General features: G+C 39.4%; 2 protein-coding genes across 3 annotated transcripts; both read left to right on the top strand.

Moving 5' to 3' along the window:
* The first annotated feature begins 24406 nt into the window (after positions 1 to 24406).
* LOC139739552 (maternal embryonic leucine zipper kinase-like) lies at positions 24407 to 69216 on the top strand. The gene is made up of 15 exons (XM_071650156.1): positions 24407 to 25359; positions 30447 to 30553; positions 32138 to 32223; positions 34911 to 35027; positions 41409 to 41552; positions 48572 to 48640; positions 58839 to 58931; positions 60357 to 60524; positions 61746 to 61844; positions 62475 to 62561; positions 63375 to 63479; positions 64038 to 64621; positions 65223 to 65409; positions 66258 to 66364; positions 66907 to 69216. The coding sequence occupies exons 1-15, from the start codon at positions 25343 to 25345 to the stop codon at positions 67082 to 67084; spliced, it is 2148 nt and encodes a 715-aa protein (XP_071506257.1). The 5' UTR covers positions 24407 to 25342; the 3' UTR covers positions 67085 to 69216.
* A 24346-nt stretch (positions 69217 to 93562) lies between these two features.
* LOC139739573 (uncharacterized) lies at positions 93563 to 116213 on the top strand. 2 transcript variants are annotated; one of them, XM_071650175.1, is made up of 6 exons: positions 93563 to 93662; positions 99631 to 99808; positions 101106 to 101868; positions 103075 to 103171; positions 105071 to 105135; positions 115069 to 116213. In XM_071650175.1, the coding sequence occupies exons 2-5, from the start codon at positions 99763 to 99765 to the stop codon at positions 105086 to 105088; spliced, it is 924 nt and encodes a 307-aa protein (XP_071506276.1). In that variant the 5' UTR covers positions 93563 to 93662; positions 99631 to 99762; the 3' UTR covers positions 105089 to 105135; positions 115069 to 116213. The 2 variants fall into 2 exon arrangements, with proteins under 2 accessions (XP_071506276.1, XP_071506277.1); XM_071650176.1 differs by lacking the exon at positions 105071 to 105135.
* Positions 116214 to 144179: the final 27966 nt, after the last annotated feature.

Genomic DNA, 144179 nt, shown 5'->3' with positions numbered 1-144179 from the left:
TAGTCATATTTTTTGTCTATTTATATTCCTCTGTTGGTGAAGTTCAAGGAGTATGGGGGTCCTGCGAGTTAAAGATGGGAGATTTTGTTTTGAATTCTGAGATTTCTTCTATGAAAAAAAAAGATGAAGGCAGGTGACGGAAGAGTTTTGTAGAAAACATGTACGTAAACAAAGTTATTGTTGAGGCCCACCAATCATTGCGTTATGGCGAAATTCGAACAGGCGTCAGCATAAAATCAAAAAGAGGTTTGATGAAACGACAACAGCACTGCTGCAATAACAGCAACAACAATAGCACCAGGTCCCAATCTTCAGTTCCCCACCTAAGGCTGGACGTCATTTGTGGTTAATCTGTTCACCATTTTCGTCCATGACGTCATTCTGTGTGACACAACAGGAAAGGCTGAATTTTAACGACTTTAAAGAAGAAAAAAAAAGCAAAACTTGACAGTTCTGCAAGCACACGAGAACTATGTTTTGGCTTCAAAAATGGTAAAGGACCAAATTATGGCTCAAATATAGGAGTAGTTTTCATTCTGTCTCATTAACTACTAGCAGTGAACACTAAATTTTATCATAAAAGGACACAGCATCAGACTCCTCAGAAATGTGGTTTTTGGTACTCGATGAGTCAATTTTTTATAGATTCCTCATAGTCTTCAACAGATCTCTTGTCTCAGTCACGCTGCTGTCAAGAGCGGTATCTGTATCTGTAGAATTTACTTTCAATTAAATCAAAACTGATATCAGTAGATATAGATTGTTTAAAAAAAATGATGTGTAGACAAGAGCTGTAGAATAACACATAAGTTTGCATCTGATTACATTTCTCTATTACTCAAAAAAGGGGATCTATATCATTGTGGTGGAGTAAGAGTTGATCTCAGAATTTTGGTATAGTTGTGTGAGGTGAAAACAAACTACTATGCGGAGATGAAGAGTGGTCAGTGCCTATTTGGTCCATGGCATCTGCTTGGCTTGTGAACAACTGAAATGTAGATGAAGGAAGGAACATCAATCATTCCCAATGATATTAATATTTCCTTCTCTTTGATATCACTCGGAAGTTGAATTTGAATAATCATTTCCCAATCTATCATATTGTGTTTTTTTTCGGGAGCACATGATTTTTTGATGGATGGGGGAGGGGGTGGCTATGAATTGCAATTAGTGAATGAAATCACTCATTCTAAAACCAACAAAAACCAAAAAGAAACAAACAAACCATGATGTAAAACATGTTGACGTCAGTGGCGATATTGTGCCTGTAAGTTGTTTTGTTTGTTTGTTTTGGACGTATTGATTTCACTGAGGTGTGGATCATCTGTCATAACTCTCACTTTACGAGCATTGCTGAGTCTTTATTTGTTTTGTGTTTATAGCAACTTTTCCTTTGGGGTGGAATTGAAGCTGTATTTCATAGGTTTCACTCAAGATAATAGCCCCATATTAGATGGTATTTTGTCGATGCAGCAAGAAGTAGGGTGCAGACAATTTTTTAAATCTGTTTTTAATTGTTTGTTTGCTGTTGTGTTTTTAAGGTGAGTTGCCAAACTCTGCATCTTGGATGTTCTGTTTGTCATACTGTCAATGGAGGATTAAGATATGGTATTGTATCTGCCAAGTGCCACACTGACATTACAATATCTCTAGTAGATTGATATTCAGAACAAGATGCTTTAATAACTTTGAACCTTGACCTTTGAATGCAGCTACTGAAGATGACAAGTCTCTTGAGTCTGATGTATGGCCATAAATGATCTCACGCAAGGCTCGGATGTGATCTATTATATGGCATGGTTTGTGTCACACAAGGATTCTTTCTCCTGAACTCCCCACTTCTCTTTGGGGGAGGGTCATTTCTTTTCTCCTTTTTTTTTTTTTAGCTCATCAGTGTTGATGAGCCTCTAAAGTGGGTAAAATGAAGGCATTAGTGACGTAATCCGGCGGATGAATCAGAAGGTAGATGTTCGCTCCAGAGACGTGTTTGTGACTTCTTCTCCCCCCCCCCCCCCCCCCCCGACTTTGTAACGATCCGAATTAAATGAGAGGTAATTACACGCTCTGCTGTATTAGACAGTGAGAGTTGCGGGGAAGAGCAACAGAGTCATATTAGGTGACGTCAAAGTCAAAATTGTAAAGGTCTTTCCAGCCATGCACCTGCAGAATTCATATTATTGCAGCTAGCTGCTCTTCTTGTGTAGTAACAACAACAACCAACCTAAATCAAAGGTCAGAAAATGTGAAGAAGAATAAACAGTATACCAAATTTTGCCCTTTGTGCCCAATATATGTTTATTGTTATTTTGCCATTTTTAGCCCAGAGAATGCAGAAAGAATCCTCATTTTTACACCTGTTGATCCCCAAATTGAAGCAACAAGACCCCCATACTCTACTGTGGAGCTCAATATCATCTAATGCACATATCTACAAATTCTTACATTCACAAGATTTTGTTTGGCTTGAGGAAAACTTCATAAATGCAAGAAATAAGCAATATTTGCCTTGTGTGTGAGCGTGGGTGTTATATCAGTGAAACTATAGTATCATCTCTTGTGTGAACAAATTCCTCAATGAAAAAGAGTCATCTTAATTCAGTGCTTCATGTTCATACATGTCCAAAAGTACTGTATGTGCCAAATATTTGGCAAGTCTGATTTTTTCTTTTTTTGAATTGGGACTTCCCCTCCATTTTGCAAGTGTCATGCACCTTGTTCATGTACTGTGTACAACTTTCCAGTTCATTTATTCTTTGCACTTTGCATTCATGCTGGGATCAGAAAGAGTATTTTTGTAATGTTCTTCAATTCAAGAATAGCACCCAACTCATGAAATTTGCAAAAATAAAAATCTCATGAAGTAATATGGAGTATGGTAGTATTACATTAGGTAAATGTTGACCTGATAGTGTATTGCTCTGTGCAGAGTATTGATGTGTGAAATTCTTGATTTTTTTTATAAAGAATAACACAAGTTATTTTTATATGCATCATAATCACAGAATCTATTTGATGATAGAAGGCACAAACCACAAAGAAAATGAAGCAACAGGATTGAGATGAGGCAACCAGAAATGTGTCATCTCTGGTAACATCAAGTTACATTGATTGCTCATTAATCACGATTCATCATGGACATGGGTATAAATGCCTATTTTAGTCATTTTCCCGAAATGTTTATAACATCATGCACTTGAACCATCGAGTCTCCCCAAACCACATTTTTTGTCTGGTTTGGTGCTTTGTATCTGTTGTAATTTGCTAGTGTTTCACAATGTGCAGTAAAAAACTTCCCTGTTGAGATCACTTGAGCCTCCTTGTTCTTCACAAACAACTTTTTGTCTTGATTGCAAAAGTTTTAAAAGCCTTTCAGTTGCTAAATTAAGAAGTGAGTTTTATATTGACAACACAAGCTTGGAAATTACTAAAATCTTCTGTTTCTCTCTGATATACTTTTATGATATTGGCAAATTTTTGTAGGTTTCTAATTAAATTGTGCGCCGATTTCCTGAATTTTTATATTTCCATCTTAGTATGTCTTTCCATCATAAGGTTTATGCAGTGAAATTCATGTGCCAATTTCATAATGACAAAATGATCATTCTTGTTGCAATATGATGAGTTGTATTATTTCATATTTTGTGTCTATGTTTTATGGCAGCTTGCCTGATTTCAAACTTGGGATTACAATGAAGGAGTCTATTGGGTGAACATTAGTCATCATTTTTCATGCTGGGTGTCAAAAAGTATTGCGCTTTTTCTGTGAATCCGAGTGGTGGAAGCCTACAAACTCACAGTGCTATGTTCAGTGAATATTAACTCCAAAGATTCAACTCTATCCACCTTTATGAATGATTTCTTATACAAATGGTATGCAAGAAAGAAATGACAGGCAGAGGTTTGCGTTTTTAACTTTTTGTATGTATGTGAGCGAGTTTGTGTGTGTGTGTTTAGGTTTGCTGGCAGTGATCTGTATACTACCCTTCAAATCTGATGTGATACTTAATGCATTTTTGTGTCTATTTTTCATGTGGATGAATATCCTTTCAACACTTTTGCAGTATCTGTCTTGATTTGGCATTTTCATGAAATCACATGACCCAGCGAGCAAAAGGAAAGCAAAAAATTGAAAACACAAAAACGCAGCCCTTAGATAATGCACAGGAATTCCCCTGTGTGGTGACCTTGTGACCGTGTTCTAGCGCACGGTCAGATTGGTAATTAGTTTATGTGTGCAGTTTACTGGGTAGTCCCCCTGGATCATATGATTGCATGGACTGATCTGGAGGCTGATTATGATTTATACCGAAACGACGAAGTGCAGGATTATGGCACTTGCAGATGGCGGTTTTGATGCTCTGTGAGGTCTGCGTCATAGAGCGGTTTCAGACTTACAGAAGGGCTCACTACTAAGCGTGTTTAGAAAAAAAAAAAATGTCAAGGTAATTTAGGAAGATAAGAGTAGTACATTGATCATGTTCCTTCCAAACACATTTCTCAAATCATGTTTGGCCAGTCATTGTTCAGAGACGTTTCCCAACCAAGTTTTTGTTTGAGTTTAGGTATGTGTGTGTTAAAATTGCACTCTCTCACTACCTCTGTGTGCTATATATTTAGCTAGTCTATAAATTGTTCTCAGATTTTCTCAAATAAGATTTGCGAAAGTACCTTTAAACATGAAATTCACAAAAATAGAAACCTCGCAAAATATATAGCGTATGGTATTAATTTTTATGAACATGCACATACTCTTGCAAATTTAGCATATTAAGAGTTGTGCATTTGTTTGATGTGGATGGATTTTTTTTAATGCAAATGTTGCATTAAAAGTATAGCAAGTGCCAGTGTAAGGAAACTCAGTTCACTGTCTGAACAGTCCTTAAGCAATTCTATTAGAGCATGGATCATATAGAAAAAAATAAATATATAGATCATTATATGTGTATATATATATATATATATATATATATATATATATATATATATATATATATATATTAGAAAGTGAAAATAAACGAGAAAATTTGCGGTCTGAACCCCGTCCCCCCAGCCAGACAGTTCCTTTTATGGGGTAGTGAATCTCTGAAGAGGTATTTGTCATTGATCTTGAGAGGAAATATACACAGATGATGCTAGAAACTTGAGGCAACTTACAATTTTGCAATTTGAGGATTTATAAACCACAAGTTCAAAAGAAAAATGCCAGACATCTGTGCTTCACAACATCATAAAGATACAAAGTAATTTGTGCAATGTGTTTAAATAAATACCATTGTATACCATATGTTTTGTGTAGGTATTTATACATTTTTAAGTATCTAACAATTTGCATTCATATAGTTGGCTGTGTTTGGTCTCCAGGAACATCCACCAAAAAAAAAAAGATTGGAAAAACATACATGAGTATTAAAGTTTTTTATATTCTAAATACACATTACATCATTTTGTCACCGCTGGTGTGACGTCTGCTCACTTCATTTCTTATCGATGCGATGAGACATTATTGTCAGTTGTTTACGCAAAGAGCGATAAGTTTGTAATGTCAGCTATGAAAAAGTCAACGCATCATGAACTTTCCATTGAAGTTGGGAGAGTTTGCCCTTGGTAACGCTTACATCATTCTGTCTGGTAAATGTTGACATGGCACCTGGCTTTATATTCCCTATCAACGCTACGGAGATATCTCCCCCACTCTTTTTACGTAAACATGGCATTTGTACTTTGGAGCGGTCGTGTAGTTGGGGTTGGTCCTTCTCAAAGGCATCGTGGAAAGCGCTCGGTCGTCGAAAGGTGACAATACGCGTGAATCGTGAGCAGCGAGTGAGGCTCTTTCTGCGAGTGGGGTTTGAAGGTATGACATCATCCTCCGCTTGATGTGCAGCTGGAAAAGTCATTATACCACTGAATGCACAATGACGACTTCAATGGACCCATGTAGTCTGGGGAATTCAGACACAATCAATCATAGTTTTTATTAAAGGACAAGTTCACCTTCATAAACATAAGGATTGAGAAAATGCAACAATAATAGTAGAGCACATCAGTGAAAGTTTGAGGAAAATTGGACAATCGATGCAAAAGTTATGATTTTTTTACATTTTTGTGTTGGAACCGCTGGATGAGGAGACTACTACAGCTTGTGAGTCATATGCGTACAACAGTATAAAGAAAATGTAAAAGAGAATTCAACATATTTTCACTTTTTTCGCATAATAAAAGAGCACTTGACTTGCCTCTTTCTAAAGGCAGGGGGAATAATATTACCCATAACATTTGTCGGTAACGAGGCAGGGGAATGTGTACTTTTTTCAAAAGATGGAATTTTGTGAAATTCTCTTTATATTTTCCTTATATTGTTGTACGCATGTGACATCTAAGTTATTCATACACTGCAGTAGTCTTCTCATCCAGCGGGTACTGCACAAAAACTTCAAAAATTCATAACTTTTGAACGGATTGTCTGATTTTCCTCAAAATTTCAATGATGTGTTCTACTAATATTGCTACATTCTCTCAATCCTTATGTTTATGAAGGTGAACTTGTCCTTTAAGCAACAGTGTGTGTGATGTCAAGGTAACTGTCCTGTCCAAAGCTGGTGTGTATTGGTTCCCACATACACCATACACTTTTACTTGTCTGCATCTTAGGGACCACATTAATACCAATTATTCATTTTCAATTTCCATAACAGCTGGAAAAAATGTTACAGCATCAAAGGAGTAGTGATGCCTTCTTTTTGTCATATGTACAGATATCAGCAGTGCTTGAATTCAGCAATAATGCTGTATGTTGATCATGTGGTGGGTCATACCTTTGATTCAGTTATATCATTTTGTTTGTTTTCTACAATCTAGATTATCATCTTGCAGAAAGACTATAGGAATCTGTGTTGGTCATCCCATGTATAAGATGCTGCTTTGATCTGCGGCAAAACATTAAAAGTTATGCATGCATTGTTTAAAGGGGATGGGGTATGGGAATGGACATACTCAAAAGTTATCCTAGGCGAGTGATATACTCTGTTAACCGGGTCTGCATAATGAAGACTAGGTGAGGCGAGGCAGATAAGGCTCCAGTGAAGTCCACCAGCCTTGCGCCTATGACATCATTATCTCCATGGCAGCGGATGATGTCACCGGCTGGAATTCAGCCAGGGTTGTGGAGAGACAGTGGAATTTTGAGTGGGGTGGAAATGTTAGAGACTGGGGAGATGGAGAGGCATAGCAGCAGGGGAGAAGAGACAGACAAAAAAAAAACAGGGGGAGGACAGAGAGATGGGGAGGGATTTTTCTGCCAGAAGCCTGTGATACCTTTAGCTTGGGTTGAAGAGAAAGGAGATGAAGAAAAAAAAAATGCAGACACACATGGAAAAAATCAGTTCTACCGAACATCCCTCTAGACTATAGAAAGCATACGTCATCCTATTTTCGAGATGGGGAAGAAAGAGAAAAGAGGGGAGGTGGGGAAAAAAATCAAATTACGGTTCTCGAACTGAGAGCGAGAAAGAAAGCGCCCTTTCTCGCTGTTCTGCACTCGGCAACCTCAATTATGCGTATGAGAATCCGCTTGCGAAAATGCTTGCATCTCTATTTTTAGCTTTCATTCATTTAGGGCAGCATTAGGTTTCCGCAAGACTGGGAGCTTTTATTTTCATATCAATTTCGTTTCTATTTTTAAGCATGATTCTCTGTGCATCATTTTTCCCCCCACCAAAATGAGCTTGGTAGTTGGGAGGGCATGCAGGGCCATGATGTATAAATGGCACTGACCAACATTTTTTTGCGACATAAGGAGAGTTGGTTAAAGGGGAAGGCTAGTAACTGATCAGTGGGAATCACTGGAAATGCTGGGAGATGATTGTTCCAATCCTTATGGGATTCATTCAAGAGTTCATTGTATATCTATTGTTGTGTGAAAATGATTTGCTTCAGAATGGTCTCATATTCAAGTAATGTGCAGTTTAATGCTTCCAGGTTAGCGTCCCTGGTCAGTGACGGAGCATTAATCTGCACATTACGTGAATATGAGACCGTTCTGAAGCAAATCATTTTCACACAACAATAGATATACAATGAACTCTTGAATGAATCCCATAAGGATTGGAAGAATCATCTCCCAGCATTTCCTCTGATTCCCACTGATCAGTTACTAGCCTTCCCCTTTAAGCATGTAGACCTGTAATGTGAACGTGCACATTTCCTATACATGTAAGCCTACATAATTTTGCATATTTCAAACGAAATATTTCCTATGCCGATATGTTGACATGAAAAACATTTTGTTCCATCTCCATTTCTTTCCCATCAAGTGATTTCTAATTATTATCTGCAGAGTGCCGATTAGCTTTATATTCTCAGTAGTCGCTTTATAAGAATAGACCATAGGTTAGATTTCAGCAATATTAACCTGGTCGCTGCTCAGTGTTTAGTCTCAAACTGTTGAAAAATAGAGGGAAGTGATCATCTTTTACCTGTACATGTACCACACTGGACTCTCCATCTCTCTGCTGTACCATCAGGTCTTTGGAGTTTCTATTTGCAAAGCATGAACTTCTTGTAATGAATGTCAGATTCTGAAGTTGACATTCATATTGCCCTACAGACACTGTGAAACAGGCATGTGATGTTTTTATTTCTTTTGCCTCAGGTGACTTAGCATTAATAGCTATAAAATAAATGGTACCCACCAGATGTGTTGCGCCATACGAAACAAGAAGTGATACTCCACGATGATGATGAAGGCAGTTGTGTGATGATCATTGCCACATAAATGTGTTTGATGATGCAAATATTTGCAAAACTGCAGTTGCTGCCCTGGAGCGATGGGAAGGAGTTTATGAGAGAGGTGTCAGAATTGCAGGAAAATATCCAATACAATATACATACCAGTTGGTAAACTTATGTTGGAGATACAATGGAAATAAGGTACTGTAAAAGTGGTTTCTTTCGCGTACAGAAACTTTTGCGGTTTCCATCGGTGCCGACTTTTTCGCGTGTGTTTAAATTCGCGGTCGGTAATGATAGCGTTGTAACAAGCTGTGAGTTCAAAATATTTTCATGTGATGTTCAATTCGCGGTTCAACCTCAAAGCGCGAAAAGCACGAAAATAAAACCACCGCGAAAGAAACCACTTATACAGTACATTGTAAATGAAGTAGCATAATGAGCCATGCGTTCAAGAACAAATTAAACTGACATAATTCAGAGTACTCAAGAAAAAAAACCAAAACAAAACAGATGCCATGAAGAAGTCAGCCATTCATGATGATAAGCAAGAATGTGAACAATTCACCCCCTTCTGATATGTCCTCCATCTCTCCCCCCCCCCCCAAAAAAAAGGAATGCCCACTAGCAGTCATGCAATAACACAAGTGTACTTACATTGTACATCTATTTCCTCAAAGCGAAAGACTTAAAGGACAAGTTCACCTTCATAAACATAAGGATTGAGAAAATGCAACAATATTAGAAGAACACATCAGTGAAAGTTTGAGGAAAATTGGACAATCGATGCAAAAGTTATGAATTTTTTAAATTTTTGTGTTGGAACCGCTGGATGAGGAGACTACTACAGCTTGTGAGTCATATGCGTACAACAGTATAAAGAAAATGTAAAAGAAAATTCAACATATTTTCACTTTTTTTGCATAATAATAGAGCACTTGACTTGCCTCTTTCTAAAGGCAGGGGGAATAATATTATCCATAACATTTGTCGGTAACGAGTCAGGGGACTGTGTACTTTTTTCAAAAGATGGAATTTTGTGAAATTCTCTTTATATTTTCCGTATATTGTTGTACGCATGTGACATCTAAGTTATTCATACACTGCAGTAGTCTTCTCATCCAGCGCGTACTGCACAAAAACTTCAAAAATTCATAACTTTTGAACGGATTGTCTGATTTTCCTCAAACTTTCAATAATGTGTTCTACTAATATTGCTACATTCTCTCAATCCTTATGTTTATGAAGGTGAACTTGTCCTTTAACATAAATATGTACACTCTGAATGGACAGTATACACACAATAGTCATCCCTTACAAAAAAGTACCATGGCTTTACCATGGTAATACCATGGTATGGTAATGGACCATGGAAACCTGGTAATTTTGCCCTAGTAAAACCATGGTACATTACCATGGTATTACCATGGCAAAATACCATGGTATTACTGCTCTTACCATGTACCATGGTATATTACCATGGTATTACTGTGCTTACCAAATACCATGGTACCGGTACTATGGTACAATACCATGGTATTTCTGAGGTGAATTTACCATGTACTGTGGTGATTTGACCGTGGTTTTACCATGGTATTACCATGGTAAAATTACCATGATATTACAATTTGAAAAGAAAAATAACATTAATGAGTGTGTATTTCCAACATGCAGTACTACAGTTACCTACTTAACATGGCCTCGAATCGCATACACCTGTTTCTACATTATTGTACAAGACCTACATCCTACTCTACACAGGTCTACCAATCTGTATACCTAGAGTATACTTCCTATTCCTAGATACATTGCTAGTGTATCAGTTCTTTATATATGGGCTGATATCTGAAAAGGTTTAAGGCATGGTTACTAACTACATGTCATACATGATATTAGTCCTATCAAAATATGAATATGCATTGTTATAACACAAGTTAAAATAGTTGGTAACAAAAGAGAAATTTCCCAACATACTTCAAAGTTTAAACCCAGACTATATACTTTGGGTTTTTATGTCTTTTATCAATTTCCTCTCCTTTTGCATGTTAGATGCTCTCTCATGAATATTCATGAGCGATACAGAAACCAAGTCAAAACAAGGATCGTGCAACTTGAATCAACTTGTGTTACATTTTCCAGTTGGGTAGATGAGGTTTAAACTGCATGGGAAGAAGTCAGTTGTGTTCGTGGATATATTAGTACTAACCGAGTGTTTGCACTCACCCACACCCACACACACACAAGCACACACATACACACATACACACATACACACATTCACACATATACTAAATACAGGCTGTACATTTATTACATGAACGTACCGGTATAATATTTTGGGTCGTACTTGGAATTTGTATGAGATAACACACAATGTGAATTAGTTCCAAAACAAATGAACTGTTATATATTAAGAATTAATTAGTTTGCTTATTTTTAACGGGCCGGGCTTATTTGGCTATAAATGCTAAAATTTGCATTTTGGGAGGGAATTTTGCCTCACCCCCCCCCCCCCCCACAAGATCTTGACCATTAGTATAACGATCGTTATAGCGAAATTTGGCACGTGTTACAACCACATTGTAATCTACAAAATTATGTCTTATATGTCTTAAGAATTTTTTTTGATTGTCAATTTCTAATTTTAATTCATCGATTAATTATTTGTGCAAATTAGGCCCAACATCTTATTTTAACCCAATTAAAAGCATTAAGAGTCTATTTATTAATTATTTGTAAGTCTGTTTTTACATGTTTAAAGACTGTATGCATCACACATTAAAGGACTTCCAAAAGCCATTTTTTTAATGTATATAATTGCTTTTGGAGTTTCAAATATATTTCTTTGTTTTTTAATTTTTTCCTTTGTTTTCTTATTGGAGATTCTCATTGGCCACTTTTATACCATAATTAGCATAAGATCAACCAATCGCAGTGATTAATGTTACAGCAGTGATAGCTCCAGGGGGCCCCTTCTTTAATTTTTGATAAGATAAAAATAAATAAATAACAAGAAAACAAAATGAAAATGGGCGTGTGTGCCCCCTTTAATTCCGGAAGTGGCACCATGACAGATCCCCCCCCCCCCCCCATTTACGGAATTCCTGGATCCGCTCCGCTAAAGAATAGTCAGATTTTTCAAGAGTTTCTTTATTGCTGTTTTCAGTCAATCTTTGCATCGATTTTTTTTCAATCGGAGAAGGGACCGCACTTCACAAGCTTTGTCTTTTTAGTGGGTCCCTCCTTTTTTCATACAATGCATATTTCATTTATTTCACTTTTGTTACCTCAGCAACCATTGCATTGTACCCCTACTTTAGGTTTTCAATTATTGCTTTCTCTGTACAAATTACATGCATTATACTTTCATTGAAGAAAGCGAGATTTATGTTCACCAAATATTTTGCTGTGGAAAAAACAACAATGAATTTGACGTTGAACTTGAAAAAAAAGTCAAAATGTCTCATGACAGGGTCTCTTCCATTGCAGACTCGAAACTTCGAGGGTGAATTCCGCCCTTCCCTCTCCTGCCACGTCCCTTAGAGTTTAAGGGGTTTACCTTTAGAATCAGTTGATATATATTTTGATTTTTCCCATTTGCTATACTCATAATGGTCCAATAGTTTGACTGTAATGTATTGGTACGTTTATAATCGTTTAAAAAGTGGAATCAACTGGTAAAACTGCCAGATTTGATGAACTGGTATGAACTTCCCCAGTCATGCCAGTTTGGTCCATTTATCCCGGCTTGGTTCTACTAACTGTTACGGCCTAAACTTTATCAAAGTGCATGTAGGTTAAATCTGCATTGCTTTCAAGTTGAATAAATCTATCAGTTGTGTCAAGTCATTTGCAACAGGTATACAAGAGCCTGGTTCAAAAAAGCTGAATCTGCTGGAATCATGGAGTTGATGTTTTAAGTATGCCAGTTTTTACTGGTAAATCTGCCAGTTGTGTCCAGTCCATTTAACCTGCACCAAATTGGTCCAATTTTTCGAGGTCATCCCACAAGTCATAAGGCCCACAAGCTCGACATTGCATCATGGGGCTTACGTTATTGTAAAAGTGTCGTGGGCCTTATTTACCTAGTGTCGCAGTCATATATTATGGGCCTTGTTCGCTAGGCGTCAAATTTATGGGTTGTTTGATTTGTTGGCTGTATGATTTGTGGGTGTTGAACTCGAATGTGCACTCATTGTTTGTACTGGAATCAACTGGTTGTTGTATGCCATTTCACACAATTTCTTTCAAGTGGATCATCTACTGAAAAATCTGCTTGTTGTGTCCAGTTGATCCCACTTTGTCAAAGGGCATACTTTGGTCTATCTCTTCCTACTGGAATCAACCAATAGGCTTTAATATTCCAGTTCACACAATAGATCTAATTTTTTTAATCTGTCATTTTCATTAGAACAGTTCAACTGTTAGTGGTATGGCAGGGCCCTGTGGTATAGAGCAGTGGCAACAGTGGAGAGGCTCTCCTGGATAAGACCTTATTATTATTATTATTATTATTATTATTATTATTATTATTATCATTATTATTATTAGTATTATTATTATTATTATCATTATTATTATTATTATTATTGTTATTATTATTATTATCATCATCATTATTATTATCACCAGTACTACTATGCTACTACTATTACGTGTGTTATTATTAACTCACTCATCACAGTTTGATCCATTTGTTCAAACTGGAGTCAGCTATGTTTTCTCAGTGTACCAGTCCATTCCATCGCTTTCAAGTGGAATCAACTGGTAAATCTGCCAGTTGTGTCTTATAGTCAATTTCAATACAATTATTAAGGGCCCGTTTATGTCCAGCTGTATCTATACAGGAATCGGGTAGTTGATATTTCATGACACTTTATTCCGTTTCTTGCAATTGGAATCCAGTGGTGAATCTGTAGGTTATGTCAATAAATTCTAATTGGTAGACAATTGCGCAGTCTATTTCATTTGTTTCAGTCTGTCAGTTGGAATGAAATGTTAGTTTGGAGTCAACTTGTCTAAGTGGAGTCAACTAGTGAATCTGCCAGTTGAGCGGCATGTTTTCCAGTTGGTACAAATAAAACTTCATAATCAATGATTTAGAGCCAGGCCATATATTCAGCTGGAATTGATTGGTGTTTTTCAGAGTGTGCCAGCTCATTCAATTTAGTGTCAGCTGGAATGGTATGAGTTGGTATTAATTTTCATCTTTAACTGTATGGTAATTCACACCATGGTAATGTGAACGAGTATCGGCCTACTTCCAGTTTGCAACTATTTGAACAAGTTGGGTCAAACGGATAGCTATAATGGGACCATTTTTTCCTTGTGATACCAGTAGAGAATGTACCTTTTTTGTCATTATTTGACATTTAAAGGGAGTATACAATATTGGACGAGATGAGGATTCAGCTTGTAACGTTTTGCGAGATATTTAGAAACCACTCTTTGAAATGGTAAAGAGCAGAAGAGGACTCAAACGTTTATTTAATGAAAACAGGCTGAAAAATGACTGAGATATCTAAAAACAAATTAAAACAAAGAGCTCCTAGTGAAAGATGGGGCCTGTCAATTTTATTTTGATTTTTTTTTCGGGGGGGGGGGGGGAGGGATTGGTGATCTCAGCCATTTCAAGACGAATTTTCTTCAAAACGTTGAATCCTTCTTGAAATTACAGCTGTACATGCTCTTTCATATTTCATAAGAGGTTTATCATCTGAATGGAAAAAAAAAGTTATAAATCTGAATCCTCATCTCAACCAGTACCTACTGTACAATCCCTTTCAGCTATAAGAATATCATAATTGATATTTTGTTGTTGAACCACGGTATCACCATGGGTATTTTTGTGTACCTTTAGAAATACAGAAGATAACATAAAGACTATGGTTATATATGCTGCGGTACAATTAAAGACCCTGTGGTTGTAGTACATGGTATGATGGTTATTATATGGTATCTCCATGGTTATTCTATGGTACAAGTAGGCCTAGTAGTGCCATAACCGTGCTATGGTATGATGGTTATTACATGGTATATCCATGGTTAATAGTGCAGCGATACTGAGGAAATGCCCTATATACCATGGTTATTCTATGGTACAAGTGGTAATACCGTGGTGACGCCATGGTATGATGGCCATAACCCGGCATCACCATATAGTTATTTTATTGTACCTGTATAGTTATACCAGGCAAATACAGTAGATGGCATGGTTTTTCCATGGTACTGGTAGTAATACCATGGTAGCGCTATGGTATAAAAATTATAACATACTATTACTATGGTTATTTTGTGGCACCTATGGTAAGACCATGGAAATACCATAGACTTCACGGTTATTCTATGGTATACGTATCAGTACCATGGTTGTGTCATGGTAATGATAGTTTACCATGGTTTTTCTGTGGTATCACCATGCATCACCATGGTTTTTCTGTGGTACTCATAGTAATACCATCGATACCATGGTTTTACTATGGCAATTTAGGTTTTACCATGGTTTTTCTGTGGTATCACCATGCATCACCATGGTTTTTCTGTGGTACTCGTAGTAATACCATCGATACCATGGTTTTACTATGGTAATTGAGGTTTTACCATGGTAATACCTCAAATTTCGTGGTTATTTTTTGTAAGGGATGAAACACCACCAGCAGCCATCAAAAAGTTAAGACAGGGACTCCTTTATGCTTTAAAGATCCAACCCCTTCCCTTCACCCGCCCCCTCCCCCCCCCCCCCCCCCCCCCGATAAAAAAAAGAAGAAGAAGAAGAGATGACTAACAAGTAAATCAAGTTTAATAAGTCCAGGACAAGATAGTGTACAGACCCTGAAAGAAGCCATCACGTGCTCCTGCCAGCAGAATTCGGCCTTCCAGGCATTATTGATTCTATAGCCGCCCTTGAATAAGTGACATTGTGTTATGTAATACACATTCAAACGTAACCTTCCCTCACAATGCAGGGAGTGAGGTCATGAGCTGCTCATGTGTGTCATTGTGAGAGATTAATGATGACGACTCAGTACCAGCTGGCACGAAGACTGGACATTGATTGACGCCACAGAAAATGTACACTGGACATTGATTGATGCCGTACCAGAACATATTCGCTGCAAGCAAGTACATGTATTAAGCGCTCTGTAAATTAAGTCATCTGCTGTAGGACTCCCTCCGCTGTCCTGGGTGTGGATATCGGATACAGTAGGATACAATAATCCATGATTTCATCAGCGGCAGAATACAGAAATACGAGGAGATCTCAGTCACCATTTGGATAACGTCCTGTCGCCCACTATGCCCTGTGGAGTTCCCCTTCGCCTTGGTACATGGCTACGCAAAAGGTAGTGAAATCAAGATGCAGTGTTTCAGCTAAGTTGCCAATATTGATTGGTCACTCCCAACATGGTTCATATATACGCACAGTACATCTTGTATCCTTGTAATGCACATTTTTCTGCTTGACATGACGCAATTGAGAACTATCTATTTAAATTTTTCTTTTCTTTTATACTCAACCGTCCAGTATTTGTGTATATTAGGAGGGTATTTACATATGTGTGTATTTATTTTTAGCTTGATTTAAAACTGATGAGTATGCCTACAAACATGCCAGTACTGTACACAATAGGGCCTATATATCACAGGGTTTTTATTTTCGTGAATTTTGCGAGTAGGGTGCTAATTGAAATTTAAATATATTTCATTGACCCAGGGACTGAACTGATTTTGAACCCAGTTTGTATTAAGAAATATGGAAACAACAATGAAGGAAACCAGCATTTTACCATAAAGACTTTCTTCATGTGCCACAGAAATTACTACAGGTTTTGTATCTGAACAATGTGCATTGCATGTAGTGCAGTATGTCAAGTCAAACTGAAGAATGTATCCCCCCCCCAAAAAAAAAGAAGAAAAAAAAAACGATATACTTATGGAGAGAATTTGCCATTATATAGTGGTGCTAAGATATCCATGAAGACAAAAGAACAGGGAAACCCAAAATTGTTGATACAGCTCATATTTCTGTTTTAATGCAAGAGGGTGATATGGTAATCCATGAAGCATTTGTATGATCTCACCAAAAAGTGACAGTTAGACAGTAAAACTGGAAGAGACGTCATTCCATGTTATCTGACAGGAAATTAGATCTTGTGTTGTCTTCAATGGTTGGGGTGGGTTTGTTTGTTTATGTTTTCATGATGATGCAACTGTTGTGATGAATTCTAGGTCATGAAAATGGCTCCCAAAAAACATGAAATGGCCATATTTGGTAAATCAAAACATCAACTCCTCTCGATTCCTTGGCGTGTCAAAAAAAACAACAACAATCTGTTATGGTTACAATGACGAAAGAAACACACGCTCACACACACACACACACACACACACACACACACACACACACGCACACACACACGCGCAAGTGGAATAACTTCCTGATTCACTATGTTGTTGTAGCTAACGAGATATCAACAGCGACATGAGGAGGAAGTTGTATTTGCCCCCACAAATACCAACATTACAGCTCTTCCAACAAGTGTCAATTCCACCGGAATAGAAGTGAACAACAACAAAAGCAGTTTAACACTTTGCTGTTGTTTGCATTATTTGTTCCTTCGTATTATAAGTGAGTTATCACCCATGAGCTTTTTCCGTGAGCACGTTCAAACGTGTGCCCTACCTGCACTTATGGTGATTTTTGGTGGTAAGAAGATACAACTCACTTCATGATCATGACGTGTGCCAACAATTTTGCCTGCATCAATAAATCTCATGATATCAGATGACCCAAGAAAATTGTCAAGAATTGCTCTCTCTCTCTTTCTTCCTCTCTCCCTCTCTCTTTCTGTGTCTCTCTTTCCACACACACACTCACACACACATATGAACACACACACACACACAGACACACACACACACACACAGGAAAATCTTCATGAAAGTTGATTCAGTTCTCGATAAAAGCTCACAATAATAATTAAAAATATGCTATGATGCTTTTCCTAGCACAGAGAGAGAGCTTTATTCTGATAGTAACTTTTATGTAATGTTTGGGATATGAAGTTGATCATAAAAATGCTTTCAATTCTTAGATTTTATGATGTTTTCCCCAGAGCCTGGTTTTCTTCTTTTTTTTTTCTTCTTCTTTTTTGTGAAGTATCAACCAGTGCACAAGAGTTGGAGATAGATTTCGACATTTATTAGGCATTGGCCTCATCTGTGCAAATAACATGCATAGTGTAAACAATGTTATACCGAGTATGATGGCATCCATTTGAAAGCAGGAATTCACCAAAATTTGTTTCGCAGTGGCTTTCTCTCAAGGACTTTCTTTTGTGATTTTTTTTTTCCAACAAAATTCTGTGTTCTATGTACATACATCAACTTGTCAAAAATGGTTTGTTGTACATTTTTAGTTACATGTATACAGGCTCCCTCTCTCGGAACAAGTAGGATGTGAATCAAAGAATATTGTCATGAATAAAACATTTTTATCATGCCTCCTCCTCTTGTTATTTCCTTGATATGAGAAGTTGATTAGCAGAAGATAGATAGTACATTCATGTATGAATGTGCTTTAGTACATGTATATATTGATACAAATATAACAATGTGAATATAAAGTAGATATAAACATATCTGTGAGTATAATAAAGAATAACATACAGCTTGTATTAGTATGTAAATGTGATATCTTAGGCACCGTAGATAGATGTACTTACAGCGATGAAGACATAGAAAGGAAAGAGTTATTGATAGAAAGATCAGTGTAGACATATATACGTGTATTCTTTACTGGAAGGCTCAGAGGAGCGAATTACCGCGGGCAGAATATATGTCAGATTGATGGCGCCGAGCCCCTCTACCACTCTGCTGGGCAGAGTAATGTCAGGGAATCAGAGAAAATGGCCCATTGAGTTGCCAGTGTCCCTTGTTAATGTTGCTGTGTGCGCCTGGTAAAAAACAAAAAAACAAAAAACAAAAAACGAGATCAAAGTATATTTTCCATCTACTGTATATTCCAGTCTACTATCACAAAAATTTCCTGGATTGAAGTATTGTTCTGTTTGTTTTGGTTTGTTTTGTTTGTTTGTTTGTTTGTTGTTTTTGTTTTTGTTTTTGTTTTGTTTTTTTGGTCTCATTGTGTCACTCTGTTCTAGTTTTGAAGCTCTTTGGCGTCCAGGCAATTTTGCCATGGAGACATTGTTGGGTGGTACACAGGTACCTGCCAACATTTTGATTTTCACCCTTGATGTGTCCAGAGAGTTACAGCTAGTGCCAGAGCTCTGATTAAAAAACGCCAGCTTTGTTTTTGTTCTTGATTTTGTTTTTTCAAAGCAAGGAGTGGGGAACTGACATTTTCAATCATTTATAGCATCTCAGTGTTTGTTGTCCCCCCCCCCCCACCCCTCATGGTTTATATGTGATAAATGCTGAAAACTCACAATTTCTGGTGTCTGATTCACAATTTCTCTCATCTAGGCCAATTCGATGTTTAAATTACGTTCTGCGACCACGCACACAATGTGCGGTAGGCCAGCAAGGCTGCTGTTTTCGTCATGATTGTACATAGTTACGTACAGCAGGCAGGCAACCAAGCCAGTTGTGTTTGGACAGTGTGGTGCCAACAAGCGCGACAACATCACAATTTGTTGGTGCAGTGTATGAAATGGAAAGGTCAAACAGCAAGTATTAAATGTTGCCATATTTTTTTTTATTTCTTTTTTTGATGAGCATGGGCCCCCAATCTAGTTAAACCTCTCACTGATATATCATGCCATCCAGATTGTTGTCTAGATGGATTCCAGCATGCATTAATGCTGTAGAAGCATAATTATTTCATTACGATGGTGGCCCGAGATTACCTTACTCAGATGCTTTACGTATTAATAAGATTGTTGCATTGATAAATATACCAGATTAGGAGCGTGCCCTGTGCTCTACTTGTATTCGAAAGCCCTAGCTTTTCCTTCGTTTGAGTGATTCTTCTTCTCCCATTTGGTATGGTGCGCAATTTGCTTCTCTACTTTGCTTCATGCTTGGCCTCAAAAAACTACCCATTCATTCGATGGCACTGATAAGTGTCTGTGTTTGAGGGTATTTTTAGCACGCAGCAACCCGAGCGGTCACGAGAAACCGTAATGTACCGCAAACTTCCTCCTCCATGATCTGCACACAAATGTGAGTGCGATGGAAGATTCTTGTAACTGATAGTATTCCTGAAATAGCCATCTTGTAAATCTCTTGTTCTATCACAAAACAAAAACTAAACAAAACAAAACTAGCCACAGCTGTATTGTCTTTGTGCATCCTCAAAGTGTTGTTTTATCTAAAGACTAAAATGACAATGAAGATAATGGGTGTACAATATTAATATTGCTTATCAAATACTGGGTTGTATGGAATTGACAGAATAGAACTGTGTTTTATATGCTTTAATTCATCAAAGTCATCAATGATTTTGGGATTAAAATGTAAGTAATAATTATAGAAATATGGAAAACAATCAATTAGCAGCTAAGATGCAGTTATCTCCTTTTTGTGCACGCATTATCCCAGCAATTGTTTGTCTTACCTTTGAAACTCCAACTTTCACGAAAATTTGTATTACGGTTCGACCTCGATTATCCGGCCTCCTTTTATCCGGAAATCTCTATTATCCGGACGCGTTCACGCACCTGGTGAAGGACTTTTTTTTTTCATCCAAAAATTGAGAAAAAAACAGTGACTTTAAACTCAATTGAAATTTCTACAAAACTCACTCGATTTACCTACAATATTCCCGACAGAACTAACATAAATTCACACCACATTATCATCATAAAAGTAAGGGACTACAATTTTACGCAGGCTAGCATAGATTACACCACCGTTGCGGGGTACGCCACCTGCCTATAGCTGACAGTGCACTGGGACGGCAGCTTGGACGGCAGCTATACATTAACATTGTGTCTCCCATATCCGGCCAATTCGCTTATCCGGATGAGCGCCGGTCCCGACATGACCGGATAATCGAGGTCGAACTGTATTGTCATGGCACATAGGCCTATGCGTCTCCAAGGTTCAGGCAGGGTATTTAGTCAGAGAAATGCTTTTCTATGCTTTACAATGTATGTGTATATCTGTACGTGATCAAATGTCATATTTGAGAGATTGCATTGTATTTCCAGTGGTGATTGGAATTCTCAAATCTAGTTGTTGTCTTTTTTCTACATACATGGCTAACCCTCTTCAGACTCAATAACAATTTTATGTGCCATTGAATCCAAGTGATGTTCTTCTCCTAGCGTACTTATCCATTTCCCAATATCATTTTTTTCATCATGCCTTAAAAGTTAAAAATTGGCAACGTTCATAACTCTGATATAGACTGAAGTTTTCAGATTTATCAATACTGCACCTGAAATGATATGTGGGATTTTTATTGTTGTTGTTGGAGAGGCGGGTAAAATATGGACCCAGAGGGCATTTTGCTACCGATCAAATTTCTCTGTCATTCTTCAGCTTTTCATGTTAAGATGCTAACATATTCAGCTGGAGTTTCTCCACTATACTGTAATGCTATCATCTTGACATTACTTTTCAGATTCTTTGCACGTGACTTAACTAACCTCAGAATTCATGTCGGCCCCTCAAATGCAGTCAGTTCCACGTCGGGGGGGGGGGGGGGGGGGGGGAGGGGGGAGGGGGAAGAAGAATCCCCCCCCCCCCCCCCAAAAAAAAAAAGCCCAGTGACAAATCAAACGATGCTGGACAGGGAGAAAGGAAATATTTCCATCCCTCCTTTGGGATAGGTGCGATAATCTTGACCTCCAACGTATATCCAGGCGGTATGCTGGCCTACGTGCAACTATCGCTGCCCCTCTCTCGCTTCAAGCGGCTTCCTCTCATTCACTGGCTGGACGGGAACCCGTCTCGGCGTGGCGCCACCGTCTCGCTCCTCTTTACGTCATGGGAGATCGGGACTTGAGTAATGTCTAGTCTTGCGGAGGGACGAGGACGTTGCGTCGTGCGTATTCTGTTTGGGTTTGTTTGTTGTTTTTTTCTTCCTCGCCTGTTTGCTTTGGCCGCACTGCTTCAAAATTTATGGTTCAATTAGAACGTCGTGGTGTAAATGTCACACCGGGGCTCATATTGCAAATTCTTTTGCTGTTGATTTATTGATTCTGGCCCTTTTAAATTAATTAAGACAAAAACAAACAGACAAGTTGATGTGATGGCACTGTCTTTGAACACCCCCGAAATGAAATGCGTACCTGGATTCCTCAGCGTCAGTGAATGTAGTGACTCTCTTTTACCTCCCCTGCCCCCCCCCCCCCCCCCCCCCCCCCCCAAGAAAAGAGCTGATGTCTTTCATTTGAGCTACTTAAAAGTGTGTCTTCTGTTTCCAGCCATTGCTAAACACTAAAGTGGTCGAACCATGCACTACGACAAAAGCGCCGAGTAGACCAAATCTGAGTAGGATTCATGAGCAAATACATGCAATGACACACATATCGATGTAATCTTTGAGCAAAATTTTGGGGAATTCTTGTTAAATCTGTCAATTCAAATCTCCATTATTTTTTGGTTTTGTTAATTATTCTGCAAAAAGAAGAGAGGCATGAATGCTTTCCCACTTCAATATTAATTAAAACAACTCCAGCCATAAATATTTGTATTTAGCAGAAAAAACAACTTCAGCCAGAACTGATAACTCAAGGTGATGTGCATGAATGAAAGAATGTTTGTCTGGTTCTGAAGACCAGAAAGGCCAACTACAATTTATACAATCCTCTTAATACTGCATTAGTAAGTCATGATCTGTGTAAGTTTGCTGAGAACAGTAATCTCTGCATTGTTAAAGTTGATTCACATTTTAGTCTGCTACCTGTAGTTGTACCGGGTGGTGGTACGTTTGTATCAAATAAATGCTCTTGCGGAGCATGAGAAGTCAATCATTCTTCTTTTACTTTGTTTCTTACATCCAGGACATTGCTTGCTTTGCTTCAGCAATTAACTATCGGAACAGGATGCCGGAATTAGAGGAATCATTAAAGTTTTTTTTTTTTTTTCAAGTAAGAAACCTACAAAAAGAACAGAAGTGAACAGAAATTATTGGGTTTGGAGCAACATGGGGATGACAATTCTCGTCAGCTGGTCAGAATACTAATTGTAGATGAGCAAGGGAATCAGGACTGAGCAAAGAGACATCTTTTTCAATACAGAGACTGTCCCTGAGCATTTGTGGGCGACAGCTCCACTGTATCGTCACAGCGCTCTCCCGTCAGTGAACTGTAGAGACAGTGATAGTTGTGATTCCAGACCCTTTTTTCAACTTCCTCTTGTAACTTTTCACACAGAGGGAAATCACAACAAAACTATGAAGATACATAGCAAAACAAAAAGACAAGACAAAAATAGCAAAGCAAAGATGCTATTCCCATGCACAATTGTCGGACATCAATTTTCAGAATTCACAGGAGGTGCAAAAGGCTTCCAGATGTGTATAATGCATTTATATGGTTGTTTTGTTGTTGTTGTTGTGCAGTTGTTTTTAGATTACTGCTTTTTTTCAGATAGTAAGCTGGTATTTATAGTTATTCCATTATGTGTTTTATGAGTGCTTTTGTGTATTAGTTGAGCCCTCACTACCAATATCTCACGCAATCTGTATGGGTACTGGTGTTTAATAAAACTTTGTACCCAGGGATGAAAACCAAATTTGCCTGTGCACATTGTGCAAACCAAAACATTGGCATGTATGAGTGTGAATATGTTGCATGGAGACTCAACCATGTTATGGACGTTGTCATGAAACGGTGTCATGAGAAACTTGATTGTGTGATGATCATTGTGATTTCTTTTCTCAAGATTTCCATGGAACCTAGGAGAAAAATGCAATATGATAATGTAGTGGCTGTGAATTCAGTAGTCAGGTAGGCCTATGTATTTACTTCATCATTTTAGTTTCTTTTCTTCAACCAACATTTTCTTGTGATATACCTTTGTGTGTATACAGAACTGATTTTCTACCTGTAACAAAATCAGTGCACTGACACAATGTCTTAAAATGTCCCCTTTTTTTGTGTGTGTCCATGTGGATAGTTCTTCTAGAACACCCCTATTGCCAGAAATAGAGCAGCCGGATTGCAACTGGAACATAGTGTGTGATAGTATACAATCATACGTTGTTCCCTTCAGGGAGTATACTGGCTTTTATTACCATTCTTTCAAGGCAGCTGTTCATTGATGTGGTCACAGAGGGGTGGGTGAGGTTTGCGTGGGAGACTAGCGGCAAATCAAGCCGGGGCGCACAGAAAGAGAGGGAGAGAGAGCGAGTGCTGCGAGGGTTCGTGCTTAAAAAGCGGTCTGCTAGGAATTCCAGTCAGAAAGCTTGATTTACTCACTGCTGCACAGACGACAGATACTGGCAGGCGGTCAGCCAGGGGTATCCCACGAGTAGTGCCGCCATCTCATCACACTGTGCGTCCAAGCAGCTTTTCCTCGCAGGCATATTTAGGTTTTTACAGGACACAATCTTGAGGGAAGGTCACTCTCCGTTCCCCTGACACTAGTGACAGAATCTACTTGGAAGTAAGAGTTTCAGAGCTTAGTAGCTGTCAGTCTCGTGGTTCGTGGACAAATTCTTGGATTTCATATCTATCAGCTCGCTAATCTCGAATCTCGAAGGAAGAGGATTTGTGGATTTGTCCGACAGGAGACAACAGATTTGGAATTTAGGATTTGTGCTTTCTTTTTTTTCTGAAAGTGAAATTGCATTGAGAAACTACCTACTGTATAGAGGGACAATTTTGCACTTTACCCTTTCTATTCTCATTACATTTTTGCTTCAAATCATCACATTTGGAGGAAGGCTTCGTGGCTGCACTTGCATGACCTCGTTTTATTCTACGGGATTAGTTCCTGAGTCATTGGAAGTCTGCTAGCTAGAGTGGAGCTTCCTGCCTCTGACAGTCAGAGTGGGGAAACTTATATATATTTATATCTCTGGCACAGTCATTCTTGAACAAAAGTTTACTTGCGTCAGGTCTGTGGCCGTGGCACACGTCACATGTTGTGCAATCGACCCTTGGCTCTGGAGACCGAAAGCTGTAGTGAGTCCCCGCAAGCTTGTTTCCACTATCAGCACCCATTGACCCCAGCCGTGTTACAGTGAGAGGTTGTAACGTAAACAGAAGTGGAAGGTGGTACAGGCAGCACTGTCACCTCACAGCTTCAAGCCAGCGGACCCTGCGCCTAGCAGTGGATCAGTAGTGTGCTTTGGATTCTCCAACAGCAATATCGAAGTCAATTTTCGCACCACGCTTCCCAGTCGAACTATAGGTCTCTTGTATTCGTATTTGCTGCAGCCGGGACTCGGGGATATCAGATTTTACATCGTTGAGGGGGAAAAAGCAACGAAACTGAATGCACTGCGCGTGACTTAGCAAATCCCGAAGAGACTTACAGCCGAGAAAGTTTGTTTTCAGCGGAGTCTGTACCCCCCACCAACCTGAAACCCAATCAACAGCACATGCCTAACTATGCTGTGGAAGTTGTAACCCAAGAGCTCCAATTTGATTAGCTTAACTCGCCAATTCTTTAGATTGGATTCCACAACACCGCTGCAATCATGCGTGGACAGATACTGTAAGTTGGAAATCAGATTATTGTAGATTGCGATTTTGGTTATGGTAGAGATTTTGTTATCAAGACTCTTGCTGCTTTGCGATCCTGCTTCTTGGCAATTTTTATAAAAAAAAGAATGTTTTTAATGCAAATGTTTTGGTATTGGTGGCAAGTGCTGCAAATGTTCTTTTTACTCTCTTTGAGGTTAGCAGTTATAATAATGTCCTTGCCTGTGAAAGCTACTGAGCCATTACTGTGTACATATTTGTGGAATGGGGCTTGGGAAAAGCAGTGGGGAGTGACAGGGAGCCATTGACTTGATCTCAGCTCCTATCTGACTGCTTCATGGCAGGCCATTTACTGTAGCAGTGTGCTGATTGAGCAGGCACAATGAACCAAGGAGAAATGTGCTTTCCGGGGATTATATTCCTATGCTGTATATATTCATCAGTTCATATGAATGCTCATCACAGTGTGCGTTTGATAGGCCTATATAAATATAACTATAGATAGATAGATAAGATAGATAGATAGATAGAAGGATAGAAAGAAAACTGTAGATAGGAAGAAAGATGGATAAATTGATATATCTGCTGTCTTATCGTTTGTAACATTTTCAGTGTTTGCTTTTAAAAACCTCAGGAATGTCAAAATCTGTTAAATGACCCTAGGAGATTATATAAGATGTCAGATTATAAAAGATATAATCTCTCACTTGCTCAACTGCTGCTTGCAAGCAAGGCCCCTGTACTTGTGAATGGGCAACTGCCTGCTCACGCTACTTGTCCCAAGAGTGAGTTTTGGTTGCCTAGCACAAGCGGGCAAGTGGGTTATGATCATGATTTGTCCCTGAAGGAGATAGGTGCGATGGTACACAAGTACCTCCATGAATGGTGTATGTATTTCATGATACAGCCCTCTCATGAGTTCGCATTATAATACACACTGGGAGTGTCTTTGGGACAGGGTTAACTTAAAGGCATAATTTATTTGCAGATGAAACAAAAATCCAGCTTTAATGCTTCAAAATAGTTCTAAAATAAGACTTAGGTAAAGAAACAATCAATGTATACATTTGAATTAGTAGAATTAATGTTAAGTATTGTTAAATACACAAAATGTGAACAACAATTATAATGAAAATGTTTCTAAACTCATCCCATCTACAGTGATATGGTTAAATGAGAAGAATAGTGATATTTCCTTATATTTTACGCTTTATTGCAAAATTTGTACTCGGTAGGATGTTTTGTGATACAACTGACCTACACATGTGTATGCATCAAATGTGATATCATGAACATCTTTTAAATCACTGCTCCCAATGGCAAACAGTACCTTTAAGTTTGCGTGCATTCTACCTCCCAGCTAAGGACTGCTTACTGTATTAGCCTAGTGTTTCAACATGCACATGCTCTCCGCCTAATTTTCACATGTTAATTTAATGTCACTGGAGTGATTAGATGCAGAGGTGTTGTGCCACCTTAAAAACTTCGATCTCAGATGCTCGCTGGGCCTTATGAGACTAGGCAGCAAAAAACTCTGCAGCTGAACATCTTGTACTTCTTGCACATAGAATGACTGCAAGTTGTTTGTTTGTTTGGGTGTGTTTTTTCCCTCTCTCTCCCTCTCCCTCTTTCTCTTTCTGCCCTCCATTTTTCCAAGGTGGTTGATTCTGGAGGATATATTCATACTCATTGATACCATACCACAGACCACAATGGAACAAACATTCGTACATTGTTACACAGCCTGTATAAATTGCAAGGACTGACATTGGATATTTGTTTACTCTGTCACGTCAAGCCACATGACAACCTACCCCCTTCTCCGCTCCCCCCCCCCCCCCATAAAAAAAGGAAAGAAAAGTAAGGAGAAAGAAAAAAAATAGAGAAAACTGTTTGCTATGCTTAATGGTTAGGCCTATATTACACTTCAATCTGTTTTGGATTAAGTTTTGGGTAATAAGCTCAAGAAAGGGAAAAAAAAGCCCATTGCTATGTGAGATTTGCTAATGTGGCACAAATCTGTCGGTAATGGCATTTTCAGTTGCCCGCTATGATATGTTTAGATGTAAAATATTGATTCACACAGTATTTATATATTGCATATACCGTAAAACAGATATATTCGCGGCATGAAATTTTCGCAAATTGGAGCCGACGGCCTTTTTGGCAGCATAAGATTTTCGTGAATTGACACTGGCATTCAACGCTTATAGTGTAAACAAGAACTTTCACATGCATTTTAATTGCATGAATCTTGGCTCTTGCGATATTTGTGAAATTCAAACGCATGCGAACATTCCTCGTTTTACAGTAGATGTATACAACAATTTTTGACCTAGTTATGAAATGATCTTACCAAAGTTGGAATCTTCTATTGTTTGTGCTGGCAAAAGTGTTGTTCCGTATTATCACAAATAGACAAGTGGAATGAAAACATATTGTGTTTCTGCGTAAAACGTTTCCATAGCCACCCTTAGCAGGCAATCAGTGTTGATGTTCTGGTTACCATGGCACTGAAATGTGCAGGGTTCGTAAGATGATTAGTGAAGCGCTCATATGTTGTTGATATTGGTAGTAATTTTAGCCACTCCCTTTTCGTTCCGGTGACGTCTTTTGGCACAGTTTGAATGACTTCCTTCCGCCCAGGTTTGGTCGAGAAGAAAAGGAAGAAAAAATAACTCCTTTCCCAGCCCCTTTGTTTTGGGTTTTTATTTTCTCTATCTGTATTTCTGCATTGCTGCACGTCGTTGAGTCAGAGTGGAAGGGCAAGGCAATGTGATTTTTTTTACAACCAGCCGAACGTCATTGTGTCGTAGACTCATAATAAGCTATTGTGTTCCTCCACATTTTATTGCTAGGTGGGATCAGCTTGAGGAGAAACATGTAAATAAAGCATAAACACCAAAAGAGGAAGGAAAACAGAAAAAAACAACAAACCTAATGGTGAAGTGTGACTCCAAGTGGACAAGAGTGATGGGCTTAAATACTTGTGGCTTTTAAAAATAAAGAGCATTGGTATTTCAGTCCACCCACGGTGCCAAGTTCACGTGCCCTCTGGCGCCACGGGTTGCTGGTCTTCCGCAAACTGTAGACTGTAGACTACCGATTTGAGGGGCAATACGTTAGACCACAAATTTTGCTGTCGACCTCAGGTGTTTGTTGTTGTTTTTGTTGTGGTGGTGGTGTGTGTTTTTTTTTTTTTTGGTGGGGGGGTGGGGGAGAGCAGGGAGAATTCATCTCTGTAGAATTTGGAAACTAGCTTGATTCTGTTCTGATTTGATAGTAATTGTGTAAGTTTCTGTGCAATGTACAACTGTAGGTTACTGAAATTGATAATTCTTTTTTTTTTTTTCAGGAAAAAAGGTTTATGTCAAAAAGGACAAATTCAACCATGCATAAGTTGACAAAAAGTAAAGAGATAGTGGAAATAGTATTTATTGATAGATTCAACCCATTGCCCTCAGACACCCATGGGTTCTATCCAAAGTCTGTGGGAATTTGAGAATCAGGAAAAGAATTCTATTTGAAAAGAGGTAGCAAAGGTCATTTCAATGAGAAAATAAACAATATCTGATAACCACCTAGATCAGTAATAACTTCTCTCTCAGAGCAAAAGGTAGCACAATATGATTGCATGTTGATACAGTTATGATGTTTTAGAGTCATTGATATAGCTTTTCACCATATCAAATCTTGTCAGGGAAAATTATCCATCAGCAGCCTGTGTTTGGTTCCTTTTCTGAGCTATTCTACCCGTCCCCCCCCCCCCCCCCCCCCCCCCCCCCCGCCCAACACATGCCCATTCGAAAATATATAGCTATCTCTTAACCCATGTACAACTGGCTCCTATCCCCTATCCCCCCCAAAAAAATAAAAATAAAAATAAAAATATGAAGTTGAGTGGATGGGTTTCTTGTTGTGATGTGAAAGTTCAATGACCTTTTTCCCTCTCATCCAACCCCCATTTGAAGAGCACTACACACTGTAGTATCTTCCCAATGGCATTTGTCGTGTCAGGGAAGAGTTGAGCAGAGGTGTTTTTTGTTTTGTTTTGTTTTTTTCACACACAACGTTTATGTCATGTTGGTTGGTAGACCAATATTACTGATCTTTTTGGTAATATATTAATTATATATGTATAATTACATGTATAATTACATTGTTGAATTAGTCATGCTGTCTGGCAAGCACATTGACATTTTCTGTTGGTGTAAAGTGCCCGTCTGCAGACAGATGAGGAAATATTGTTTCTGTTGCCATTATGATATTATTATTGTTGTTATTATTATTATGATATTATCATTGTTATTATCATTATTATTGTTGTTGTCGTCGTCATCATCATCATCATCATCATCATCATTGTCAGTTATTATCATTACTGAATGATATTGATATTAGCATTTTATTATTGAATCACTTGTGCTGTAGTGTTGTCCCATCTTGTCATCATGTTTCAGCTCATTTTGGCACACATATCCAGCAAACTTTCAGGTCGTCTATTAGATACAATTCAATTAAAGGGGACCTCCGGATGATTTTCAGACTTTTACATTTGAACAACTGTAAATTAGTCAAACTGAGTACAGAGTTTCAGAATTTATAGTGATTGGGATAAGTAATGAGAATGTTTTCAAAATTTATTATGAAATGCAATGAACAAGGATGATGACATGACAGCCTCACCATAAGAATGCATGAGTTGGGGCTCAAGGAAGCAGAACAAAAGAAGAAGGTACGCATGGATTTTTCACAGGTGAACTTGTTGAGCAAGCGGTATTGTAATGGAATTACACTGCTACATTTCTGAAATATATGAGGCTCTGATGTCATCATCACTGTTCAGTGTAATTTGTTTAAGATTTTCAATTTATTGGTTTCTCTGCTCAAGGACCACAATAAATTCCATGGATCTATACATGGAGCTGTTGATTTATGTACTACATGATGTGAAATTATGAAAATCGTCCGGAATGCCCCTTTAACTTAAACACAGGGCAAGACTTGCCAATTTCTTTTGATGCTTTGATTTAGGAGTGACTCATTGCAGATTTGTTTTTCGATCTTTTATAAACATTTTCCATTTTCCTGATCCTGCAGATTAAAGCCGCCCGAAATCGCGCTGAACGGCGTGCGACAGTCCGTCATGGACAGCGACTATGCTGAGCTCAGGAGACGCTACCATCTCAAGGAAACCATTGGCTCAGGTAACATTACGGATACGCTCATCCACCTTGATACTTACCTTTCTCCCAGCAGTATATATATAGTGGTTTCTCAAAAGTTTGATTCCCTGCCACGGTGTGTATGTGATATGATATGAACCGTGACTGGTATCCTTCGAGATTTGGAAAGAGATAGAGAGAGCACTTCAATTCATTTTCCAAATTTAGTGATAGTTTTTGGAAGATTGCTTATCGGAATTCAGCCGTTTCGAGCACTGAAATGGAAATAGTTTCTCTAGATTGATGTTCTTTGCTTTTAAATTGGAATGATAGACATGTGCGGAAATGATTGAAAGCGTATGTCCTTGCAGATATTGCTGACATGGCATATAATATGGCATATTCATGTGTTAAAAAGGTGTATTCTAAAAGAACGTGACATAATGATATCAAATGGCTTGTTTTCTACCACCATAAAAGTTATAGAAGATATTTTATGTCACTGTCATTTACAGGCATAAAGACATCTACAACTTGTATGTGTATGCATCCATATTCACAACATTGCTTCTTCGCCTCACCTTGCACAGCTTGTGATCTCCCATTGTTTTCTGTTGACAAATTAGGGAGAGAAACAGAACCAAAAAAGATGTACTCAGCAGGCCCCCAGCACACACATGTATTGTAATACATGTCTATCTCTCTCTCTGTCTCTCATGAAATTCAAATGAGATGGAATCTTTCACTTGGGAACCCAGATGATACTTTCCAAAGTGATAGAGACCTTCTCGGACACAATTCCGATCTTGTCTTCCTCCGCGCTTCTCCTTTAAGAGCGTTTCCCCCTCGCGTAAACACCCCCAGCTGGTTTCCTCTCAGTTCTGTTTTTTTGTAAAGACATTTAGAAACAAATTATCTTGTTGTGCATATCGTTTGTGAGCTGTAAAGTGGCATGTGCAGTGTGCATCTTATATCTCCCTGTGTGAAAAAATGTGAAGACTGTGTAAATGTTTGATTCCATTATTAAGTGGTTGTGTGTAGATTCACATTGTACATTTCATACTGCATTCAAAAGATGCTTACTATTATGACATCTCGAGATCCAAGTTGACTGTGACACCTTTAATTGGAAACCGTGCAGTGACCCTTCAATCAATCCCTCACCTAGAGTTCGAAGTCCGTATAAAGTGTGATATGCTGCTTAAAAGTCAGGTTAATCTTTAAGATGTTGCATTTCATAAATCTTATTATTATGATTTCATCAGTTGTAGCTTTACCAGGCATTTATTCAAACAGTCTTTGTAAATAGGAAGATTCTACTTTCTTCAAGGAGACTTTACCAAACCGGACATTTTCGCCGCATGAAATTTCGCAAATTAGAGCAGATGTCCTTTTTTGCAGCATGAAATATTTGCGAACTACCACTGGCATTCAATGCGTATAGTGTGGACAAGACCTTATGCATGCATTTTAATGTTGTGAATCTTATGCTCCTCATGAAATTCGTGCAAATTCCACGCATGTGAACATTTCTAGTTTTACAGTATGTGGTGGAAACAAAATAGAAAGTGCAGCATATCTTTTTGAATCAGAAAATGTTTCTCCATTTGCCAACCTCCACTCCAGGTGGCTTTGCCAAGGTCAAGTTGGCCACCCATCTGCTCACTGGGGAGAAGGTTGCTGTGAAGATCATGGACAAACACCAACTGGGGGTAAGTTTGTGTCCACTGTAGGCCCAGTCACACACTATAATTATCACATTTGTAGATTGCAGTGCAAATGTTGAGTTCATTCGGTGCCATTCACACGTGGCCGAAATATCCAGACTCGGCTGCAAGCAAAGCTTTTTTAAATCTCCAATTTGCGCATCTCTGAATAATGACCCGAGTATGACAGGGGCAACCTGGCTCTTCTGGGCTCAGCATGTCTGGTCGGATCATGGGATTTAAAAAGATCTTTTTTTTCCCCTTGCGTTGTTTATACTCTCACACTTCATGATGAAATCATCATGGGGGGTTCATAAAAAAAAATAACAAACTATCAAGATTGTCTGATTATCATGTCTCAATGGCTGATTGTGATAATTGATAACTTTTTTGTGTCCACACACAAGAATGATTGGTGTTGCATTACTGGTATGATTCAAAAATTTGTCTTTGAAAACCATTATTTGTGTGTGTGTGTGTGTGTGTGTGTGTGTGTGTGTTTGAATAAGGCTTTTTTCATCATCTGTAAATTCTTCAGTGGATGAATCAATTTTGTAACAGCTTAATTTACCTCATAGTTGGATAACAAAAGAGTGAATATATATTTCCTAATCATTTTCTAGGTCCGCAGATTCAATTAGCATGAATTTGTCCAGCAGTGTCTAGATCTGTAGTGTGTGAGGTCGGTGATACAATGTCTTTGGTGCTAGCATCTACGTACACACTGTTCATGAACTGCATCAAAGGGTGATCAAAGGCAGTCAAACTGATTGTTATGTCGCCATTCTAAAAACATTTTGTTGTGAATGTTAATCCAGAATGCAGTGCGTAAGTTGCCCGATCTAAGCTGCGGGCTGTGCCAGCGGCTCCCGGAATATTCCCAGGGGCTGATCAGCTAATAAAAACCAACAACCCTTCCACAGCAAACAAGAAGAATGGGGGTGGGGGGTGGGGGGTGAAACAAGGAGAAAAGACAAGAGAATGGAATACTCCCTGTGGGTTGATGCGGAGGATGAACCGGAGGTCAAGAGCGCCCCAAGATGGCTCTTTGGTATCTCAAGCCAGGATTGAGGACTCTCCTTCCCAGCATCACCCAGGCCGACAAGCCTGACAGCATAAAAATAAAAATAGCCTCTTCTCCGTCTCCCCACTGAACACAAAAACTACAGTGCTAGGTTTACGGACTGGCTTTCCCTGACAACTTAAAAGTTGTGGAGATGTGAGTGGTTTGGGTCATTAAAAAGGGATGGTGGCAGAATTGCATTTGGGAGGGGGGGGGGGGGCTCCATCTCTTGAATCGTTAAGCTCCATGCTCCCAGGCTGAGACCAGCAGGTCTTTCAACCCGAAGCAGAACCAATCATTAATTTTAGAAGAAAGTCAAAAGAAAAGGTGCAAATTTGTACAGTATGTTGGACACAGCTAGCACAAGATTTTTTCCATCCTTTATTCTTGCCGTGTTACGTGCAGTGTGTCCTTTGATTTCTCGGAGGATGATTCCAGTAAACATTTAACGAAGAGGGGAAAGGTAGGGGGAACTTTCCATTTTGGTGGAAGCGAAAGCAGCGTTGTTGAGAGCACCAGGATTCTGTTGCAGCTATCTCGTTACTGTCGTCTGTCCTTCTGCAAAAGCTGTTTTGATACTTAAGTGCTGGTAGTCTGGCTACACTTACCTTGAAAATCTACGTGTGCAAGGGGGGGGGGGGGAATGGGGAGATGTCCTTGAGTTTCCGTATCACTTTCTAGCGATGTCCGACACCTCTTCCCTGGTCAATAATAATGCGATTCATTCTAAAAATCAATAATCTCTTCTTTGCGCACAGAAGTTAACTTCTAGACATGTCCCTAGTATTCATTTCTGCCCCATCTCAATTGCTAGATGTATTCACATTGTTATTTCTTTCCTGGAACCAGCAGTTACATGCTCTGCTCATGTAGTTCCTTCATATTTCACATCTTGTAAAAAAATTTAGTCTTCAATTTTTGTAGTTGTCGTATGCAGACACGCTTTCTGGTTATAATCCACTGTATGTTATTTACATGTTATTATAAACAAGTATATATTTTTGTTGAATGTATGTATTATCTCAATGTCAAGTGAAATATGAAAATATAAATGTACTGGAACTGTTTGCTTTGGCCTTGAGTGTAAGACCAGTGATTATCAGCAATTAATCCAATATAAAAAGAATTGATTGTCACCTTGAGAAAGACTGTTGTTAAGTCTGTAACAATGAATGAAATGAAGTAACTTAGATTCAATGAATAGCCAGGCCAAACTCTCACAACACCCTGATGAAACACAGCACTAATTTCCCTCCCAATGGCATTAAAGTTTCCAGAAAAGAATGCTTGGATATATAGAGAGAGTTTACTGTTGAAGAGGCCTAGACCTTTGCAATGGTATTATTAGACTTCCCATCGCTCGAAGTGGTGCCCAGTTGAAAATCCCCTAATCTCCATGCCCTGTGCTGTGGCTTTTCGTACGCAGTTGAACCTGGCAGATGAAGAAATAAGGGCTCTGATGTTGCACATGTTTTTAAAAGAATCTCTCCCTCTCTTTTTCCTCCCTTTCTCTCTCTCCCACACTCCCAACATCCTTCTCCCCAACCCTCTCTTTCTTTCACATCCCCAACCTCTGTTCTTCCTCCTCCTCCTCCTTCTCCTCCTCCTCCTCCTCCTCCACCCCCCATAGGACGATCTCCCACGAGTGAAAACAGAAATCAAGGCGATGAAAGAGCTGGTGCACCAACACATCTGCACCCTGTACGAAGTCATCGAAACGAAAAACAAGATCTTCATGGTGATCGAGGTACGTGTGTGTATGTGTGTGTATATGTACAATCTTCCTTCCTCGTTTGCCGCTTTACGATGTGTGTTATTTTGACTTCCAGCTTTTGCTTTCTTCTGCAACCCCTCTCCTGGCTATATATTCCTTGGTATTTTCCTCTCTAAGTTACTTTCTTTTTCTCTCCTTCCATTCTTTCCATCATCCTCACTGTTATCAGCATTATTTCTTGACACGCTTATTTTACTTCCATAAAAGTTGGGAGGTAGACATGTGAAAGGATAGCCAGCGACCTTTATGAAATCTTTGTTGTACACAAGACTTTTCTTCTACATTTTGAAAGCCGTGCCATTCTTGTAGTGAGTGGCCATTCAGATTTAAATACTTTATTTTCTTTTCCTTTTTTTTTTGTATGTGGAGCCTCCTTTAATGTTTTCATGATCTTTCCATCTTTCTGCCAATTTTTGTGCATTTATGAGAGTCAAAACTTTAAAGATCTGACAAGTTGTACATACCAACTTGATGTTGAGTAACATCTTGAGACATTGCTTTGCATTTGTATCTGTGCTTTGGAGTGAAATCATATTTCCTGAACCTGCCTTTCTTAGTGGTAGTGGGAGCAGTGATTTTAAAAATGTTTGAGTTATCACATTTGATGCATATGTGTAGGTCTGTTGTATCACAAAACATCCTACCAACAACAACAAAAATAGTAATAATGCAATAAAGCCTAGAATATAAGGAGATATCACTGTTTTTCTCAATAAACCATAACTGTAGATGGTTTATTCTAGAAACAATTTTGTTATAACGATTGTTCACATTTTGTATATATCTAACAATACTGAACATTGATTATACTGATTAAAATTTTTTCATTGGTTGTTTCTATCCCTAACTCACAGTTTAGAAGTATTTTGAAGCACTAAAGCTGCATTTTTATTCATCTGCAATTGGTAAATAATGCTTTGAAGTCATGCTTACATTTAATTTGCCCTGCACTCCCAAGTCTCTTGCAATCGTTCAAGGGTTGAGTGGGCAGGTGAGATACGACCTGTCAAGAGGATGTGAAAATAAAACAAGGAAGTAGTGGTGATTAGCGTGTTGCTAGACAATATGTGGGCCAAGGACTTTTTTTATTTGTTAGAAATCAAGGAAAGTGGTCTTCTCCATTTCCTAGGGACAGTCTTGTCCACCAGCATGCTTTGACTCATGTGAGTATAAAGATGTAAAATACGGACTTCAAACCTTGTGACAGGCAGGCAGAGGAAAAGCAAAACACAGACAAATAAACAAATCTAAGGAACAAACAAAACAATGCTAAACAGAACGGAAAGATTCCCTAGTTTTAATCGTGCCACGCCTTGAGGTTTTCATGGAGATGCAGTAATCAGTACTGCTCACACTTCCTGCAACAACACCAGAATCGTTAATATCTGCAAATTTCTGGCATCAGTATCCTCTGATATAGGCCGAAATGACCACTAAATTTCAGGACATCTGTTTTTATCGCAGATCTATTGGAAATCGTACAACTTTGCGTATTTGGGGCAAATTTCGTGGAAAAGTCAATTTCTCCCATCAATATTCATGACCCTCGCGCAGGAAGACGGAAACGGCCAATGAACACGGAATGAGATATTTGCCTGCCGTAAAAACAAAAACTGGTTTCCACTGAAACCGGCTGATCAATATCGATGTGGGTCCATGATATCTGTTTTTTGATACATGGAAATGAAAGGATGAAATGCCCCGATATTGGACAACCCCGGGTAGTGATATATTTGCTGTGCCTGTGGTGAAGCAGAGCTGCCAGATCTACCCCATTCCTGCAGAAGGCCCCCTGAAAAATATAGATGCCTCTTCTGTATCCTTGCGAGAGAATATTACATTCGGTTTCCCCGATTTGGGATCTATTTTTGCCTGTTGGGATGCTCATATTCACCATATAAATATTTCTCTGATTTCCTGTGTGGAACCTCACTTGATTGTATATGCAACTGTTGTCGAGGGGTGGGGGTGGGGAGAGCAGCCTCGATAAAGTGAGAGCTCGTGATGGGATTTCTTTGGCACCATTGTTTCAAGATCAAAATACTGGCGGATGTAAAAGCTTTGCTTGCTCTGAACCTGTATTCTTAACCCTTTGATATTCGCAAACTTCACGAATCGCTGTTGGACGGCAAATTTAACAACACATGAAAATGTTGCCATTTGGAAAGGTAATAGTGCAGTTCACGAGAACTACATCTCGCAAAAAAAAAAAATGTCTGTGGCCTCCTCATTCGCAAAAATATCTGTATGCGAAAATAAAAGCTTATAAGTATCTCACCCTCTATGCTGTGCTCTATTTAGCCTCTACCGTTCATTGAGTTTTCCATCTAATCTTATTAATAGCAGAAAGCTTGATAATTTTCTTTTTCTCTTCATCATCTTTTTATTTTCATGGATTTCTCTTCTTATTAACTCATTTTTTCTAAATCAAAATCTTAAAGTCTTGTGTATATATGATATATTATATGATGTGATATGAATTATATAATATAATGTGTCATATATATATATATATGTGTCATATATATATATATATATATATATATATATATGTATACACATGTATATACATATATTAGTATAATTCACACATATACATTTGATATAAAAGTGTGTCCATGTTGTCTTTTCAGATATTCTCCATGAAATTGATATACTTTTATGTCAGTTTCTGTAGTTAGAGTGGCAAAGGACCTGTGTTTCTATATTGATCCTACCCTTAAATAGTCGGGTATATATTTGTATGTATACACAACAGCAAGTGCAATGAGAGGAAATTGTGACGTTACCAATAAAGACTAACACTAACAGCATTCCTCGTACACCTCACTGCCATAATAGGAAATTGCGTAGTTTGTGGCTTGGCAGCCTTGCCTGATTACATCAATTGGCAATTTCCTATTACCTCTGTCAACTCTGGCATGTTCCTCTTGTAGTATTGTTTTTGTTCTGTTTGGGGGTTTTATTCCGATCTCTTTCTCTCTTGCTGTGGACACGTGATGTTGTCGGGGTGGAAATAACCTGCTTGGCTGGCACACTTGACATTTTTAGGAATGATTGATAAAATGGACATTGTTGTTGCACCTCCATATTTAGCAAAACAGTGGAGCTACCACCTACAAGAGAATGAATGACAGATAACCTGCAAGAAAAAAAAAAATAAAGAGATCAGATATTATTTGGCAAGAAATTTGACTTGTTACAACTCACCGTTTAAGGCAACTTACTTAGCACAAAAAGGAAACTTGTTTGAGATGAGAAGGTTCATGATAAAGTACTTTTTCAGAGTATGAGGAAATTGGCTTCTTGTCTTTTTGTCCTAAGGAGTATAACAAGGCACCTTGTTTAAATAAGTATGGTACCTTGCCTTCTCATCCCATAGCAAGGTGCCCTGACAAGTTGCAGCAAGTCATTCCTTCGCTCGTCATTTTTTTCTTTTTTTTTTTAGAGTGGTTCCATTCTGCGAAAATGCAGCATAATCTGCTTTTATTGAGAAACCAGAGTGGGCTTAGTGCGCAGAATGTGTGAGTGGGTAAATGCTGACTAGAATGGCGTTATAATGTAGAGTTATGAATGAACAAAATCTATTGAGCTTCTGGGGTTTGCACTCATCTGTCGATCAAATCCAGGCATTTCCATTTGTATTGATCCCCCCTCCCCCTCAGTTTTTTTTCCTTTTTTTTTTATATTCCTTGATATTTATTTTGTTCAAGGAAGGGATGTGTATTCTGAATTCATTTATTATACATCTTTATGCCTCTGTCCCGAAGGCTGCTGGAGGCATCATTTTCTTCTTTTTTGTTTGTTCTTTTTACCTTAGAGCTTCCATAGTGCCATAGTAACTTGAAAATGGACAGAAAACCTCTCAGATGAATATGATACAGATTATCTGGATTGCCCTAAATCCCCCTCCCCCCCCCCCCCCCCACCCCCTTCTCTCTCTCTCTCTCCATTTTTTTTTTTCTCTCTCACTTTTTTTCTACTCCTGGTTCCTTGGTATGTCTTCTTCCATTCATTTTCCAACCTCCATCTGCATATTGCTCGGCATGAACCGGGGACGGGAAATTGCACGGCGGGCTTGATGACCCATCTCTCCCCATTTGTTTGAGCATACTTGTGTATTTCCTGGCCCAGCAGCGTGCTACTCGTGCGCAAATGGACCGGGCCATTAGGAATTCTTGACATCGTCTGGTAGTAATGCGTTGCTCGTGCAAAATTTCAACCTGGTTTGAAGAAAAAAAGAAAGAAAGAAGGAAAGAAAGAAAAAAAAGCTAGCCGTCTCATCGTCAGAACCAAGATATTTGAGAGTTTGAGATGTGTGCATTAGCTTGCACAGGAAAAGGTAGAAAATGAAGCTTGAAAGAACAAATACTTAAATGCTCCTTGCCTTCGTCAGAAGGACCATGCAGTAGTTTATACACCTGCATTTCGGCATATCCTTCACAACTTCTGTTTTTTTCCGGTTGATCTTTAATTCAGGCTGTGTAGCTTTTTAAATAATCATAACTAGTATAAGTACTCCAGCCCAAATTCTACTTTGGCAGGCTTTGTGTTTAAATTAGCAGCAAAAATTAGACAGTAGTGGCTCAATATTCAGGCAGGCGATACATGTTTAAATTGTGTGACCCCATCCAAAGCAAACAGTAACAGCATAATGCGTAGAAAGTTGTGCATCGACTTGATAGTATTCAGCAGTCTATTCAGAGATTTCGCTCTGAGTGTGTTTTCGCAATTAAAACATGGCTACTTTTGATGCTTTTCTATGGAGGAATTCATTTGTTTTCGTCTCAAGGCCAGTAACCTTGTTGGCTGGACTGTCCTCTTTGTACCCTATTTTCTTTTAATCTGCTTAAATTAACTCACCCAAAGGAGGTAAATTGCTGTCAACACTTCAGTTTAAGTGCCCCGATCTTTGAAATTACAGTACGCGACTTCACATCAGTTGTTATCAATGCATGATACGCCGCTGGATTATTGCATGCCTGTGTGCGCCGGGCGTATCTGCACCGAGTCGCTGGGGCTTGATTACAGCAATAGTAATTGCAGATCCCCGGTGTCCATCGTATCCCCCAATTAATGAGCGCTCTGACCTGTGTCTCGAAGTATTCCCTAGGAATCATCCATAATTCTTTTTTGTCTATTTTTTTTCTTTTTTAATGAGAAGAAGATGCCTTTGGGAGATACTGATAGATGAAGCCAATTACAGATGTACTTTCCACTCCAATATTGCCTCACCCTATAACTCTCGCCCCATTAACTATTTATCTCCCATTTGCCGTCGCCAATAATTCTCTGCTCATTTACCAGGTGCTTCCCTGGTCTTAAAGCACCCCACCAGTACGGGTCAAGTTGCGTCTTTGGTATATTTACGCTTCTCTCTCTGGCTGTAAACATGCAGTGTCGTAAACATTGACAAGTGACTACATTCTTCTTCTTTTTTTTTAAATCTATTGTCTATTCATATTTGGTATTGGTAAATGTGATATTTTGCGTTTGCAGGCACCATATGCAGCAGTTTCAATCAAATACTTTCAAAACAGTATGATTTTTTTTTTAAGGGGTTTACTCAACTGTCTGTTGCATTTTACTCTATGATCTACTGCATTATGAAGATTGTAGTTTCATTCTGGCAGCATGCAGACTACTGCTGATGATGACTAAGGCAGACCTTCTATTTTAAAGGATAATGTATGAAGCTTTATTCTGACTCTGAGATTCTACACTTCTACACATACCTGTACAAACCACTGTTACTAGTGGTTATACATGCATTTCTTGCCGTACTTCATACTTTCCTGTCAATCAGACATTGAATCGTAAAGTTAAAAAGACAGCAAATGAAGGCAGACAGTGTTGTGGAGGTTTACTGCATGCAATGATGCAGTGACCCATGTGTAGTAACCTGGGGCATTTGATTATGAGGATTTCATTCCTGACTTAGGCAGGTTCATTTTTGAAAATTCAAAAAGAAATCACTTGCTGATATCATGCAGGAATCTCATGCAAAATGTAGCAAATTGATGCCAGCATGTGTTATCTCGTTTTTTGGGGTGTGTGTTTTTTTTTTTTTACGCGAATCTTTTTTGCCAATCTGCATGCAGCCAGTATAAATCTGTGTAAGTCACGGGCATTGACAGTTTGCCCTTGTTGCACTGCTGCTTACAACAGTTGCAGAGTTTTCAGTCCTTATGTATTAAACTCTCCCAGCCTCTTTTCAGGCGTCTACAACCCCCTCCCCCTCCCCTCCCTCCCTTTTCTGCAGCTTGACCACAACCCCATCCCATTCCCACCCCCACCCATACAAGAATTCATCTTTTAATGTGTCAGCCCTCATGTTTTCCTTTCATTTAACAGTACTGTCCGGGTGGAGAGCTCTTTGACTACATCGTGGCGAAGGACCGGCTGAAGGAGGATGAGGCCAGGGGCTTCTTCCGCCAGATTATCGCAGCTGTCGCTTTCATCCACCACGAAGGGTACGCGCACCGGGACCTCAAGCCGGTGAGTACGCCAGGTCTGGCAAGTTTACGGCCGTATGTTGTGTCCTCAACCCCCTGTCATTCCCCTCCTCCCAAATCTCCCCAAATCTACTCCTGCCCCTTCCCACAAATCCACATCTCCATCATCACATCAAAACAGCTGTACTTCTCTCTGCACAGGAGCTACTATAGTAGCTGATCTAGACATTGTCTTCTTGTTTTCCATGTCCCCTTGTTTTCATTGTCCCCTGTGTTACCGCGAAGAGCAGGCAGAGGGTCCGGTTCAAGTTACATTGTCCACTTTGGTGATGTTGGCGATAACAGTCCCAGCAGTAGTCATGAGAGTGACAGTGCTACTACTAAACCTGAAACTGTTAGCCTCCTTTCATTACCGTGGATTATTGTAATTTCTGTCACTGGGTGATTCCTATTAAAGGAGCACTGTCATCTTTGTATTTACAGTCTCCTATTTTAGTTTTATCATGTGTTGCTTTATATTGCAATGAAGACCCCTCAAAAACAAAAACAAAAACAAGGTTGTAAGAGCAATTCAGTGTGTCCAGTTCTTATAAAGAGAGAGAGAGAGATTGAAAAAAGGAAGGAAAAAAAATTAAAATGGACTATGGCACCCCGATTAATCAGATGTGCTACATCAGTAAGTTTCTGTTGCGTTAATGATAAGTTGAACTCATTCCTTTCATTGCCCTGATATGACGTATTACAACACTTCCAGGGAGATGCATTTTTTCGTGTGTACGTAATTGTGTCTTTTTGATTGTGCGTGTTGCCAATTTAGTGTTTAAAGAGTGGATCATGGACATATCCATCCGTAAATGATGGATTCAAATGTATTGAGCTGTTGCGAACCACGCCACGAAAGCAAAGGGAGGATTTATCATCTTGGGCAAGTGGAGCAAATGACATTTGGGGATGGTTCATGCATTTTTCAGCAGCCGTCTCCGAATCAATAGTATGAAAAATTACAGGCGAGCTGGTGTGTATGTGTGTTGTCAGCGCCAAGGGGCATATCGAGAGTGAGTGCATTTTCTGATTCCTATACGTATGTGAAAACTGGTCGACCTCCACTTTGGGCAGAACTTTGATAACGTCACTGTTGCTGATCAGAACTTCTCGAGCTATGGCCTATTAACAACCCTATGAACAGGAGTGAAACACCGTGCCATGGCACAAACAGTACTCTCACTGTATGAATTCTATAATGTATCTATAGTTGCAATTTCATGAGCATGAATGCATTTTCATGTCATACTTTCATACATATGTCATGAAAAGCAAAAATAAAAGAGAATTGCCACTTTTGTGCTTAAATTAAAAAATCGTTAAAGCCTCATAATGAAATGTGATGATGTATTTGCTTTGATTATGTCCAATTATTAGACTACGAACCCTTATACCGTGTGTTCACTGATTGGCACGTCTGCCTCAATGCTGTCTTTGCCAGTTGGTACCAATTGTTGGACGCTAATTGGCAATGAATAGATATTACGTAATCCCCTGATAATCTCCCATGTGTCACTGTTATCTTCTTGTTGGACAGAGGCACAGTGCTGTGCATGTGTTGGCTGGCCAACTAACCAGGTCAAGTTCAACGGAATTAATGCTAATGAGAAAGTATGGCTAGTTGCACTACATGCTTGGACACATTGAAGAGTTGACAGAGTCTATTATGGGATTTTTTTTTCTGGAGCAACAGCCAAGAGCTCAGGTTCCAAAACAGACAATTTGTTGATGTGGCTCTGGTGCAGAAATTCATGTATAACCTTTCAGGCAGCAGTGTCCAAACATTTGTTTGCAATATTACAAATTCTTATCATTTGTCTTATCTCGCTATAGCTGAGTGGAGCCCCCTGACTGCAGATGATGGGACTGATAGTAGTCAGACAGTATATGTAACCATCGCTGGCAGTGTCCCCATCTAAAACTAGCCCACATTGTCATACACATCTTGTTGTTTCTTTCATTTCTTTCTTTCCCCCCCTTTTTTTTTTGGGGGGGGGGGGAGGGGACAAAACATGATGTGACCCAGTCTCTGTACCGATCTTCCCAGGGGACCTTTGCTCCTCCGAATTTCTAATTGCCCTTCAAGTAGGACACCCAATCATCCGATACCTAGAGGTCGATTGTCAACCTTGACTGCGCGTGGCACCGTACATTGGCTGGCTGACTAATGCCAGCTCAGTTGATGACCACCAGAAAAACACTGCCCATACTTTCGAAGCAAGACCAGTGATGCTCGATTCCCTGTGTACGAATACATTGATGTAACAAAATCCTTTGGGGGAAAGGTTACGCTTAAAGAGCAAAGACTGCCAAAACTGTATGTCGTAGTCATCAAAAGTGCATTGATAGCAAAGCTGTCAATGACTGGCTTCATTAAGAAACACTAGCCATTGCACAAGTATGATGTCTTTCATATGCCTCTATGAAGTGCATGGGGGAAAAAATAACACTTTGAAATGCTGTGAATCTTGTCTTCCTCACCCTTAACTTCGGCATTAGATTTACTGTATTCAATATAGCAACCCTCTTTTTGCATGTTGTACACTTTCATAGGGGGCAGTCAGACTGGCAGAAGATTGAGAAGTTTAAGATTGCAATCTCTAAGAAGTTTTGCCGATGTGACCACAAACTTCCCGCGAAACTTCTCGCGAGGCTTCCCACGCCAGCTGGGGATATTTCCCCCATCTCCGCCAAACTTCTCGATCTCTCGCCAGTGTGACCACGCCTTCTGAGTGGTTGCTGTCAGAAATATTGCACCCACGGCGGCATAGGTCACTTTCGGTTTCATAAAGGAAAAAAAAACAGCCATGCACCTTGTGAATATCCATATTTTTGCAAGCTCTAAAGCATTTATATTTCAAAGACGAGTTACAGTGAAAAGAAAGGAGAAGAAATTATGAGTGCCTGAAGAGTAGATGGCCTCATCTTAATTAGCGATGTCCTGCATCCATGCTCCGGTAGAGAACTAGCCACAGAGCAGTAATGAATGTTTCTGTAGAAGCCGGCGCGTGACTGGCAGTCGCTGATAATGTTTCACACTTTGCAATCGTCAGTGCTGTAGACCATCAGACTGTTTTCTGCCTAGGGAGTCACACGATAGGGGCAGCAATATGGGCAGAGAAAGAATGCGAGATAAGACAAACAGATAGATAGATAGGTAATAGAAAGACAGGGAATAACAAGGAAAAACATCAAACTTCTTGCCATATTACTTTATCATGATACATCAACAACTACAGTAGAGGAAGTCAACAAAAAGATATATATTATCGTCAGAAATATAAGTATATATATATGTAGACAGATAGTAAAAATAGATAGATAGATAGATTGAGAGATAGAGAGAGAGAGAGAGAGATAGGTACAAGTTGATAGAGAAGGATGAAATGATTAGGGACAACATACACATGCATATGTTGTATACCTCCAACTCTGCTGACTTTGTGTGGCATCGCGAAGAGCCATCTGTTTTTCAGCTGATAATGTATTGCCAAGGAAAGAGAATATCATTTTCAAGAGAACATCCATGATTTATGATTATACAGCTTGTATCATGACATCTACTTGAGATATGAAACTACTGCTGTCTCGGAAATTCTGAGAAAGATACACTCGTCCCACGCCCACTCAGGCGTAAGTTAAAGTGTAATCATAAGCATCATGGACCACTGGAGCTGATATGAGACAGGTGAAAATAATGAAACCCAAAGAATGCAATCTTGACCACAGGGGATACATGCTCACTTTCATCCAGCCCTAAGGTCTGGGGGTCTTGCACAGAGATGGAGGGGGCGGGGCAGGATGAATTCAGTCCGGAGTGGATTCCAAGGCCAGGGATATCCTGGGGGGGGGGGGGGGGGGGGGGGGGGGATCGATCAATCGCTGAATGGCTTTCCCAGAAAACAGCAGGCCTGTGTCACACCAGAATCATTGGGGGAGGAGATCCCCCGCTGTTAATTGTCTCTTGATTACACACTGAAAGATTGAGGAAGAAGTAACGAGAAGATGTTACTGATAGATGAAACCTTTCACCCGGAGACGGTTGATTGCTCCATGGGTGAAGTTTTTGATTGTTCTGCGAAGCGTGGACAAGAGAAAAACAGTTAAGCTCCCATCATGAAAGATCTATCTGGAAAAGCCCCCTTCGTCGATTCTTGTTTATTGATCTTACGGCGAAGAGGCGGACTCCATGCCAAACTCTAATCCGAATTATATTACCTTGTAAAAGGCTGAACAAAACAAGCAACGGCAGAGCAATATGATGAGGCATGTTGCCTGGCAATGTATCTCTCTCCAATAGAGTCGGCTTTTGAATAGATGGTAATAAATCATCCCTCCAGTATTTGAGACCCTTGAGCCATTGTATCCCTCCATGGGAACATATCTTGAGACCCACTCCATCAATTTCGTTCGGGCGCATTAGGCCAGGGCATTGAACTTCGCGCGGCACAAACACTCGAGGGATGCTCGCACACTGGAACGCTAGCAATGGGCAGCCAACTGCAGAGAAATATGTTCGTGACTGTTTTGGTCATATCTTGGTGAGAGACAGTGAAAATAAACAGAAAAGTAAAGCCCAAAACAATCATTGCATTCGAGTCTCCCCAGGTTGTGATAGCATTCTCTCCAATGTCCGATTCAGAGATCATCTCGTTGTTCTTCCCCGATGGTAAGGCAGGCAAGTATCGGTCGATGATCTCTCTGCCATTTCACTGCAATTTCGAGGAGCAGACCAGAAATGTCGGCAGACGTCCTAGAAAGCAATAATGATAGTGGCTACTCCCCTGTTCAACATCATTGGATTCATTCCAACTTACTCATCATAATAAAATTATGTTTTGTATCAGTGGTGCATGGGTCAAATAGCTCAGAAAGCACACAAGCATTTGCTTGTTTTTCTACTTCAGCGATAGCATTAAAATTCATTGAAGCTTGATTTTATTGAAGAGTGAGTAATAGTCCCCCATTACACATTTGTGCCACCAATGCTGATTTGTTTGCATTTTGTGGTATCAGAAGTAAATTCAGTTGCCAAATCTTGAACTTGACTGCACGTGGAGTTGGGCAGATACAAAAAAAAACAACTCACTTTCCATTTTGTACCTCTTTATTTTTTTGAAATTGCCAGTCATAAAATTTAACTTAATAAAAGAAGTACAAAACAAGTCAGACAACATTTCTTCACACTTGAAATAAACATGTGATGTAGAAGCTCTTATTACGTCTTAAAACTAGTCTGAAGGAAAGTACAAACCCTGATAGGTCAATGTTACGTGTGAAGCTGCCTCAAGTAATTTCCAAGCACCACATAAAGCACTCTGTTAAATTAACGGCAAGTTAAGTGGTGTAGAGTGATTAATTATGCAGCATGCTTCCTTCGCCAAGACTTGCAATTTCCTAATTGCACCGCATTAAAGCGATGGATAATTTTTTTAGCGCATTATAATTACAAGGCACCTATTTTGGTGCAAAGCTATCATTTAGATCACTCTCTCACACATCAAGACAGTGTGATGGCACGTAAAAATTTGCATGGATGCCTGTCAGCGTGTCGTGGCATGGAATCGTGCCCAATTGTTCGTCTCCCGTGGAGGCAGTGATGGTGTAATTGTTAAGGTGACTCCACTGACCTTTCCCGGCGGAACGCTTGCGCGTATGGTTTTCAGCCAGGGGCAGGCCTCGGACAGGACAGGAAGAATAAACCCTGCCCCAGCGGACGGCGCTTTAGGGAAGTCATCCGATTTGGGTCAGTCTCGTCCAGTCAGGGGATGTCGCAGCTGCGACTGTTTTGGGGGCGGGTCGTAGGTGTCCTATTTCCCCAACTGGAGAGGTCAGGTACAGTCTAGGTCAGCTTGTCTGAGTGTAACGGTCTGTCTGGCTAACAAATCTTGTGAAGGTTTTATTTTTTTCTTTAAAAGGTTACAGTAAAGAATTTATTTAAAAAAACATTCCTAGGTATGCATAAGGAAGGAGTCATGTACTTTGCTGATACAATATGTTCTCTGAAGTTTGAAAACAGAATCCCTCTTTTGAGAAAGACAAAAAGGAACGAGAAAAAAAGAGACATACAGTATGATATAGAAGGAGAAAAGTTGTGATGGAGAGAGAGATGGAGAGAATCAGATGGATAGTAAATGAGAAAGAAAGAAAAATGGAAGGAGGAATATAAAGGAAAAGAGAAGGGGAGAGAGAAAGCCATTACTTTTTATTCATTTTCTTTTTTAGCTCTGAAGAAAATTCCCCAGATATGACACCCGAGAACATGAGATCAACCCTTGGAATCACTCCCCCATGTCATGCAAATAAAACTTTAATAGGAAGAGAGAGAGAGAGAAAAAAAAACACCAATGTTTCCATGCTCTTCAGGTTCTACGCTGACCCTGCGATGTCCACCTACACAATTGTAACACCACACCACCAGCGTGACTTATTCATTGTCTCTCGGCGCCGACATCATCTCTCATCCTTCACAAGAGATTCACACCCCTGTACCTCACGTCTAGCGCCACCACTAGCTTTATGATGAAAGAGATTGCTGGGTCCGCGGAGCGGAATTGTCATGTTACAAGTTCCCATTCGTCAGAAATCCTGGGTCAACAGGGCCCCACATTACACCTATGTTACATAGCAGAAGCAATCTCGTAAAAACTTTACATTGGGTTTCTAGGAGAAAAAGAAAATAAACATTTACCTCATGCCATAATTTTTATGAAGTTTTTTTTTTTTGGTTTGTTTTTGTTTTGTTTTTACAGAGATTACATTGTGGTTGATGTAGAGAATAAAGTGCCCACAAAATGGATATTCTATTCATATATTTTTTATGTACATGTGCATGAGAATATTTGTACACGTACATGGTTATATTCATCATGATTATATTGTTATTGGATGGGATAATTGGGATGCAGCAATAGTAATTGTCCACCCACTGTGTACCCTAATGTGGGTATGTACTTCACAGTGCTTTAAAATTCTTGTATTCATGTCAATTTTTGTCACCTCTTTCTTCTTATCACCCAGGAAAATCTTCTCCTCGATGAAGACCAGAGCCTGAAACTGATCGATTTTGGTTTGGCAGCCAAGCCCAAGGTATGTCACGAACATTCAAATTTTAATCCTTTCATCAAATCCCATTTACATAAAATCAAGAAAATTGAGTCACTAAGTTTTAATTATATCATACATATCGTGGGTTGTTTGAAGAGCAGGAGAAAAGAAAAATAGCTTTCAGAGATGGCAAAGTGTAGTTATAGCAATTGTAGCTGTGCCCAAAAGCTGTCTGTGCATTGATTTTCTTTTTCTTGTATAGCTACAACTGTAGGTATGTGATGACCTGAATACTGTAATCGGGATCTGTCCTGTTTGTGCTGCAAACTGTAAAGAAAGAATAAAAAGGGTGAAGGTCTATTGAAATATGTATCACAGTATTGATATCTCAGTCGTTTTTCCTCGAATGAAGGATAGCATGAAGTAATCAAGGGATATTTAAGAGTGCGACAGTTCTAGCAAAAGGACAGTCAGCACACCTTACACACTGCACGATTCTTGACCGCCATTATAATGATTGGAACACCTTTAATGACACCCCTTGGTGTGTGATCTTGGTGTATCACATAACTTTTTATCTCTCTCTCTCATTATGACTGGAAACCTTGAATCGTGCAAGTTGTTGATGGTAGGTTTCAAGTACGCAGTCCTTGGAGGGTTAAATTGTGTGTATGAACGACCAGCGGTTGGACAGGATATGTGGTTATATTATACCATTATGTAGGATATCGAGCTCCGCTCTGTCCTTGCGACAAGAAATCTCGGGGTGATGATGGCACAGCGGGGGCTCTGGCCGCCACAACAACCACCACCACCGCTGTGGAAAATGAGAACACTCCCGCTTGTTCGGCTCATTAATAAATCAAGTACTGGCAAATTGTGAATCTTTAATCTCCCGTCTCTCCGGGGTGTCAAAGGTTATACAAGAATGAGGTTTGAAAATGAAAAGGGAGAAGAACCCCCCCCCCCCCCCCCCCAAAAAAAAAAAAAAAAAAAAAAAAAAAAGTGGTTCCTGTTTTGTGATGAAATGGAAAGGAAGTCTGCCATAGTTTGCTGCATCTCTGCACAATCAGTAAAGCTGTGAGTGGAAACAGCAGAGCGTGGAAAGTCTAAATGCATCTTGAGTTTGCAGTTTTGAAGTTTAGAAATGAAAAATGCTTTTAATTGACACATTTCAGTTATTGGTAGGTGTGTTTGATCATCAAAGGAATCAGTATCTTTTTTACTGTGTGTGGGAGAGCCCATTCTTTCTTTGTACAGATACATGGGCAAAAACCAAAAGAAATATCCTCTGTGCATACTATAACAGAATTCTTCTAATTAGGGTATGATGTAGGGGGTATTCTTCAGACTGTTGCTTACCCCTTCCTTGCAATTGTCAGGAGGTGGAATCGACCAGGGATTATCAAACTAGGGTAATAGTCCTGAGGAGGTGTGATGCCAGAGGCGTAATAGGGAACGTTGATGGGCGAGGGGGGCGGGGGGGCAGCAACAGATGGCAGGACCGGTTTAAGTCTTGCAAAGTTACATTCATGTGACTCTTGAATTGCATGCTCTGGTTTGTGTATATGTGTATGTACATGTACGTGTGTGTGTAAATTTTTTGTTTTTGAGTTATTTTTGGACGTATATGATGATAAAATATGAAGGCATGAACCGCATGTGATGAACTATTCAAACTAATATCGTATCATAATGTCAGGACCAATAGATAATACAAAACAATTTCTTGCTATTTAAAGTGCCCTTTTTTTCTCTCCTTTAAAGCCCACAGTCATAATGGTAAGCTTTTTTTAGGGGCATACTTCTACTAGAAATGTTCAAAAAAATTGGGGTATGCAGTAATTGTGGTATCATGGCACCCCATATTTGTAACAGTTGGGAGGGGGGGCAGGGGAGTAATCACATGATTGGAGAAGGCATGCACCGGTGGACGTCATCGGGGGAGTTTTATGATTTAAAGATGATGCCCTTAAAGATTGAATGCTCACCAACCAAGTTTGATTAAAGTAGCAGATTTATGGGTGTTCTTTAGTACGATGAGGTAGGGTGCGGCCATGCCCCCTCCTTAGCCCGTGTTGTTATCATTATCACAATCGGTGGGTCACACTGACAGAGCTGTAAAGCAAAACCGCTTGGGACAAGGCGTAGCTGCTCCGCTGATATTTATGGTTTGTTGACTCTACGTGTCGGTTTCTTTCAGTGGTAATTTGCGACGGGCTTGTGGGCAATTTGGCAAGAGGCACTTGATGACAAACATTTTACATGGATTATTTTTTTCCCCTTTTTTTCTTAAATGAGTTTCTGTTTCATACCAAAAGTAGACAGGTGTTTTCCTTGTAGATTGTTCTCCATCTTATATTGTAGCTTGCTTCATTTTCTGATTAGTATCTATAGGGAGTAGAGGAGATGAAATAGTCCCGTTTTTTCTTTTTCTTTTCTTTTTCTTTTGTGGGGGGGGGGGGGGAGGGGAGGTGGTAGGAAGTGAGGGGGGTGGAAACTTTGCTCAGTTGAATTCTTTTTTTTTTTTTCTTTTCTCTGTTGGGTGCTTCTTCATTTCCTTTTCCTCTCAGCGACTGCATAGTCACAGGATGGCAACATCTTGGGTTTTCGTGTTTACACTGTACATCTTGCATTGGGGACGTGCTGAGAGTGAGGGATGGGGACTGGAATAGCAGCTTCCAGCCATCGTACCGTATCTGTCGTGGGTAGGGGGCTGTATATAAGATAGTACAGTTGGCTATTTAAAGGCTCATTGATGACAGTTGCCGCTTGAAAGTGAAAAACTCCACTCTCTCTTGAAGTAGACTTTCATTTCTAGAGGAAGTTGCGTGACACAAATGGCAAATGGCTTCACTGAAACCATACAAAAAAGATTGGGAATTGCAGAAATCATGTCTGTACATGGTTTCATGAAACCGTATGAGACGTTACAGTAACATAACAGCTGGAATGTGGGTGGATGATGTCATCCTCTTACAACTCCTCTGATTTTGTAATAAGCCCACCTATATCTGTTGATGTTGTTATTCAACTTCATGCTGCCTTTTCCTCAATCTCTCATGCTGCTCCCCCCTTTACCCCTCGCTTCACCTGCCCCCCACCCACTTCAGTGCTCTCCTCTCTTGCTCCAGGGGGCTGCTAATTATTGCGGGGGTGTCCAATGGAACGTCGCCCCATCTCTCGCCTTGTCTTGCGCGCATCTGCGTTAAATTAGGGGTAAAAGTCCAGTCCACTGTCGTCGTCGTGCCCACGCACCGTTCCTCGCCGCGCACCTTTACACGGCCAAAAACACTCTCGAGAGTCTGATAGAGGGGAAGAAACAAAGCAAATAAAGGAGGAAAATGAGATTGGCAGTCAGCGGAACGCTCGGTCGCTGGCGCTAAATGCCATTACGCTCAAAGTGGGGTGAGTTTCAGCATGGGTGAAGTGCTTTAGGACATTACAGTCACATCTTCGGCTTTTTTCCCCAAAATTTTCCTCTCTTTTTTATTCAAACGTTAATCTCCCCTTGTGCAATGCACATGTGAATGTTGACAATCAGAGTCTGGAGAATTAGAAGCATGAGGGGCTCAGAATTAATCAAGTTTGCCATTGCAAATGTCAGACCGCAACATTAACCCCACCCTCCCACTCATGAACCCCCCCCCCCCCCCCCCCCCACTCTATGCATCAAAAGTGTCTGTGAAGTCTACGGATTCTGCGCTGCGCATCCATCACAATACCACAACATTAATGAGTTTACGAGTTTCAGAGTCAGACAACAAGCCCCATGCAGTTAAATCCATTTAGAGATTCAAATGTCAGACCACTAATCTGAAACCCCTCCTTCCATCCATTCACCGTTTTCGTTGTAGTGTTGACAACATCTGAAGTCTTCGACCTCATCTCTGCCATTTTACCAATACGAAACTTTTTACTTCATATGATCATGGAACATTTTAGTAGATCTACTGCTAGTATTCCTAATGGTTACAGGTCCTGAAGTGACATTTTCTTGATCTGGGATCTTGTTGTTGTTTTTTTTTTTACTAGTTTGAATCTGTTTTTCATCTCTTGACATGTAAACAAGAGAAAAATATGCCTCATGGTTTTACTTCGAAGTTATAGAATGAAGCTGTTATTTGCAGGATATCTACCACAAAAAAAGAAGAAGAGAAAATAATGATATAAATTGAAAGAGATGATCCCTCAGCAATGGCCTCCATATCCTCAATTTCATTGCTGCTGTTGCTAAGGCAACCACATTCTTACTTCCAAAACAATACTGGTCATTCTTATCTGCTGAATATGTATTTACTTATAGATGTAATACTGTTCGTGTTCACTTTAGACTAAACTGTCTCATGCGAGACTCATTTTGGTGCACTTTTGTCACTCCATCCCAAATATAGAGGCAAATGATAACAATGTTGGGGATTTTTAAGAGTGAAATATTAAGCAAATAATCAACGTTGGTGAAGGTGATGGGACAAACTATCACTTCCGAGGCGATCTGGATGTAACTATCTTTCCGAAGCGCAGCTGAGGAAAGATAGCGCCACACATTCGGATTGCCGAGGAAGTGATAGTTTGCCTCATTGCCTGAAATCTAAAGTTGATTATTTGCTTTATATTCCACATCTATATTCCACTAGACCTATCCTAGGTAGGTATAGATCTAGGTATCCTTACTAGGCCAAGCCTTTAGGGCTTACGTTACGTTCACTTACCAATCATGTTGTTGCTAAAAACGCTGAACATTCTGAAACACGAACAAGGCAACTAGACTACATGCACGCACGGTATGGTAACATACGAGCCAACTTTAGATGTAGGCTGGCGATTACAACACAGCATCGTCTCACTGACGCTGAAAGTGCGTTAACAGTGAATGTTGCACTGTGGTCTATCACTTGACCCAGGTCAAGTGATAGACCACAGTGCAACGCACTTTTATTTCGCAAGTTACTCAAAATTATAAGTTATATCAGCAAACAAAAATGACTACCATCATAGAGTGTAACGAACTTTTCTTCTTAGGTGATGTGATGGGCAAAACTTCGCTTTTTCACGTGATCAGCTCTTGACCAATCCTATAGCATGATTCTTAGTATGTGGAATATAAATTTAGTTAATCTTTGATTCTGAAGCCTCATTTTCTCACTCAGGTTCCACCCTGTGTAAACTGGTTTGAACTCAATACCCATGAAATCCCTGAGATTCTGCCCCACTGCCGAAAGTTTCAGCATCTTCGCCAACATCACGCGATTGGTACAGAAACCAACCGTGAATAAGAGGCGGTCAATTACCAATGGGCCCTGCGTGCACTTTTGGGGGAAACAGATTTTCCTGCAATCTTTTGTCACAGGACAAATGTGAGAGTGTGCGTGAGGAGCAATTCACACTGAAGTACCTTTCTGTATGTGAAACCTGGAGTACTGTCTGCTTTCCACCACCCCGCCCCCACATGTATACATGCATTCATGTCAATTGGTTAATAGTTAATCTACTGTCAGAAACCTGTAAATATGTCCAAGGTCTGATTAATTGATTCTATACTTCTTCCTTTGTCTGTTGTATTGTACTTTTGAACTTTGTTGTTTTCTATCTCTCCCCCTCTCTTTCACACGGCATGTGAAAGTTCTTTTACAGAACAAAAACACATCACTTTATCACAACTATGTGTGACCCACAAAAAAAAAAAAAAAAAAAGATTCAAAAGGTCACCGTACGTGGCCGTTAAACCCTTGTCTGCAGATCAACTGCCGTGAGCCCAGCCAGCTTGGAAGCTGTCGGCCTGCTTAATTTGGATGATGAGGGTATTAAGCCGAGCAGGCATTGGCCGACGAGTGGCCAGTATCAGTGCAAATTAATCGTCGTTTGCCACAACCCGACTGAACAAAAAAGACGAAAGAATTAGAATCAGCCCACTGGCACCACACTCCCTGCCCAACTGTGACAATGGAGGGATTTTTTTTTCTTTATTTCGAAAAGCCTCCATTTATGATAATTTGATTAGAAAGCACTTAATTTGATTTCCTGGCCTCATCACAAGCGATTTTGGGCCGAGCCATTTGAGTGCCGACATGTAGGGGATTTATTTGCACGTCAGGCCATCCGAAGAGGCAAGTCAATTCTCACTGCAGATGTTTTCCAAATTAGTTTTACACCTATGTGGTTGCACAAAATCTATTCCATTTACTCCCTTCTCTCCCTCTCTCCCCTTTTATCTCTCATTCTCTCTCCCTCTCCTCTCTCTCTCTCTATCTCTCTCTCACTCACACACTTCTTTATCAGTCTACAATGTATTTGTATCTATCTATCAATCTATATCTATCTATCTATCTATCTATTTATCTATCTATCTAACTTAATACTTTAATATTTCCATATGTTTCTCTATATATTCATCCATCTCTCTCTCTATCTACCTCACTTTATACTTATCTCTATATGTTTCTCTATATATCCATCTATATCTCTCTATCTATCTGTCCATCTATCTGTCTACCAATCCGTCTACCTACCAATCTTTCCATTATGTTACACTGAAACTTCTCCCAACGTGGGGAAGAACCTTGAGGAGGTAGCACTCCTTCAGGTCTGCATTGCCAATTTGAAACCCACAATCACTATTTCAAAATAGGGAAAATGATGGCAAAATATTAATGGGAGTAAGCATCGAACCTCAGGTTTACATGACGACAATGATGTTGATGACAGTCATGAAACCACGGTAGACTTTTCAGTGTGAGAGCTGTTCTCTTTAGAAGGCTTTACTATCATTTTAACACCCGAGTCAAGAGGGGAATAGCTAATAAAACTGTCTTGCCTGAGGATGTACATGTCAGGGCAAACAAAAAAGAAAATAAAGTAGGAGGGTGTTCATGGTAGAAATGCAGAGAGGAATAATTCATTTCTTTTCCTAGTTTTTTTTTTTTCCTTTTAAATCAACTGTTTTGGAGCTGGCACCCTTCAGAAGGCATAAACATTTCATATCTTCCCCAGATAAAAGTAGGGCAGCACACACACATTCCCTCTCTCCATCCCCCTTGCGCTGTCGCCCCAGCGTTAGTAACTTTGGGAATGGGGCGGGTAAGTGATGGGGGGGGGGGGGGGGCTCGAGGGGGTGCTGTAGGCCCGACAAACATGACATATTTTTCCCCCCTGGCATAGAGGCATCCCATCCCATGTGAGAATAAGAATCTTCGATCTGTCAGGCGTAGGCCCAGCTGTGCAACCAATCAAGCCGGTTGTTATTGTTTACATTTGTCTCCTGTTCTATCCGTGTTCATTGGAAGACTGCACAGTAGCATTCAGAGCGCAGTGTTGCTGATTCTCACCCCTTTCTCCCTCTCTCTATCTATCTATCCCTATATCTCACCCTCTCTCACTGGTATGTTCATATCTCTCACTTTTCCTTTCAGAGTATAGTGATAAAAACACATAAATTGATTAAGCCAAACTTACACAGAACAAGAAAGCAGGGGATGCAGAAAACAAGAAGAGTATCTAAGTAATATCGGTATCTATTTTAGCTGAACTAAAATTGTGCTGATGACGCAAGACCATTACAGAACGATATAAGGCCGTAAAATGTTATTCAGCATGCCTCCTGCTGCTCATTCACACTCATTCATTTTGAATGAGCTCAAATAGGGCTGCAATGTGATTGTCAATTGGAAATGGTTGGTGTATCGGTAGTCACTTACCTCTAATGTTCATGCTCTGTTACTGGCAATCATCTCATTCCCAGCATCCAAAACGTCATGATCAGTGTAAAATGCGGACTCAGAGGGAGGAGGTTCGGATAACAGAAGAGCATCTTTGCCTTCGCGGATTGATAACGGAAACAGAATGTTCACATGGATCGCATATCACTCTCCGAAACAGATAGTGCCACTTTCTGCGGTGCGCGAGTATTTTTTTTATTTTTTTTTTTGCCTGCCGTTTTGAAATTATCGGGAGAAATATGCGTGGGCGGTCCTGTGCATGTTTGCACAAAAGTCAGGTTTCCTTCCCACACCAGTACCGTTGGAATCGCCCTTTTTCCCCAATCCCCGTATGAATAATATGTATCAGTACAGTGCATGGCTGGGCCAGCTCTAAGAGGGCAGTCATTACAAAGCACAAATACAGCCAGCATGCATGCTGCAAAGTGCAGTCCAAGATGTAAAAAACAAAGGAAACACAGTCAGAACAATGTTGGGGAGTCTTTTTCTGAAAGTGATTGACTGTGTATGCCTGTATTTTATTTGCGTCATCCTTTTAACTACTTCAGCCCCAACGTTAACATATTTGTGTATAATGTCAACCGTTAGCGTTTTAAAGTGATGGTTCTTAGAGGGTCAGTTTAGTGACAGAAAGCAATCTTTGTTGCTGTGGGATATAGCCCTTCTAACACCCGAGATGATCACGAGATGATCCCATTTTATGAGAGTGTACAAGAACATGTGTATCAAAAGTAAATGTAGCAGAGGTCATGGATGAACATGGTGCTTCTAGCTGTAATTGACCTCTGTGTCATTGTTTTTGTTGTCTTTGTTGTCAAAGATTTTAACAAGCATTCCAACGTACCCAACTATCAAAGCAAGTATTTCTTTGAGCCTTGAGTGGGCAGTACGCGTGACAAACTAAAATGAATTGGGCGTGATGACTCTACGGGAACAGTGAAAACAACAGCAAGGTCGCAATCTGTATAATCATTTTACCACACAATCATACATTCAGTAACCATGGAATGAAAGAGGAGAGAAAGGGTGTTGGGAGGTGAGATTTGAGGCAATGCAGGTAAGAGAAAGGCGGCCATATGGAAAATGAGATGCTACAAATGAGTATTTTGTGATAGTGCATGGTCTGGTGTATGTCTATACCCAATACCCAATATGTACATGAAACCTGGTAGGTCCTGTATACTGTAAAACGAGGAATGTTCGCATGCATTTTAATTTTGCAAATTTCGCGAGCACAAAGATTCGCGAAATTAGAATGCACACAAAAGTTCCTGTCTGCACTATATGCATTGAACGCCAGTGGCAATTTGCAAAAATTTCATGCCATGAGAAAGGCCTTCGGCTCCAGTTCGCAAAAATTTTATGTCGTGAAAATATCATGTTTTCTCAGTACAGTGTACATGTATCTGAGTTTGATAATTTCATAGGGAACCTGAGCTTAAAGGGGAATTCTGAACTATTTAAAAGTTAGTGTAAAGAGAAGGAGTACAATCTTAGAAGTACGATAGTAAGAATTTGATCAAACTTAGATAAAACTTGAGGAAGTGATGAAATTGTGAAGTTTTGCTAATTTTCGCAAAAGTAACAGAACTTAACAATTTCATGACTTCCCGAATTTTCATCCAATCTTGATCAGACATATTCTCACTATTGTGTCCATAAGATTTAAGTCTTTCTTTCTCAGACTAACTTCAGTTGACTGGCCTGGAACTCGTCTGTAAGGACATTAGCAAGCCAATCATGAAAACTTTGAAATAACAAGTGAAACTCTCCATGAACTCTCCTGCGTAGAGTTGCTGCTTACGATGTGATAACATGGATATGGTGTCAACATGAAACCAAAGACCTGCTTGCTGCACAGAGAAACCCCGTCAAATCGTGGCTCTGCCCGACGTTGTTAGTTCGAAAGCACACAATTCGATACTTCATCTCAAGTCTCAGATTTGTGTGGGTGTGGAGTTTTGTGTGGGAAGAAGGCAAAACATAAGCACCGCTTTATTGTCTTCTTCCCTTTCATTTGGCCCACAGCCGTAAACAGAAACTGAGCAGACTCGAGCATTTAACACTTCAAGTGCTGAGGCACTGCGCCACGACTTTGCCAAGCTTTTTTTCAGATGCATTTTGGTTGATCGCTCTTCCCAGAAACGTGACCTTCTTGTATAAACATAGATAGCCCATTCAGGCAAAGCACAGTGCTTCAGTCCTGCAGGCAAGTCTTGGTGACACAATGGGGATTAGGGGGATTAGAGGGATTAGCTGATCTCTATCAATTGACAGTTAGTTCTCCAGACATTGCTGCCGATTAGAAAAAGAAACCATTCCAAGGGACGTGCTAGCTCACAACTAAAATGCAGTAAGGGTTAAGCGAAAGAGAGGGAGTTTAAAAAAACAAAAACAAAGTATGTGAATGTAGTTTATGTTGTACAACGGGTAGTTTAGGTTGTAGTTTGACACCTTTGTGGAAAGAGAGGAGATGCTTCATTTATGATGATGTTCCTCATTAATTTTGTTCTCCATATATCCAGGGTGGCATGAAGGATCACTTGGAGACCTGCTGCGGAAGTCCGGCCTACGCAGCGCCAGAGCTAGTTTCGGGCAAAGAATACCTGGGATCAGAGGTGAGACACAGGATACATTCTTGTTGTTTTTTTTTTAATGAGACTGCTGCATATGAAATTCTTGGTGTTTCAATGTGTTGCCATTTTGCAGGCATCCGTAGGAGCACTGGTATGTCCTAGCTGCTCTTAATGATATAACAGAGGGTCACAAACTTATGCAAACTTGTGTCAACCTTTGTGGTTATGGTCAATGACTTGTTATGAAAGCAACGCTGCATTTACAATAAAAATCTCAAGAGACAGAGCATACTGTATTCAAGTAGATCCCACTCCCACCTTCTACACTTTACAATGATTCGTTTATTCGCTCACATGCTTTTAAATGTGGAGGTTGCTGTCCCAATCAGTGTCAAAAGATTCTGTGGAAAGTGCTCCCCAAGGTGAATTCTGCTGTTCTGTGACGGCCGAAAAGACCGAAGCAGTATACGTCACTGAAAACTTGAAGAAACTTGAGACAAGTGCGTGGAGAGCCGTAAATGTTCAAAAGTCTGCAAATTAGGCGACATGGTATTTGTCTTGGATGCCAAACCAGGATTTTGTTCTTGGTCATGTTACTGACATCACCTCTGTAAAGTACTTCTCGTTTTTACATTTTTGGGCGAAATCTGTATGTTTCCCAGCAATTTCTTTAATCATGTCATAAACATGGAAACATGCAAGTTATGCTCAATCTATAGAAAAAAGTATTGTTGTTGTTGTTGTTGTTGTTGTTAATTATGTTAGTGATTTAGCAATGATTGTTAGATGTCTCTGGTAGAATCTTGTTTAAGAAGGTTCCGTGTTGGTTTATCCAAGTAATGTGAGGAAAATTGATGGAAATATTATTATAAAACAAACCAACAAATTTGAGACAAGTGCGTGGAGAGTCATAAATGTTTAAAAGCCTGCAAATTACACAACATGGTATTTGTTTTGGACACCAACGCATGATTTTGTTTTTGGTCGTGCGACTAACAGACACTTCTCATTTCCGCGCGTGGGCGAAATCCTTATGCTAGTTGTTCATTCTTGTGTTTTGGCTACCCTGCTCATGAAATATTATTAATAGATATGAAGTTACACCTTCAGAGAAAGTTGATTCCTGCCCACAAACCTGCAGAAAAAGTCACATAATGGTTTCTTCTCATGCACAAAGCAGTGAAGACTGGAATACGAGTTGCATTTCAAGTATGTGACTAAGACAGCTATTGTGGCATCATGTTAGATGAGATAGCATGCTGACAGTCAAAGTTTCATTACTTTGTCTTTTTTGTTTGGTTAATTTTTGCCTAATTTGACAGTAGCTTTTTGCCTCTCTGCTGCAGTGATGTCATCGATGTCATGTAAGAATAGGTCTTGTCCTATCGGTCAATGACCCTTGGAACTGCAGCTTTATTTTGTGTATACATGTACATTTGTTTATTTGTTGTTTTTTTTTTGTGACAGGCTGATATATGGAGCATGGGCGTGCTGCTCTACGCCTTACTATGTGGCTTCCTGCCGTTCGACGACGACAACGTCTCGCTCCTCTACCGCAAGATCCTCTCGGGGAACTACGAGGAGCCCCCGTGGCTCTCGTCGGAAACCAAAGACCTTCTCAGGCTTATGCTTCAGGTGGGCAAGGGTGATAGAATACATAGAGAATGATAGCATTGCCTTGTTTAAAGATTCTTCCAAATCCACCGAGTATCGCGAGGGAAAGTTTGAACGCCAGCTCTTTTTGTAGGAAACTGAATTTATAGAAAAAGTCAAGTCATCTTTCGCAGACAGTCTGCCTGAAGCTCATCAAACTGCAGAATATTGTCATCTTACACGATTATCACGGGTGAACCAGTTCGCCGTATGATTTTGACCTCCTCTTACGCGACAATACCAAAGCAGACAAAACTTTTTGAATTTGAGTGGAGCTCCTGCATGTGTGTGGGTCTGCGTGCCTGGCAATTGTGCACGGTCAATTATTGATGGTCCAAATCAATTTCAAGTGAGTGGGTTGGTCATTACAGCAATTAAATACGAGGGTTGTAGCGGGCTGGCGAATGAACGCCAGCCATCAACACTCGCTCCGGTAGCTTCGGGAATGCAGCAGTCCACCTTGGGGATGGGAAGTCGGGGGAGGGGGTTGGAAGGGAAAGAGAACGTTTGCGATGAAGATGTGACATGATGCATGAAGGTTGTGTAGTGTGCAATAATTTTCTATTTTTTTCTGAAGCAACAATAAGGTCAACCCTGAGCTTTGTACATTACCTAGACGCAGAATGTCATTGACCCAGTTATCCTTGCGGAGTCACGCATTGGAAGCAAACCACGCAAAAGTCCGTCGCACCACAATACACTGGTCGTCACCTACATGCATGAACAACTTCCACTCTTTTACATTTTCATGAGCCTTCTCCCGGCGCCGCCATTATAACGGGATGACCTAGAAAACAGCAGCCATGACAACCTATCCCAGCCTTTTTCCATGTTGTGTGGAGGTGACGGAAATTAGGTCAGAGTGCTGTGGGACAACTGGTGTGTAATGTGGTGGAACGCCCTCAGGATTTGTAATGGGTCAGACCTTTGTTTGTTTGGTTTTTGGTTTAGGCTGGAATTCATTTGTAAACCAAAATTGACAGTAAACTTGAAAAAAACAAAGTTTATTACGTGGCAAAGGTTTGTGTGTGTGTGTGTTTTTGTCAAATATCTGTTCACCAAGGTCATGCACTTAACGCTAAACCATATGAGAAAAGAGAAATGAACATCACCAGTAGCTTGTCTGTAGATATGATGTGGAATTCTGATTTGATTTTTTTTTCTTTTCTTTTCCTTCAACCCATGAATCCAACCAACCTGCAGGTGAACCCACAGAAGAGGATAAAGATGAAGGAGCTCATCGATCATCCGTGGGTCATGAAGAGCTTCCACACTCCCGTCGACTGGGAGAGCAAGTGTGAGGTAAGAGTCTGATGAGGTGGAATTGTAGCCCTTTATTAAAGTGGGACTCTCTCTGTCCTTGTATAGTTGTCATTATTGTTGTTGATCTTGTTTTCTTGATTTTTTTCTTAAAGGCCTTTGTCACACCAGAGTGCTGGAAACACAATATTACTGTCAGGTTTTCTGTTCTCTCATGCTCCATCACTTTTCTGCAACCCCAAGAACAAGTTACGACCTGAGGTTCTCCCATAAAGCCTGGTGTGCCCACCTTTGCGTCTTGCCGAGAGATTTGATTTAGGCTTTATTGGGTCATGAACGATCATACGCTTCAATTTTAACAGAATATCCAGTAATCTTTGAGTCCTTCGCTATGTCATCAAACTTGATGCAATAATGCATGTCATGATAAAGTAATCAATGTCGCCTCTTCGGCGGTAATTCCCTAAAGTCCTTTAAAAGTCAAATGATAAAATTTACCATTTTGCAATAAAATTACGATTTATAGAGAAATGAAGAGTGATGTACAAGTTGCATAAGCGAGACTGGTACAAATATGTGCAAATGATGATGGATTTCCTACGGCATTTGCAACGTCCTGTTGAGTTTTGTTTGTTGATTTTTCCCTCCATTTCTGCCTGTCTCTCTCCACAGAAGAACCAGCTGAATGTCGATTGTGTCACCGAAATGGCAATGCATTATGGGAAGTCAAAGAAGGAAGTGACCTCACAACTGAAACAGGTTTGTGTCATGATTGTGCTCTGTATGTCATCTGTCACTGCACTTAGAGCAGCCCAAGTAACCAATTTTGTCCCCCACCCTTCCTCCCCCTCCCCCCCCCCCACCAAGTCTTGAAGAAATAGTCCCAACTACAACAACAGACTAATGAACACTTCAGTTTAGATGATGAGTATTAACAACACATCAAAAGGGAAGCTAATTTTGGACACTTTTAATTGTATTTCTCAGTGATCCAAGCGATACAAAATAAAGGCACCGTTGATATTAATATTCCGCTTCGTAGTTGCACCCATTCTTCTTCCCTTTTTTCTTTTTTTTCTTTTTTTTTTTGTCCTGAATTGGGTGCTGTAGTTAGGATGCGGCCTATACGCAGATGCGACCTTTACAGCGGCAAATGCAGAACAGTGGTAAATGTTTTGAAAAGGTGTCTCAACATTCATCACGAGTAAAAAAATTTCCAATATCACAGAAGAAGAAATGTACATTGCTTTCAGCTGAATACACTTTACCAGAGCTGATGCATTCGTAGTTCAACTGCAGCACACTAAACGAAGGTGAATATTCAAACACACTTGACGATGGCATATTCATATTCTATCCCTAACTGGGGAGAGCGGCACATTATTTATCATCACAACATTCCTTACAGGTATCTGGTAGAGTCATGTCTCTTCTTCTTTTTTGTTTTCCTCAACCAAAGTTTTATTCAGTGGATATATTCCAGCAGATCAAAATTGTCAATTATGATTTTCAGCGAGAAATTAACGAGAAGTCTCCGTCTATTTCAATCCTGGATTTCTTCCAATCTTCCAGTGGCGGTACGACCAGCTGACGGCTACGTACTTCATTCTCTTGGCCAACAAGTACAGGGGGAAGACGGTTAGGCTGCCTATACATACCAAGCCTCTCTCAGAAAAGGTGAGGTGTTTAAGATTTAAGTGTCATGCTGCCCTCTTGAGTCCATGAAATGCCACACTCTGCCCCTTGCTTCACAAAGTTGAAGTTCTCATATACAATCTATGTCTGTAAAAGTCATGGATGTTACTTCATGACAGCCCAAACTATCGACCATTCCACCTATTGCAAGGTTGTGAAGTTAATCATTGAATACTCCATCCATTTCATATGTGTTTTGGATCCATTTGCATTTTTGATTCATTTTGTATTAGGTATTATACCATACCTGCCAACCATTCCCATGTAGTAGGAACATTCCTATTTTTCAGAAAAGGAAAAAGCTTCATTCAAGCTTGTGATCCGATTTTGTCATCACCAGCAGATAGAGATGTATGGGAGATAAGTGAAAATTCCTATTTTTTTATTATTTTCTCCCAGTTATTCCTATTCACTGAATTTTAGGGTTTGGTGGGTATGCTATATCAAAAAAACAACAACAACAACAACACCTTTGTAATCAAGGACAGGAAGAATGAAAAGCATTTCCCATAACGCTGTCATTCCATTTCTGGTTTACAGAATGATACCGACGGTGCAATAAGGATAAATCAGCACTACCAGCCTCTTCACAATCACCACGACAACCTGGAACCGCCCACCAGCTCCCCGTACATGTTCAGCTCCATGGAGGATGGCCTCGAGGATGAAGAGTCGTACGTCATCTCCTCGCCGCACCGGCGGGTGTCCTCGGAGAGGCGGCACTCGGCAGACAGGCGGCGGACGCGGGGTTCCGCCAACCGGGCGCGCGACCGGCCCGTCAGCCACCACTTTGAGGGCACGTACGGCGGCGGCGGCGGCCTGGGCGACGAGGACGCGTACATGATGTCCACGCCGCTCGGCAGCGGGAAGGAGAACCGTCTGGACAGTGACGGCTTCGTCAAGCCTGTTGGCATCCCGCTCAAGACGCCGGTACGGAAGCGGAGCAAGAGCGATGCCAAGGAGAAACTCTCCCAGAAGGACAGGGCAGTGGCCAGTGCCAAGCAGCCAGTGGTGCCCACGTTATCGCTACCTCCTGTCGTAACTCCCTCGCGGTCCATGGATGGCGAACTCAATCGACTGTCAGTAGACAATGCTGGCGGAAGTGGTGCCTTTGATATCAAAAAGTGAGTTGTCAGTAACTCTTTACAGTCAGTGGACATTCCAGACCTTTATTATTGTTTTTTCCAATCCTCCACTTCCAGTGGCAACATCATGGTAAAAATCTCAGTTTGAAATATCAAGATCACAAATTCAAATGTATCAATATCTGTTAAAGTCATCCCACAGAGCAATGTTACTCACAAAAGTGAGACGAGAGTTCTTTCTCAATTCCGTCAGTGTGGATCTCGAGTGCAATTTGATCACTCGCAAAAATTGTCTTTCAAGTCCCAACTTGTGAAATACATTGTATCAAACTTGCGGAATATAATGTGGTACATACATTACTGCAAAGGCCATATATTAAGTGAGTCTGATTATAGGCAAATTGCAACTTCCCGACAACTTCGTGAGTGGTTAAATTCGCGATCGTGGAGTACAGTATTGCATGGAGAAAATGTATTCGTAAACTCTACATTCATGTCGGGATCAGAGTCAATATTTTCATGTGTCTCTACATTCGTGAATAGGACCTGACTCGCAAAATTTGCGAAAATGAAAACTGAATGAAAAAATGAAAAAAATCATGAGAAAAAAAATTTATTTCCGTGTCTGTGTCCGTGACAGAGCCGTATCCATGGAGGATTCTCTGGATCGAATCATGATCGAAGACGGGGAGATGAAGAAGACGGGCCTGAGCAGCTCGGCCAAGAAGATCTTCGGCAGCTTCGAGAAGGGCATCGACAAGATGATGGACCTCCTGTCGCCGAGGAAACGCTCCATCGCGGGCATCGACGAACCGAGGAAAGTGAAGGTAAGTGCTCGATTGGGATTTCTGACTACCTTCCGGCTTTAACATGCAACTTTTTTGTGTATGTTTACTTTTTTTTCCCGTATCGTTTGTGCACAAAAAGATTCACGCCCTAGCGCAGAAAACCCTGAGTTGCTCGATGTGAATCTTCTTTCAATTACTTCATCGGGAGGGATGATAATCCGACCATCCAGTATATTCATCCCATTCTTTATCATAATCAAACAGTGCGGGGAGAGTATCATTGCCTTTCACACTATTGCTTGAACAAGGCCTGCTGGATGTGATATTTCTCATCAGAACACAAGAAAAATCAGCCACTTTCTTGTCATCCACTACCAGGATTGGACTGATGCTGTAGGTGTGTTGAGTGTTTGTGATGCCAATAAATAAATTGACCTCTGGCCCTGCAATTTTCCCCTCACAATTGAAAGAATTCCTTTCCACAAGGTGCTAGATCCATTTTTCATCACATTGGTCTTTTTTATTTGCAAAATATGTAATCATATCCAGTAGTCCCAAACAGTAAACTCTTCGGAGTGCTGAATTTCTTGTGAGAAAAAGGTGAAATCAGGCAATGAAAAATGAGTTTTGTTCCAGAAGATATTAAATCCAGCTGCAGTTAGAAACCCATGTGCATGCTTGACTGCACTTTGAACCCAGAGTAAGGCCAGGTTAGCTAGCTTTCCTTGCTGTGTAGCTGTGCAGATGACCCACTTATTGCCTGATGATGAGCTGTGGAAATGTTTCATTTGGAAAGGAACTCTTCAGTTGCTGATCCCGTGAAGACATTTGAAAAAAAAAAAAAAAAAAAAAAAACTCTCAAACTTTCTCTCTCTCTCGCTTTCCAGGCGCTGTACAACGTAGCGACGACATCAACGCTCCCGGCCGACGTCGTGCTGGAGCGGTTAAAAGAGGGAGTCATGTACAGCAACATAGATTCCTACAAGCAGAAAGGGTGAGTGTTTTGGCCAAGAGAACCGAGCTGGCCCCACAGAAGGCAGTCCTGATGTGGACATGAGGGTTTGGTTTTCATGGGCCCCCCGCAAGTAAGCAAGGGAAAATATGTAACATTCAAAAAAATATACAGGCCAGATGGCACATGCAAACGAAACAACAACAAACAAAAAAATATGAAGAAAGCCCAAACTCTTTGTTTTAAGCTAGTGTTCATTTCATCGTTAGTGTTATTATCATTATTACTGTTGTTGTTGTTGTTGTTATTGTCATTATTTGTATTTTTATTTTTATTGATATCGATAATGTTAACACTAGTATGAAATAAAATTTGAATTTAATTTAATTGAATGAGTATCAATATAAATACCATGTAGGTAATAGAATCAGTACAGCGTAAAAGTAATAAGCATTATTATCATTATCATTATCATCATCATCATAATCATTATCATCATCATCATCATCATCATCATCATTCATATCATTATCAATGACATCGACCATTAATTCGTGTATATTTTTATTTTTTGTCCTCCACAGCTACACACTGCGATGCAAGAAGCAAGACTCCAAGGGAAAGACCATACTCTCCTTCGACATGGAGGTGTGTCGATTGCCCCAGATGGACATGGTGGGCATCCGACGGAAGCGGCTCAAGGGCGACACGTGGGAGTACAAGCGCATGTGCCAAACTGTACTGGACCACTCCAGACTGTAGCACCCTCCCCCAACGAAGATGACAAAATAGTCATCCTTCCAGACGCGTGATCATCGTGATATTCTTTCCTTTTTTTTTTAGTCACAGATCATGTCGCCGAACTTTTCAACAACGAGCAACAACAGTCGTAATAATTCAAGAGCCATGTATTGGAGCAAGCAACCTTTATAATAGCAAGAGTTCTACGTCGGAAACACGCGTAGTTGAACATTTCTTGTCGTATGTAAGGAGAGGATGACAGCGGCTTCTGCACTTGTGTTTGGCTTCCATGGGACCTTTTGTATCACCGAGGATTGGGGCTGTCTACCAGCGAGACAAGTGGTCAATGTGAAATGATCTCAACTGTTGTCAGATTCTGCAATAACGGAACAATTGCATTCATGCATGTCAGTGAGAGAGAGTGAGCGAGAGGGAGAGAGAGAAAATAATTGCCTAGCTGTCAATGTATAAACATTTTGGGTTGGAGACCTTTTATATTTATTATCATATCTAACCTCGAAATGAATCGTGTACGATGCATAAATGTTGTTTGATGATTACCAGTATTCAGTAATAAGTTTACTCTGAGAGGCATCATCCCACTCTATCACTCCACAAGTGTGAGACAGTGGAAGACATGAGTCTTGTTTTCCGCATTTAGCTGCACTCATGGGCTTTCTTCATCACATATGGCTTGAATTATTTGCTATATGCTATACCCTTGATGAACTCCTTCTTGTTAAAGCCTAAGAGAAGCAGCTAAAGATCCTCAAGAATTTCAACAAATTCCAAACTTCAAAGTACACCTTTGTTCCTCCCCAAATGTAAAGACCCAGAATACAGAATTTCATGACAGAGTAGTTGTGAAAGACAGGCCTCTTGTGTAAGTGTAGTTCTGCCTGGATAGCATCAATACCCATTTTGTCAAGGTCTGCAACATCCCCTTAGTAGGCTAGGTGAGCAGTTGTAGGATGTGATTATCAAGACTTTAAGCCATGACAAAACTTTAAGTTCTGCATTCCACTCTTTTTTAAAAACCCAAACAAGATCTTTCCATGTAAACCTTGGGCTAATGGTGTTGTTGAGCATATTTAAACTTCAAAATATAATTCTGCTTGTGATGAGATGCAAAAGCATTGAAAGAAATGCTTTATGAAATGATATCTAGATGTGTTTTCCCCTCTGTAACAATCGTTTGCTGTATTCACATGCTATTGATCAATATGTGAGCGAGGAATCTGATTGGCTTCCTGTGGATAAAACCAACCTGAATGGGTATATTGCACAGCACGCCAAATTTAACAGTGCCGAAAAGTGTCGTGTAATGCGGTATTTCAAAAAGTCTATCACCAATCCAATCATGTCAGTCAACTATCGATTCTAAATTATGTATCCGCCTTTGGAGTTATTTCCAAGTCAGAACAAATTCAGCAGTCTCCAACCATGTACAGTGATATCAAGGACAGAAATGGACTGAGTCTACATGTTACACTACTGCACTTTGTGGGGTACACTGCCTGAAGTATCGACTGACACCCAGATTAGAAAAATTTCTTCTTTTCAAACTTGCCATGTCACATGTTTGTTATTATCAATACTTATTGAAAGCAGTGTGAATGTAACTACAAAAGTGTATTAGATTAAAATTAACATTAGCGTTATCACGAGTGCGGAGATGCTGTCGTGTATGAAAGTGAATCTGTAGGCAGAGTCATAAGCCTGCTTACTTTTTTCCAAGCTCTACTTCCCACATGGCCCAGTTTATACCGTGCAAGTAAGATGTAAATCTACGCTGGTTTACATGACCTTGTTTACATCCACATCAAAATGATCTCATCTTTAATATTGGTCTAGGGCACTTTCACACAAACTGAGACACTTCTAAATTGTTTGGCACAGAGAGTTTAGAATCCTACAACCGATATTGAAGAAAAACAAGGAAGTAATATACTGCAGGACAAAACGATGCATTTCAATTACTGGCGGACACATGAGTTGTATCAGATATCTCATTACCGTTAATGAGAGTGGTTTTCACAGACTTGTGCCAGACAACTTTATTGAAAAAGAAACAAAAAGAAAAAATCTGACCGTTAATTCCACTTTCACTTTCTGCCATGCATTATTTGCACAGTTCCAATGTATCAATGAAATATTGAGCAATCTTTTTCTCTTATAAGCTTAACATGGACAAAGACTTTAAATACATTGTTAGCTGACTAGTCTTTGTCATTGTATTACAGGATAAACTGGTGCCATTGTCCAAATAACAATCGGGTTTCAGTGTCCGTGAGATGTCCCAAGATTAATGACTGATTGCATTGCCTTTCATTTCTTTTGATGTCTTTCTGAGCAAGGCAGGGAACACAGATAGTTTGAATGGAAAGCGGATATTTAGGTACGGTTATGGAAATGCCTTCAGTAAAGAAACGGCGTACTGAAACCTAGGCTCTTACACTATTCATTTCTCTGGCTGTAATGTAAACATTTCTCAAGTAATTCTGTACGTGAGATGCATACCGATGCATGTAGCAATACCAGGACAGTGTTGCAAAATGTGGTTGAGGCAGTGCGTGACCCATTGTTTGCGACAAGACTGAATTTAAAGCTACCATGTATAATCTGTCATTCGTGGTTTCAAGCCCCCAGATATCTCTACTGTGGAAATTATTTTGAGCCATATTTTACATGGCAAAACATGAGCCCTAAATGCTGTGATTTGTTCAAAGCATCAACGAACAGACTCACAAGAGTTCACGGACTGGTATCAGTCATTTTAAACCCACTGAGGATGAACTGGTTTTGCCACAGCCCCGCATTTCGCATAGACGCCTGCCGAAGTATACTCTCAGACTAGTTTAATCTTCATTTGGTATACCAAACAGTCTCTATAGCAGGCTGTGACGTTGAGAGGGATAAGGTGTCCATTTTAGCTGTCAATTGTTAAACCTCCAAGATGCATACATACGAGCGTATGCTTCCTCATGGCTTTTGAAAGAAAAACAAAGCTGACAGTTTGGAGGTACATCTGTACATGTAACTGCTGTGCATTGAATGTTTGTGCGTGTATGTGGGGTAGGGAATACTGCCCTCTAGTGTTGTAATTCCAACATCTTGAGGGATCACTTAAAGGTCCATGTGGTGCAATGACAAAGGTGTGTTTTTGTTTTGTATTGAGCTTTGTTTTAAGAAAGTTCTCAGATAGTTAATTGATTCAGTGTGATTGCTCAGACAGGTGAAATGCCGTCAGTCGGGCAGACATCTTAGAGTCAAGAAGTCCCCAGTGAACGTGATGTTGATACATATTTTGTATTTGTTTTTATACACGCACAGTGATTAAGTTTTGCAGCGTTTTTAAAGAATGATTTGTTAGCGTCTGTATTCAAGCTCCTGCAATATTTCTAGATACGTTTTTTCTCAATTTCAGCCTCTTATCTTTGTAATATCACAATGGTCAAGACAGAAATTTCACTAGTATTTCCATATGCCTTATGATCATACATGAATAGTCAATCGGTACGTGCAAGGAATACTTTATGATATACTGACAGCCTCAGCCGTAATATGGCGCGTCATGTCGGTGTTTTTCACTAATATTTATGCAAATGAACTCTCTTTGAGCTGCATATAATTCCATCAGTGGAACGCTATGCTGCTAGTGCAGTGCCAGACATGTACACTTAAAGTAAAGACTTTGTGTGTTGAGTATTGTGAGAGGACATTGTGCTTGGCATGGTATCCTTTTCCAGTATGAGGGAGAAAGCTCGAAGTCTAATAAACTGGTAATAGATTATTCCGAGGCACCTAATACCATTACTATTCCATTGCTAACTCTTATGACTGTCCTGCATTGCTGTATCGCATAAGTATGTATAACATGAACTGGCGTTCACATTTAAACCATATTTTAAACCCAGTAATCAAGACAGTGAGCATGTAGATTATTCTTATATCTTTTTTTTTTTTTTCTGTGTCCTACTCTGGGATTATACGAATGCAAATGGCTCAAATTGTGTGGTTGTTTACAACTGAACTTCGCTGATGCATCATTATCGAAAAATATTCAGATCCTATTCAAATGATAAGAATGAATAGTGAACATGCTTCATCTGCATGTAATGGTACTTTTAGAAATCCTCACATATGTGTGTGTTGTATGGGAATCTGTAACATGTGACGTGGTCATATTTTAGCAGGAGCTGAGGATAAATTAACTTATTAAATTTTTCATATTCTCATATTCAATTTTGTAAATGTACTCATTTTTAAGGTGTTTCCTGAATCTTGCAAATTTTACATGTACCAAATTTTGAATGAGGGAATTAAATCACTGTGGACATATTTTATACAGTCTTTTAATTATGATTGTCAAAATTCATTCCAGAATATATATGTCACTTATGACCTTCTACTTTACTATCTGCAAAGGAGCAATGCAGACATAATGCCAGTGTTACTATGTAACCTTACGCATGTGAGATTTCAGTTTGAGGGCAAATGATGTTGCTGCACAATGCAAAATAATATCTAACATAATGCTACATAAATAATTGCTTTTGCATCATTCTACTGCATCAATGAGAAATCTCAGATACCGAATACATGGTAACCATGGGGGAAAAAAAATTCTCTAAATCTTCGACTAACAGGGCCTCAAGCCAAATTCCAAAATCTTTGGTAAAGATGTGGATATTAGTAACAAGATCTTTGCACAGCCAAAAATGTTGTCTAATATAAACATGTACCAAAGTAAAATATACCCACTACAAAAAGTGTAAGCTGTAATCTTACAGCACATTTTACGTGAAACTATGTTCTTATGCCCAGTTTCTATAAGACGGTATCAATGTGCTTGTAACTGATGTGCACAAACTTACAAAACGCCCTAACTACAGAGCAAGCCATACTTGTACCCTGTATGGTATTACAAACGAAACATATCATAGTCGATGAATTTTGATGTTGCGTCAGAGGTTAAAGGTCACTAGTGCATATTGGCCTGGATCACACATCATGTTCCGATCGGACGAGATTGTCGCCGATTCAGAGGAAAAATGTGATATCCGTTGTTGCAGGGGAAGCCTCTCCCATGTGAGGAATGAGTTTTAATCTGTAAATACATTACTTTCACGTTAATTCATATGACGTAATTTCCACTGGAATTCACAAAGTGCTCTTCATGCTATTCTGGTGTGTACACTGTACACCATTAAGGTGCATGTCAGGAACTCTTCTTCTTCTTTTTTTTTCCCTCGAATTAAAGATTATCGAAGAAAGAAAAAAAAAAGATACTATTTTGTCAATTCAGTCATTTTGTTGTCTCTTCGTTCCTGTCTCAATTACCATTTCAGATACTGTAACAAAAGTGGAAATTTTAGCGCAAGTGATTATCCGTGCTCAGCTGGGTAACGAGAATTTAACATTCCACGTAATCAAAACATTGAGCAATGTTGCATATAACAAGCAAAAATATTTGCATGCTTTTATTTTCGCGCCAGTTTCTGGTCACATGAAATGGGTGAAAATTTCCACTTTTACAGTATTTGGTGATTGAAATATGGCTGCCTCTCCATGTTTTTTTTTTTTAATGTTTTAAATCTTGCTCTGCATTGTGTGCTGTGGAATGGTTGTCTTGGATTCTGCTGCTCCTTCTTTGTGTTTTGTGTGTGCCTCTGGATGTGTGTGTATGTGGTGGGGGAGGGGGATGTGCATATTTTTTATGTTTCGGAATTTTTCAAAACTTTTGAGTGTCACGTGACTAGTCAACAGCTAATCGACATTGTGAGCTTCCGCTGAGGATCAATTTGATTCTATTAAAGGGGTCCTGAAAAAGGTTCATAGATGCACACACAGTTAGAGAGAGTGACTGATAGTGTGCCCCAAGACATTTTGGTTAAGTGGTTGGGGGATGGGGTTATCAGGGGGGCATTTCATGAAGCATTTTGTCCGACAAAGTTGTTGGACAAATTTGCTCTCAGCCAATCAGATGCAAGGATTTCAGTAGCTTGTACCAGTTTGTCAGAAAAATATCTGACCAAAACGCTTCATGAAATGCCCCCCAGGGCCCTGTTTTATGAAGAGTAATTGTTGATTATATAGTTGATTTTTATCATAAGTCTATGGCAGCCTGTGTGGTAAGGATATCTACAATCGATTTTATCTTTTGATGACATGGGGCCCTGGAGTGGTTAGTGGTGGGGTCACGGTACTGATGGATGTGAACCCGTATTCTAGGTTCTCATCTCTAATACATGTACTGTTATACTGAATGTCTTGGTTGGTGTGGAAAACTAGCCACAGCAATAGCCTTTCTCTTGTGGTATATGAATATTAATCATATGTATCTGTGTGCATGTGTGTATGTTTTGAAATGCATGCCTTTATGTTTGTGCGTGTGTTATCTGATCTGCATGCATCGGTATGTTAGTTTTTCGTCTTCATTGTTGAAAAGGAGCTGTGAAAACAATTAGGACATTTGTCAAGGAATCAACAACAAACAGTTGATTCCAGCACACGTACACTAAAACAGCAACACACACACGCACACACACACACACACAAAACTATGCAAGTTGTACAATTTTACCACCATTTATGATAATACAATTATGATCCAGTGGAGCAATTGAAGGAAAACTGCACAAAGTTTTAGTGAGGATAAGCTTAAAGGTAATGATAATGCTCTGGTAAATCGTGGAGTTCAAATCATCAGTAGTTGCAATATTTGTTGTCGTCATCCAATTTCTCTATCTAATTCTAAAAGGGCCACTGTCTAAACATGTCAATAATTCCTTCATGTACAGACTTGCCCTTGGATCAAGTGCACTGTCCTCTAGCTGTTTTACCAGGGAAGTGGATAAGTCTTTTACCACCTCCCATGTTAACATGCTATAGGTTTCACACGTCACACCTGTAAATGAAAGTGATAATGGACTAGTCCGAGCCCCATCACTTTTTGGTACCAAAGATACTAAAATGAATCGGGGTGGGGGGGGGGGCTTAGAAAAAAAATGAAAATAAGCCATAGAAGCCTGTTACAAAAATAATGGGGTGTTGGTTATTGAGGGCAAATCCTGCAAAATAAACCTCATTATAAGGAGGTTGGACATACTTTCTTTTTAAATTTAGGATGATTAAATTTCTTTCAGCGTAGATTCACAAAACGCATGAAATATCAAGTCATAAAACCATATTTTTTTTTCTTTAGGGACCTCTGAGCGGAAGTTCAGCAGAGATTGCCCTTTTGCAAACTTCAGGACTGGAGTTACAGATAAGTTGGTCTAATAAGACGTGAAACACAAAAGACACTGAATCTTTCGTGTATCTTAAATGTTTTGTTGATTCTTTATTTTACATTTGTATAATGTTTAGCACATGTGTCTATGGAGTCTATCTACTGGTGTAGACTTTTCTTGATATTCAGTGACACAGCGCTCAGCTACGTGTATGAAGGGCTCCCTCTTTCTACCAACTATGGTTAAAACAGCGATCTTTCAGAAAGACAAGTGACAAAAGTTCTCTGATGAGCGCCCAAAATAGATTGAACGTGGGAACAGTGCAACCTAGTGGAGAGTGCTCTAGACTCTTAAACCAAAATTGTTGGTTCTATACGTGCTTGGTACTTTCGTCGGAGGACAAAAGGCGTTCCTCTAGAACCACGTGTGCAAAACAATATTTGAAGAGTTTTATTGCAAAACGAGCTAACTCCATATTTACGATTAAAGTTGTTGAAAACGAAGAAATCTGAAAAATTTGATATTTTTAATCATTTATTAGACCTTCGAAAATATTCCTTGTTATGTTGCAAGTTAGAAATCACTGGAAAGGTTTTATTTCTCTCTGATGACGAACTTACTCTAAAATGTTTAAGAATGGCGCGTAGCCCATTATGCGGTTTATTCTTATTCTTTATTTTGCTGATCACGTGACTTTGATTGATGAGAGAGAGAAAAAGAGAGGAAGAGGGTATTAAGAGCAGTAAAAGAAAGAGAAGCCAGTTACAACGTAAAGCAAATCCTCCCATTACAACACGAAATCCAAGTCACTGTTATCCCATAGAGGTGACACGGGATGTGCGGTTTATCATCCAGTTTTATAGACTCGACCGGAAATCGCTGGAGCGGTGATAAACCTATATTTTCACAAACTATTCCAGTGTCCACACATATTCATGTGAAGGTGTCAATCAACATAAAAACAACCTGTTCTACTTTGAAGTTGAATGGACTTCCGACAGCGCGGAGAATATAAAAATGTTCGTCCATTCTAAGTTTCATTTATCTTGATCGCTGGAGGCGTGTTAAAATCATTTTCCGGTCGTAAACATCGAACTGTAAACTTTTATGAAATGATAGTGTCTTAGTCTTGTCACTCTGAAATTACCTTTGTTGTGTTCCGCCATTTTTACTTCTAGCTCAAAAGGCATAAATCCTACCTTTATGAACCAAAAAAAAAATCCCTCTGCTAAGTCTGCTAAAGTGCACAAGTACGTTATTTTTAAAGGATAAAGGTGTCGTTAATTTTACGTCAATCAAAATATAGAAACAGGACAGAAATTTGTCTTATTTCAGTTCATTCTTACCAAATATTAATCATGGAGTTATATATATATTTTTTACAATGCTTTTATTTTTTGGCAATCGTTTTGAATTCGACTGTTCACCCTATTTTTTCTTCTTTTTTGTCAACTTTCCCTGTTGAACAATTTCAATCTTGATTGCATGGCAGATTTAACCTGTTTTACCAGGAATGAAACGTGTGGCCAGTGCATTTGAACGTCGTCATCAGAAATTTTGATTCCATGATTAATATTCTTCATAGCCTATGCAAAATCCATGCGCAAAACAAAATATCGTGCCCATATCATACCATTCTAAAATCTTGAATTAAACAGTACAATGATTCCTCTTTTTATGTGTTTCATTCCTCTTATTTCGAATAATTTCGTTTCTGATGTCGCTCAATGGCGGAGGTTTCAGGATGTAATAATAGGAAAAGCAACATCAAAGCAGAAAAAGCCCGGTACAGTGCGCATTTCCAGCAAACTAGATTTAGTTCTGTACTGAAACATATTCTAGACACAGAGGGAGCCATCTTATCTCATTTTCCAAGTTTGATTGTTACTACTATCTGTCCTGTATAAAGAAACTTTGTAATTGTGTAAAGAAACAATAATATGATAAACTATGTCAAAGCACACGCGCAACTTCAATAACGGAAGTGAGCGTATTATCACCTCATGATTAGATGCGTTTGTAATGATAATTTGTACACAAAAATATGATTCCAAGAACTTATTATTGTTGATCGATATTGGTACAACTGCAACTCCTTAACACTTAAAATCCATCATATCGACTCTACAGTCATTTGATGCAATGGATACAATATTGTATTCCTTTGGATGTCATTTCATACAGCGAACATTTTGCGACTACTTGCTTTAAGGTCATGCGGACACTAGAAGTTGTGATGGGAAGATCACAACATTTTTTTAATTTGCATAACTTATTGATTCAGACAATTGCTAGTTTATGATATCAGGGATGAAAACGTATTCCCTCTGACATTTTTACATGTGAAACATTCCCGTTTTATAACTCTCTCATGCTATCTCAGATCTTAATGAAACTCGTCTTGTTCCATTCGTTTGATTCTATTTTATTGATCACATTATCTCGACTTAACTTTGAACGTGAGGGAGATTTTCTCATTTTAAGCCACCGTTGCCGCTTTATTTCTGTCACTTCGCCATAGATGATATAGTCTACCTCATCGTTGCGTTGCTGCCTTCTCTCTCTCTCTCTCTCTCTCTCTCTCTCTCCCTCTCTGTCTGTCTGTCTCTCTCTCCATCTATCTATCTTTTTTCTATCTATCTCTCTTTTTTTCTATCTATCTATCTTTTTTCTATCTATCTCTCTTTTTTTCTATCTATCTATCTATCTGTCTATCTATCTATCTATCAATCTATCTATCTAACTATCTATATATTCATTTATCAACTATCTATCTATCTATCTATCTATCTATTCTCTCTCTCTCTCTCTCTCTCTCTCTCTCTCTGTGGATTATCTGAGTAACCTTCGTCATGGCTATTGGTTTTTATGTTTGTGGTCGTTTTTCGTCTTCATTTGAATAAAACTGTTCACTTTGTTTACGTCCTTCCTCATCCTGATCCTTGCCTCGCACTTAGATGTTTTGCTATTGTTGCCCTGTTCCTGTTAATCATTCTCATATAGCGTAAAGGGACATCTATCTTCGGATATCCTTTCACGTATAATAATTCTATAGTAGTGTTACTGTGACTGGTGAATATTTTCTTATGATCAACACCCCTTTTCAGTATATACCCGCATATAGATAGTGTTTGTAGTCTTTTTTTTTCTACAAACATATATTTTTCATTCAGGAGATGATTGATTATAGCGTGTATTTAACCTTCTGTGTCATTGCTGTATAGTTGCTCGCGTGCGCGTCTGAATCAACGTTTCCAGAACAATCTGAACGTGTCGCAAACCACAGGGCCGCGTAATAAATCTATTAAACAATGTGCATCGGTTATTGTAGTTATTCCCAGGTTCATCGGCATCGATGAAATCGTGAGCGCGTCGTCACGTTTGTAGCAAAGTTGTTGTTGTTGTGGTTTTTTTTTTGGATAAGCTGGGGGGGGGTGGCAAGGCAAAAACGTGGGAAAATCCACCAAAACATAAAGGGAATTTCTCTCCTTTTTCACTCTCATAAAACGAATGCTTGTAGTGGTGGTGTCCTCTTAAATCATTCTTCAACGCTCAACTTGTTCAATTTACAGTTTATACATAGACCCAGCACTTTAACTTGCAGTATTGCAGTAAAGTTGAACAGATAAATCATTTGATAAGCCAACCAAAAGGTGAATTCGAAGAAAATTGTTTTAAAGATTTTCATTCACTACCAGAACTTCTTCATTGTCATCTTAAAGGATCGATATGGTATTGGTTGAGGTGAGGATTCAGCTTCTTTTCTTTTCTTTTTTGCGAGATACTTAAAACCACTCTATGGAATGTTAAAGAGCATATACAATTCTAAGAGGAATTCAAATTTTATTTTATAAAAGATGGTTTTGACAAAAACAAAGTAAAGCAAAACAATTCTAATAAAAGGTGGGTCCCACATTTTATAAAGATCTCTTTGTTTGAGATATCTCAGCCATTCCAAAACCCATTTCCATCAAATAAACTGTGAAATCCTTTTAGAATTATTATGTTCTTTCATATTTCATAATAGGTTTCTGATTATCTTTAAAAAAAGTCCTCACCAAAAAACGTTGGAAACCTGAAGCCCTATGTATCTTAGCCGAACCTATACCATCCCTTTAATGTTGCCCTTCATAAATACGTTTGTAATTAGATTTAATCTAATGTAATAATTGTTAGATCGCAAGTTGTAACAGAGACAGAAACAATGGGTGCCAGTGTGAATTTTACACTTGTAGAACATGCAGATCTGTGTTCATTTTGCTTGAAAAAGATTACCACATCAGTCTTATTTCTCAGATAAATCAGGGAGGATGAAAAACCACCTCCCTGGATAAACTGATGAGCCCGCCATACTTTTATCATGTTTATACATCTCAAACTAGAGCTGGTTCATCGACCACGGGAACATAAGAAATACACGTGAGTACCTGCACCTATTAGGTGGTGAAAGCCACAATAACAATCAAAGAGAAAGATCGAAACAACGAAATAATGTTTGTGCATATACCCATTGTGAGGAATACCTTGTGAAAATCAGTATGGCCTAACAAGAAGTAGGCTTAGGCTTTGTCGGTGCATCTGTTTCAAGGATGCCTCTGTATACCCTCACAAAGTGTGGGTCTTCTCACTCGAGGTGCTGGTAAATAGGTTTATGATCCCGAACCCCCAAAAAAGATGATTGTGTCGGAAGACTTTGTATGTTTTGCAAAGTGGATTGCAGACATTAATGTCATGGTTTGTTGGTATTGGAGTATAATCACTGCGCTTGTTTAGGAGTACAAAGGAGTCATGAGATTAATGTACACGGGGGGCTAAAGTTAAAACATCATCACCACCAAAGCACCAGAGACCATGCAGTTCGCTTCATGCCTCGTCTCGTGTGTCATTCCGCCATGATCGCATAATGCATCATAATACCATTACGGTGTCCTTGCAGCTCTACAATAGCCTCCTAATTGAAATGGTCCCCCATCGTCGTTTCAACAAAAGAAATGATTAACAAGATAGAATGGGAAAGATCAACATCATAACTTAAGCTGGCTAGGAAACCTCGATGTTATTACCCGCCGTGTATGTGCAACCGCGCAAAAGAAAAGCCAAGATGCTCCGAACAGGGAGCATCAGAATAATACCATTGCAGAGGTGTCAATACTACGGCTTCTACCTGAGTTCTCACCATGTTTACATGAGCCAGGTTCAGAACGTAAGATGCCTCCGGTTAGTTTGATATCTGCAATTTGTTTGATTTTGTTGGCTTTACTTCAAAGTCACTAAAAACACACTTCTCATTGGTACCTTATCGATCCCATCGTATTGAGGCCTTGAATATTTCCATGCAGGACTTGGCAAATGCAAGGGTATGCCGGCATTTTATTTCACTATTTCGGTCATTTCATTATCTCCCTTTTCAAATGAATGAGAATAACTGTTTTCGAGAATAGACAATAAAACGGGGACTTTCTATATAGGTTGAAATGATAAATATAGGCTGAGCACCTGAGTGCATGAGGTAGCACATCGTGAAACAAGAGAATATTGAATATAGCTCAGATTTGTGTCTGAGAATGTGTTATCATACACAACATACAGCTGAATTTCTATACAATGTACTTAGGCATGTATGTGAAATCATTCTGAGTAACTCAAAACTTGAATTCAGAGAAGTCAGTATGTAATACTAGTATACAACGTGATTTCGTCAAATGAAGTGTTACGAATAACGAGTTGAATATCCAGACCTGCAATGGAAATTCAACTGTTTCTTAAAGAAAAAGTAATTTTGTTGATATGATGACGAATTTAAGTTGATGGAAATACCGCAGGTATATTGTTCCTTCACCAATCAGCTAATATTTCAATTTTTACACTTTCATATGAATAAAAGTTTAGTAGCCAGTTTAAACTGTTACGCTTCTTTTATTTTTGTTTACACTGAGGACCATGCTCTCCTATTCATTGTTTTATATATATATATATATATATACCACAAAATACATTTCCATTACACTTACTCCTTACGATAACAAACATGATAGACGGATTGTTCACTTGTTTCTTATGTATGTAGTATGTATAGAGAAACTCTCTTCGTGTGCTGTAAGTTATTCCGAAGAATCGTTATTCCGAAGATTCGTTATTCCGAAACACCCAAATTCCGTATTATATACCTAGACATTCGTTAATCTGAAAATGAAATATATGGCTCGTTAATCTGAATACTTGCGGCGTTATTCTGAATCTTCGTTTGAAATATAGTTTTATTTCAAAGGTTCTCTAAGCAGAAAATAAAACGGCAAAACAAAAGAAAACGGGTGTGCAAATGAACCTTCGAAAATTACGAACCTTGTTTCGTTTTTGGGTGAACGAACCTTCGAACTAACGAACCTTTTTTTCGGATTAACAAACCGGCGGCGCATGCTGGGTTTTCGAAAAACATTTACTTCGTGTTGAAAAAGAAGTAGCCCAAGGAAATAAGTACTTTTGATTCCTTAACTTAAAGAATGAAAAACAGCTGACGCGTTTACTGACCTCTAGTATCAAATGCTAGCCTCCCACTACCGATAAATAGATAACATGATTTACGCGTCTTCATACTCAGTTGATTAGTTTTAGTGGTTGCCATGACAACCTTGATGATAAAGAAGCCGTACAAATATTTGTAGGTTCTTCTGCCTTATACTTCTGATGCCAAATTGTGTGACAGATTGAACATGACTCCGCTTATGCAAATTGCAAGAGACTCTTATACGTAGTCGCTTTTGTGATAAAGTAATATAATCGTTTAATCTTTCATGGATTATAATAATCTTATACCGGATGTTCCTTCCTTGGTTATCTCCCCCCCCCCCCCCCGCCACCACCCTCTCTCTCTCTCTCTCTCACACACACACACACACAAACACACACACACACACACACACACACACACACACACACACACACTATCTATCTATCTATTTACCTATCTATATCTATCTATCTATCTATCTATCTATCTGTCTATCTAACTATCTTTCTTTCTTTCTTTCTTTCTTTCTTTCTTTCTCACGTACTGCAACACAAAAGTATAAATACTGTCAATAGAATTGTAAGACTTCAATATTTCTCCGAGAAAGCATTTTACCAGCGAGTAACGGATATTCATAAGACTCATTTTTATCACTGTGCATCAATACGAATAAACATATCTAAAGTTAGGTTTTTGTTGTTTGGTGTTGTTGTTGTATAATTGATGGGCACACAAACCTTTTGAGTTTTGTACTCTACGCTCAATTTAACGTTATGACAGTCATTGTTGTGTGTCATCCTGATGTTGAACAGAAAACATAGTTTTATAAATAGAAAGAAAGTGAACTGGTATTAAAAGATGTCTAAAAAGAATGGAATTGTTACCCAAACTTTGAAGCATCATGCCTTTATATTTGATTTGTCGTAATGAAAGACGAGCTATTTTGTTCTCATATAGTATACATATACGGTATTCTAGATATACCACAAACTGCAAACAGTTGATAAATGAGTTATGTTTTAACCAAGGCAACAAAGTCAGAATACTTCTGCATGAACATCTTTGTTGTTTAAACATTGAATAACATTGTTATAGTATTGATGTATATTTTCTTTAATCTACAGGATTACTGCGTATTGTATGATGTTTGTGATTACCCCCATTTAATTGTAACATTTAGACAAACGCACGCATACGCATACGCACACACTATCATGACATAGTCAAACTCTTTCTCTTTCTATATCACACACACACATGACACACACACAAACACACACACATGAGCAACAACATACATGAGCTTCCAACGAGAGATTGTTGCTTTGTTGGTAAACAAGGTGTTAGTGGTTCTGACACATAAAGATCCATCAAACTCTTGTATATATTTTAATCTGTGTAATTTCACAGTGGTTGTTTTGCTGCGTGAGTCAAAAACTTGCCAATTTCCTCAGTTTGTAGGCAATATTTCTCATTATTGTCTGTCTACAAGGTCACAATATTTTCCATAATTGACATCTCGTATTCACAGTTTCTCACCGAGGCTGCCGTATCTAGTTGTATTGCTCACAGCATCATTATGATCTTTTTCGCACGTTTTTTATAGATTATTTGGCAGCGAAAAGCGACAGAAGCATGTATTATGTGCCTTGTGGGAACCAAACCATGTTCCCAGGGCATGTTTAATGTTCTCTTGTTTCCTTCACTACCGCATTAATTTGTTTTCTTGTGGCTCTTATAACTTTTTTTTCCCCAAAAAGAGGTTGTCGGTCATGGTTCATGGTTCGTGTATTCTATTCAGGCATGCGCCAGAGTAAACACAGCAACAACAACAACACAGAGGGAAAGAACAGAGAAGGGGGTGTTATATCGGGGATCGAAAAGTTGTTTGTCCCCTGTAAAAACATTGTTCAAAATATCTATTGATGAATAGATAAAGAATAACTTACACCATAATAATAATGATATATTCCAAAGTTGCAATGTTTTCCAACAACGAGACGCACGCGCAGTCGTGTTACAAAGCGTTGATGTACTAGGTCTTTGGTGGAACAAATTTTCTTTATCAATGAAGTGTGGTCTAGATTATACCTTATATATCTATTTAAGATTTTTATACCCTGTGTGTATGGATATTCATATAGTTTTGTTGGGTATTCTTTTCTCAAAGCAATTACCTGTAAATTACTTATTATAATTGATAGATCGTAGATTGTACAGTTCAGAAAACAATCTTTAGAAGCTGTTTCGATTACTGAAACATCTCCCCTTCACGGGAACGCATTCTCACATCGGGTCAAAGACAAAAGTGATCTACTGCTGGCCATCGAGATGCAATCACAAGTCAATGAAACTCTTCGACTTGAAAAAAAGAAGTCAACACATATGAAAGCCAAGAAAGAATACGTAAATCGAGAAATTATGTAAGCATTTATTAACTCTATATACATCTCAACAAAGAATTGCCTAAATCCCCTTTTGATCGTTTGAACAATAGAGCCAACCACCAAGCAACTATATGAACTGGTCGATCTTCCTGCATCCATTTCTATGAAGATATTATTTTTCAAATTTTGAACGTGTATCGCATGGAAGCATAAAATCAATATTTGTAGAACACATCAGAGAAGTATGAAAGTTACATAACACTCCTCCCCTGGAAAAGTTATTCATTTCAATCACAAAGTTATACTTTGTTGGAAGCAAGTAAGTTTCATTGTAACTCAACTTGTGTTACATCCAATTCAATTCAATTCAATTATTTTCATTCTCATTTTTCTTCCAACAAAACATAACACCAAATAAATTCTGACTTATATCATAAGCATATATACATTAGAATGTGAGAAACTATAATTAACAAATAGAGGTGTAAATACATACCGGCAAAATACTAACTTATGTTTTTAGAGGGGAAAAGGAGAACTGAGAGGTCCACTAAAAAGCAGTGATTGTATATTGTGAGAACCCACTCAAGTGTTTCTTTAACACTGTTCACTAAAATCCAACAATCTGTTTCTTCAAATAATAATGCTTCCAGTTGTAGAGATTGTAAATGCTGTTGCACTGTCCCTTAATCTCTCTTTCTTTCCTAATCTCAATTCAATATCAATATCAATGTTAATGTTCAACCCTTCGTCTGTACCTTTTCAGTTTATTGGTTCATCTGTCTGATATACTTTATCATGCACACACTTGCACCCATGCATAAACACGACGTGCAAACATGCATCCACTCACAAATTTTTTTGTCCTAGATCCTTTTCTCTTTTAAGTATTTCATAATTTGTCGGCGTCTGGACTTCCAATTTTCTTTCCTTGAGTTTACACTTCTGTATTGTTTTCAAGGCGCGTTATCATTAAATGTTTCTACAATCAGCCCTTCAGTGGGGACGAGGTAAATCATTTCACTTTACGTCAGTGCACTGAAGTCGGGGACACTTGCGCCGCGCCATAAAATATTGTGCACCAGCCCAATAAAGAGTTAATGTAATTTTTAACGAAGACGGGTTGAAAGAAGAACTCCGTCCTGCACTTCTTCGTAGTCTCGGTGTTCAGACACTGGACACGATTTTTCGAGTTCTCGTTTTTAAACTTGATCCCCATGCATGGCACCGCACCACACAAGATAGCAAACTTTCTAGTTCTTAAATTAGAACGTTTTCAGTTGTGGGATGATTCAGACGGCAATGTTTTGTTTGCATAAATCTTAAACATATAATTTCTATTGCTTGGTTTTTTGTATACATGTTGCATTGTACTATTATTAGTAACGCGTGTGGATTATTAGATAACTGTCTGAAATGATGTTTGAATTGCAGCGTACGTGTCTCTTAACAGACATAAATCATAATTTCAGTGCAGTCCAAATGTCAGCGAACCTTGCAGTAATGATAAAAGGGAAAGGTATAAGAGGTTTAAAAACTTATTACAGATCATTTCCTCGTAAAATGATAAAAACAAACAATGACGACATATTGTGCATGTGGTTATTGTAGCTGATAGATATAAAATGTATCATTCAGTTCTCGTAACAATTAAAGAAGAAAGGAATTGTCTTGGTAGTATGACCATATTTCGTAATGCAGTTGGTGAAATGAAAGGAACATTTTAATGGCATGCCTTTCTCGGCGGTTTTCTCAAAACCAGAATTATTGGAACTCACTTCAATTCGGTTTAATTCAGTTTGATTTATTCAGTACCAAAAACCAAGCATAATTTATATCAGAAATTGCAAAGATCATTATAACATAAAACTCAAGCGAATTACCAATTAGACTCTTTTTGGAACACATGCTGCCCATATCCAGACTTTAACCGTAAAGACTTTGAGCCATTATGACACCGATGAGTTGGGGGGGGGGGGGGGGGGGGGGGGGGGGCAAAGAGAGTTTGTTTTGCATTTAAACAGTTAATGGGATAGTACCGTTTTGATTTAATGGCCGACTTCAGGTTTCCATTTTTTTTTTTAGATAATGAGAAACCTCTTGAAATATGAAAGAACATACAATTCTAAAAGGACTTCAAAGTTTATCAAATCAAAATTGGTTTTGAAATGGCTGAGATATCTAAAACAAAGCAATCCTCATAAAAGGAGCGACCCACCTTTTATCAGGATCACTTTGTTTTACTTTGTTTCAGATATCTCTGCCATTTCAAAGCCGATTTCCATCAATAATCATTTAATTCTTCTTAGAATATAATTGTGTGCTCTTTAATATTTTATAAGTGTGCTTTTTTATTTATCTCGATCGTATACAATTAAAAGCTGAATTCCCAACTCAACCTAAACTATATACCATCCCTTTAAAACATGTAATACCATATGTCTTTATCATTGGTCTGAAACGGGACCAGTTTGATATACTAAAGTTTTTAACTTCGAAAATGCTTTGATTAAACGAGGAAGAGCCATGCTCGGAGGTTGGAAGAGCTACTTGTAAGTGAATCCAATAAACGTTAAAATGATATTGTGGAATTAACAGAGCACGTGGATGTAGGCCTGCAGGTTCAAGATACCACAGTAACAGTTATGATGCTCATGATGTTCGATGCTTTGTTTAAATGTTCCTGGAACAATATTACTACATACTTTTTCTATATCATTCAGCTCCATCAAGTATAACCATAAACTTGGCCGTTTCCAAGTTCAGATTCTATGACAGTCATATACAAGTGTATGTTGATCGGTTCATCTAGAATTTTTATCTGTGGCTGATTGTGTGTGTGTGTGTGTGTGTGTGTGTGTGTGTGTGTGTGTGTGTGTGTGTGAATGTGTGCGTGTGTGCATTATTTTTGATTACATTATCTAGCCTTAAATATCTAATTGATTTTGCTTGTCAGAACGGCATGTGAGTTCAGAGTGTGGAAATAGAATATGCCTTTATTGGCACCTATCGAGAAACTCAAGCTGCGAAAATTTAATAGGGCCTGTGCCGTTCGTAAGATGAAAAAAACAACAACAAAACTTCAAATAAAAGTATTATCAACAATATCAACAACAACAAAACCGTTGAGAGCACTCATAGTTAAGGTGGAAATAATACGCAGGGTCACTTATGGGTGGCATTTCATGAAGCATTTTGGTCGGATATTTTTCCGACAAACTGTTTACAAGCTATTGAAATCCTTGCATCTGATTGGCTGAGAGCAAATTTGTCCGACAACTTGGTCGGACAAAATGCTTCATGAAACGCCCCATGGTCACAGCTAAATATCGATAACAACAGCAAATGCTGTAGTGTATCGCATGTAAGACCAATTTCGCTTTCTAACAAGACTACACCCTACCCCATTCAGCGCTTTCCAACAATGTACAATCCTCATGCATGACAAGGTCAATGCCATGTACTTTCGCAATTCTCTGAAATAACGACTTTAAAGTACGTTCCGCTCAAGGGTGAAGGTTTCCTCATGATGACATGCAGGCGTGAAATCAGCGAAGCTCCACGATCAAGACTACGCGTTCGTTCCGCCGACCGCCAGCTCGTTAATCGATTGAACTGGTGAGGTCATTGCCGAGTTTGTTTGGTTTTTTCACCCCCCTTTTCCCCTCTTCTTTGGTGATGATGCGCCGATTTAAATGCCTTTAAGGCTTTGCAAACCCATAATGTCTGAGTGAGAAGGCATTATGTACGGGCAATGAGCTTACCTCTGCGAGAAGCACGTTTGTTTGCATCAAACTGATGGGTATACGTTCGGTTTTGAATGTTGGAGCTGTGCGAGTGATGACTTGACGCGTAAAATTTCACAGTTCTAAGAGCGGTGATCCCATGGGTTTGTCTGTCCCCCCCCCCCTCTCTCCCTATCTCTCTCTCTCCTTCTCTCTCTCTCGCGGAGTGTCTGTCTATATGTTTTTATAACTTTCTCTCTTCACGCTCTTTACTCTATACTTATATACCTCCCTGATACCTCTAGAACTCTCAGCAAGTACTCATTATCACTTAATTTGAAACGTGCCTGTCAGTCTATTCCGGGGCGTGCTCCTAAATGCGATCAAATGCGATCAAATGCTTCTATCTGTTTGTCGTATGCCACCAAGTCTTCTTTCACATTCATCTCCTCCCCGCATTCATTTTAATCAAAATATGTTTTCTTTACTTTTTCTGTATTTTTCTCTTCTCTCTCTTTTTTGTTTTTTTGTTTGTTTGCATACAGACTCCTTTCCTTCTGCTTTTTCTAAGTTCTGTCATGTCTTATTCTTTCTCATTTTCTTCTTTGGACTACCCCTCTTCGGCATCCTTTTCCTCCCTCTCCTTCTCCTCCTCCTTCTCCTCCTCCTCCCCCTGCTCCTCCCCTCCTCCTCCTGCTCCTCTTCTTCTTCCTCCTCGCCCAGGGTATCCCATTTCGGGTTTTTTACTCACGTTTCCAACTCATTATCGAAGTTCTGTAAGGATTGTGCTAACGCGGAAGTGACTGGGATGCCATCCACCTGTTCCTATCCCTTACAGCTGCATGTGGATGAGGTGTCTTTAACATTGTCTTCTTAACCATTTTGTATTTGTTTGTTAAGTTGTGTGCGTCTGTGTTTGAGTGTGTGTGTGTGCGTGTATGTGTATGTGTGCGTGTGTGAAGTACAAGTTTGCTCGAGGAGCATATAGCCATGAGGGCGGATTTCATAAATGTTTATGGCTTCATAACGCTGACGAGTTATAGTGACGCAAATCTGGAGATCACACCCCCACCTGCCCTTCTAGACTCCGCCCCTTTGTATACTCCTGACCAATCACGACGAAGGAGGTGAATAACGCTGTATTCGGGTCGGGTCTGAATCAACCTTCACTTTATCCGAAAATAAACGTGCGATGTGTCTGCTAGAAAATAGCACGAGTAACAAAACCAACTGTTGCCATAATAATTATTATCTTTCCCACCCTTTTCGTGTTAATGTCCCTCAATGAAAGGAGAATGGTGTTGGTGGGGTGGGGGTCTGTAGCCCTTTGCTTGTGGCTTACTTTTTCTTTTTTGGATGCATTATGACTTTAAAAAGGGATAGGGAACTCGTCAAACAGCACAGAGGGTTATCCAGACGACCTTATAATGAGTCGCGTGGCGCCCATACCAAACACTCGTCGGAAAAGATTCAGAGGTGACAAGTCGGCACACGCCAATAAATAATTGTTCCTCACATTGCGGCACCCGTAAGTTGAAATTTCTTCACTCCAAAAGTCAATGCATTTTCTTCCTTGATTGATTTTTAAAAATGTTTTGAATTGACAATAATTTCTTTAAAATGTTCTGTTGTTATCGGTTTTTTATTTGAAATTATTCTTTTCTGATTTATTATCAAGATATTCTTTGTCTTAGCAAGCAACTAAATTAGATACTGAAAACATAAGTTTTAGATCTATTTGTTGATATTAATGTTAAACATTTGTACACGATTGATAGTTGAGTTGCAGCTCATTGAAAATATAATCGTAAATGGTACCTTTTTCGTACAATTTAGAATGTACGTGTTCATTCGTAAATACTTATTGCGTTTCTTGAACAATGTTCTGGTAATTCAGAATCCCAGCATATTATGACTCTTTAATACTGTCACGCGATATACATGTTAGAATTAGTATGTTGGAGAATATCCATGTTTTCTCTGCAGCCAAACTCCGCGTGTTTTAAAGGTGTTTAAAAAGAGAAGCCATTTCTAGCCAGCAGTTATAGTAATTCTTATTCAGGGATTTGTGTGTGTGTGTGTGTGAGTGTGTGTGTGTGTGTGTGTGTGTGTGTGTGTGTGTGTGTGTGTGTGTGTGTGTGTGTGTGTGTGTGTGTGTGTGTGTGTGAATCGTGGGAGTGGAATTTTCAGAAATTTCCGATCTCTTGGATCATTTAAATTTACCCAATTATATCCTTTCGTATGAGTGAAACGTCGATCCTATCTATTGCTAGTCGGGGTCAGATCACAAAAGAACCAAAAGAACGACGACAATGTCTTTGCCCGCAGTAGATGGCGCTGTCCATGGCATAGACGCAGAGCCCTTCTGAGAGCTCTGCTCATCTGCGGTGATATTTTTTTTCTCTCTCTATTTTATATCCGATATATAAGCTTGCATAATCATAATATGGATGACATTTCTTTTGAGAGTTTTGCAAACACTTGCCTCGCAAGGGTTTAGTCGTCTGGACGTACAACTCACATTCGATTATTTGATGAGGGAAAGAAGGAGTATATACAAGAGTGGTGTCACGTGCGTATATGCTTTATCCTAAAATCATGTGAAACATTAATAAAAACATGTTTGTTTCGACCTGCCTTTCCAAGAAATAATAGGGAGAGCGAAGCTTAAAATGTTTACTTCTTGATTGTCCCATGCCTCCTTCTTCTCTTAGATTTAAAGCTTGCATCAATTTCCCTCTTTGTTTTATGCCTGAACAGGTGAAGTTCATCAGCAGAGCACCGTTGTTCAGACTGCCATTACAAGCCTGCGAAGAGACACGAGAGATACGGCAGTTTGTGGAGAAAGGAAAGCAACAACTTAGACGCTGAGATGAATATGAACACAGCTCACAGGACTTTGGACAGTCTTATGTTGTTTGACAGCCCACAATGCAGCCAGATATCATGTTATTCCTCGCCTCACGATGAGGCAGAAAGGCCGTCGAATGAACTTGAGATAGTAAGAACTGGACAGTGCCCTCACTCGCCGGTTCTGTCGACAGGAATGACTCCAAGGGCAAATATTCTTTCATCGGGCGTCTTCGATTCCTGCGATGTCAATGATCGCTTCCGGTTTTCGTCTTCCGATTCCGTCTTTGCTTCGGGGTCGGAACTGTGTCTTGCTGAGAACACACCTGAATCAGAGTCCGATGGCTTACCGAGTGACGACGAAAAGACGACTTTATTTACGGAAAGTCACGATCCTGCGGATGACCCTTCTTTTGTCACGAAACATTCAACCGCTGGCCTTTCCGAGAAACGCCGACTTCTGACGAACGCTCGCGAACGTCAGCGCATGCGCAGTCTCAATGACGCAATGGACAGATTGCGAGGCGTCGTTCCCCATTATCCGTCGAAGCGCAGACTGAGCAAGATGGAGACACTGCTTCTCGCACAAAACTACATCAAGGCGCTTTCCCGTGTTCTGGAGGAGGGGAGACTGCGTGGAAGTAAAAACAAGGGGGCACGATTCATTGCGCAAAATATTGCGCAAAGTATTGTCAGAAATGGTGAACAATGAACAAAGATAATTATTTATTCATAACAGGTATGGTATAGAGACACATTTTGACGGTTCCACTTCTTGGATTCGACAGTTAGCACCACCAGCTCAGCGCAAAGAGAAACTACACTTAACAGCACACATCTGCAGCTCTAGATTTTGACGCTTCTTCGTAGCTATAGTGCTGCAGTAATCTTGGTCAACAATCACGATCCAAGTCATCCGCGCCAGCTTTCATAAATGGAAAATAAACTACATTGCTAAATATGTATTGTTTTACAGGCATGTTGTCCTTACAAGACTCAGAAGCGGTATCTTATGTAAATCAAGATCTCTTGTTTATCCTTCTCCTCTTCGTTGTGAGACATTCGAAACTAATGGTAACAATACTGTAACCATTTTGCTATTATCACATCACCTACAGCTATACTTAAGTAAACGCCGGCATACGCAATTCTTTTTGTGTGAACATTCTTTGTTTGTTTACTCTAACAGTAACTTTATTGTTGTTTCATGTTTCTATGTCGTTTCTAAAAGTATATGACTTACATCCAAAACCACAAAAGCGCACACTCAAAATCATGTTGGAGGGGGGGGGGGGCAACTGCCCCGTTGCCCCTTCGTTATACTTTTTTTTTAAAACAAATAAAATGTATTCACTTCCAATCAAATAATACAAGAAACGTCAGTTCACTTTGGTATTACTGTACAACATAAGAGAATTATTCTTTTAAAAATAAGTGAAATAGTTATTCATTTTCATGTTTCAACATAACAAATAGAAATTTAAGCAGCAATTACCGAAGAAGAAGAATGGAAATATATTATATAATAGAAAATTTAAAGTATCATACCTATACAACCCAGTAATGCACACAACACACCGCACACACACACACACACACACACACAGAGAGGAAAGACAGATAGAGATACACGAATGCACCATTGACCACAATAATTAGTTATTATGAGCCCTTTAGATATAGTGTACAAGCATGGTTTGTGGTAATTATTGTATCATTAGTATTCATAGTGTGCATTATATGCCATCTGATGATACTTGACTTCTTAGCGAAATATACAAGAACAGAGAACACGAAAAAAAAAAACAGAATCAAAGAAATCTTTTCATTCCTGTCAGTCTGACTTCCGAAAATGCAGTACTGTGTTTCAATGCTGCATAATGCAAATTTGTTACGATATTCGTGATCAGTAGGTTTATGACATTGCATGAGTGGTAGAAACTGAATCCTTGAAAACATTATACGATTTTGCATTCTTTTTTTTCTGAAAGTACATGAACAATAGCGCTTGTGACAGATATAACTGAATAAGCAGAAATAAATCCAAGCTCTTGATCAGAGAAAGGGTTTATAACGGGTTTAGAGATATACAACAGGACTTACATTGCACTCTACAAACATGTAGCTGTGTACGCGTCCTTAGCTGTATACGCATACATTACATATAAATAATATACATGTATGTATGTATATATATATATATATATATATATATACATATATATGTATGCATGTATGTATGTATATATATATATATATCTCATCAAAACTAAACTGAAACCAAGTTCATGCTGTATCAACCAACATTTTATTTCAGCACACGAATTTTCGATCAATTCACTCTTTCTCAAGTGTTAATACTGAGAGAATAATAACAATTGTTCTCTCAGTATCAACCCTTAAGAAAGAGCGAATTGCATGAAAATTTGTGTGCAGAAATAAACTGTTATAAGTGAATACAGCATGATATCAGTTTTGTTTTTGATGATATTATCAAACCAACACGTGGACAACTTACTCTTTCTCTCTCTCTCTCTCTCCCCCCCTCTCTCTCTCTCTCTCTCTCTCTCTCTCTATATATATATATATATATATATATATATATATATTTATAGTTAAGAAACAAGCTGGTAGGGCATTTTTGGCCAATAAAGCACGAGTTTATTCGACTCTTGAGTCGCATATCTAATGCTTTATTGGCCAAAAATGCATTACCAGTTTCTTTCTTCATTTTCTTCGTGGAGCCAATACGTGAAATCTCAACATGTTCATATATAATATAATATTATATTATATGTATATATATATATATATATATATATATATATATATATATATATATAGAGAGAGAGAGAGAGAGAGAGAGAGAGAGAGATAGATATATGTTTATGTGTTCACATATGGTATATATATGTAATATCATATAAATAAATAATTGAAGATTGCAGAGCTTACATACTTGGACAAACATAATCTTTTACCCAATGGAAACATGAAATTATTGGTGTGTGAGTGTGTGTTTGTTTGTGTGTGTGTGTGTGTGTATCTGCGTGTTTCTTTACTCGAGACCGTCGTTTTCGTGTCGGGTTTAATTGATAGGCCTATATATGTATATATATTTTTTTCATTTGGTCTACATCCGTTCCACACAGTGACACATACAATGTAATATGAAAACGAATTTCATGTGCATTGTAATCAAAATGGCGACACTGTACTTGACTCAGTTATATTAGTATTCTCCTATAATACCAACAGCAGGCCTATTGAAAAAAAAAATAACAGTCAATCATAGATTTGACAACGCTAGTCAGTAGGCCTATTACAGGGCCTAATAATATTAAAAAAACAGCAACAGCAGATCGTGCAATGATCAAGTCCAAATACGGAAAAAAAAAGAAGGTTGATGATTCATCCCTTCACAAAAGACATTTGGCAATACAGTACAATGTACTAATAGCTTACGGCGTCGCCAATCCCCGTTCATATTTTCGCAGCAGAAGTCTGTAAAATGACGTCATCAATATCGACCTTCCAGCCGCCAGCCGCCAACGGGTCTGTAGTACTAGTACGCAAACAGATCGTTGGACAAAAAGAAACAAAAGAAAGAAAAGAACTCTCTTGAATGATCATGCGCTGGTACATGGTGGTTGCAGTATGTGTGCTTCTCGTGACGCAAGAGAGGGCTCCCTTCCACGCCAATGGTCGACACATCTACTTTATTCTGGTACTTCACTCATATGAAACTGCATACAGTGCATGTACAGCGTACGTGAACAACGCATACGTACGTATACGGATCGACTTTGCTTTCATGTGCTGTATTGCTGGCCTACTGCGCAAAAGGGGTACAAACATTGGCCTTTACACTGTGGGGAAAACCGCGTTCATATTGTAAGTTTCATGTAGTGATCTACATTATCCAAATGATGTGTGTTTGGCATGCCGTGTATTTCATCTGAAATGTTGAAAAGTAGATCTAGCGGTAGATCTAGCCACTTGCACACTATATGAATCAAAGTACACTGGTTCACTTGCACTACCGTACCACACCACTGGTTATCCACTTACACTTCATTTCTGTCCTAACGGCAGTAACGCGTTACATGTATATCCAGTGGGAGTAGTGGCAGTGCCACAAACATGATAACGCACGTTACAGTATCGCTATAATATTTGTCATATCAGTAACTGAGTTAGACAGTAGTCTACTCATTGAGAAAACGCTTTTACCTACACATTTAATTGCATAATGTGTCTGATCTGATATCTGATGTGTACATGAAATGCATGCTGTCAAGACTAAAGACACTAAAGTCAAGAGAGCAGAGTAACCCCTACCCTACATTGTAACAAGTTCTACAAGTAGAAACCTAAATTTATAGTGTCATGACTTTATGAGTAGCTTCTGTAACGCGTTAAAGTGTAGTCTAGCTAGCTAGACCAGTGGTAACTACAATTGTATATCAGTTCGGGAAACCCACTCACAAGGGGGGCCCCTCCTTATAAGTAACCCGTCCCCCTTATAAGTAACCCCGTCCCCCTTATAAGTAACCCCCGGGGCACCCCTTATAAGGAGTCTCCACGCTTTTTTGCAATGCAACGCGAAAATGAAAGGACTGCGGCAATTCGCTTGATTATGTCCATAAAGCTTCACAAGTTTCCTAGTTACTCACGAAATTTGAGCAAAATCGGTTCGAGGCATCATATCTAAAATTATGGATTTAAATGCGATGTCAAACGACCCATGCGAATGCTGAAATGTGAGCGATTACTGGCGTGAGTGTCGCCAGGCGCGGCGGCGCGGCAATGCTTGAGTGCAGACGTGGCGACTGAGTACGTACTCAATTGCCACGTCTGCACTCAAGCATTGCCGCGCCGCCGCGCCTGGCGACACTCACGCCAGTAATCGCTCGCATTTCAGCATTCGCATGGGTCGTTTGACATCGCATTTAAATCCATGATTTTAGATATGATGCCTCAAACCGATTTTGCTCAAATTTCGTGAGTAACTAGGAAACTTGTGAAGCTTTATGGACATAATCAAGCGAATTGCCGCAGTCCTTTCATTTTCGTGTTGCATTGCAAAAAAGCGTGGAGACTCCTTATAAGGGGTGCCCCGGGGGTTACTTATAAGGGGGACGGGGTTACTTATAAGGGGGACGGGTTGCTTATAAGGAGGGGCCCCCCTTGTGAGTGGGTTTCCCGAACTGATATATACAGCCCTGTCGCTGTACACAAGCAAGTGTACAAATGTACTGTAAGTCGCGACAGGGCTGTATAACTGTACCCTGTGCCGTGTGGACACTACATAATCTTATAATAGGGCGTCAGTAGTGCGATGCGCTTTTTCATCCCCTTCAAAATTCACGCACAAGTCGAGAGTTCACAAGTCATCTTTGACCTAGTCTGTATGCATATACAGAGCATAAAACTACTTCAAAACATTTATTTAACAATAAGAAAAATCTATCATATTATTTTGAATACATATGATATCACGGAAGTCACATTTTGGTTGCAACAGCGCTAACATTTTCAAATAAACTTACGACTACCAGATGCGTTCAGTGCGTGTTGGGCAATGGGCAAATGTAGGGCGCGCGTTTGGTCGGAAAGTGGATCCACAATTTTGGCTTAAAATCACCTTTCAGGCATTTTCGCTAGTTGATCCCGGGGAAAAATCTCTATAAATTTGGTATCATATGAAAGCTTGTGGTGGTCTCATTCTTCTCGTCCTATGATGAGTTCAGATATCAAGACGTATTGCTACCTAAATTCAGATTTAAGCCTTCACATCGCTATACACAAGTAACTCAGCTGTTCCGTCGACTGTGAAACTCACAATGCTAATGTTTGTAGGAGGATTCAATGGTGCTGAATCCAAAAATAGCATTGGTTTTTCGCTTATTCAACGGGATCAACCCGCGAAATAGCGATTAAGATACCCTGTCAGCATAGTAACAGCATCAGCGAACTAAGTGAGGCGGGGCCTACAAGTCTTAAACACGTAGCTACACGCCATGACTCATGGTTACGGCGCGCACTTACGCGAAGCTCCAGAACAGTCGAGTCGGTTTTGCATGCATAGGTACGATTGTTCAGCCTCCGCACAGCATAGCGCACCGCTGGTACGTAATGTGATTACTGTACATGTGCGCGTCTCCATGCAATCTGTAGACCAAAAGCTATAGCGATGCACATGCACCACTGACTACTGTGTGCGCTATTACTCCGCCGCGCTGTTAGACCGACGTTTATACGTACTGCATACTGGGTCATCGGTCTCCTAAACCCATTTGTACCCCATTTGTACAATACGTGTATATTGATTGTCGCGGTACCGCGTCGAGTCAAACTAACGGCTCGATCGAATTTTTCAGAGCCCGCTCTGCTCTGGTAAGAAACCATTATTGCATGATTACTAAGACATGAGAGCACTTTGGGGCGAGTAAGTCTCACAGTGTTAGTTACATTGTATATGAAAGGTACTTTAACCTGAAACACAAACTAAGACAAGGAAACTCGGGGAAACTTTTGAGGTACCAAAACTTTATATTATCTTTAATGTTACACTAGCTTAGTTTTACTTAGACTCTAAACTGAAAACCTAAAGTCAGACCCAGTGTGGAGCGCATGGGGATTCATGGCCCCATGGATGGCGGGCCCAAGTCATTTGCTGCCCACCGGGTTACATGTAGGCCCCCTACATTAAAACTCCACAAGGCCAAGAGTTTCTAAAGTGATAGTAGGTCTCATCTAGCACTGGTCAGCGAATGTGCATCATCGGTTGAATCCAGTCAACATTCTTTGGCTGTGTGTATACTTGCATACCGTACAATGTATGATACAGCTGTATGTACACTTTGTATAATGCGATACATAGTTTTGTCAAACATCAGTGAAAATGCTGTACTTGAACATGATTTGTTACAGGAATTCTCAAATATTTTCTGAGGAATTAAAATTGGTTTTCGAAATGGCTGAGATACATATACAGCTTGTATATGAAAAAACAAAGTAAAACATTGTGGTCCTAATAAAAGGTGGGTCCCACCTTTAATTAGGACCTCTTTGTATGTGGATAACTCGGCCATTTCAAAACCATTTTTTTTTTGGTCAAATGAACTTTGAATTCCTCTTAGAATTGTATGCTCTTTCATATTTCATGAGAGGTTTGTAATTATCTCTCAAAAAAAGTTGGAAACCTGAAGCCCCATCTCAAACCCAAACTAAAGTGTATACCATCCCTTTAAAACATTTTAAAGCAAATATTGAATTTGCTTTGTGTTCAGGTCGACCTTTCCCAGCATGTCAGACTTGAAGTTATAACAAAAAACTTTGAATGTTTAGTACATTGGGCAAATTGCCATAATATTCTCTAATTTGTGAAGATGTAATGCATCATAGCATCAATGAACCAAATGATAGCATTACAATAAAACCTGTTGGTGTGTTAAAATATCGTGTTAAAGCATACTTGTAATTGTTCAATAAAGAGCAAAGCATTATCAAGAAAATAGAGAAAACAGTTCCCATTTTAAAAAGTTCCTGCCTACCCCTCTTACACATGTATAGAGCAAAAGTGCGAATCCGAAGTCCATTAATATTGCAACCATAATTAATGTGGACAGGGGAGCACTTTGTAGGAATTGTGGCAAAGTTGCTTCATACATTTTGATGGGCCTTCACTACCTTGCATTAAATATCGAACTATATGTATGATGCCATACATTGTGGGATGCTGTCCCTATTGTACTTTCCTGAGTCTGTAGATATGATATTTTGCAAGCTGCATCTCTACTAGGTCAACGTAAAATTTTGCAGGTATTAAAGCAAACCAAGACATTACATGTACAGTGTATGTGGTATGCCTTGTGAATAATATGTAGATATGTACAGGTTTACCATTGTACATACTGTAGTACACTACACTGTTCATTGTGCAATGTGCAGTGTATATGATGCATGACTACACTGTAATCTAATACATTTTACTACTGTAAAAGTGGTTTCTTTCGCAGTGGTTTTATTTTCGCGCTTTGAGGTTGAACCACGAATTTAACATCATGCGAAAATGTTTTGAACTCGTCGCTTGTTACAATGCTATCATTACCGACCACGAATTTAAACACGCGTGAAAAAGTCAGCACCGATGGAAACCGCGAAAGTTTCTGTACGCGAAAGAAACCACTTTTACAGTATCGTATGGTATAATGAACAGTGTATTATACAACCTGTATGTGCTTCTGTGGTGACTGTGTCTAGAAGGATGTGTTGCACATTATGATTGTGAATGCATGAAGCGACACTCAATAGTCTCTTTAAAATGCTGAATCATCATGGCTGAAATATGCAGCGTCTACATTGTACTGGTAGTACAGCCTAATTCACTTTAATGGCAATACTAAACTGAGTGTAAGGTCGTTGTTGTACAGTGGGAAAGTCAAGCATCAATTTCAATGTGCCTCTTGTCAAGTCAAAGACAGTAACCAGATGGATGACTGTAGACTATAGGAGATTAACTGTTAAGCAATATTGAGATGCCTCCGCTTAGTTTTAGTTATGCAGTGGAGATGATGCATTGATATCTAATATTTATTTTTTCTGTATTCTCATCAGGTTTGATCACTATGCAAATTTGAATGAAGAGCAATATCATATACAGGATGGGGACGAGAGGCAATTTTAGCACACATACAATACTTGTAGTGAGCATGTTTTATTCAAACATGCCGTGTCATTCATGTGTCAGCTGATATTTGCAAGGTGTGTCACACGCTTTCTGGCTCATGATTGGGCTGTGATTGCTCTACCTCCAAAAAGTGATGAGTAAATTCCCAGGATTCCGATGGGTTTTCCCCATGTGACATGCTGTACATTGAGGGGTTGTAAACAATGCATGTCGTCCACAGAAATCACTGACCCAAGTATTCATAGGTACACTGTACATTTATGTACAGGCCTATATGGTTTGTGTTTGTTGCACGCCAACTGCACTGTGATGAAATAGTCCAAACATTGTACAATGTTAATTCCTGTATAATTATTTAGACATGGTTGAATCAACACTGGAAACTGACAAAGCTGAGCTTGTGTGGGCTTTATGTAAACAATGTGTTATAGTGAATCATCACAATCTGTTCATCCCTTTTGATATGATGTACATTTATAAACTGCTTTCACTTTCATTTGCAGACAATTGCACATGTATTCTGATCTCTGCCAGTAGAAACTGGTTTTAGGGCTATCATTTGCACACTTCCCAATTTTCACACTTCCCTTTACGAGACTACATACACGTACAATGTACATGTACTTTATTCATGTTATAAATCAAAGCTGTAACGAAGGATGGTGTTCTCTGGACATCCATTATCAATGTGTCCCTGTATTAAACTTGCCCATATGTAGTGAGTGTTATCTGTATTCATGAACTTGTGACAAGCTTACGACATGAGTTCACATAAAAGAAAACAAACAAACTAAACTCTTTCAGCCCTTACCATTTTTTTTTCTTCAATTGCTGTTTGTAGTACAAATGTAATTACATGCTCATCCCCTATCATGTGTTTTCTAAGAACAGATTACATTTCCTTTAATCTTTTTATTCATTTATTTTCTCTAACTGTTGTAGGATATAAAATTTTATTCATAATTCACATGTTTTATTGTCAAATTTGTTGCTCAATAATAGTTTGTGAAGATTATCAAAGGACGCAGCTGTTTGTCCTTGAGAGCATTTAACTGTTACTGGTAGGATCCTGTTATGATCAAGTTTATGAGATCAAATATTGAATCGCTTGAGATACGGTACACCATCAGCTCCATGAAGTGCTCATCTTTGTTCATCATTCTGCAGATTGCTGAGCAAATTCATTGGCCCACTGCAGAAGCAAGAGAGGAATTGAAAGAGCTGTTTGCGGGGTTGTATAACGTTGGAAGTGGCTCGAGCAAGAGTGAGGCATTTCGAAGATCCGTCTAATTCGTCACCATGAGGCACCAGGCTGTCATCAGTGTCCTGCTGATTTTGCAAACAGGTGCTTATAATGAGAATGAGGCATCAGTTACAGTTACAATGTACATGTACATTGTACACATGTACAGTACACACACTCGCATCCCAGCTGTGTTATGAAAATAATATCTGTCATACATCCGCTGTATGTGCAACTCACACTGATCATCGGCTAACATGTTTAGCAGGAACTGCAGATTTAGTTCGACACATTAATGATACCTGTAGTACTCAGAATCACAGACTGTATTGGTGTTTAAAAGAAAAATAAGCCATGCTTATTTCAAAGCAGACAGATGCCCATATACAGTACAGTACTTTGTATGAGCACATACATGTATATGATAAAGAAAAAAGGGGGGGGGGGATAATTCAGAAACTTCATCCTAAATTTTTGTTGGTGTTGTTAATTTGACAAATAGTGGGTATAGGCAAGTTAATTTACGTGCACCTACGAATAATGGAGATCAAACTGAGCATGAAACCATAATATGGTTTCTACAGATACATGTACATTTGTACAGCTGCATGCAATCATTTGATTGTTTGCATTGTAGAAACAGTGATGCTCAATAGACCATTCCGAGTATGAGGTGATGGCCTCTAGTAATAGCGCACAATTAGTGTGAGTTAGTATTTGGTAGTGGTGTGAATGTGTTCTGGTGCTGATGCTTGATTATGTGCAGTTTGTCCGTCGTCATGGTGTTTCTCATTCACTGTCATATGAAAATGCTCTAGATTGAATGAAACATGTACAAGGGGGTGTTGATGAATTATAGAACGTACTCCTAGTCAACACAATGTGACATCCTATTTTGTAATATGGTGTGAATTATGTAGCACATGGAATGGCTGGAGAAAATTCCGTACAAATGGTAGCATTCCTTCAGTAAGTAATTCTCCTTTTATATAGAAATGCCAAAACAGAAAACAACATGTAAACATTACAATCACCTGTAAAGAAAGTTTGTGGTTGATTTCTTAAAGCATACATTGTATGTACATATCTAACAAGAGTTTAACAAAGATGATTAGTGTTCCAAATGCTTTGAGAAAATAAGTCCTTTGTTTTCATCAGATTATTATTATTATTATTATTTTCATATTCACTTTGGCTGGTGGTTTACTAGCATACAATGTTGTATGTACATAATTAAGCTGTAGTCTTCATTTGAATTAAGTAATTCTGTCCATGTGTTTGCCCTTAAGGGGCCTAGGAAATAGTATGGCTACAGCATCACAAATTAAAATGTGAAGTCAGTGTGTCAACTGTGTCTGTTGAATATTCTGGGCTTCAACTCTGCCTCCTTTCCAAACAGGATATATGTTTGCCGTCGCAGCACAGAACACATCTTCCACCTCCCCACCAGAGGCTACTACACCACCTGGAACGCTGGTGACAGAGATCACCTCCATTGCAACAGAAGAAACTGTGACCTACCTACCGTGCAATGATACTATAGAGAACTGCACATCTCTTGATCCCATGATGCCAAATACTACCGAAGGGATGCCCGCATCAACAGTGAATGGGACAAATGGTACAACTGCATCACCGTCTCCAAGCGCCAATCACACCGATGCGAATACAGCTGCTACGACCATGGCGACAACCGTGGTGGCGACTCCCGAAACCGGCCCAAACTCTACTACCAATGGTTCCATAGAGCAGACAACCATGCAGCCAAATATGACCAGCACTCCCATGGCTTCACAAAGTCCAGGCTCGGGCGACAATTCGACGCAGGCACCGCCAGCGACAGAGCCTGCAACGCATGCCGGCACCGACCAGACAGTCACCAACGGCACCGACAACGGCATGCTGACAACCGGTGTTCCAACCAGTCAGCCCCCCATGACGAAGAAGGCAACCACCCAACTGCCGTCGACCCCCAGCCCCTCCACCGCGGGTAACACGCCTGCTTCCAAGACCACTTCCAGCAAAGCAGTGGGCACAACAAAGGACAACGGGCCAGACGCGAACCCGACACATCATGGCAACTCCAAGGCTGTTGTCATTGGTCTCGTTGTCACTGCACTTGTTGTAATCCTGGTTATCGGCGTCTTTGTCTACATAAAGCAGTGAGTGCAGAAATTACAATTCTTAAGAAATAAACAACAGTCCCTGTTGGGCCATTTTTAGTTTTAAATAGGGAATAGACCACTGCATGTATGAGAAGCCAGGCAAGAAATTTCCATGCTGTGGCAGCTTTTGAATGTCAGTAAATCAGTGTATGATTTTTTTTTTTTTTTTTTTCCATGAGGAATTTGCAGAGTAGCTGCCATGAGTCATTTTTTATTGGTCAATTGATTTGACTGATTAGTAGGTCTGGTTTAGACACAAAACTCAATTTTATTAATGCAGCCAAAAGCAGTGGATGTGCTATTTCTCGGATACCCTAAACTGAACAATACTCTTTCAGATAGCTTAAATGGAGGTTACATGAAAATTGTCTTTTGACGAAATACATGTACCATGGATATTACAAATAACATGTTTTGTGTAAAAAGGCTATTGGGAGGTTCCCGTACATGTACATTAATCTCCTTGTCATTCAAATTTGAATTTGGATGAGATGCTGTTACTTTGTACAATACGTTGTACATGTTATTCATATTCAAATAGTTCCACAGCTTTGTCAAACTATCTTCCATGTTCCTCGATTTCTGTTGATCCCTTAGTCTTAGTATTCATGACACTGCTCTTTCATTCAAACCACTTCTACTGCAGTGTGTAAATTCTCCTCAGACGATTTTCCCCACATCATGTGTTCTGCCCCCCATGTTTGCTCTGCTTCATAGCTCTCTCTTCGCCAGAAAATTTAGGGGACCTATAGAGAAGGGTTCTTGAACACTCGGGGTCTGGGCCAAGAACATGAGTGAGCAGTAATTAGAATGTAAATGACCTTGCCTTCATTGCTGTTGAGCATTTCCCCAATTGCATGTTTGGGCTGGGGGGAAAAACTTTATTTTTGAAACACCCCACCATGTGGCATTTTAACCTAGGGAAGGCATGAAATGTCAGCACCCATACTCTCCTACTTGTGCTTTTTAGCCTGTGGCAACTTCTACCCGCATTTCAACTCTCTGGAACAGTGGTAGGTACTGCAAGCTCTTCTTGTTTGTGAAGTCGAACGAAAGATGCCCCAGATCGATGTGCATTCTCTGAAATGACATGCAGCCACACCTCCCTCATCTCCTTGTATAGGGTTTCAGCCTCCCCATGATCCCCTTTCGCTTTGTCAGTCTGTTGACATAGTTGCTGTTGTTATTCTGTTTCATGGCCAGGAGGAGATTGCGCAACAGCTACGGCCGATTGAACGAGGAGACGGAGGACAGCGGCTGGTCGGCCTTCTCAAAGAACCCCATCTACAGGGGAGACAGGGTAAGAGCCCCCACTTGTGCACCCCTCGCTGCCCTATCACTTCCATAACATTGTCCAGTCCTGTGCTGTATTGCCATTTTGACAGTTTTTTTTTTTTGTTTGTTTCTGTTTTCTTGCTTTTTGCTCAGATCATAATTACCGCACAAACTGACAAGTGCAATGTGTAACAGTCTGTAACACTTTAAAATTACAGTTGTTTGATTTCATGACTGCAAAGTTTGCAAAGGTGTATAACATACAGCTGTTCTTTATGCCTTCTTTTTTGTGTTGACAAAAATCATTGATAAACCAAAATATCACATGAAGAAGAGTTGCCTACTTTTTTATTCAGTTGCACTTTACTTTCTTCAGTCACTGTTTACTGGCAGCATTTTGATTTTGTTTATTGCACATGAATGAAATTTATTTGTGTGGCATTAATACCATTTCTCCAGTTAAGGGCAGTTACGCTGCGAGTTCCAATTCAATAACAATGGTGCTTGCTGGGTGTGAGGTCAATACACTTACATGATTTTTACATCCGAGACAAAAACAAGTGTACTTGCAAAGTATATGATCTGCAGTGAACATGTTTATATATTTGGGCTCTTCTACATGTAGTTGTTTATTCACTCTTGTTTTGAGGTAGTATCAGGTATCTTATCAGCTGTATTATTTGCAGTTGAGATTATCTTGCACAAATCAATAGACCCTAAAATCGCAACTGTTTTGAGTGCATGGTGATCTGTATCTTATACAGCTGTCGAAAGCTTATCCATAGCATTCTATGCCACCTACATTGATCATTCCTGTGTGGACCAAATCTCTCCTTTTGGACTTTCGTAATTTTTCTTGCATTGGGAATGATGCAAAGGAACTGATCAGCCCCGATTTTGAATACGCTCAAAGCTTGATCTACAAATATCTTCGCCAAATTGAATTTAGTGTTCAAATGACAAGGGAAAGTGCAGTATTCGTTTTTCAACCTACCAACCTAATTATTGAGGACTGTTGAGCCAAGGCATGTGTAGGCAGGAAATGAATAGCACCAATTTTCAGCCATGTTTAGAGTCGACTGTGCAGGCCTTGATACTTTATAGCGTGCTTGTAGATGGCAGCTAGTGCCTATAAAAAGGAGACCGTAATCAGCACTGCTCCGTAGTACACCTGTGCTATGTCTTGTCAATTCTGGTTAATAAACAAAGTTTATGCACAGGTGTAAATATATGTAAGCACCAACACTGCACTGAAAGGGTCCAATGGGCAAAATGCCAAAGAGAAGCATGTGTCCTACTCCATGCCCAAGTGTGTGTTCTTCAAGGCAATTGATTACCCAGACATGCTGATTGGCTTGGGTCGTGTCATGGCAATAATGGCTCAGGGTGATTTTGTGGCCATGGGAGTTACCTCCAATATGGGCAGTTTTTCTGCTCAATGGTTAGACCACAGTATAAAAACTTTACAAGACTATTGTTATTAAAATCCTTGTGAGTAGCTATTCGAGCATGCTTACCGACTGCCAAGTATCACATACATCTAGAACATGTCGTTGTTGCATGCATGTGAAGGAACACCCAAGCACATTATGTTTTTGGGCATCTTAAGAGTGTTCAGGGATTTTTATTGCATGGAATTTCAGTGACACTTTTACAACAAATGGAAAAAAGAAAAAAAAAAGCTAATCTCTAATGCTGTTGCATGTAAGTGATTATACATGTCATAAAATGGAATTGAATAGATCTGTATTTCATTGCAACATTTAATACCAAGGGGCCTAAATGACTTGTCTCTAGGTTAGAAAGAATCAATGCAGTTCCTCTGAATTACCCAGTAAATGTACCTGTCATTATCTAACACATATCTCCTTTTCCCCCCTTTTTTTCCGTTATTCTCTATTCGCCATGTTTTGTCACAACGCAGAACGAGCCCTATTTGTGAGCAGCACACATACACACACACAACCCTTCTCAAGCCCGAGTCCCAGTGTATGTTCAATCGGTATTATCCCATCCTCTTTGCCTGCATGATCTTTAACCCACCTTCGGCCATTACATTCCTAACCCGTGTATAGAACCCGTGACCAGGTGCACCTTGATGACCTTTAACCCCTCATAAACTAACCTAAACTGCAATCGAAAGGAATAAACATTAAGTCTGTGTACATTCCCAGCTTTGTTGATAAATTGCTTTGTCACCATGAAAGCGAAAGGAGTTTTGAGTGGCCATTGTGATGAGAGAGGAACCAAAGACAACCAAAGTGAATCCAAAGTGAATCACCCTTTCATATCCAGGCAATGTTTGGCTCTGGAAACTATCATCTAATTTTAAAAGCTTTGAGAAGAGGTTATTTTTCTTTAATATCAAAGGTAATCAATTCTTTGCCTGTGAAGTGCCGTATCACTCTATGTAAACAAAGAAAATGACCACGTGAAATATCATTTGGGAAAGTTTTTTTTTTGCATAAGAATGACAGAGTATCGATTTTAAAGTCGTAAAGCTCTATCAATATTGTATTAATGAATGATTAAGAAATGAGAGGAATTACAACTCTTAATGGACCAACCTTGTGATTTGCAATGTTTTGCGATGAGATGGGATCTCATGATTATGCAAGGAGTATTTGCAAACACAGTCAGAGATCCCTTTATGGTAATACCATTGGTATTTTCTTCTTTTTTTGGTAGATTCACACACACACAAAAACTGATATTGATTCTCAAGGAAGAACAGGAATCCTTGCTATGTCATCACTTGAGATTACACATTGCAGTGTGTGCATCTCTGCTTCCATAATTGATCAGCCACTAACCTTATCATAATCGTAACAGTCACATCAAACAGTATTGTTTTTTTTTTTGTTCTTTTAGCACTTAAAAGTTATTGCATGATTGTGAGTGCATGTATGTAGCAGTAGTAGAGCCTAAATTTTTGCATTATTACAATGTATGTGGTTGTGTTGTGGACTAGCGTAATACTAACTGCATGATATACAACGTCTAGTAGTGACATGCACACGCAGCTTTGCATTTAGTTATTTCAGCTCATCAATCATTACAGGGAAATTCCGGGCCAGTTTAAAGGAAGTTTGTGAAGAAAGAGTATTAAAAATACATGTATAACAAATACTATACTGAAAATTTGGTTTAAATCAGATCAAAAGTAAAGAAGTTATGAAATTTCAAAGATTTGCTAAATTTTGCATAACAGTTCCTCAACAGTTGAAATGGATAATGTGTAAATGAGTGAGTTGATGATGTCATCCCCTCACGATTTTTCATTGATTGTGTCAAAAAGAATGAAGAAAATTCAGTGGTTTTTTTTTCTGTTGTAAAATGTGAGATACAATGCTATTCCTGGCTAAATAACTTTAAGGTGTAATGATCAGTAAGATACAGTATTATCAGGATTTGAGACTCGGGCATTATTGCGATTGAATTAAAAACTGGAAATTTCAAAATTTTCTGTACAGACTAAATGGCAAATTGTGAGGGGATGATATCATCACTTCATTATTTGCATATTATGTTCATATTGACTGTTCAAGAACTGTTTGTGAAAAATAATTGTAACTTCATAATGTCATAACTTCCTTAATTTTCAAGCAATCTTGATTGAAATTTTATTGTTGTGCTAAGAAAATTTTACTCTTTCTTCTCAGACTAACTTTCAATTGGTCCAGAATTCCCTGTTTAAAGCTAATCCTTCATATACAATGTGCATTCATGTAGAAGGCAAGATATATAATTCTAATCCACCTGAATTTTTATTTGTCTTGTATGTGCGGCCCATTAACTCACTATAATAACAAAATGCATAGTACATAGGCTTGTAGCTCTTATGAGAATGTGCTTCCAGTGTACTGATGGCTGCATAGAAATGGCACAGGAGTCTGGTACGATGTACAGGTTTGTTTGGGGGAAGTGCTTTACATATCAATGAATGTTAACCAATTTCTGGTGTATCGCAGCTTACCGGAAGATTTTCATATCCAAAAGAGAACATTTACAGAATGGGAATTGATCATATGGAAGCAGCAATGGGATGAAAGTCTGAGCTGATTTGGAGAAATTACACAAACTCTAAGACCATCCAAAAGACAGTATGTTACCCACTATGACATCCAATGAGCCGTTCAAAAATTATGAGGCATCATTGATGTGAAATATAATGACATCTCTAATATGATATTCCTCATTATAATGCCATAAAAAGAAATCTTAAATGTCTGGTTCATTTCCTCTTGGTTTCTTAATGGCTTGCTATGAGGGCATTAACTTATTTTGTCCTGAAGGATAAAATATTGAAATGGCTCTTTTGAAGGAAAGCGAAACAAGTCATGTTTAATGCAAAGGAAGAAGTTTTGTTTAGGTACCAAAACATCACTGCAAAACTTACCATGCTGGCATTTTAGTTGTCCTTGCATTCTTTATATTGGTCCTACTTTAATCAGATATGTACTCAGGGTTTCCCCTTTTCCCCTCCCCCCCCCCCCTTATTTCACAATGAATAACTTTCTCAGTATGAACTCATGCAATAGCTGCCAACAGCTGTACTATATGTCAAAACATCCCTTTTTGTCCAACACCCAGTATTGTGGAACTTGGTTTTTACAATTTGCACACATAACAGAAACCTACTTGGAAAAAGAACAGAGCCAAGTGTCTGTATTCCTATTGTCGTATGTGTGCTTTTTAAACATCTGCAAATTATTGGTACAGCAGTCATTTTGTGCAGTTATTGCGTTACTTATTATTTAAGCATATGGGGTGCAGTCTTTCAAAGTTCATCAGTGGGTAACATTGAATAGCATTGATGTAATATGGTTTCATTGCCGTCTGACATGTGTGCAATGTATTGATCTGTTGGCAAAATAGTCGTCCCTGACAAAGTGCAGTGTGAGTGTGTGTATGGGGTGTGCACATGTGAACTTGAATACTCTGCTCCTACAGAGAACATGTCTGTGTGTATGACGAGTCGCTTGTAAATTCTGAATTGAGGTTCGATATGTCTGTCAAATATTAGATTTCATTCATATAGTACAGAAGCATAAGTAGAGTACTGGGACCATTTTACCCGTAATAGCATATTTGGTAGTGCATCATGGCATTGAGGCCTTGGGAGTAGATTTGGAATGAACAATTTTTTTTTTCTTTCTGTTTAAAGTGGCTAACTTATGTTGTGAATGGCAGGGTGAGCATATAATTGTAGTTCTGTGTATCCTTGGAATGCACGAATGATCAGGATTGCAATGAAGTGGTGAAACACTTCCTATTGACCATCTATGCTTCTGTTGAACAAAATATATGTTTGATTTTAAACAATAGTGAATATTTATGGATAATAATAAGCCAACTCCACATGACAAGGTGTACTGTGAATGGCACAGCAAGAAATCATCCTCACATTCATGTAGTTCAAGGAAGCTAGAAATATGAAGTATCAAGCATGATGACCATGATGATATCCACAACTTGAATAATGATAATAATAATGATGATGATGATGATGATGATGATGATAATAATAATAATAATAATAATAATAATAATAATAATAATAATAATAATAATAATAACAACAATAATGATAATAATGATAATTAGTAATATTGAAGAAGAAGAAAAAGAAGCAGAAGAATGATAATTAGATATTAAGTGTTTGTCTTGTTCTTTTTTGTCAACTTGGATAAAACAGTTTGGGGTATTTTGTTGTTGTTAAAGGTTTTTTGTTTTGTTTTTATTAATTGCAACTTTTTAAAATGTCAGGGCCATAAGGGATTTTCTCACTAAGTGGCTGGAAGGATAAATGTATCCCAAAAAGAATTATCACTTTTTGAAGGCAGCAATGAAGAGGCAGGAGGTCGGTAAGACAAAAAATGGTAGAACATAATGATCGTGAGAAAATCATCCAGTTATGAGATGTGGGCATTGTGAAATAACCGCTTGGCCATGCAACTGTGATTCAATTTGTCCCAGGAAATCACCGGTTAAGTTTGTTTGTTTGTTCGTTTGTTTTTTCATGGTCATATTGATCAGTTATCCAGTGTATGATCTACAGCAAGTAAAGCAACCTCATAAAATATTATGTCCAACTTCCAAAGAGAAAGAGCACCCAAGGAAGGACTATCATTTTGTCGTTTCATACACGTGTATATCTTGTCTCACGATCACTATATCCCATTTTATCTGATGGTTCACATAGAAATTTGGTCTGAGGACAAAAATTGAGGGGTTAGGGGTTGGGACAAGGTAGATTAGGTAAGGCAAGAATATTGGACAGAGAATACTTTAGGTATGATGTTAGATGAAGTGGGGCTTGGACCTGATTATGTGATAGCGAATACATGTGGATAAGGAGCCTAAACATTCGTAATCCACAAATTTTATAATCCAGACAGCAAGAGCATGATTGTAGAATGTGTTCAGATATTAGCAAGGGAACCAGGTAGAGTGGCGATAATTGCAAAACAGGATATTCGAGCGAGGGGCACTGTACTTCCCTTCAAAACTGCAGGTTGTGTAGGGCTGTTCAGAAGCCGTGCTATATACACTGTATGGCTGTGATGTGTAATAAATCATTGCTATCCATGCTGATTAAATTCTATCAGCCCTAATCATACTGGCAGCCAAGAGAAGCTTGTGATTTATGCATGGAGCCTGTGTGGAGTCCTCTGAGCTGTTAGTGGATGGAATACTGTTCACTGTTTGTCGTCACTGTGTGAATTAATGAGACCTTGTACAGTTTAGTCTGAAAGCACTGTTGCACAAATACGAAGGCAAGCATGTTTATTTGACAGGCACCTATCCATGTACAACATAGATCTCCCCCCAAATGTGTGTTTGTTTGTGAGTCTATCTGTCTGTTTGTTATTTGACAGCCTCCTTCGTTGAGGTGACTACGTTCATGGCAAATGTGATAGAAAATTAGTCAGAGAGGGCTGTCGTAAGGTCAAGATATCCCCCCCCCCCCCCCCGTACTTTTATTCTGCATTTTACCATTCTATATGTATACATTTTTGCCCTTGTGTTATATGAGTGCCAAAGGTTTCTGGGTTGTCTGCTTTTTGGAAATTTAGAAAAAAAAACATCATGTTTGAGAGAAAGTCATGCACTCTCTGTCACCTTAGAATATATTGCCTCAGTGGTGTTCCAACTGAAGATAAAGCCAATCTCAAAAGCACCATATTTTATCCCTGTCAGATAGCATAGAAATTAGAAATAGGGAGGCATGCATTATAGGTTTTTGTTTGGGATTCCCCCCCCCCCCCCACTCTTCAGCCCATCTAAACATTTTGATTACACATTGGGTAAATATAGACCAGCTATCAGTGCCCTCAGAATGAAAGTGTGTCATTTGAAAACAGACGCGGACGACTTCTTGCAAATCTAAGAGTTGAAGAGTGTGGGAATATTCGGTCTCCTAGTGAACCTTGTTCTGTGACTGTTGAAATGATATGAAAGATTGCTCAGTCAGATTTGCAGTTGGGCTCTAATGCTACGATCAAATATGATGTATGAGAAATCAGAATACCATGAGTGTGGAGCTGAAAACATACTGGAGATCCGCAAATATTTGCGTGGATTTTAATTTTTCAAATTGAGCGAAAGCCAAGGTTTGCAAAATTAGAATGCACCTGAAAGTTCTTGTCTACCCTGATAAAATGCATTGAATGTCAGCGGCAATTTGCGAAAATTTCATGCTATGAGTTTTGTTTATATTTATGTACACCTCTGTCAAGAGAGACCATCTTTCTGTAGAATAGATGTAATCAAGACACGCCCCCTGCCTCATAAAAATCAATATAATTGACTTTCCGTACACTTAGAGTAAGTTTTAAACACTATATATATTGATATTTATATGTTTGTTGTTCTCTTTGTTCTTTTCTTTTTCAAAGGAGAGATGTTTTGCAGGATTGTCAAAATTTAGGTCCATTTTGCATATATATAAGTCTGCAACTTGATATAAAAGGCAACACATTGGGAGTCATAGAATACTGAGTTGTTACCTGTTACTACACAGCAGCTACTTTGTGGTATATTCTAGTAGTTTAAATTTTTTTTTCTTTTCTTTTTTTTGGTTTCAGTGAGCTTTTTTAATAGGGGCCTGCACTGGTACATTTTTATATTAGATCAGAAGTCACTTGATTTTCACTCAGACGTGACATGAAATAAGAGCACTGCCAGTCTTTTTTTTTTTCGGGGGGAGGGGATTTTCTTCCAGTAGCCTCCTAATAAATTGATTAAGACCTCTGCAGATTACACAGTAGGTAATAGACCTCGCCCATTAAATCCTCTCCGGCGAGGTATAATGACAGTAATGAAGATAGGCGACATTTAATAGTTAGTGCCAGGTGATACATTGATGGCTTTGCTAGAAGGAGCAGCCACATTGAATGGCATTATGCCAAATCAGTGCAGTAGCACTCTTTCTCATGAGGAGAACTGATAGTCTAGCATTTTCCCCCTTAAATACTTCATTCAATTTTCCAGCTTTGTAAAAAGAAGAAAATGTCAGTGTTGAGCTTCTTTCTGGCTAAACCGGAATAGTGGAAGGTTCAGAAACTACAGTTCAGGATGCACTTAATAAAGAAATTGTTTTCACTTTCTTGCGTTCTCCTTACAAACGTGTTGATTACAAAATCCTTTGTGCAACAAAGATATGATATGTGTGACCGTTGCAATAACAATATCAGCAAAGTCACAGGCCCTGATTTTACATGGGGACTCAAAATAGGTGAAATGGGTCAACCTTGTCAATCGTCAGTTTTATATATATTCTGAAAGCGCAATTTTTCTTCTACATAATTATCAAGCTTGGGATCATTTAAAACAAACGGGAAGTTGTGTTTTTCAGCAGTGTTTCTAGAGCACTATTCTGCAGAATAGTGTGATTAGGTACTGTGTGTCTCGGAGGCTCCTTTTCATTCCTTGAATACCCTATACACCCTCCTCACTTTCGACTCTGATAACTTTTGAAAAGACTATGCTACTGCATTTTAAGTTGGTATCGGTCATGAATAGAATGTATTTAATTGGTGTGCTAGAATGTAACCTAAGCTGATAATCTCTTCATTGTAGTGCAATGACTTAACAGTACTGATTGAATGTTTTATATACGTATAATTGCCGTGGTGAAGATCAGAAACCTGCGATTATGCATCTGTGGTTTAATAGTTGCCACTATTGGCAAATATCATGGAAAGAAATGGGTGAGGAAGTCAGGTAGTATTTGTGAATCTCCTGAAACAGGGTCATTAGATCCTGAAGATTGAGTACCCACTGAGATTTGTTTCCCATAAACCTCTCACAAATCAAGCAGTTAAATGGGGAATGTTGCCAAATTCCTCAGCATCCAATCAGTAGAGATTAATATTTGCCTCTTTTTTTTTGGGTGGGGGGGGGGGGGGGGCGGGGGGGGGGGGGGGTTGTAGCGAGCCACACAAGTAAATGAAGCATACAAATGGGGAATGAATGAGTAGCATTAAGGGAATGCCATGATTAATGTTTGTATGCATTGAATTGGAAAGGGGTGGTGATATGATAATACTTTGTAAGCCTCTCACCCAGACAGATGCACATTGTATTGTAGATTGGAATATGATTGGGCCTCTGCGAGTGGGGTCACGTTGCAATGCCTAAAAGACAAATATCCGGAAAGGTGAGGGTCACTGAGCTGAAAAGATGATACAAGCCTTCATTGTTGTGTACCTGTGACGTGGTGTGTGGGCAAACATTTGCTGAGTGGGAGATAGGCCGGGTCAACAGACTGTGTCACACGTCTTGTCAACTTGATGTGTTGGGATTAGACGTAGTTTGTGCTGGGTGCGTGCATGCACGAGCAAGGCATTGCTTTAAGTCCCATCTTAAAGGAAAAAGCGCCTTTTGACCTTGTAACACTGTAATGAGCATTTAGTGTCCAAAACTTGGCAAATCGTCAGCATATTTGATAAATTTCATGTCAGCTTCTAAGCTCCCTATTAAACATTTGAGGTAGGCCCTACCCATTCCTAGGGTGTTTGATTTTGATTCATTATGCCATCTGCTTTACGTTTATTACACATCTGTTCTGTAGAGTTAGCACTGTTGTCAACTGCATCGTCAGATTCTGTTATGATCTCTTTTGTGTTTGTTTTAATCCTGTTTGCACATGATACAATTGTAGTTGCTGATATTTTAATAATATATCAAACTCAAGTGGTGGCCTTGATATCTGTAGTGCATGAATTGCCTAGTTCTCTTTGTTTTTGTTTTTCTTCTTGCTTTCTATATCTTTCTTTTCCCTTTCTCCTCAGGCTCAATGATCCATCTGAGTACTGTACTCCCCTCACTCTTCTTTCTCTCATTCTTTCTTTGTTTCCCTGTAAGTCTGTCTGTCTGTCTGTCTCTATTGCTCTTCATACATGTGTATATATGTAAGTTATGGTTCCTGGAGGCCTGTATTGGTCTTGTCTGTCTGTATGCTTGTCTGTCTGTACGTCTGACAATTTCAATTTCTCCACCCCCCCCCCCCCTCCCCCCCACTGTCTCTTTCTACACGGGAAAGACTATGACTATGGAAGTGTTAGGGCTATCTGTCTCATCAAATCCTGTAGTTGCACTACTTATGCTATGCTTGTGGCTCTGCCCATAATGCTAGTTTACACCATGTTCCCGGCGGCCAAGGCAGCCCCATTTATATGAAATGTAGTGCACCGTGGGTAGACACCTTTCTCACGGCTTCTGGTCAGGCTAGATTACACAAATTTCTTGTCGCGTCCCACTATGGATAGCCTCCAAGATTTGTTACAGCTGCTTATACAGGTCTTGGTCATCATGTTTTGCTATATTCACCCCATTTTATTACAGCCTACTATACAAGTGTAGGTTTCTCATCAGCACTGTGACTGCTGTAGCAAATTATTTGACAGTTTAAAAATCTGACATGGCAATCACCATTCATCATGTTCCCCCCCCCCCCCCCCCCCCAACTGCACTGTCTCACATCCATCACGTTTTGTCCATGGTGGCCTGAAATGGGACTGCCGTGGCCGCCGAAACATGGTGTAAAGGTAGCGTAATATGTTCAGATTCTTGCCTATTGAACATTTATATTTGTCTTCCTTTTTTCCTTTTTGTCTTCCCTCACCTTTTTTCTTGTTGAAAAAGCATGTAGAGCACTGTAAAAGGGAATAGAGAACTAGCCAGCTCTAAATCATTATTTTTTGCCATTGTTGCTATCGATGGGTATTGTTAGTTATCATAGTGCAGTTGTATTCTATTTTATATTACCATTATTATTATAATTATTCTTATTATTATCATTGGTTCTTGGGCAATTACCTCCTGGACAATTACCCCAGGCCCTTTCCTGACTCTATCCCTCATCCTAATCCTGCGCCTACTCCTAACCTGACCCCAAACTCTAATCTTTATTCTAACCTTTAATCAGTAACCAGTATTTAGTTGGGGGGGGGGGGGGGGTGTAATTGACCTCTTGGAGTAATTGCCCGATATGTTATCATTATCATCATTAGTATTATCAACAGCATCATTGTTATTATTATCCTTATTCCTTTTGTAGCTTTTTCTTTGTGCAGTTGATTCTGGAGGTGATATTTATTTGGTCGTAATACTTTTGTGGCAAACTTTCACTCATAGTCTTGCCTATTGGTTGGAGGAATGGTTCTGCTACCCGATACTTAAAAAGACTTCCGTCTATTACTCTGCCCCCCCCCCTCTTTTTCTCTATCTCTCTCACACACACCTAGTGTCATTGTCCGTACTTTCTTTCTCCAGTTCTTAGTTTTGCCACCGATGATAATCTTAGTAATCTGTACAAACTAGTGTAGATCCAGCAATAACATTTTATATTGCAATGCATAAAGGTCATCGACATCTCTGTCTCTATCTCTCTTTATGCCTTTTTTTTCCCCACAGGATTACCAACCTCTGTGAGAATGCAGCACTTCCTAGAATTTGCGATGCTACACCCTTTTGACGTCTCCAGTCTTGTCCAACTTACAAGTGTCAGAGGACTGCAAGCGCCCATCCAAAGGACGGAAAGCCGCCTCAGTCTGTTGTAGAGTTCAGCGCACTTTATGGATTGGGGGAGGGGCGGCGAGTTTCTGGCTGATCTGTACAAAACATGCACAGTCTCATGAAGAGGACACTTCATTTGACCTTGTGCATTTTTTTTTTTCTTTTTTTAATGGATGGGGGCTCCCTCAGCGGAAGCTGCTGTCACGGATGGAAGAATGGCATTTGTACAGTGTAGTCCTACTAATAAGCACAGTGTCTTAGTACCACTTCATCTTTCAGTAGTTTTTAAGCGCATTGTACGTTGAAATCTCAAACCTGCACTGAGTTAATATTGTGTGTGGTGTGCATGCATACAGACAGCTCTGCAAAACTGGGCTCGATTGCTGGATTTCAAACTCCAAGCCAAATTGTTCTGTCACAACGCATGAGATATTTTCAGATGAATTCAGTTATTTTTTCCTCCCTTTTTTGTTTGTTTCCCTAATCCATCCCTCCCCCGCTTTCATCTTATTATTATATATATATTATATAAGGTTTGTACTTTAACATATGGACTAACTGTTATTATAAAATCTGAAATTCTTCCTTTGCATGGTCACAAAATTCACCAAACTGTCACATTTTCTTGTCTGCATATTTTTATGGTTCTTTTTGTCACATACATTTTGGAGTTTGAAGTTCTCTGAATTTCAAATCTACTGTCAAAATTTCTTATTCTTGTTGACTGCATAGGTAGGGCATCCTGTAAATGACCGTGTCTGACAAAGTCAGTCTTAACACTTTGCATTGCATTTTGCTCATGAACCATGGGATTCTTGGATGTGTTCTCACCAAAAATATCATCAATTGATGACGCAGAGGGCATGGAGTCAATGATCTTCAAACAGAGCTCATGCAATGAAGGAGAGTCTTTAGATAATACAGCAGTTTGAATTGCTGGGTTATACAATGGTGTATACCTATTACCCCCCAAAGAGACCCCAAAAATGTTGTGTGCAGTTACTTTAGTTAGAAAAGCAGGGGTTTAAAAAAAAAAAAAAACAGACAAACTGCAAATTAGTAATAGTGACCTGGATTTAGAAAGTCCAGTGACTAGTGTAGCAAAATTTGATATTTTTTTAGCACAGTTTGTTGAATTCCAGAAATTATATTGATGCCAACATAAATACTACTGGTAAATGGATCTTGAGGTGCACATTATTTGGATTTGTTTGTATAAAAACAGGTAGGCACTGATATAAGGTTGGCAGAGATATTACACTCGATTCATTGTATAGTGTGGACCACCAATGATACACAGTTTTGACTTGTAGCTGGCCATTGATATGGTACATGATATCTTTTCTAAACCCATTTAAGCCCAGTTCTACTTGACCCAGCACGACTTCCATATTCTTGCATGCCTTTACCCAACTTTCAAGTGATATGCTATCTAAGATATGCTGTCTAACATACGTCTCAAATCTTTGTGATAACTTTTACGGTAAGATAACACATTCATAATAACTTCAAGGATTTGGTGATTGATATGTGATATATCTACTCTGGAATGTAGTTTGCAATCCAAGTCACAACTGATATTTTGACATATTAATACAACTCTTTCGTTATCTTTTTTTCTCCCCTCGATTCAGGCATTCATTTGTTGAAAGAGGGTGAATCTATATCTAGTTGAGACAAGTCTTTGTAGCCCAAAATTTCAAACCAAGACAGTAGCGTATCTGGGATATTACTCTCGAAGCTATGTTCGAGGTTTTCCCTGCGACAGAGTTTGAAGCGTGACCAGTCGCCGGGACATTTTCGCTCATGAAACGAGTGTTTCCCTTCATCAGTCTTATGTCCACATGCAGGTCAAAATCTGCTGATCGTATTCTTGGAGAATGTGCGGTCGGCGATAGTGGACAGATAACGTGTCATCATAATTCTCAAATGGCAGATGAGAACTTTGTGCAATGAATTGATTGCTGTAGTAGAGTTGTTTTTACCTCTACCTATGTAGGTCACATTTGGTGCTTGTTGCGTGGAAAAGTACCAGAAAGTAGGACAGACATTGATTTCATATACCTGGCAGGGAATAATTTCCTTCTCAAAATCAAATAGCAATTTTAGTCATTGAATAAATATGTGTTCACTTCTATGTGATGAAATTGCTACACAAATGGAACTTTATATAGCAGTCACATTCAAATGCATTGGGAATTGCTAAATGTATGCGATACCAGGAAAATTATTCCCTGCCTAGTCACACTTCAGTATATTCTGGTTGTGTTGTGTCTGTTTATATCTATATATAATACTTTTTTGAATAAAGCATTAAATCATAAATAGAATATTAGCCATGTTATTGGGATTAAATAATCGTTATTTTTCTTGAAAGAAAATGATAGTACACTTGTATGCTCTATTGATAAGGTTCCTCGAGGTACATGTAAAATGAAATGTCGTACCCATCGCTTTGTACTTCGGTTATGTTTTGTGTGTAGATTTGTTGTGTCTGTTATGTTAATTGTCTTCTTTCTCTGTAAGTAGGAACATATATACTCTGTAGGGCGGATAGCCTAAGTGTGTTATGTTTAGTATGAATTGATTGTTGCGGCAGTCACTGTGCTGTTTTTCTTTTCGATCTTGTATGTTCATAAGTAGATGTATCATGGGCACAGGGTTTAAAGGCATTGATGCATACAATCCAGCTTATGTATAGATATTCTTGAAGTGCAAGGAAGGTAGTGAAAGGGTGTCGAATGCACTCTAAGGTTGTCTGAGACTAGAGGTTGTTGCCCTCTTATACAAGTCCCCACCCCACCCCACCCCATCCTACCCAACCCACCCGACCCCACCCCACATTTTCACTGAAATGTCAATCCTGCATGTGCAAAATTTTTAGCTGACACAGCCTGTGGCTATGGCATGGCACCCCCCCCCCCCCCCCCAAAAAAAAAAAACAAAACAAAACAAAAAAACAAAAAAACAAAACAAAACAAAACAAACCAAACAATCTGATGGCTGTTCATTCCCTCTGTCAATGATGATAATGATGATAATACAGCATTTATATTGCGCCATTTATCTGTAGAAACATTCAAAGGCACCCGGCTCCCACAGCGTGTCACACATCATTCACAAAGTTGCTGGAAAAGACAGGTCTTCAGTTCAATGACCAAAACATTGTCCAGTTGCCCATATTCATTGTCTTTGCTCCATCGTGAATGTGTTGCAGCGTGACTGCCACCACATGTTTCTGGTCAGTCCTTATGAGCTATGATGTGCTGATGTTTAAGAGCACTTTGCTCTCTTACTCCCCCCCCCCCCCCCCCCCCATCTCCTCCATCTCACTTGCAGATTAGGGTTCCCATGTATCTTACACACCTATGGTGTTGTTGCATTAACACAGCTGTATCCACTTTATGTATCTTAATGGGATGTCTTTTTAGCTTATGGTGTAGCTGCTATCAGAGTGAGTGAATCGGTTTGTTACCATATTCCAAGTTGAGTTGTATTCATTGTATATTGGGCTAGTGTAATTTTAGAACTTAACAGCGTATCCAGAATACTCTAGTCAATTCTTACTGAGAAAGATCTTGATTGGTCCCTGGACTTTCATAGATAAGATTCACATTCATGGCCAAGTTTGTGCTTGATAGAAAATGCCCATGTTAGACAGTACTTGACATTTAGAAATGCTATGATCAATCCATTAGTTTCTGCATGTTCCTTACCTTATGTACATGTATAAGCTCAGATTTGAAATAAGATGTCTGCCTGTCATTCAAATGGTAGGTGTTAAGACTTCATTTATTGATCAATCAGTCAGTAATGGACTTTAAGGGATGAAAACCCCTCAGTAGAAGAGTCACATGATTTTTATCTTTATCACCAATTTGCCAAATTGTACAAACTTACTTACTGGTAGTGTGCCTTTTCCAGTACTTACTGTCACTCCAGTGTGTAGTCCCAGTCACAAGCATTTTTGTTTTTTTCTTTGCACAGCATTTGTCTAGCATGCATCTCCATTGTCTAGGTATGTTAAATGTTCATGAGGCATGCTCTTTTTCTCTGCACTGCTCTGTATGGTAAAGTAGGGTATTTATGTGCCACCTAATACATTTACAGCACATTTTTGCACATGATAGCAAATTGTAGCACATTTGATAACCTTCTTGAAGCGATGGGTAAATAAACTCACTTGATCCCTGTCATGAATAGTGCAAGTGATGTCAGAGACTACCTTTAATGTCACTTAATTTCAAGCAGTTTCTTCTACTTCTTCTCTCTTAGATTTGTAATTAAAGAGATCAGAGCCAAATCAAAACCAGGGCATAGCAGTTGTACACCTACTGGATTGTCTGAGACATTCACTGATGTAATGTTACTGATGGATGACCTTAAAGGGGATGGCTAGTAACTGATCAGTGGAAATCAGTGGGAATGCTGGGGGACAATTGTTCCAATCCTTGTGGGGTTCATTTAAGAGTACATTATATATCTATTGTTGTGTGAAAATTATTTGCTTCAGAATGGTCTCATATTCAAGAAATGTGCAGTTTACCGTTAACGATTGCCCCGTCACTGTACAGGCATGCTAACCTGGAAACATTAAACTGCACATTACTTGAATATGAGACCATTCTGAAGCAAATATTATTTTCACACAACAATAGATATATAATGTACTCTTAAATGAACCCCACAAGGATTGGAACAATCATCCCCGAGCATTCCCACTGATTCCCACTGATCAGTTACTAGCCATCCCCTTTAAGGGGAGACTGCTGGTCAGCTAGTGTGGAATACATGTATGTGAATATACTGAAGTACATGTAGTGGAGTGGATCGTATTGATACTCGGTAATTGATTTTTATTCACACAGCTAAAGATGGCTGATAGATACCGAACCTCAGCTTCACATGGGTGTAACAACATAGTTTTGTGTTTGTGTTATACATGTAGTACTTTTGTGTGTATTATGGCTTAACTTACACAATTTTTGTGTCTTCTTTTCCTTGAGCTTTGTGTGCATATATTCATCAGAATCTTGTCAATTTTCTTCAGTGTTTAGAACATCTTTATGTTTTTTGTGTACTTGATAAGGGTAGACTTTTAAGGGTAGAATATTCTGATGTCATGCACTTTTTATGCACTTGCACATATTCCTTTTCTTAACGTATTCCTTTTCTTAACGTATTCAAGTAATATTCTTGCACTAACCCTCTACTGACAACTTAATTTACTAACTTACTATGTGCAATTACCTTAAACCAATATGATTTAAGATGGTTAATTGTTTATCTGTGTGTGGTCTTGGAAGTCAGTGTATATCATTATTCAAACTTTGGAAGTTATAAAGAGGAAAATATAATATTTAGAGTTTTTTGTATTTGTTTTTGTTTGTTTTTTCTGTCTTAGCATCACATAGGTAGAACAGTACTGTTTTGAAGAGAAATGAAGGTAGTATTAAAAGTATAAGAAATTTTCATAGAGAATATGAGGAAGGAATGAATATCGGTCTTCAAGCAATGACTATTGATGCATGTCAGTGTGGTTACAATTCGTATATTACCCCCTATCATTAAAGACGTGGTGCTTATATAAAGTATAGTACGTCCATTTCTCTAATGATGGACACAGAAGACAAAATGCCCATCTTTTGGAAGAGAATGATTTGAGTACAGGCGAAAGTTGCATTCACTTCATGTCACCGCTTAACAATTCACTACATGTATTTAATTAAGGTGTGGGGAGTAGCAAATACTTTTACGATTTGAACTTTGAATTTATAATTGGTTCATTATGATGTACATGTAGGCCTTCATTTTATGAAATCATAAGAGTATAATAGGCTCGGCCCACAAATTCGACTTCCGTAATCATCACTTTTATCTTTTGGGTAATGACACATGCACAACTTCCTCATTTTAATGGACTCTTTGTCACAAATATCTTTCTGTAATAAAGAGATAAATTAAACACAGTTGTTTACAATTATGCCGATTGCTCTGCCCGAGTTATACTTCTTTGTCCGCTGTGTATGGGAAAAACAAACAAAACAAGAGTCTAGCAAACAACTGGAATATTCCTGAGTTCATGACTCTGGTGATGTGTGTGCAGTGACCTTGATCGATGCAAATGCTGGTGGAGGGGGGGGGGGGAGAGAGAGACATAGACACACACACACACACACACACACACACACACACACACACACACACACACACACGTGTGAACATGGACACAGACACATGAGAGCAGAGTTGGGGGGGGGGGTCCAGCGGGTGTACCCCACCACTCTCTTTGCCTCTTAGATAAAAATGGAAAATACAAGAAAGAGATCACAAAAGCCATGCTTTCATCTGGAGAATCTTCCCATCAAAGTGGTGTGTGTGTATGTGTGTGTGTGTGGGTGTTGGTGGGGGGGGGGGGGGGGGGGGGAGTAACATCGTACATTGACCCATGATACCCATTAACAAATTAAATGTTCCGCACCCCCTGAGACGTACATACATACAATGTACAATTAACAGGCAGGGTAAAAGTCCCAAGAGAATCTTTTGCAATCACCTGAAGATTCTTCCCATTAAAGCATGGAGAGGGAAATAATTTATAGTACATTGACCCTTGATCACCATCCCCCCCCCCCCCACACACACACATTTCATAACAGGTTGATATGATAGCAACTCTTGCTGGAATGGCAATTGTCATATGTATGGTATTAAACGACAAGTATCCAGCTTCCTGATCAGTTGTTGCTATGTGGGAAGTTGCCATTCCGGCAAGAGTTATACTATCCTAACATCTTTAAAAGAATAGTCACTTTTTTGAAATGGGGCCCTGTACTTGGTCACTGCGAGGCACATAATAGTACATAGAACTAATCAAAACGTCTCTTGTTTTGGTATTCTCGGACCCCCATGAGATCAGTGTTTTTCTCGTTCTTGGACCCGAAAAGGTCAAAGGGCGAGGAATTATCTCCTCGTGGCACTTTAAAGGGTGTGTGCAGTTCTGCTCAAGGTGAGGATTTAGCTTTTAACGTTTTGCTAGATATTCAGAAACCACTCTATGAGATGTCAAAGAGCATGCAATTCTAAAGGGGGATCAAAAGTTTATTTGATGAAAATCGGTTTTGAAATGGCTGAGATATCCAAAAAACAAGGTGAAACAAAGACCCTAATAAAAGACGTGGCCGGTAGCCTTTTATTATTATCACTTTATTATCACTTAGGAATGTTCAAAACATGAATCCCCACCTAAACCAGTACTGTACGGTCCCTTTAAAAGCTTCCGTAAGTATACCTTGACCCAGGTCAGCGACACTCGAGGTTTCTTCCTCCACCCCACCTCCACCTTTTGTATTAAAGAAGAAATCCACCCCAAAGATAAGTAAACTTCAAAAGAAAGAGAACAAAATATTCCCTTTATATCTGAACAGAATGATATAAAAATTGAATTGAATAACTGAAACTGCACTGGTCTTGCACTCGAGACACAGTGAACAGTTCCAGCACGTTTATTTTCATATTTCACTTGACATCAAAATACATCCAAAAAAAGAATACAAACCAAGTAAGATACAAAATATGTCATACGTCGGGACATGAACAGAAAAAAGTGTGTCAGCATACATAATGTACATAAGACTATTCTCTATAACTTGTGAAATATGATGGAACCGCAAAAGCAAAGCTTGTAAACGCAGGTTCCATGAAAAAATACCGGTGTAAATTTGCTATGCAATCAATGGAGATAGGACACAAAGTAATAATGACGAAACGATTATGAAAGCTAAGATATCAAAGTACAAAGGGAAAAAGAAATAAGAGAATAAAAAGAAAAAGTGAAAAAACAAAACAAAAAACAAGAACCCAAAGAATAAGAACTGAATGAAAATATGGCATATATAATTAGGTACACAAGTATATACATGCACATTATCTATAATCAACTTCATAATGAGTTCAAAATGTTAATACAAATACGGGTGCAGTGATTATAACGGGAGCATAAACCAGAAATATACATTGAACGAGGATACTGCGCATATAACATACTGAAATATTCTAATCAGACTGATTATATTCATTTATTAACATTAATTTCAATTTTTGTTTAAATGTAAACATACTAGAACAATTGATTAAATCGGCGGGAAGATCATTCCAGAATTTAGGTCCGGTAAAAACAATTGTTTTTTGAGCAAGGAGTGTGCGAGTACGTGGAAGGTGAAATGATTCTCTTTGTCTTGTGGGGTAAGCATGGACGACATAGTTTTTCTGAAACATATGAGTAAATACGTCAGGCAAGCCGTTGGCTGATAACTGAAACATAAATGTGCCTAAGTTGAATAAAAACAAGTCAGCAACCTTAAGGAGTCTGTTTTCAAAGAAGAAATAATTCGTGTGACAATAATAATCGGCTAGATTTATTGAACGAATAGCCCGTTTTTGTAGTTTGAAAATTTTATCAATGTATAATTTGGCATAGTTTCCCCAGGCAAGTATTCCGTAACAGAGGTAGGGTAAAATGAGCGTTGAATATAAGTTTTTCAAAATATACTTTGGAAAAAAATGTTTTAGCTTATTTAAAATCCCAGTATTTCTCGAAAGCATTTTAGATAAATAATTCATGTGATATTTCCATGTTAATTCATGGTCAATATGAAGACCTAAAAATTTAAACGATTCAACTTGAATCAAACTATTATTATTCATTTCTATATCGCCAGGCAAATGGATCACAGAATTACTAAATAACATATAAACAGTTTTGTTTACATTAAGAGACAACTTGTTAGCTTGGATCCACATTTGAACCGACTTTAATTCTCTGTTCACTACATCTAAAAGGGTTGTTGGGTTTCGATGGGAAAAAAAGATATTAGAATCATCGGCAAAAAGAAGAAAAGATAAAACATTAGATGAATTTTTGAAATCGTTTATATAAAGAATAAACAAAAGTGGGCCTAAAAGGGATCCTTGAGGGACCCCACAAGATAATGTTTTTAAGTTGGAACTGAAGCCGTTGATATTTACAAACTTTTTCCTGTTAGTTAGGTAGCTCCTGAACCAGTCCAAGGCCTTTCCACGTATCCCATAGTGCGAGAGTTTGTATAGCAAAATACCGTGATTGATAGTGTCAAAGGCCTTGGACAGGTCCAGGAATATACCAACAGTGTGTGACGAGTCGTCAATAGCGTGGGCTACTTTATCGATAAAAGCAAGCACAGCATGAGTAGTAGAGTGTTTTTTCCTAAATCCAAATTGAGACTCACAAAAAATATTGCATTCGTTTAGGAACTTAATTACACGAGAATATATCAACTGTTCAAGAATCTTAGACATCGCCGTCAAAAGAGAAATTGGACGATAATTACTTACATCTTGCTTGTTACCTTTTTTATAAATCGGAACAACTTTAGCAATAATTTTCATTTGACTAGGCACTACGCCAGTAACAAGGGACAGATTAAATATATATGTTAAAGGAGACAATATTGCCGATATAATATTTTTCAGTAAAAAATTTGTAATACCATCATGTCCAGCACTCTTTTTTGCTTTCAACTTCAGCACTACATCCCTCACCTCGTATTCTTGGATGGGAGTAAAAAACACAGATTGAGGATTTGGATCAGTTAGAAAATAATGAAATTCTTTATCTGTTACTGGGATATTACTAGCAAGACTGGGGCCTAAATCAACAAAAAAATCATTAAACGCATTAGCAACATGTACCGGATTTTGGATCGAGATACCATGCTGAGATATTTCCTTCACTTGTTCCGATTTATCTTTAACTCTGAGAACTTCATTAATCACCTTCCACGTACTCTTGGTATCATTTTTGTAAAGGTCAAACTGCCTCGTGAAATACCTCCTCTTAGCAAATCTCAAAGTTGTTGTAAGAATATTACGATAACATGCATATTTACCTTTCGTATTTTCATTCGGATTCCTCTTATATTTACAAAATAAATTATTCTTATGATTGATAGACTTAAGGAGGGATTTGGTGATCCAAGGCATTCTTGGTGTTTTTTTATAGGTAGAACGGGTGGATTGTCGTAAAGGAATAATTTCATCATAAAGCCGAGAAAATTTATCCAGAAAAGTATGAAATGCAGTTTCTGCATCATTATCAATACCAAAAACTTCTTCCCAGTTAGCAGTCAACAATCTCTCCCTGAGTCTATCGATGTTGCTCTCAGAAAAATCACGAAAAGTAAATCTTTGAGTCTTAAGACAACAGCTTTTCACAAGAGGAACCTTGGCGTATATCGGGAAATGATCAGATATATCAGATACTATAACACCAGATGATACAAACGAAATATCGTTAGAAAAAATATTGTCTATCAAGGTGGATGATGTATCAGTCACACGGGTAGGTTTTCTAATTAACGGTATAAGATATTTGGATAACATCAGGTCTAAAAATTCTTGGCAGTGGACATTTTCATTGTAATGAAGCAAATTCAAATTAAAGTCCCCCATGATAAAAATATTCTTTTGGTGTAGGGAAGGCGTTAGCAACAAATCAGAAAACGTTTCAAAAAAGTCCCGGAAATTGGAAGAAGGCGGCTTATAAACTTCACCAACTACAATATTCTTTTGTTTTGATATTTCAATTTCAATAAAAATACATTCCAAACTATCACACATTATATTTAAATCCTTCAATGTTTTAACTTCCAATTTGTTTGTAACAAAAAAACCTACACCACCCCCTCTCCTGTCAAGCCTATTATTCGAATGAAAAGTATACCCTGGAATAGAATAAAATGAAGACGGCAAGTTGTTTATCCAAGTCTCTGATACACCAATAACAGAACAATCAAAATGACCCCCCCCCCAAAAAAAAAAAAAAAAAAAAAATCGGATGAGAAATAAGGAAGACATGACATTTTGAAATTTCACATTTTCGAAAAACATTGTTGACCGGTCCTTATGAATGTTCAAATCAGCGAGTTGATGATGTCATATCCCCACAATTTTTCATCTCTGTTTTATATAAAATTCGGAAAAGCTGTTATTTTTTAGCTAATAATAATACAAGTAAAAGCATGTACCCATACCAATATATATCAGAGCTAACAATTTTGTTCTTTTTTTTTTTTTTTTACTTTGGTGGTTTATATAAGTTATATACAGTTATAGAATTACCGGACAGCATGGTAATTCCGGACGCGCACATTTTTGCGTACTACAATGACATTCAATACGCGCGGGACTTCGTAGATTAGCCTCACAGAGCGTTGTATGGACCGAAATCGGAAAAAAAGCAACAACAACAACAACCGCGACATAAAGATGTAAAAACGCTAAGAAATTCACACTTCACCTCAGATTTAGAAGAAGATGTCGATTTATCACAAAATTTTATCGCGTGAACTGTTCGAAATGTTCAAGTTAGACATTTCACCGTAAAATAAGAAATCTTAGCCTCATTTGCCGATTTTTTCTTTGTCGTCCGCTCGGTAAGAATGTGTACGGTGAATTGTGGGTATGAAATGTGATTCTGGTGCAAGGACAAGATGCGAAAGACGTCGATTATTCCATTACGAAAATCGTGTCCGGAGAGGGGTGTACTTGAAGTCTATTTTCAAAAAAATCGGAATGAATAATTTTCATAATTTTGCCGAGTCCGTAATTTTCAGGACTTTGTAATTAACTGGTGATATCTTTGGCCGAAATTTCATCCTCTGAGTACGGAATTCAGAGCCATGAAGAAAAAAAAAAGCATCTGGTGATACGATCCACTCTCCTATATGTTTATACAGATGAAATGTGAGGTTTTTGTCATATTCATTTTCTGATTATGAAATGATTAAGAAATTGTGAGAGCATGGCATCGTCGACTTGCTGATTTGAATATTCATAAGGAATGGCCAAGATATGTTTTCCGGAAAAAAAAAAGGTGAAATTTCAAATGTCCTATCTTCTTTATTTCTTATCCGATTTTTGTAATCTCTGTATCATTCTGTAGGACTTTTTTTTTCTCTTTCTTTCGTAGTTTATTTATCTTTGGGGTAGATTATCTCTTTAAATTAAAAGTCCCATATTTTATTCATATTGTAACGTATTTTTGTGTTGTGAAAGAATTGTGCCTAAATGCTTTAATCATACAAGCACACTATCCCGAGCAAAACACGATGTACAATCTGCCTGGGTTGCTTGCCAAAATATATGGCTGAAGAGGCACTCCTTTTGTTTTAACTCGCACAGCAAATTCATGACAATCATGCCACTCACACAGTCATGTACTCAAATCACCATCACCAATACCCAAGTCATCTCAGAAGAGACTTAATAAAGTAGGTCGCAAGACAAGTACATACCGTTCGCTGTTGACTTTATTCAGGCAAGGATCAGCACAAAGACAAACTTGTCCACTGGAGATTAGTTTCCTCTACCAGCACCAAAATCAGACTCTCTCCTCTCTCCATCTACTCGGACTTTTATACTGACCGTCCAAACTTTTATCCCCTCTCTCTCTTTCTTTCTGTCACTCTCTCCCTCCCTCTCTCTCACTACCTAGCTAGTTACATAATCTTGGGCGTACACAGCCCTACAGTGTACACCAGGGAGGTGGTCCCTGCCTACCCCCAACATCATTGCCATGCACAAGGAGGATACCCCTCTCTCGTACACACACACACACACACACTTATTCACACAAACACTACTACCTCGTAGCTTGTGCTCAGGGAGCATACATGTACAACAAAGTAGGTCTGTTCTCTGGGAGTTCCATTTCTCTGGAAGGGGTAACACTAGGCATGGTCCTTGCTTTAGGTCAATTTTGTTACACAACTCCCTACCCAGCTTGAAACGTCCTCGTTTCAAACGATTCCATGAATAACAAACAAAATTGGACGGTAATATAATTTTTTAAACAAACTACTTCTAACCTATGAATAAACACAGTAACTAACGTAACGAAAGAAAAAAAAAACACAAGCCTGGTAAAACATATCCAAATTATACGAATAACACTTATCATGCCTACACCTTTTATGTTAGGCATTGGTGCTGCAGACATGTCGCATGACTACAGTAATCTCAACACAGTTTCGTTCACCTTCTCATCTTTTGACTAATATTCTTCTACAAAAAATATAACATAAAACATGCAATTGAAATAAACATAAGCAAAATTTTTGATAATACAAATTTTGTACTATCCAAGTAGACTGTCCTGCCAATTTCAACATCATACTTTAAGGATAACTTCTCGTAATCGGTTGGAGCATGTTTTGAAAAATATATGATGCAGCTCTATACACAAGTCCAACAATATCATTTTCAGATGTCGGTCAACTGCATACATTTGTGAATGTTTGAGAATTAACTTCGTTTCCTTTAAATGTAGAAAAACATGTATTCTGTCATAAAAAATGTGAACAAACTTTAAACATTTGAATGCGATCCCATGACAAAAGCTGTGGACATTACTCATCCACAGGAGTAATGGTATACCTCAAACGTAAACTAGAATATATTCCGCTTTGTCAAACAGACGTTAAAAACAAATAAAAAAAACTATATACATACTTTTTATACAAAACTATAAACATAGACAGACTTATGTCTTATGTACTACTTTCAAGGCAGACTTATGCCGTTAAAAACTGTGAGGTAGACTTATACCTGACATGATGCTTGAATACAATAGTATAAAAGTACAAAATGGTAAGAAACTCAAGGCACAACGCACGTTAAGGAATGTCCTTTCGGCTACATGTAAAATTCATAAACTGTAAAGCGTTCACAATTCGACATACGTACATAAAACTTCATTAAACTGCAGCAATTTGTTTCACAGTTTATCATCCGCTTCTTTGATAGAAAGTCACTTGATAATAGAAAATATATATGTGGCAAAAATATACTATGGCAAGGAATGTGTATCGCATCCTAAAGACAATTTACATGTCCAATAACATATTTTTGAAACATTTCCAAAAACCCTTCGCGACAGGAGAGTACTGCAGTTTAGGCTTTCCTATATTATTGTTGTTTATATAAATACATAGACATATAGTACATAACTTTTGCACACACTGGCAAGGTGAATGATGTCAAGATTCAGCAAACACACTGGATAATGAACAAATCTTTGGCAATGATCATGAAGGAGGGAATAACTCAAAAGCATACACTTCCTAACCTGAGTTAGAATTATCCATTTATGAAGACAATTATGTGACTTTTATCTCCTTCAATTAGAGTTGTCTTGAATGTTCCACGAGATTACGTGCAACTAGTGGAAGCTGAAAATTATCATTTAACAAACAGAACTTCCCTTTATTCTTACTCCTATTTGAAGAATTAAGTTGATACAGAAAAAGCACAGAGAAATATTGGAGTCAGGAAGAGAAGCGGAGAAAAGAACTAGGATAAGACAGTAGTGAAGACTTAGGAGGTGGAGAAGGGGTTAAACAATCTAAGAAGAAGAGCGAGCAACTCCTGAATAAACATGTTAAAATCATTCTGTCTTCAAACCGTAATCTGGTGTAACCTTTTGATCCCATTCTTTCGGTACCGATTTGACATAAGAATCTGTAGTGTCAAAGTTCTTAATTAGCTTCCCGCGAGAAAAATACTTAATAATTCGTCTTTCTACAACCGAAACAAGAATATTGCCCTCAACTTTCTTTCCCTCCTCTGAGTTCTCAAGTTGCTCGTCTTTCTCCTCGTCGTCGCTATCGGATGAGTTGTCGTTGTCTTCTTCTTCTTCTTCTTCTTCTTCTAAAGATTGGATTAACATGGAAAGGGGCTTTCCGGTCATTTTGGGGGGCGATGGTGAGGGAGTCGGGGACGCATAGAGGGAGACCATTGGGCTTCCGAACACAGTAGTGGCATTGGTGACTGGTGGAACAGGTCCAGGCTGAGTCTCATCGGGGGGTGACGGCTTAACCAGAATGTTGGGTGGAAGTTGCACAGTTGCTGCATGTCTATCATTGGTGGGTGCCTTTGATAGGTTGGTCGTTGGTTCTGGCGCTTCATTAACGGTTGAGGTTATTGGCTTGATTGGTGGGGGAAGGCTGGGATGCTGAGTCCGATAATGTCGCGCCAGATTGGAGGAGCGGCTGCTAATGTAATTGCATCGCCTGCAGGCATAGGTCCGCTGTCGGTGTCTATCCTGTATATGGCGCTGGAGATCAGTGTTGTTTACGCATCTCCGCCCACAGTCCCGGCAGTACACGGTATCTCGTCCATGCCTCGGCATTGTGTCTGTGAATAGAGAGGATATTTCAATAGTGGTTGAAATATGAATTGGAATGTTGACCTAGATAAGCTGGACGTTTTCTGGTGCGTGTGGGATACCTATGGCTTTTCTTTCCCAGTGTTCCAGCATTGTCTTCTGAGGGGCTGTTCATTTGGGGTTTTGAGGAGGAGGCTGGAATTTGAGCATGATTCTCGTCGTGAGACGGTGGGTTGCTGTCAGTTGGGGACCTTTCCACTCCAGGAGGTTCCTGAGTGTGGCTTCCCTGGACTTCCTCATTTGTGTTCGCCTTGTCATTCAAGGGATCCAAGATGACAATATCTTCTGGTTTTTTCCATGTCCAGGGGGTTAAATTCTCCCCACAATATGGCTTTAGCCTGTCACAGTGTACTACTAGGGGTTTTGATTTGGGAGACCTCTGAATACGAAATATGACATCGGACAGTTTCGTCACGATTAGGAATGGACCCTTCCATCGTAATTGAAACTTTGGTGAAACTCCCTTCTTCTTTGCAGGGTCATGAAGCCACACAAAGTCATTCTCCCTTAGTCCTACCTTCTGGGTGTGTCGATCGTATTCCGTTTTCTGATGTCTAGCTTTCTTGCTTAGGCATTGCTGGGCACGATGGTGAGCGGCCTGTATGCGCCACCGTAGCTGTTGGGCAAAGTCACCTTCCACTTCTCCCTGGTCCTCATCATCAGACACTGATGGCATTTCCAGGTCGATGGGGAGACTTAGTTCTCTACCCAACATCATCATATTGGGTGACTCGCCAGTTGATTCCTGTGGGCAAGCCCGATATGCACTGGTTGCGCATGCCAGCTTTTCATCCCAGTTCCTTGTGTTGTCTTCTTCCATCATCATGGAGATGATGTTAATCAGCGTTTTATTAAACCTCTCCACTAACCCATCGGACTTTGGGTTATACGCTGTCGTTCTTGTTTTTCTGATGTGGAGGATGTTACATACCTCTTTGAAAAGGTTGGATTCAAAGTTGGATCCTTGATCTGTGTGTAATTCGTGAGGAACTCCAAAACGGCAGATAAATTCGTCCACCAATTTCCTTGCAACAGTTTCAGCCCTAGCGTCCGGAAGTCCATAGGCTTCCATCCAGCGAGTATTGTACTCGCCAACCACCAATATCCATTGATTTCCTGAGTCGCTTTTAGGAAATGGGCCCATGAGGTCTATTGCTACCCGTTCCATGGTTGCCCCTACTCTGTACTGTTGCAATGGTGCTTTCCGTTTCTTGGATGGGGATTTTCTCCTTTCACAAAGGTTACACATTCGGAGATGTGATCGCACGTCAGCAGTCATCTTCGGCCAAAAGAACCTTGCCTTCACTTTGGCCAGGGTTTTTCTCAACCCTAAATGACCCCCCAAGGGTCCCCCATGAGTGCCTGTTATGACGTCTTTTCTCATTTTCTCTGGCAATACCAATTGCCTCATGACCGACTTTCCATCGTCAGCCTCCCAACGTCTAAACAGCACACCATCATGGACTTCCAATTGGTTCCATTGGGACCAATATGTCTTCCTTGCTGCTGACTCGTGTGATATACTTCTCCACTCAGGTCGTGGATCTTCCTTCTCTTTCGCAGAGAGAATCCATGCAATCGTATCATCTGCTAATTGCATGTCACGCAGTTGTGTGTGTGTCAACGTAGATTGAGCTCCTATACCTCTGATGTGGACTGTAGACCCATCCTCGGATAAGTCTTCCTCATCAGGCTTACTGGTAGCTGCTGGAGCTTCATCTCTCCTACCACACTGTTTGCACTGTTGACGTGACAGGCCATCAGCATTTGCATGTTTTCGTCCAGGTCGATGTTCGATTTTCAAGTCATATTCAGTGAGACGTTCAAGCCATCGCGCAAGCTGTCCCTCTGGATCTTTGAAGTTCAACAACCACTTCAGTGATGCGTGATCGGTTCGCACTTTTACTGTACGGCCATACAGGTACTGTCTGAAGTGTTTCAACGCAGATACCAGAGCAAGCAGTTCTTGACGCGTGACACAGTAGTTTCTTTCAGCCCTGCTGAAACGCTTACTGAAGTAGGCCAGGACTTTCTCTTCCCCATTTTGCAGTTGGGAAAGCACTGCCCCCATTGCATCTGCACTAGCGTCGGTGTCGAGCACGAAGGCGTCGTTTTGAGTCGGGAATGTCAGTATGGGTGTCGACTGAAGTCGCTGTTTGAGCTCATTGAAAGCTTCCTCGCACTTATCGTCCCAAAGAAATTTGGCTGACTTAGCGCTAAGTGCGTGCAGTGGAGATGCAATCTCTGCAAAGCCTTTGACAAATCTTCGGTAATAGGAGGCAAGTCCAAGAAAACTCCTGACATCCTTCTTGCAGCTTGGTCTTGGCCACGCTCTTATCGACTTCACCTTATCTGGGTCAGTTGACACTCCTTCTGATGAGACAATGTGTCCCAAGTAGAGGACGGATTTCTGGAAGAGCTGGCACTTACTTGGCTTCAGCTTTAGGTTCGCGCCTCTTAGCCGTGAGAAGGTTAGGGAGAGACGTTTGATTTCCTCCTCGACTGTCCTTCCAAAGACAATCACATCATCAAGGTAAATGAGTAGGATTTCAAACTGAAGACCCCTCATTACCTTCTCCATTAGTCGTTCGAATGTTGCTGGCGCATTTGTTAGCCCAAATGGCATAACTTTCCATTTGTAGAGGCCATTGCGTGCAATGAAGGAGGATTTTTCTTGCGCGTCTTCATCAAGTGCAACCTGCCAATATCCGGCCGATAGATCAAGGGTTGAAAACCACTTTGCGGAGCCTAAAGCGTCCAGGGTTTCATCAATTCTGGGTATCGGATATGCATCTTTGATGCTTACCTCATTGAGGTCTCGATAGTCCACGCAGAGTCTTCTGGATCCATCTTTCTTTTTTACCAGGACAATGTTTGATGCCCAGGGGCTATCTGAAGGCTCTATCACTCCTCTTTCTAGGAGGTCTTGCACCTGTTTATCAATCTCTTGTCGGTGAGAGAATGGATGTCTTCTTGCTTTTTGTTTTATTGGGCGTGCGTCTCCAGTTTTGATGGTATGCTTGACTATGTCAGTGCGACCGATATCTAGGGAGGAGGTTGAGAATACATCAGCATATTCAATCAAACACTGCCTCAGAGTATCGTGGTGTTTTGGTTCTAGATTCACCTTGCTTCTGACGTATAAGTCTTGTAAATGTCGTGGGAGATCGTTAGTTTGTGTTGTCTCCTTTGACGCATCATCCTCTATTTCGGCAGAGGTTATTGTTCCCGCTGTGATTCCTGCTGGAATTTCAAGTTCTTCGTCATGGGGGTTTAGGACCCTCATTGGAACAACATCTGTTCCAGCATCGACAAGTGTCCTGCCAAGCACCAGTCCTTTTAACGCCAGTTCTCCTCCTCCCTCTACTGGCTCGATAAGTGCTGGGCCGCCAATCCCTTCATGACGATCAGCTATCCTCACGGGAACGATAGCCTCGTGCCCAGGAGGCACTGTGATTTGTCGCACCGTCACTATCCTCGCAACAAAGGGTCTTCCTACAGAGTTGGAGCACTGGATTTGTTCTCCGTTGATGTTCAGAGATAATGTCCTAAAATCTAAACTTCCTCCTGTTGGGAGGAGAAAGTCCATGCCAAGGATTGCTTGGCCTTTGATATCGGCAAAAATCACTTTCACCAACTGGGTTGTTCTCCCAATGCTTACTTCCATCCAGGCAGCACCTAGAACTGATAGTGGAGTGCCATCAACTTGAAGGAGTTTTACAGTGGGGCTCATGAACTGTGGTTTGCGTTCATTTTCAAGGAGGTGATAGACGCTTGAGTTGATTATTGTGTCTGTAGAGCCAGTGTCAACAAGAAATTTACACTCCATTGAGCGCAATTTTCCTGTCACATAAAGCCCATGTTTTGCCTCTGCACCAAGATTTGGGATTGTGATGACTGTATCGCTTACTGTGCATTTGATTCCTTGTTGCTCGGTTTTGATTTCGGCGGATCCTTTGTCTCTGACAGCTTTTCCGCGGACCCTTCGGTCGGCTGCCGGTCGTTTCCCTTATTGCTATCCTTCCTCTTGGAGAACCAGCAATTAGGCTTTAGATGACCAACTTTGCCACAGCCATAGCATTTTCTTGTTTCTTTCTGTGGGAATTGCCCTCCCCTTTCATTGTGATGAGGTCCATTAGATGCTGATGAAGCCTTAGCTTCTTTCTCTCTTTGTACTAGCAGGTTTGTCAGCATACCCATCTGTTTTGCTTGCTGGGTAAGGACCGTTTCAATTTGTTGTAAGCGCTGGTCTGTTTCATGTTCGATGCCACGGGTATATCTCCCAGGCTTACCAGTACCATGCTCACTTCTCCTCTGCTTTTCAATCCTCTCGAAGTTTTCTGTTTCTATGGCAGCCCTGATTGCGTCATCCAATGATGCCGGACGTGATCTATGTATAGCCTCTCGGATCGATTGGCTTTCCACGGCGTCAATGAAATGATTCTTCTCCAGTCTCTCCCTTGAGACTGGAGGGATTTCTGGGTACGCCCTGACCGAGAGTTCGTGGATCGCTTGACCCAACTCCTGTATTGTCTCCCCTTGTCGCTGTCTCCTGTGACGCAGCTCTGCCAGATAGTTCTCGGCTTGTAGGCTGGGCCCGAACCTTTGTCCGAGGAGTCTTGTCAAGTCTCTATAGGAATTCTTAAGGCTTGGGGGGAGGTCACTTATTGCACGGAGCGCTTTTCCTTGCAAACTGGCAGCTAGGTATATGGCTGACTCGCGGTTGTCCCAGCCGTTAACCTCTCTACATGCTTCAAAATGCTGCATGTATTCGCTCCATGAGGTTTGACCTTGAAACTTATCCGGTATTATCAATGGTCTTTCCCGTCTTCCTTGGTAATTGGTGTCCGGGTTTGCATGGTAATTGAAGGCTGGCCTCATTCCGTCTATCTTTGTGCCTGCAGCCTCATGATACCCCTTCATATGGCCTGTAGGGTTAGACATTTCATATCTCCCTGTAGTTGGCACACTTCCAATGTCTGCCATGCCAGCAGTTAATCTAACTTTTGGGGCAAGAGGAGTGGACATGATATCATACATCATGTTTGGGGTGGAATGTGTGGTTGGATTTGTCGGCACCTTTGGTTGTCCTACTTGTGTAGAGCCAATGTCACTGTTCGCATTTGGTGGATGTAAGACTTTGAAAGCTACTTCAGAATCAACTTCATGGAAAGACTCTGGTTTTTCTGTGTCAGGAGAAGTATTATGGCTTTTCCCTGGATGAGGATTTGCTGCATTTCCCTGCCGTTCTTTTTCTGGGGTTTCAGATTGGGACTTTTCCCATTCCAACAATTCCACCTCCATCCTAGAACGGTTCAATGCTTCCCTCAACCGAGATAGCTCTCTCTCCATCTCCACGACCTTTTCTCCAGAACGTTCCATTTTCTTTCCGTCTGTCTCTTTATCACAGTAGATTCATAACAATTCAGGCAAACTTACACTAGACTCGCCAACTAGTTTTTAACAATCCAATATCAAACTGATTGATTATACACAGATATGAAACTCTATTGTACCTCATATAACACACTCAGGCATGAACAACAATGCTCAGGAGCGCTCATGACTTCACTTTGCTCGTGAGTGCTCGTGAGTGCTCGTGAGTTCACTTTGCTCGTGACTGCTCGTGAGTTCACTTTGCTCGTGACTGCTCGTGAGTTCACTTTGCTCTTGGGTGCTCGTGAGCTCTATCTTGACCATTCCGTTTACTCACGGACAGTGTATATGACTGAGTACCACTCTTCCTCACTCCATGTATATACCCCTTTGTCATCATATTTTGACTTGAGCAATACAATTGCGTCAATCACTGAGACAAGGCATATTTTCTAGCTGCGAATAACCGGACTTTTAGTTGATTATTAATGCACTGCCATGAGCATATATATCAATTGCATAAAGATGCATTCTAACCTGCTTCTCATGAGTGCTCATGAGGACTCTTGAGTGCTCATAAGTCAGGCCCTTTCTCAAAATTCAAGAGAGTACATTTGAGTTACTACATGTGAGGGACTATTTTGAGCACACTAGGCATCAGTTAGTCCATCTTCACGTCAGTTATGAGCAAGTGTTTGCATCACTTCTGAGTCTGGATAGGTCACTGTCATGAGGTAACTTCAGTTTTGAGCAAATGTTTGCGTCACTTCTGAGTTTGAATAGCTTACTACCATGGCATAACATGTACGCTGCAAGTTGCACGGAAGATGCTGACGAGAGTTAAAACGATGCCAAATTAAATCAATCCCACCGCTGCCACCATTTGTAACGTATTTTTGTGTTGTGAAAGAATTGTGCCTAAATGCTTTAATCATACAAGCACACTATCCCGAGCAAAACACGATGTACAATCTGCCTGGGTTGCTTGCCAAAATATATGGCTGAAGAGGCACTCCTTTTGTTTTAACTCGCACAGCAAATTCATGACAATCATGCCACTCACACAGTCATGTACTCAAATCACCATCACCAATACCCAAGTCATCTCAGAAGAGACTTAATAAAGTAGGTCGCAAGACAAGTACATACCGTTCGCTGTTGACTTTATTCAGGCAAGGATCAGCACAAAGACAAACTTGTCCACTGGAGATTAGTTTCCTCTACCAGCACCAAAATCAGACTCTCTCCTCTCTCCATCTACTCGGACTTTTATACTGACCGTCCAAACTTTTATCCCCTCGCTCTCTTTCTTTCTGTCACTCTCTCCCTCCCTCTCTCTCACTACCTAGCTAGTTACATAATCTTGGGCGTACACAGCCCTACAGTGTACACCAGGGAGGTGGTCCCTGCCTACCCCCAACATCATTGCCATGCACAAGGAGGATACCCCTCTCTCGTACACACACACACACACACACTTATTCACACAAACACTACTACCTCGTAGCTTGTGCTCAGGGAGCATACATGTACAACAAAGTAGGTCTGTTCTCTGGGAGTTCCATTTCTCTGGAAGGGGTAACACTAGGCATGGTCCTTGCTTTAGGTCAATTTTGTTACAATATCGATCCTCATGAAGCAGCGTCGACTGAGACTGAGGTTTACATTGCATCCCCGGGCTTATAGATGGGCTATAATCATTGAGCAAGAGACTTGGCAAGGGCAAAGACGCGGTATAATGTTCACTCACCATTCACCACGCGAGTAGTCCCGTTAATCACAATTAAAGTTGTCAGATTAATATCTCAGCATAATATCGATAAGACCTTGCCAAAAGGCTATAGTTTTAAGCAGCTTTATGATGCTGTTTATATATTGGGGGTGGATGTTTAAGATGGGAAATCCCCTTTTTGCTTTGCCTTGCCTTGATTTATTTTGTTAGGACCTCCCGCTCGTGCGCATACACTCACACCGGGGCCGGAGGTAGTCATGGTTCCCCCCCCCCCCCCCCGTTAGAGGGGAAGAATCTAAGGACGAGTGTTCTGATTTATATATATATATATATATATATATATATATATATATATATAAACACACACATATGTATATATATATTATATATATATATACACACACACACACACACACACATATATATATATATATATATATATATATATAGGGGTTTTTTTGGGGGGGGGGGACCCCCCCCCCCCCCAAAAAAAAAAAAAAAAAAAAATGAGGGGAGGGGGCTGTGTGGAATGATTGGCATCTGTTTCCGTTAAAGTCAAGTATTGAACAGACAGGCGCCGAGATGTGTTTTCTTTCCTTTATTCTGTTTTAGGCAAACACTCTCGGTTGTGGAGTGGAAAAAAAAAACACCAGCACACACAATGCACAAACACACATTTGATTTTGTATAATTGTCATAACACTGTTGACATTAGACTTGATCTATGGGAAAATATAAGAAAGTACATTTCCGGTGGTTTTAGTCTTTTATCATTCATCAAAAACAACATGTTAGCAGCACATTATCATAATGGTGTCATCACCCTGAAGTATGGGTAAGAGAAAGAAAGATAACCGTGTGTATGACAAAATGAATAGAGACCCAGGCCAGATGGTTACATTAAAGATAGTAGAAGTACTAGTTCATTTTTATATCTCACTTAGTGTTGTGAAAATAAATATGAAAATGCCATCATAATACTCGACGAATAAGAGAGATAGAGGGAGACAAAGAGAGAAAAGTGTATATGTGCGTCGCAAAATTAAGATAAGAAATTCGGTTATATTCGTCCTCTTTTTAGTACATGTAATACATATTTCCGGGCATTGCCCTCTCCCATCTTTACTAAATTGTTTATTATCCGAAGAATTATCAAGGGCAGGTCTCGTTTAATTCAGTTCAATTCAATTCAACCCGAATCAATTCCATTCAATTCAATTCAAATCAATTCAATTCAATTCAATTCATTTATTTTCATTCTTTTCCCCAACAAAACATAACACAGAATAAATCAGGAATTATATCACAGACATATACATTCGACTTTGCAAAGGATAAATGATACAGATAAACATATTATATGCACGCAGACTGGCAAAAAAACAAAAACAAACAAAGTTTGCATCAGTTGAAAAAAAAAGAATTGAAAGGTCCACTAAAAAGCAAGCTTGTATATTGTGAACCACTCAAAAATCTTATGAAATACTTATTTAATATTATATTAAGGAATCAGTATGATGAACGCAAAGAAGGATGTTATGAAAGTCAAAACTGTATCGGTAACATATATCAGGGGAATACCCTGAAGGAGAGAAGAAATGAAAACGCGAGGAAAGCAAGCTCTGACAAAAACATAACGAAATAAATTCACTATAAAAAGCACTAAGTAAACAATCCCCATGATCGCGCTCGACATCACGTAAAATAGGCCACGATCTCACCAACGGCCCAATAGCTCGACACTAGGCAAACAAGGCTCACGAGCTTGACACGAGGCAAAAGAAGCCCACGAGACCAGTTATTTAACATCACAGGGCTTATTCGATAAACAGTGTCGGTCTCGCGAGTCTTTTTTTAACTAGTGTCGAGCTCTGGACATTATTTGCCTAGTGTCCGTCTCGTGGACCTTCGTCGAGCTCGTGGGCCTTTTTTTTTTTGCCCAGTGTCGGTCTCGTGGGCTGTATGACTTGTGGACTGTATGACTCATAGACCGTTTTTCAAGTCGAGCTCGTGGGCTGTTTGACTCGTGAGTGTCGGGATCGTGTGACGACCCCAAATAAATGCCTGGTCACGCGATTACATAAGGTTTGTTAATCCGAACATTTTTGGCGTTCAAATTCATGAAATTCTTCCATCGAGATGTTTTCATTGCAACTGATTGACAAATTGCCCTACATCGACGTAAATAACCACTACTGAAACATTGATCAATTCAGTGCTTATTTGCGTCGATGTAGGGCAATTTGTCAATCAGTTGCAATTTGTGGCGTTATTATATCTGAAGGCTCGTTATTCCGAAGGTAACTCGTTCATCGGAAAATGAAGTAAGGTCCGTTATTCGGAAGGTTCGTGTTTTGTTTTTTTATTTTCATCTGAAAATAAAAGGAGGATGCGTACTAACGAACATTTGGAAAATTGTGAACTTTCTTTGTTTTCAGGTGAACGAACCTAATACTTCATCGACCCTTCGGAAAAACGAACCTTCGGGATAATAAAATGTAACCTTCTGTTCCAACTGACAGTTGACACGTGTCAAGAATTTTTGATAATTGTTGGAAAAGTTACTTTGCTACTTGCTCAACCCGTTTTGTGTCAAGTACCACGGCTTTCCCGTAATCATAACGATGGCTCCGCGAAACTATGGCTCCATATACAACACCCCACTGGATTCTATGTCTAGACTGAACTACGACGGTTTGTTTACGAGCGGGCCCGGGGATAAAAAATGTCCCCCTTGCCTATCATAATACAGCGTAAAACCAAAAGAAGCGTTCATAAGCATGACTGAGAGAGGAATGCAGTAGAATTGGGTGAAAATGACGAGATAATTTCCCGCTATACAAAGATGATATCAAAAGGGTGCAAAAACGAAGATTATTTTGAGACATCTCTTTGCCAAAGTCGTTCCTGAATAACTGGCGGCTGCATGACTTATATTATGTTTAATAGTTTGTGTGTATGCGTATTGTGTGCGTGCGTAAGTGCTCACGTTGGGGTGGGGGATCAATTGACAATACATTATTGACTATATTAAAATAATGTGCCAGATAACCAATCACAAATTATCTCCAATAAATTGAATTCCTTGTCACTTAGTTACAGATATATAAAGATGGTTAAACATCAGTACAGTGACATCAACCCCGGTAATATCATCAACCGTACAAAAAACCCATGCTGTATCGTATGTTGTAAGTTCAACCGTATGCTTTATGAGTAACATGTCTCTCCTTAACAGCCCCATCCACTCATATACAGACAGACAGATAGACAAACACAAACAGACCCTCACATGAAACACACATAGTACGATAGTACAACCATGCCGGCAGATGTCCGCGATTGGCACATAATTATTATACCCTCCTTTCGAAGTATATCACCCATCATTGGAGTTCATACTGTGCATCTTCTTCTCACAGAATACTCAAAAACTTCCCTTTCGTAAACAGTTATAAACTAGAACTTGATAATAAGTTCCCTATAGTGAGAATATGAGAGGTAGATAAGGAAGTAGAGAAACATATTAGTGCAAACTATTCTCCAAGCAGCTTTAACGACGTGTAATTGATGCAAGTTGAGTTTCAGAGGGATGAGGTGCACTAATTTCTTTCATCGGTGACAGTCATAACAAAGATAACCCGACTTTATGCGTGTCAGGGGGTATTGATAATGACTTTGCTTTCACACAGTCCAGATTATATTTTGCTCATTCGATTCAAAACATTATCTGTGTCAAAATGCCAGACAGAGGCAGTTGATACACATATACCTACAAGAACATTTCATTAAACAGCGCACTGTCCGTTTGCAAACAAAGGCGAAGTAGACTAGAAGTAAAAAGCAGACAGAAGAAAAAGAGATGAACGAGATGATAATGAAGATGATGATGAGGAGGAAGAGGAGGAGGAGGAGGAGATGGTGGAGGAGTAAGAAGAAGATGAAAATGACAATGACAATGATTAAGAAGAAAGAAGAAGAGGAGGGGAAATCGACGGAGGAAAAGGAGGAGGGACAAGATGTGAAGGAGATGATAATGATGATGACAATGATTATGACGACGATGATGATGACGATGATGATGATGATGATAATGATGATGATCACATGATTTCATTATGATGAGGAAGAGGAAGAAGAGATGAAGGAGATGATAATTATGATGACAATGATGATGCTGATGATGATTACGATGATGATCATGATTAAGATTATTGTATGATGATGATGATGAGGGAGGAGGAGGAGGAAGAAGGGGAAGAAAGGGAGGAGATGATAATGATGACGATGATGATTATGATGATGATGGTTATGATGATTATGATGATAAGATGATGACTAAGAAAAAAGAAAAAGAGGAGTGGAAAGCGATGGGGGAAAAGGAGGAGAGGCATGTCCTTTGCGCATGTTTTCATGTCCCTCAGCTGCTCTCTTGAACCTTCGTATATGCTTCCCGAAGAGAGACAAGTGATATAAAACAGTGTGATAGTATTTCTTACTTTAGCGATATGAACACATCATTGAAATATGGATATTATCGCTTATATAAACTTTACGCATTAATCTTGGTCAATTCAGGTCGTAACATCATTTTTTTTAAGTTCGACCCTCATAATGAGGTTAAATTTGAGACAAAACATTCTTATGTTGAAATAAAAAGAATTCCCATCGATGAAAGTGGTAGAGGAATTCGCTCTTATAGACATAAAGTGCTCCTGAATTCATGGTCATGCACATCAGTTATCATCGTTACATAGATATTGTGTCTATACCACATTTGAATTTTATATTCCTGTATTAGTTCTCTTTCTGTTTTCAGTCAAACTCCGTCCAATTTCGAGCGACACTGTTTATAGTCCATGGGCCAGGCCAGATATTGGTACCACCAGAGGTGGCAAAACCTTTTTGATGTCATTTTGTTTGTCGGGCATAGATATGCTTATCAAGCTATGATAGCATTCCCAAATGAGTAGCTTAGTCATAATAAATGAATTTTTAACCAATTTGGTCTCGTTGTTATATCCCTATACTTCTTTATCGAGACTAACCGCTATACAAAGAAGAGCACTGTCTTCTGTATGTTCACATACAGGTGTTCTGCTGTAAACGCGGTGCGCATAGTCTTTATTCAAGGCAGCGAAGTGAATATCCAAAGGTTACGATGTCCACAGCGCTTAGTCTTTATTCAAGACGGCGAAGGGAATATCCAAAGCTTATGATACAGTGTATATCCCTTTATCTAAAAACAACCCTTTAAAAAAAGCAATTCCTCGTGAATTTTACCGTATTTTTCAATTATTTATCATTTTCCGGTGAAAACGCTACGATGAAAACACTAATACCACGCCAATGTCGCTTTATTTCCATCCAACAATGAGAGACAATGCAAAAACAATGTACCGGTACACTACAATACATTGTGATAAATAATATTGTAAATGAACAGAGTGATTTTTGTTTAAAGCTGATGTATTTGTTGAGAGGGTATTAGGATAAAAACAGTATAGGTCCTAGATAATCCCTTTTATTAGGAACTTTAGATATGATAACGGTACATTGATCTAGATAAAGACTAAGCGCACCGCGTGACAGCTGTGGACATCATAATCCTTTGGATATTCCGTTCGCTGCCTTGAATAAAGACCAAGAGCACCGCGTTTACAACAGAACACCTGTGGACATACAGAAGACAGTGCTCTTCTTCATAATTTTATTGATAGCGGCTAGTTTCGATTCAGAAGTATAGGGATATAAAAACGAGGCCAAATTGGTTAAAAATTTATGTATTATGACTAAGCTATTCATATGGAAATGCTATCATAGCTTAATTCATAAGCATATCTATGCCCGACAAATGAAATGACGCCAAAAAGGTTTTGCCACCTCAGGTGGTGCCAATAACCCATTTTTCGGGTCTTGGCCCATGGACTATTATTGTTAGCACTTTGGTAGGGATGTCTGTGAACTCCAATGAACCGTCAGTGTCGCCTCGAGTTGATTATCGTCTTTCTTCAGCGACACCATTCATTCCTCACTTTCACACCAAGTTTGAAATAATTTCCCCCCATAGACTTTCATTCGGGGGGTTAGGGGGCGGTCGATTTGCCACATCAATGTTGGGAAAATTTATTTGAAAAAAAAGAAGAAGAAGAAAAAGAGCGGGGGAAAAACTCAAATTCCAGCACAACACGCACGGCGTTTACGTGATTTTTTTTCGTCATCTATCTCCTTCTACGCCAGCGCGCACGCACTGAGCAATGATTTTTCCCCCTCTATACCAGGAAATAAGACACATTCATGCACCTGTTTGAATGAGAGGGTATCAAACGTCTCCATAAATTTTGAAGCACAACACATGACGTTTTTCATTTCCCCCCTGTGCTGTAAAGCCATGATAAACATTCACAGTTATCCCCATGAACTAATGGAGGGGGGGGGGGGGGGGGGGAGGAAAGATTGACCAGCTCTTCACAGAAGTTCATGCGCGTATATCCCTTGCAAAAAGAGACGTAGACGGCACACCGCGAACGTGGCGAAGCAGTCTTACCTTGTTACGTAGAGAGGCAACAACATTCATGTAACTGGCCTACGAAGTATATGGACTTATGCATTGTTATGTCTACGGTCATCTTACAAGAG

Source organism: Diadema antillarum, unplaced genomic scaffold, assembly GCF_040938485.1.
Source record: "Diadema antillarum isolate AM-2024a unplaced genomic scaffold, OU_Dant_1.0 seq00000807_RagTag, whole genome shotgun sequence".
Lineage (NCBI taxonomy): Eukaryota > Metazoa > Echinodermata > Echinoidea > Diadematoida > Diadematidae > Diadema > Diadema antillarum.
The sequence above is the reverse complement of the archived record's forward strand: the minus strand, read 5'-3'. Positions and strand labels throughout refer to the sequence as shown.

Bases quoted from the DNA above. Each gene is read 5' to 3' on its own strand.
- LOC139739552 (XM_071650156.1), top strand. The intron at 48,641-58,838 runs GTATGTCACGAA...CCATATATCCAG, and splicing joins GTTTGGCAGCCAAGCCCAAG to GGTGGCATGAAGGATCACTT. The intron at 63,480-64,037 runs GTGAGGTGTTTA...TCTGGTTTACAG, and splicing joins CCAAGCCTCTCTCAGAAAAG to AATGATACCGACGGTGCAAT.
- LOC139739573 (XM_071650176.1), top strand. From the start codon at position 99,763: ATGAGGCACCAGGCTGTCATCAGTGTCCTGCTGATTTTGCAAACAG. The intron at 99,809-101,105 runs GTGCTTATAATG...CTTTCCAAACAG, and splicing joins CCTGCTGATTTTGCAAACAG to GATATATGTTTGCCGTCGCA. The intron at 101,869-103,074 runs GTGAGTGCAGAA...TTTCATGGCCAG, and splicing joins GTCTTTGTCTACATAAAGCA to GAGGAGATTGCGCAACAGCT.